Source organism: Trachypithecus francoisi, unplaced genomic scaffold, assembly GCF_009764315.1.
Source record: "Trachypithecus francoisi isolate TF-2019V2 unplaced genomic scaffold, Tfra_2.0 Contig01579, whole genome shotgun sequence".
Taxonomy (NCBI): domain Eukaryota; kingdom Metazoa; phylum Chordata; class Mammalia; order Primates; family Cercopithecidae; genus Trachypithecus; species Trachypithecus francoisi.
The window spans coordinates 13,852,103-13,981,339 of record NW_022681442.1 but is presented as its reverse complement, the minus strand read 5'-3'; the positions used below and the strand labels follow the sequence as shown (position 1 = coordinate 13,981,339).

At 47.9% G+C, this 129,237-nt stretch overlaps 2 protein-coding genes across 3 annotated transcripts; one reads left to right on the top strand and one right to left on the bottom strand.

The window, feature by feature from the left end:
* Positions 1–10,700: 10,700 nt before the first annotated feature.
* On the bottom strand, positions 10,701–63,848 carry LOC117064546 (putative protein TPRXL). The gene is made up of 4 exons (XM_033178619.1): positions 63,830–63,848; positions 63,038–63,659; positions 12,094–12,182; positions 10,701–10,958 (listed from the first exon to the last, which is right to left on the bottom strand). The coding sequence occupies exons 1-3, from the start codon at positions 63,846–63,848 to the stop codon at positions 12,113–12,115; spliced, it is 711 nt and encodes a 236-aa protein (XP_033034510.1). The 3' UTR covers positions 10,701–10,958; positions 12,094–12,112.
* Positions 63,392–70,472, top strand: EMX2 (empty spiracles homeobox 2). Of its 2 annotated transcripts, XM_033181572.1 has the most exons (3): positions 63,392–64,600; positions 66,552–66,736; positions 68,983–70,472. In XM_033181572.1, exons 1-3 carry the CDS (start codon positions 64,195–64,197, stop codon positions 69,148–69,150), a joined length of 759 nt encoding a protein of 252 aa, XP_033037463.1. In that variant the 5' UTR covers positions 63,392–64,194; the 3' UTR covers positions 69,151–70,472. The 2 variants fall into 2 exon arrangements, with proteins under 2 accessions (XP_033037463.1, XP_033037466.1); XM_033181575.1 differs by lacking the exon at positions 66,552–66,736 and having other exon boundaries at positions 63,398–64,600; positions 68,983–69,086.
* Positions 70,473–129,237: the final 58,765 nt, after the last annotated feature.

Sequence of the window (129,237 nt, the reverse complement as noted above, 5' to 3'; positions counted from 1 at the left end):
GCCCTCCTAACCAGGGCTTTGCTTGATTCTGCAGGGGAATGAGACGGCCCCTCAGATTTTTTTTTTTTTTTTTTTTCCTGAGATGGAGTCTCACACTGTCCCCCAGGCTGGAGTGCAGTGGTGCGATCTCAGCTCACTGCAACCTCTGCCTCCTGGGTTCAAGCGATCCTCCTGCCTCAGCCTGCCGAGTAGCTGGGATGACAAGCATGCACCACTATGCCCAGCTAATCTTTGTATTTTTAGCAGAGATGGGGTTTTGCCATGTTGGCCAGGCTGGTCTTGAACTCCTGACCTCAAGTGATCTGCCTGCCTCGGCCTCCCAAAGACTCATGCTGGGATTACAAGCATGAGCCACCGCAGCCAGCCTCCCTCAGATATTTTGAGTCTCCAGCAGGATGAGACAGGGGCAGAAATGGCAGTGGCAAGGAGGCACTTCCTCAAAAGGCAACAGTGCATTTAATCTTTAGTAAGAGAGTAGCCTCTGTGCCCACAGGCCACCAAGCATTGTGTGTACATTCTCTTGTTGACTCTCACAAGTCTTGTGGGGCAGGCACTGTTATCCTGCCCATTTTACAGATGGGAAAACAGGCTCGAAGAGTTCAAGAGGCTTCCTGAGGCCAGCTTGTTTATAGAGGGGCTGGGAGTTGAGCACAGGCCAGACTGAATCTATAAATTGGGCACATAGATGCCAGGTATAGAGCAAAAGGAAGGCATTGTTATACCACGTGTGAATGTACCATGCGGATGGCAAGGGCTTTACCCTGAGCTAGCCCGTTTACCCATCTGGTGGTGAGGGCTTTAACCTGAGCTCGTCCGTTCGCCAGTCTGTTGGTGAGGGCTTTAACCCAAGCTAGCCCGTTTGCCTGTCTGGTGGTGAGGGCTTTAACCCAAGCTAGCCCGTTTGCCCATCTGGTGATGAGCGCTTTAACCCGAGCTAGCCCATTTGCCCGTCTGGTGGTGAGGGTTTTAACCCGAGTTAGCCTGTTTGATCATCTGGTGGTGAAGGCTTTAACCCAAGCTAGTCTGATTGCCCATCTGGTGGTGAGGGTTTTAACCTGAGCTAGCCCATTTGCCCATCTGGTGGTGAAGGCACTCCAGCCTGGCGACAGAGTGAGGCTCCATCTCAGGAAAAAAAAAAAAAAAAAAAAAAAACCTTTAACCTGAGCTAGGCTGTTTGCCCATCTGGTGGTGAGGGTTTTAACCTGAGCTAGGCTGTTTGCTGTCTAGTGGCTCCAGGGAGGTTCTTTCCAGCTCACAGATGAAGCAAAGGGGATTTGTACCAGGTGGACCTGTTGCAGTCCAGCTGCATCCAACCACAGTGTCTTCCTTGCAGACCAGGCATGACCTCCCAGGCCCTGGTAAGCTTGTCTTTAGGAATCTGACTCCCACTGCCATCCCAGTCACCTCTGAGAGTGCTCACCTGCTTCTACCTCTCCAGGCTGAACCCAAAGATACAAGCCTCACCTGCAGCCAGAAGGAACTTAGGAACCCTGAGGTTCTCTGGCTGAGCTGCAGGTCAGCAGCCTTCTGGGCTGTGGCCCCTCCTTGAGGTGGGTCTCGGTCACCTGACTCCAGGCGTCTCCATCCTCCCTCCTAGGCACAACAACTTAGTTCCATCATGGGGCTTTGATCTCGGGCTGATTCTTTCTCAAGGGTCACAGTGCCTGGGCTCCCGAGTCTGTGTGGGGGTATCCTGCCCAGTGCTGGGGACCAAACTGAGCCCTGGATGAACAGGTGCTTCCACTGGACCCCCAGGCCCTGTTTTCAGATTGGCTGCCCTGAGATGTGTCCTTAGCAAAAAGGAGATGTGTCTCCCTGGGGTGCTGGTGGCTGGGAGGGAGTTTCACCTGTGGCCTCTGTTTCGAAGTTTGAGAATGGGCCATGTTTACTTTCATTAAAATTTTAAAAAAGTGTATCTGGGTGTTTGAGACTAGGGGCAGGGGATATTGGGGCAAAAGGAGAAGGACAGATTGTCATAGAATGGCAAGGGAAGCCCTTGAATACTTTTGCAAAGTTTAAAGTGTACAGGAAGAAGCTGGGTGTGGTGGCTCACGCCTGTAATCCTAGCACTTTGGGAGGCTGAGGGGGGTGGATGGCTTGAGGTCAGGAGTTTAAGACCAGCCCTGCCAACATGATGAAACCCCATCTCTGCTAAAAATACAAAAATTAGTCAGGCGTGGTGATGCATGCCTGGAATCCCAGCTACTTGGGAGGCTGAAACACCAGAATCACTTGAACCTGGAAGGCGGAGGCTGTACCCCAGCTTGGGCGACAGAATGAAACTCTGTCTCAAACAAAACAAAACAAACAAAAAACAAAGTGTACCAGAGGAACACAGAGCCAGTTAGCTGCTCTGAGCCGGCTGCTCTGAGCCCCACCTGGGACTCAGTGATAGAGGGCTGACCTGAGGACTGGCTAGGCAGGGAGTCCAGCTTCTACAGCCCCCCTTTGTAGGGGTTAGGTGGGAAGGCCCCTATTAGGGCTGGGACCCCAGAGCCCATCCCAAGGCCAACCCCTCCCATTCTAGAGGAGGAATCTGAGGCCCAGAGAAGGCAGAGACATTCTGAGGTCACTCAGGCAGGTGAAGCCAAGGCTGGCTCAGACCTGGGAGTCCTGCCTGTCGTCATGATACTCTCTCTAACGCCTTGAACCATGCCTGAAGGTGGTGAGTGAAGATGATGAATGATGAAGATGAGTAGTAAAGAAGACTCTTGGCCAGGCGCAGTGGCTCACACCTGTAATCCCAGCACTTTGGGAGGCTGAGATGGGCATATCACCTGAGGTTAGGAGTTTGAGACCAGCCTGGCCAACATGGTGAAACCTCATCTCTACTAAAAATACAACAATTAGCCGGGAGTGGTGGCGGGCACCTGTAATCCCAGCTACTGGGGAGGCTGAGGCAGGAGAATCTCTTGAACCCAGGAGGCAGAGGTTGTGGTGAGCCGAGATCGTGCCATTGCACTCCAGCAGCCTGGGTGACAAGAGCGAAACTCCGTCTCAAAAAAAAAAAGGAAAAAAAAAAGACTCTTCACCAACAGGTTGGGAGTTAAAGGTCAAAGGTCAAATTATCATCAGGATGCCACCTCCGTTCCAAGTCCAGTGACTCAGGTCAGGGGATGACAGATCCACACTGTAGATAGCCATGGAACATGCCTTCTGCTGGCTTCAACTGCTTGTTGTGAGACACTTTCACAAGGGCATATTTCCCTCGGCATGGGACTGCTTTCCAGAACTTCATAGACACTTCCATCTTCTGGACAAGTGCGTTTCACAGTGAGAGAATTCTGGGAGTTTGCCTAGTCTCCCAGGTAACAGGATCGTGGTCACTTTTGGGCCTCTGTGTGGGTCAGTGTTGAAGAGAGATGCTAGACAAAGCATGCAGGCCTAAAGGCAAGGATTTCTAGAATTTCAAGAGCAGAGGGCAGGTAGGAGCCTGGGTTCCACGGAGGGAGGGAGAGTAGGTAGGCAGTGGTGGCTAGGGAGCAGAGACCAGCCCAAACAGGATTGAAGTGGGGTCAGAAGATTCCATGTGCTGGAGATGGGGACACACATTTCCCAACACATACATTCCGGATGAGAGGGCCCGCTGGCAGAACCTCTTAGGAGGGCACTGTGGCACTATCTAACAGAAACTAAAGGGCACATACCTGTTGGCCCAACAACTCCACTTATGGGTATTCATCTGACACATTCCCACATGTGTGCAAAGAGGTATTCACAAGGCATTCTTTCTTTAGGTGAGAAATGAGATATCTCATTAGCCCACCTCACTGGGGGGCTGAGGCATCAGTCATACAATAAAATGCCAATGTGTGATCCAGTCGAAAGAATGAGGCAGCCTCATGTAGGTGGATCTCTCACATATATTAGGTTGAAAAGCAGAGCAAGTGAATGACAAGGTGCAGGATAATGTGCATAACATGCTCACATTTTAATAAGAAAATCCTGTTGATGTGTGTGCTCGTGTATACACCTCTGGAAGGACACCGAAGATGCTGGGGACAGTGATTGCCTCTGAGAAGATAACTGGGAGGCTGGAGTGCCAGGAGGGAGGAAGAAGGGCTTCTCACAGTATGTCCTTGGATTGCTTACGTTACTTTTACCATGTTCAGTGTACAACATATCAGATCCTTCTTGCACGGCCCCGCCCCTGTCCCCCGACAGCTGCAAGACAGGGAGGGAGTGATGGCCTGAGCTAGTGAGCCCTGGAACACAGGGCCTGACTGATGGCCCCTAGGTGAGGGTGTGGGTGAGGACACACCCAGCGTGCCAGTGTCTGTTTTGTGCTGTTGAACAGATTTGTCATTGGCACTTTTGCAAGACTGCAATGAAATTCTGGCTCAAGGCACAGTCACCCAGCTGGGGCCCTGAGGCTTTTGGAATTCACCCATGGACAGCTTGTCAGCAAATCTTTATGGAGCAACAACTCTGTGCTAGGTGCTGAGTACACAGTGATGAGCAAAACATGCAAAGACTGTGGCCTCTTCAACTTGGATGGCCAGGGGGGATTAGGAAAACAAATCGGTCAACAGACCCACAATACAGTCAGTGTTGTGTTCAAGTAGGCTATGCAGAGGGACAGGAGGGCCAAAGGGCTGCTGCATGCAGGGTGAGGATGGAGGGGTTCTGAGGAAGGATGGCGAGGCTGAGACCCAAAAGGCGAAAAGGAGCTGATGGGGAGACATGGGTGGCAGCCAGAAGTGAGCAGAATTACAGGTGGAGGGACGGTGTTGGGAGGCCCCATGGAGGACAGTCTGGAAGGACTGAAGGGCAGCCAATGTGGCCAAAGAATAGTGAGTGTGAGAGAGGAGGAGCCAGGTGAGGTTGGTGGGGAGGCGATAGGAACGCCATGCTCCTGCTGCCCTGACTGTGGTGTACGGGGTGGCAGTCAGGCCCGTGGGTCACCCACCTTCTCAGGGCCTGGCATTTGCCTTTTCTTGCCCTGCCCTTCCAGCTGGATGCAACCACTCCATGACTCCAGTGGAGGATGAGACCCTGGGATCAGTTCCTGCCCTGGCCACAGGCTTTGCTCACCATATGTTCTCGATGATCAGTATTTCTGCAACAACATCTTGCAGAAACAGTTGTAGTTCGCCCATGCTGAGGTGGGGGCAGGAAAATTAGGACTGAGTTGGAAATGCTCCAGGTTTCGTGCGCCTTTTCCATGTTCTAAATGATCACGATTTCTGCAATATCCTGCAGAGTTAGGTGATGTGGACAAGAGGGCTTCAGGGTGCATCAGGCAACATTATGTTTGGCTGTATGGGACAGAAAATGCCCGATCATGTAGCTTAAAGAAGATAGAGTTTTATTTTTTGTAGATAAACAAAGTTTGGAGGTAAATCTAGACCACTGAATTAGTCCTACATCATCCATAAGAAGCTACTGCATGGCCCAAGATGGCTGCTCAAATGCCAGCAATTGCATCTGCATTTCAGACAGGAGGAGGAATGTGTGGGGAAAAGAAGGGCACACTTCTCTTTAAGGTCCTTTCATGGAAATCATATATGATTTACTTTGGCCTCTATTTCATTGTCCAGAATTTATCCCAGGGCTGCCCCTAGCTGCAGGAAATCTGGGAAAAGTAGTTTTTATTCTGGGTGGCTATGTGCCAAGCTAAAAACATCAGGGGTTCCATGTTAAAGGAAGAAGAGGGAAATGAAGAATGCTAGACATAGCATTTTCTGCCACATATGATCAAACAAATTTGAGAAATACTTGGTTAAACAAAGTGAAATAGGCTTCTTTACTGCAGAATTTCTCAGCCTTTAGTGCGCTCACGGGCATTGCTAATCTGTAAAAGGGGCCGTAGTAGTATGTAGCCTTTCCAAAACATACTACGTTATAGAATTGGTGTGTGTGTGAAGCACTTTATGGAACTGGTGTTCTGCAGAGGATATTTGGGTAATGCAGTCCTTGATGAACTACAGAGTTCAAAACTAACCAAGCTAGGCAACATACTTTCATTTTAAAGACTAAATGCCGTGCCTTCAATCAACCTAGACCACCTACCCTTGATCTGACAGGCCCTGGCTAAGTGCTGAGAGAAGTTCCTCTGAGGTGGGTCTGGGCTCCATGTGGGGCCTCTTCCTGCTGGCAAAGGCTCCCCATGGAGGTTGCTCCACCAGGCAGGCAGGGAAGGGCCTGTATCCATTCCTGAGAGCTGCCATGATGAAGGACCACAAACTGGGTGCCTTCAAACAAAGGAAATCTGTTCTCTTCTGCTTCTGGAGGTCAGAAGTCTGGAATCAAGGCGTCAGCAGTGCATGCCCCCTCCGAAGGTTCTAGGGGAGGCTCCTTCTTGCCTCTTCCAGCCCCGGGGGGTTGCTGGCAATCTTGGCGCTCCTTGGTTTGCAGCTGTGTCACTCCGATCTGTGTCTGCATTGTCCCATGGCGTTCTCCCTGTGTACGTGTGTCTCTGTGTCTTTGAATGGCTTTCTCCTCTTTGTGTGTCCGTGTCCAGATTTCCTTTGTCTTATGAGGACACCAGTCACTGGATTAGGGCCTGACTAAATCCAGTGTTGCCTCATCTTTCCTTGATTACATCTGCAAAGAGCCTGTTTCCAAATAGCACAGAGGTACCCGAGGTTAGGACTTCAACAGATCTTTTAGAGGAACCCAATGCAACCTAAACAGACAGTTTTCCCTCTTCAGCTCACACCTGAGCCAGCCTGGGGCCATGGAAAAGACCCAACGCTGACGCTGATCCTGCACCTCTAACCTCCAGCAAATCGACAAATCCCGCTTATCTCTAATTTATTAGCCTTTGCATGAATCTAATGCCCTTCAGTGCAGAGCCCTACAAACACACACTGTTTTCCTACTGACTCCCAGCCAGGTATGTGGTGGGGGAGCTGGGCCAGCTGGCAGAGAGCATCACCCATGGCCAGGGAGGCAGGCAGGGATGTGGCCAAATTTTCTTCCTCCTCCTAGCCACAGGTGCTCCTTGGCAACCAGGCAGCGGGGCAAGCTGGCTCTGCAGGCAGCCCAGGCCCACCTGGAGCCCGTCTCCTGCCCTGGCCCTCCGACCTTCTCATGCGGCTGCATCCCGTTGAACAGCTTTGTGAGTGATGACCTGGGGTGGTAGTGATAGGGGCGCTTCGATTCTATTAATTTCAACAACTGTGGCCAGTTTGCTTTCTCTGTGCATCACGAATTCCTACCTGTCCTTCAAGGCTGTATTAGCTCACTAGGGCTATTGTAACAAAGTACTACAAACTGGGTGTTTAAATGACAGAAATGTAATATCTCACAGTTCTGGAGGCTGGAAGTCTGAAATCCAGGTGTCAGCAGGGTTCTTTTTTGTTTTGTGGGATGAAGTCTCGCTCTGTCGCCCAGGCTGGCGTGCAATGGCGCGATCTTAGCTCACTGCAACCTCCGCCTCCTGGATTCAAGCGATTCTCTTGCCTCAGCCTCCTGAGTAGCTGGGACTACAGGTGCACGCCACTACACCTGGCTAATTTTTGTATTTTTCTGTAGAGGTGAGGTTTCACCATGTTGGCCAGGCTGGTCTCGATCTGCAGACCTCAGGTGATTCGCCTGCATTAACCTCCCAAAGTGCTGGGATTACAGGTGTGAGTCACCGTGCCTGGCCTGCTTCTTTTGGAGGTTACTTCCTTCCTCCTTTTTGCTGGGAGGGAGAATTTGTTTGAGGTCTCTCCCTAGCTCTGGTGCTTTGCTGGCAATCTTTGGTGTTCCTTGGCTTGTAGCTGCATCAGCCCGGTCTCTGTCATCATCTTCTTGTGTGTCTGTCTTCAAATTTCTGCTTTTTATAAGGACACAAGTTATATCGGATTGGGGTCCACCCTCTTGCACTATGACCTAATCGGAACGAATTACCTCTGCTATGCTTCTACTTCCAAATAAGATCACATTCTTAGGTACTACAGGTTAGGATTTGAACATCTGAATTTTGGGATGGACTCAATTTAGCTCATAACAGAGGCCCGTCAGAAATCTCGCCTCCTCCAGGAAGCCTTCTGCACTCAAAATCACGCAATCCCCCTTTCTGGAACTCCCATAGCACATAATGTCTGAGGAACTCAGTGGCCCAGGGCCACTTGGGTATTTATATTCTGTCTCTCTGAGGCTGGACTCAGCTCTGGGTTGATGGCATTTATAGTTTTTGAACACAAGTGCAGCACAGCAGAAGCCCTTTTATCTATGTTATTAGGACTGGTAGTTGGGTAGTAAATTGAAAATCCAAAAGGAATGCCAGCAAGCAGCGTGGCTCAGCATGAGGTAGGCGGCAGATTGATGCAAGAGTAGACAGCAAAGGTTAACCACTGTGTTAGTGAAATCGACGTTGGCTAGGAGAGATTCTCCTGCATAAAAAAACAAACAGCAGCCACCAAAGCCCAAGATGGATGAAATCCGGATGCGAAGTTATCCAACTTCCCATTTGAGAGTGGATTTCCTTTTAAAGGAACCATCAATACTCTGTGCCATTTAAGACTCTTATCTGGTTTGGGTGTCAAAGGAAGTGGCCATACAAGCTGTTTGGGACTCTAAAAGTGGAATGGAATCCAGGACACAGTGAGGGGCCCCTAGGGAACCTGAATGATTTTGTTTTTGTTTTTTTGAGATGGAGTCTTCCTCTGTTGCCCAGGCTGGAGTGCAGTGGCATGATCTTGGCTCACTGCAAACTCCGCCTCCCGGGTTCAAGTGATTCTCCTGCCTCAGCCTCCTGAGTAGCTGGGATTACATGTGTGTGCCACCACGCCTGGCTAATTTTTGTATTTTTAGTAGAGACTGGGTTTCACCGTGTTAGCCAGGCTGGTCTCAAACTTCTGACCTCAGGTGATCTGCCCGCCTTGGCCTCCCAAAGTACTGGGATTATAGGTGTAAGCCACTGCACCTGGCTGGGAACCTGAACGATTCTGGAAAATAAAGTTGTCTTTTGAGAGTTAAACTATAAAACAAGCATAATAGGCCCAAAGCAGGGATTGGCAAAGACTTTGTTTCACCTGTTTCACAGCGTCATCCCCCCAAAAGATTGGCCATCAGAAGAGTGTGTGTGTGTGCGCGTGAGTGTGTGTGAATGTATGTATGCGTGTTGTGCATGGCAGTGTATGCATGTGAGTGTGAGTGTGAGCATGGCTGTGGGCATGTGGGCTTGGGTAATGTGTATGATCACGTGCATGTGTGTGTGAGTGGGTGTGGATGTGCGGACAGCCAGGGAGGCCAAGGACAGGGAGAACATACTGCCTTTGCCTAGCAAGGTGTAGCAAAGCCAAGCAGTGTGTCCCTGGCTTTCCGCAGGGGAAAGAGGGGGACACTGGGCCAGAAACTCATGCTCCTGGCCTCTGCTGAATCTCTGTCCGTTCAGGGGAGATATATGCATGAAGTCATTGCAATGTGACACCTCTGTACTCATCAGATCACCCACGTCATCTAATGCACTCCCATCACATTCCAGACTCACTCAGTGCTGCCATCAGCTCCCAGGAGCTCTCCCTCCAGGGAGGGAATGTGCCCACCAGCAGACACTCAGATGGAGCATGTGGGGACAGAGGCTGACAGCCTGCCTGGCCATTCCTCCTAGTTCCTCTCCTCGGACTAGCTGGTGTCTTTGTGCAAGTTACTCACCCTCTCTGAGGTTCAGTTCCCTCCTCTTTGAAGTGGGTTTAATAATAGTAGCTGCCAGATAGGTTGTTGTGAGGATTGATGAGATTACCCATATCATGTGCTTAGCACAATGGCTAATGGACGGCAGGCCTTCCGAAAGTATAAGCTACCATCATAATGATCAATATGATAACAAATCAAAACATCTGTATTATTTTTCATATGTGCTCCAGCAGGCTGACTGGGAGCACAATCTGCCGTCCATCCTGTATCCCCAGAGCTGAGCTCAGGGCCTGGTGGACAGCATATGCTCAGGAAGCGTTTGTTGCAGAAATGAATGAATGATGGTGAGTGAGTGAGTGGCAAGTCATGTTTCTAGGTCCATAAGTCCAGGGCTGATAGCTTTGCACAGGTGGGCCATTCTATACACGTGCACTTGGTGACTGGGCCACCTTTCCCTGGGGACAGCAGACCCCAACGAACTCTCTGGCACAGTACTCACTCTTGGAGGGGAAACAGGAAGGGAAGGAATTTGGAGATGGAGCTCCCTGAGCAGCCACCTGGTCACCAGGCCAGGGCTTGGGTCATTATCACCAAACTTCTCAGGCTGTTGAATTGGGCCATTGATGTCTGCTTTTGTTTTATTTTAGTTTGGAGGGAAGCACAAGCATCACTGAGCAAAGTCAGTATCCTCCTATGCCTTGCTACTTATTCTAAGTGTGATTCATGGACCAGCAAAATGGACCTCACCTAGGAGCTTGTTGGAAATGCAGAATCTCAGCCTGACCTACGGAATCAGAATCTACATGTTAACAAGATCCCCAGGGGCTGTGTGTGCATGTCAAAGTGTGAGAGTTTTCTGTCCTAGTGCCACTGCTTTGAGAACTACAGCTTGGTCATCTCTAGAAGAAAATCTAGCATTTGTGAGTTGCCACTTCTCCTGCACTCCAAAACGCACATCCCAGTTCCTGACCCATTCGAACGAGGTTGTCCAGGGATGTATGGTGCTCTTGCTCCTCCTGGCCATCTCATCTCCCCTCTCCTCTTCTGAAGCTCTTACACTGGTCAGCAACTGGGCCCTTCTTTGCCTTTATGGTGAGAAACTTCTCTGCTATTTGCTGATTGAACTGATGTTTTCTTGAAAAGCATGTTTTAATTCAAGAGAGTTGTTGTTAAGGCAAATCTGTCTGCTGTGAGTTTTATCTCCTCTCTGTTGCTTCCTGGTGGTGCCACCCCAGGTCCTGGCATGCATCTTCTGGAACCCAAGGGGCAAACAACACCCTTAGACTTCCAGATAATCCCCAGCTTCTCCTCCACGTCTTTCCTCATCTATCCAGCTGTGCAGAGCTGGCACACGGGCATGCCCTGCCTTCATTCTTCCCAGCTCATACCTGCTCTGGAGAGAATACAAACATATGTCAATGACAACACATAAAATCCGATGACAGCCCAAGAACTCCTAAATCTTCCAAATTGCCGTCTGCGCTTCCTCTCCCTTTATATCCTGGCATGCCTGAGCTGACCTGCCCCCCGGATCCAGCCCCAGCAGCTGTAATCATGTGTTCGCGTCTTCCAGCTGCTTTGGGAAACGCTGGGGCTCCAGGTACCAGCCTCTTCCTGGCTGCACCTCTCCAGAGTTGGAGACAGCTAAGGCGTGAGGGTCCCTAGGAATTGGGAACAGAGGACAGGGCCTAGAGCACCTCCAGACCCAAGTGTCCTTTGACTTTCCACGTGGAAAACCAAGAAATGACTAAATCCAGTGAATTAGCCACAGGAATCCCACTGCAGGAAAAAAGAGAATCCCTAGTTGGAAGAGTTATGGCAAAGAGACAGGGCCTCCTTCTCAAGCAGCTCTATGCTAAATATGGAAACTCCAAAGAAGGGTTACAATTTTCCTTGAGCATCTGGAAATTAGGTTCTGCTCTCAGGCTCAAGTTAAAAACAGTGGTTGGAATTCTGGTGTCAACTTTGCCAGATAAGGGGGGACTGGGGGAGCTCCTTGGGGGTGAAGTGACATCCTGGCTGGCCTCTGTGCCTCAGTATCGGTGAAAGACTTTGGGAAACAAAGGCTCCAGGACAGCCCATTTGCTCATCACAGGTGCAAAGAGGCCAATACTTGGCCTCCAACCTTTTTTAAACCTCTAGAGAAGAATCTTTCACTTTGGCTGAGGAGAAGCAAACACATTTAATAACTCATTTCTTAATGAAGAATGAATCATTTTTAAAAGCTTTCCGCCTCTTTTACCAACTGACCCTATAATTAGAAAAAGCATTCATTTGCTTTTTACTGCTGGCTCCCTAAAGCAAGATCTAGTGGTCAGGGACTATCAGGAAACAGAAGCACACTCAAATTAGAATGCTTTAAGGAGTCCCTTAAAAAAATGTGTATCCTGCCCACACCTGCCTTGACTAAGGTGTGGGCAGGGTATAGGGAAACTGAAAGGGCTGGTGCAATATCCTGGAGCTGGGATCTCCGTGTAGGGCTCTTACCACCCCGGGCCTAAAGTGCCGACAGGAGACAGTTACCAAATCTGGAAGGAGACAGTCAAGCGGAGAGGTGGCATTGACAGGAGCTGGGATCTTCAGCTGAGGCATGCAGCCAGCCTGAGATGACCCTGTGAGAACAGAGACAGAGGAATAAATATGCCAACTTCACTGATCAACTTCCTTCTAGTCTATCAGAGACCCCATTGACCAGACCCAGCCCAGAGCCAGAGGGAGAGCAGTCTATTACTATAGGACAGACAGGTCAGTCTTGTGGGGGTAGAGAGCAGTGTGGAGAGGGGCAAAGGGTGGATCTGGAGAGGCTGAGAGGAGCCACCTGGGACCAGAGCTGCTCTTACATTCCCTCTGCACCCCGCCTGATGCATTCCTTCTTAAAACTGCTGCCATGCAAGCATCTTGTCATTTTGCTCTGGAGCACCCGTTTGTGGTTGTCATTATTATATATTGCCTGGATCTGTCTTCTGCCAAGCCAGCTTGTAAGCCCTTAGAGACAGAGATTGCGTCTCTCTTGGATTTACCCACCGCCCTGGGGTACATATGTTCCAAGTCTCCTTTGGCTTTTTACGTGGAAAACCAACCAAGAAATGAATAAATCCAGTGAATTAGCCACAGGAATCCCATGGCAGGACAAAAGAGAATTCTCAGTTGGGAGAGTTGTGGCAAAGAGAGAGTACCTCCTTCCCAAGCAGCACAACGTGTATACAAAACATATGGACAAGTTCGTGTGTGTGTGCTTGCGCATCAGCGAGGAGAGGCCAGGTGACGTGCAGGTAACAACCACCTGATCTCAGCAGCGTTATACAATAAATATTTTCTTTTGTTCACATTACCTGTCCATTGCAGGTCAGCATGGAGTGGTGTGCGTGTCATAGTTAGTTTGGGACCCCCGATGGTGTCTTCTCAACACACACATCCCTAATTACAACAGAAGAGAGAGTATGGAGTGAATTACTCACTGGCCAAATGTGTCCCTTCTGTACACATTTCATAGGCCAAAGTGGGCTTGTGGCCACGCCTAACTGTCACAGTCAGGGAAGGAGAAGCCTCACACGCTCAGAAAGCAGGGAATTAGCCGGGCGCGGTGGCTCACGCCTGTAATCCCAGCACTTTGGGAGGCCGAGGCGGGCGGATCACGAGGTCAGGAGATGGAGAAAGCAGGGAACTAGAGACATTCGGTGAGCAGTCTCCCAAAGCGGCTGAGGTTGGTCTCCACCAGGGATCCATGGAGGAATGAATAATTTTGAATTAAATGGAACAGCGGGTGTCAATACAAATTAAATGAATAAAAAAATCTATGCCTTTTGACATAGGAGTTCAAATCAGTCAACTCAGCAACAGAAAAAAATTATCCAATCAAGTGTCCAGGAATTATAGAAATCAAATGATTTGTAAGACACAGACTAGTTTATATTATAAGACCCCATTTCTGGCTGGTTTCAGCATAGCCTATGTTGTTTGACATGAATTGTGCCTAGGATGTGGATTGTTCATTGGGGGAGAATCAAATTCTCCCCCAATTCGATTATGTTATTGTTTTCCAGATTCTCATGTCCTTGGCTATTACTTTAAGACTCGGACAGACTGATAAAGATCTGCTCATTGATCCTGATGCCCTCTGTGGCTCAGCTCCAAAGAGGACATAGCTGTTGCCACATCCGCTTCCCTGCCTTTTGTGGGACATCCCCATGCATGGCATTCTGCACTACCCCCAGGCATCGGTTCATAAAATTGCCTTATCCTGAGCCCTCCAAAATCCCTGGACCTTACAGGAAATCACCTCACCTCAAAAGCAGAAAAGGGTGAAAAAACATTTTCAGATCTGGGCAATCACTTTGTTGAAAAAATTGAAACCAAGTTTTCAGGAGTATTTTCAAAAGCAGAAAAGCATGTTCACTCATCTTTAGAAACTGTCTATACCTAAAAAACTGTTTAGGTAGTGATGCAGGTTGGCTGAGTTATCATCAAATTGTCTCAGCCACTTGGCTTCCCAAAGAAATTGCCTTGAAAAATCATGAAGATACTGAGACTAAAGATGTAAGAGATGGCAATATTTTTTTTTAAAAAAACAAACAAGACCAAAAAACTACGATCTCTCTTCTCTGTTCCCTCCTATTTTTAAGTAATCTTTTGCACATCATGAACCCTGAAAACAAATGCTAATACTGCTTCCTCAGAGTCAATTGTCAAAGTAATTTTGATGGCTGGACTTAGGCAGATGGATGTTTTGTTTACAATGCCAAGCCAGATATCCTGGGATAAACACTAATTCATGAGATCTCTAAGGACTTTTGTGTGCCTAGAAGAGAAACATGAAAATGACCCTGTGACTGAAAAGGTGCATGATCTCATTGAGAAAGTTATTGTCGCAGTAATCTTACAAGCCTACAAAAGTTGGGTGACTAGCAAGGTCCTTCCCTGTCTTCTGAGGGGTCTGGGTCAATTTAGCTCTGGGACCTTCTTAAGGGCCCTTTGAGGTCCTGTCAACTTCAGTATTTTTTAGCAACTCACATTCTGATATGACCTGCCAGGGAGAGGGTGAAAATGATCAGCAATGGCAACTTCCACTGTTATAATTCCTTTTCCTGATGGTAAAAGTAGGACACGCTCATTGCAGAGAATTTGGAAAATATGAAATAAAAAGAAAATAAAAGGTAACCATATTTTCCCACCCACTGATAATCACCATCAACTTTCTGATGACCTCCTCTTCCTTTTTAAGCTTCAGTTTTCCGTATTTTGATTTTTAAATTATTTCAATCATGCATTCATCCTTATTTTTTGAGAGCATACTATTGTTCTGTTCCCATCATCAGTGATGTAGCGGTAGAATAAATAATGTCCTGTTCTCATGGAGATGAAATAATATCAGAGACAGTTACTAAAATTCAGAGGGCAGAAAGACCATGGGAAAATCTTCAAACACTTGGAAGTTAAATGGCATACTTCTAAATAATTCATGGGTCAAAGAAGGAGTCTCAAAGGGAATTAAAAACACATAGAATTCTGAGATGCAGCTAAAGCAGTGCTGAGAGGAAAATTTATAACACTAAATGCTAACATTAGAAGAGGAAACATCTGAAATCGATAATCAAAGTTCTCACTTCATAAAACTAGAAAAATAAGAAAACCACACCCAAAGCAAGCAGAAGAAAGGAAATAAAAATAGAAGCAGAAATAAATTGAAAATAGGAAAATAATAGAGACAAATCAATAAAACAAAAAGATTGTTCTTCAAAAAAACCAATAAAATTGATACATCTCTAGCAAGACTGACAAAAATAAAAAGAGAGAAGATATATTACCACAATCTCAGAGTTGAGACAGAGGATATCACTACAAATCCTGTAGTTGCTGAAAATATGATGAACAGATGCTTTGAACAACTTTATGCTCATAAATTCAACAACTTAAAAGAAACGAACCAATTCTGTAAATACTGCAACCTATCAAAACCCAACCCAGATGAAACAGACAATCTGAATAGCTCAAAAACTATGAAAGAAATGGACTTTGTAATTTAAAAAGCTTCAGAGATGGTTTTTCTGGAGAATTATAAAAACAAAAACAAAAACAACAAAAAACAGGAATTTTACACCATGTTATTCAGAAACTAGAAGAGAAGGGAATACTTCCCAATTCATTTTATGAAGCTAGTTTAACCTTGATACCAAAGCCAGATAAAGATTGTACAAGAAAAGAAAATCACAGACCAGCGTCTCTCATGAACTTAGATGCAAAAATCCTCAACAAAATATTAGCAAATCAAATCCAGAGAGGAATACACATACCTTAGGGAGGTAGGGGTGACTTAACAAAATGAGCTAAGACTTCACATTTAGACAGATTTACTTTCAATTACCAGCTTCCCATGTGATACAATAACTCAACCTCAGTTTACCTATCTGTAATACAGGGGCAACACTCGTATCTTAGGATTGGTTCATATATCTAGTAAATGAAACTATATGTCAGAAAAAAAAGTCAATGGAAGTTATATTATTTTGTCATATTTCTTTTTTTTTTTTCTTTTTTTGATAGAGATAGGGTTTCGCCGTGTTGGCCAGGCTGGTATCGAACTCCTGAGCTCAAGTGATCCACCTGCCTTGGCCTTCCAAAGGGGATTACAGGTGTGAGCCACCACGCCCACCAGGTTTTCTCTTATGGAGGAACTAAATGTTACAGCAATAGCTGGTATTTTGTTATGGCAGACCAAGCTGACTAATACAGTCATGGCCCTTAAACGTGGCCCATGAGACCCTGCACCTTCTGGCCTCCCCTCTTTCTGATCGCTACCGTGACCTTTCCTCCGTGGCCCACTCTCTCCAGCACCACAGGCTTCCTTGGTATTCTCTGAATGACACGAGCATATTCCTACCCCAGGGCCTTTGCACTCCCATCTCCCCAGCCAGCCTCACTCTTCCTCCACGGAAATTTCCCTCATGTCCTTCAAGTTTTTGTTCAAAAAGTCTTCTCAATGAGGCTGACCCTGAAAACTCTTTACAACTCACCTTCCCCCATTGAGCACTTCAACCCCCTTTACACATTCTACTTAAAAAAAAAAAAAATCTTCCCACATATTGATCACTTCCTAACACATGGTATCATGTATTTGTGATATTGTCTATTGCCTGTCACCGTCTGAAAAATGATAAGCTCCAGAAAATCAGGTATACGGGTCTCTATTTTATTCACTGAATCATTCCAAGTGCCTAGGACTCTGGCTGACACGTATTTCCTGTTCCAGAAAACCTGTTGGCTGAGCGAATGAACCTCTTCCCCCAGCGAGCGAGCCTGTCGGCCGAGGAGACCACGCCATACCAGGATTTCCCAGCAGGTGGCAGCCGACGCACGCCAGAGACGCCTGGGCGCCTACACTTTGAACTCAAGGTTCTTCCAATTAAGTGCAAAATAAGGAGCCAGGAGAGTCATCACGTTTGGCTTACTCCCGACGCAGACTTGCACTGGAGGCTGTGTGGAGGGATGAGCCGGTGAGCTGATAAAGCCTTTATCTAATACAGGAGGCTGTTTACCCACAATTCAGGGGTAAAAAAATGTAAACAGCTGTTGAGATGAAAGAAGGTCAGAGTCCTCCCACGGTGGGGAAAAGGGGCAGAAGAAAGCCTGTGGCCACGGATTGGCATCACTCCTGCAGATGGAAAAGTGACATTGGACAACTACTCAGGGGAAAAGGTGAGCCCCTAACACACCGCCGGTGCCGTGGACGTTTGTAGTCTTATTATTATTATTGTTTTTTGAGACGGAGTTTTGCTCCTGTTGCCCAGGCTGGAGTGCAGTGGTGTGATCTCGGCTCGTGCAACCTCCGCCTCCCGGGTTCAAGGGATTCTCCTGCCTCAGCCTCCTGAGTAGCTGGAATATAGGCAGCTGCCACCACGCCCAGCTAATTTTTTTGTATTTTTAGGTGGCGGTGAGGGGGGAGGGTTTCACCAGGTCGGCCAGGCTGGTCTCAAACTCCTGACCTCAGGTGATCCACCTGCCTTGGCCTCCCAAAGTGCTGGGATTACAGGTGTGAGCCACCACACCTGGCCTAATCTTACTGTTAACACACCAGAAGATGCTTTGTTATGAAACCTTGAATCTCCCTGTGGGCCCCTGCCAAGCTGCCCTCCTCCCAGGTGCTTCTGTTATCCATCCAGTCATGGAATCGAGTTGCAGTGGTAAGGAACCCTTTGAAAGCCAAGTGCAAGGTGAGCCTGCCTTCCAGCAAATTCAGCATTTGAGTGTATCCGTTTAGTGGGAGGCTCCCAGGCAGAAATTGCTTGATAATCTGAGTCTACAAGCCCAGAAAAAATCTATGTCAGCTGATCAACCTAGTAACTATCACAGTGACTACAAGAGCTAGCATTCATTGAGCGCTTCCTGTGTACCAGGCATGTGCTGGAGATGTTTACCTGCACTATCTTATTCATTGTCAGTGCCAATCTCTGAAGTTCACCCTCTTCTCATCCTCAACTCACAGATGACACGAGAGCGGTTGTCACTAGCCCATGGACCCAGTTCAGTGCTCCCTCGCCCCTGCAGGGGAGGAATCCCCTGAGATGTACCAAGGTGTCCTGATAGACCTCAGAGAACAGCTAGTCCACCACTCGGTGTTGACAGAAGGGTAAGCTGAGGCCCAGAGAGGGGAAGGGACTGGCTAAGTTTACACAGAAGCCTGCCCAGTCCCTGTGCAGGAAGAGCAACCCAGTGCCTTTAACATTCCCAACCAATGTCAGGAGGTCAAGCACAGGCTTTTTTTTTTTTTTTTTTTTTTTTGAGACGGAGTCTCGCTCTGTCGCCCAGGCTGGAATGCAGTGGCCGGATCTCAGCTCACTGCAAGCTCCACCTCCTGGGTTCACGCCATTCTCCTGCCTCAGCCTCCCCAGTAGCTGGGACTACAGGCGCCCGCCACCTCGCCCAGCTAGTTTTTTGTATTTTTTAGTAGAGACGGGGTTTCACCATGTTAGCCAGGATGGTCTCGATCTCCTGACCTTGTGATCCACCCGTCTCGGCCTCCCAAAGTGCTGGGATTACAGGCTTGAGCCACCGCGCCCGGCCAAGCACAGGCTTTTATTATTTATTTGTTTGCTTGTTTATTTAGAGACAGGGTCTCACTCTGTTGCCCAGGCTGGAGTGTAGTGATGCGACCATAGTTCGCTGCAGCCTCGAACTCTTGGACTCAAGCAATCCTCCCTCCTCTGCACTCCCCACCCCCAGTAGCTGGAACTACAGGCACATGCGTCATCATGTTGTATTGCTATGTTGCTCAGGCTGATCTTGAACTCCTGAGCTCAAGTGATCTTCTCACCTCGACCTCCCAAAGTGCTGGGATTACAGGTGTGAGTCACCGTGCCCGGCCAATCACAAGCTTTCAGTTTGCTTTCCTCAGATTCCACATTTGCTTCAGTCCTTGCTGGCACTGAACACTTTTGCATAAGAGCTTGTGAAAATAACACCACCTCTCTTATTTTAGGAGTTTTATCAACTAGTAGACTGTCCAGCTGGCATCACTGGCCTCTCATAATGTGAATTCTGGCTTCTGTGGCTATTAGCTGGTGATTTTGGTCAAGCCACTCAACTCTGAGCTGGTTTGTTCATTGGTAAAATGGGGGTAGCAATATATATTCATAAAAGGCTAGATTCTAAGCTAGTGCTGTCCCATACAAATGTAATGGTAGCCACATATGTAATTTTAAATTTTCTAATAGCCACATCAAAAGAAAAAAAAAAAAGGGTAAAGGGGGAACCAAAGCACACACCATGATTAATTTTCATAAATTGTTTCATTGAATGCAGTAGCTTCCAAATACCATCATTTCAATGTCTAGTCAATATCCAATTGTTAATGGGATACTTTGTTTCATTTTCACACGAAGTCTTCAAGATGGGGTGTGTGTTTTGCACTTACAGCACATCTCAGTTTGGACTGGTCACGTGGCAAGGGGCTGCTGTATGGGACAGGACTGTTTTCTGCCTCCATAGCATTTTGAGCACGTGGCTCTTTGCTTTAGGAGGATCTTTGTATCTACACCTTGTCTGTAGATGGTCATCATTTGGGACCCTAACAGAACAGAGATGGCCTTCTTCCTGGCCTAACAAGTCCCTAGTACTCCCCTGTCATCAGCAGGCCTCTGGGCTGTCTTTGAAAACATTCCCTTCCGAGATAGGTTTCCTCCAACACCACAAACAGGTCTTTCCCATTCTCTGCAAATATTCATGTCCATTTTGTCCTTGATGTGGTGGAAGTGTTCTTAATAACTGCACAGCAGACTAAGATACAGTAAGAGAGAGGAATGCAGAGGATGGTGGGGTGATGGGGGAGGTGGAGAGATCACATCCTCCCTCGGGATGGGCTTGGTATTGTGGCAACCTGGGGCTCAGGGATCTGGTCTGTGGAATGTGGTCTTTGCTTGCCAGCTTGGGGCCTCACCTCGCCGCGCCCAGCTCAACTCTGTGGCCTCAACAGAAACACCCTCATTACAGGAGTGCCCCACCTCCGTGACCGCGACTTATATTTGATAATAAGCAGGTATAAGGGGTGCAATTGTGCATGGGCTGTGCTCAGAGAAACATGAAAAGGCTCAAGCCACGCTTCACCCTCAGGGGCCTGGGCTGGGAGATGGGAGCCAGCATCTGCTTGGGTTCTCCTGACAGCAGTGGTCACTGTGGCTCATGGAGAGTGACAAATGCAGGTGGGGTAGCTCAGATACAGGGCTCTAGGCTCTCCAGCGGGTCTAGGGGCGGTAGAGACCCCTCTAACTCTCCCCTCACTCCCAGCTCCCAGACAGTTCCTTCCTTTTTAGTTTTTCTGGAAGGCAGAGGTTGAGGGCCAGAGCTCTGCATTCAGCCTACCTGGGTTCACATTCCAGCTCTGCCACGTCCTGTGTGGCTTTGGTGAGTGACCCAACCTCTCTCTGCATTGGTGTCCTCCTCTATGAGTGGGGTGGTAACTCCTTCTCGGGGTTTTCTGAGGAATAAATGAGGCAATAAACAGGAGACTCAGCATCAGACCAGTGTACCATGATTGTATTTTACAGGGAGAGACCTGGTTCCCAGTACTTTGGCTTGTCCAGAATAGAGGCATCTTATTTTTCCCAATCAACTAATTTTATAGTTAAAAAATACAATATTAATAAAATCTATGCTGACAGAGAACAATCTCTGAGATGTACTCTGAAGTGAAAAAAGCAAAGTGTATAATACAGGCCAACATGGAACACAGACACAGGGCCTGTGTTTGGGATGGCACAAAAGTTACTGGTAATGGGTGACTGGGGAGGGGAGCCGGAGACAGCAGTGCAAGAGGGCTTGACTTTTCATTCTCTAGCCGCTTGTAATATTCCCATTTTACCAGGAGTATGTATTCCTGCTTTTTTGTTTTTCGTTGTGAATATGAATTAATTTTTTCAATTAAAAAAAAAACTAATTCAAATATCTCCCCCACCCCCACCAATGATAAATGGTCATTGTAAAAAACGTCCCAGTTCTGAAGAGAGAGCCTGCAAATGCTGTGCCATTTCATTGCTGGGTGTTAGAGGATCCAGGGTCCCTGCCTGGGAAGATGGTTTGCTCTGAAATTCATTTTCCATGTATCACCATTTAAGCATCTGTCAGGGTTTAACTGGGGCGAGAGGAAAGCAGCTACTCACGCATGTAACACGTATGCACCCAGCAAACAGCGCTTCCCTCTCACACATGCACACACGCATGCACACACACACTTACACAACTAAGGACTACACATGCACCCCTCACCAGCCAAACCACTTCATACCCACATACTAACAAATGAGCCACTTCACCTATCCGCATCCAACCCCAAAAGCCCTTTACACCCACAAACACACAACACCCACCCGGACAACCAAGCACTCCACACACCACAACAGCCTTTACACACATGCACCCAATGACCAAAGTACTTCACACATGCAACCCAGAGATCAGAAGGGCTTCATGCATCTGCCCAATAAGCAAAGCACTTAATATACACACGCACAGAGCTTTACACACATACGCACCCCAACCAAAGGGTCCACACACACACTCACATGCCCCAACGGCCAAAGCACTTCGCACACCCCCCCACATGCACACCCAAACAGCTTTACTCCTTCAACCAACGTGCATCATACACAGTCCCCAACAACCAAAATATTTTACCCCCATGCACCCCGACAGCCAATGCTCTCCATACAGACCCCCCTTCAAAAGCCCCAAAGCGTTTCAATTGGTTTGATGCAGAGGTAGATACTTGAACACCAAGACATTAGACTGCGACTTTCTTTTCAGATTAATGAGCAGAAAAAGATTGGAGGAGGGAGGGGGCGAGAATGGCGGGAGAGAGCAATTACACCCAAATCTTTTCTCTGTTGATTAGGGATTCCTTCTCTAGCCTGCTTTGGCTCCAGCTAAATCTTTTTCTAATGAGATGTGGCTTATCCAGATCAAGGCCCTGAGAAAAAAGTTGCAATTAACTTTAAGAAGAAAAAGAGTGAGTGAGAAAAGGAAGGAAGAGTGGAGGGGGCGGCCAGGGGTAGGGAGTGGGGGCAGGGCCAGGGTCCTGGGCGGTCAGGCTGGGAGGAGCCCAGGGGCTGGAGCAGGCTCCCAGCAGGTGGAGGGCCGCAGGCCCGGCTGTGCTTCTGGAGTTTAGGGAACGGCCCTGTGATGCCTCTGCCAGCCTGGGTCAGGCCTCGTGGCCACTTCAGGCTCAAATCAAGGTGCAGGAATGGTGAGTGCCCTCGGGTTTCGGCTTTCCCGGCTCTGCACCCCAATCCCTGGCAGCGGCCTCTCTCCTTTCTGTCTGCCTACCCTCTGGAGGACATGGGCCCTCCTCTGTCCACCCAGAACCTTGGGTGGTGTCTGGTCAGCACTGACTCTGCTCTTGGGAGCTGGTGGGTTCAGCAGTCCTCCGGCGGCTGGGAGCCATGGGGAGCTGGTGGGTTCAGCAGTCCTCCGGCGGCTGGGAGCCATGGGGAGCTGGTGGGTTCAGCAGTCCTCCGGCGGCCGGGAGCCATGGGTTTGGCATGGGCCTCAGCACTGATGGCTGCCGCCGAGGTCCCCCCGACTTGCCTCACTCTTTCCATCTGGGAATGAGGTCTTGAGTTATTTTAATGTGAGTCACTTAGAAGGGTGGACAGGGCCTAGGACTGAAGGAGACACTTCATATTGAGATGCTAAAAACACCTCACGATCCTAGAACTGACACAGATTGACCTTTCTGTGTTTCTCTCTGAAATCAAGTTAGACCCAGTCACAGCTGACAAATAGTCACTTCCTCTCTCTGATGCTCAGTTTCTTCACCTGTTAAGAAAACTAAAGAAGTGGGGCAGTGGATCTCCAGAGCCTCTGCCAATCCTGACACCCCCAGATCCAACAGAAGGCACAGATGCAGACTCCACATGTCCTGATTTGAGTACTCACGGCTCCCTCCCTGATTCCCAAGCTCTGCTCGGCACATTCGCGGGACACTTACACCTTCCTGAAAGTTGTTTTCCGTGCAGAGATTGGTTTTTGCCCTATTTGGCAAGAAATATCCAGCAATGCCTGAAGGCAGCTTTCACAAATCTTGAGGTCTCTAACCTGGCGCTTGTGGTGGGGTCTCGGCTAATAACTCGACATCTGTATGCCAGCCGAGCTGGGGACCCCGAGCCTGGATCAGATGGAGTTAGGATGGGTGGGGTGGATGGGGGGGCAGGAGTGGGCTGCAGTCTCCTTTCTCTTTGGTCACACACAGCCAGGTATGCGGAAGGGGTCTGGGCAGATTACTTAAAGCTGAAGTCCTTTATTTTCCTACCCATAGCATTTCCTTTTCCCGTTCTGTGCATCTCCCTGTGCAAATTAAAAGGGATTTTGATGGCACGCTGGTGACTCCATGGGATAAAGTGAATCTGGGTCTCTGCAACTTGCTTGACTTCCAAAGAAGCGGGGCCTTTGCATGTTGGTGGCCACCCACACACACGGGCTTCCTCCGTGGGATGTCTGGGTGACCCCTTGCCAAATAAGCCCCCCGGGCCTGGACACCGATGAGCTGGGCCCGTCTTTCCTGTGTCTAAGTTCTAGAGAGGTCACACAAGTCCCCACCTCCAAGCCCCAAGAATTTCCTTCAAGCCTGGTTCCCGGGTCCCCAGCCAGCCCTCCCTTCTGTCCCTGCCCTCCACAGTGTTGGTTGCTGGAGACAATCTAGGCTTTCTCCTGTCTCTCTCTGGCTCTCGCCAATGTAATAAGCATATGTGCTAGAAATCCTAGCTGCAGTGCTAAGTTAGAAATTCTTCTTAAACATATAGCAAGGTCAGATGAAGGGGAAAAATAGAAAACAAAACACAAAACCCTGAAACAGAAATTGGACACAGGAGGGCAGATGTAGACTGAACAGGAAGTGCTGGCCCGAGGCTAAATGAAACAGCTGTCACCATTGTTCTGGACTGAAAACTGCCTTTGCAAACTCCATGCGGTCCAGGCTCAGAAAGCAGATGTTAATAATTACAGCACATGAAACGAAGGGCACAGGATTAGGCAAGTGACGAAAAAGAAATGGTACCAGTAGATTTATAACTCGCCTAGGCAAATCTGCTTGCTGGTGTGGGGGGTGGGCTGGGCGGCTTCCTTGCAGAGGCCCCTCCTCAACCCCCTTCCTAGTTTGGCATTTTGGCTTCCAGGATGATCTCAGAATTTGGGGATTGTTTTATGGTGGGGGGCCATGGAGACCCAAAGCTGCCTTTCCAGGGACCCCATGACTCCAGGGCCATAGACGGTTGCCTCTGACCTACAGGAAAAAGGATAAAATCTCTGATGCTCAGCCCAGGTACAAAAAGGGGATCTGTGGGCAGAAAATCACTGGATGGGTTGCTGCAAGCCAGGACTCATGCGGACACAAAGCTGGGCAGCCATTCTTGGAGCTCTTGTTTTTACCAAAGGGTTCACGTCTAAAATCCAGGAGCTCAAGTTCTTTGCAGCTGAAATTGATTCACACTTTAAAATCAGCCAGACCCTAGCGCCTTGGCAAGGGAGCTCAAGGAGGATGTTGGGACACTTAAAGAAAGTCAGCAAGGCGAGTTTCTTGGGCTAATTACATAAGTAGAAAAGGCAGAGTCTTCACATGTTTTCTGAACATTCCTCAGTGCTTTTCCATGTGAGCCAGAATTGTAAAAAACAAAACAAAACAACACACTCGCATCCACAGAAATTCCTCCCATCCCACCACCCCCTAGAAAGGACGTCTCTAGGAAAGGTTAGGAAGAAGGTAAAGCATGTGTTTGGCATCTTTATGCCTGATATGGAAACCATATGCTTAAATACACTAGCAAACATACTTAATATAACACTCTCTTTTATTAAATGTGGTTTTATAAACGCTCTCCCCAGCCAGGGCACCTTCCCCATGCTGGAGGCTGGAACTTGGCAAAATAATCTTCCCGCTGTTACATCTATTGATACACATTTTTTGAAAATGAGTCTCGGACCCTTGGAAAATAGACTGGTTCTGATTATTATTGCAAGAGGGAAGGGGCACACGAGGGCATCTTTTTTCCTCTGATAAATTAAAAGAACTGTAACGGGTGCTTTCTGCAACCTGTAAAAGGGCAGAGCCATCTGTGATTCATTTAGCAGCTCCTTATAGAAGATTTATTTGATTAATTCGGTCAGAAGAGAGAGAATATGGATTTCCCCCTTCTCTGAAAGGCACATACACACTCACACATGCACACACGCACCCACCCATGGGTACACATCTCAGGAATGAAAAATGACTAATCGTGTTATTGGAACTGGCGAACGCGGGGCCTCAGTGGTGAGATAGCAAGCTCCCGCCCTGCCAATGGGAGGGCCAGTTTCAGAAGAGATTTAATACCCTCAGGCCCAATGCCATCAAAGAGTGAGCCCAGAGGATAATACCGTGAACTACTGGATCGCTTTGCTTAGGCATTGATTACTGGATGCCAGGCACTGTGTTGAGCATTTTGAATGCATTATCTCATTACATCATCACAATGACCCTCGCGGGAGGTACTGTCGCCATCACCACTTTATAGACTGGGAGACGGCCCCATTCCCGGCAGGCCTCAGCTCAAAATTCTTTTCACTTTTTCCAGTGGAATTTTGCTTTCTCAGTCCTCCGTGCCTACAGCAGACAGATGGAGGCCACGCCTTACGTTTATCTAGTGGTGGGTAATCTTGGAAGGGGTTATCCACATTGGCTGTGCTTTATCCCTATAGGTTTCAGTTCAGTGTTGATTAGAGAAACACTCTCCTTTAGGCTTATCTCTAGTCTCAAGGAGAGCTCTGGCCTCCTCTGACCTTTCTTGCCCCTAACTTACGTGACCCAACCCTATAAGCAATCATCTCTAGACCACTGTCAATTCCTGGTTGGGGGAGGTGGTAACAGCCCCTTAGAGAGGTCCTTGCAAAGGGCAAAGAAAACAGTACAGGTGAAAGGAATCATAAAAGCACACAAGATCTGACCCAAAGAAGACTTTGGATGTCAATGTCAGGAGTGGCAAATATATGGTAAGTAAATGTGTCACTGCTCTCTTTCCTTTGCTCACAGCAGACACTGCTAATTGATCCCAGCTCTGTCTTCTACTAAGCCTCAAAATCCTCAATACAGAACTCCAGTCAGCCTCTACCAATAGATCAGAATTAGCAAAAATAGTTGAAAGCTGTTTGCAGCCCCTTTCAGTTGAATGTTTCATTTTGTGGAGGGAGAAACAGGGGCGCAGATAGAAGTCAGCTATGAAAGCAGTCAGAGAAGGTCAGTTCTCAGCCTCAGATCTCTGGCTTTCTCTGCCCGGTATTTTCAGCATCCACACCAGTGGGGCCGGTCCAAGCCACGGTGCAGTGGGTCAGAAGCCTCTGTATTTTGCTGGGTCTCTGCTGTCACCCCCTCCCTGCAATAGAACGTCACTGAAGCTGCTCTGCAGACAGGATAAAAGGCATCCTTTTGAAGGCTGCAGAAGATTGAAATCTTTGTGACTTTAAAATAATTAACCCCAAACCAGGATGGAGTGGGGCAGCCTGAGCCCATAATCTGTTACAATGCAGGGTCTAAGATTCTAGAAAGAAGTAGAAGTTTTCATTTTGGAAATACTGGCATCAGTAGACACTCCTTATTCTCTCACTGGCTGGACCACAGGAAATGCCTAGATCAAAGGCAACCAGGACTCAATAGGCTTAAGGTATTGAGGGCTTGTCTCGACTGCGGGGCTGTCACCCCGGCCCTCAGACTTTTCAGCTGGGCGGAATTTCTCTGTGGAAAGAATAACAGGATTTTGTGAAAGGAAGAAGGAGGCTTCAAGTTCAGAAGTTCCCTCCAGAGCTCTTTCCTCCTGCTCCCTTGCTAGGACCTAATCTTCAATGTTTCTCAGCCCGACATGGCTCAAGGGGGATTTTGTGGTTCACTACTTAGTTCTGTTGAATATCTGATTGGTGGAGACAAGCTTTTCCATAGAAGAATAAGACTGAGTACCAGGACTTAGGTTCAGAGAATCAGAGGGTGAGTCTGAAATCCAACATATTTGGAAGGGAGGCAGTCATGGCACATTCAGTATGAAGAGCGTTTTCACTATCCCATTGGCAGGGTTGCCTGTGGGGTCTTTAGGAGACCTGCTTAAAGAATAGACAAGAATTGTGTACAACTTGCCTCTTAGCCCTTGGGTTGATCCTGGTACTTCTGCTATTTTTGAGGAGGCTTGAAAACACTTTGTTTAAACCTGCCTTCTACAACCCTGTGTATACTATAAATTTCCATTATCTAAGAAGAAAATTTTGCTAACTGAATCAAACTGTAGCCCAGCCTAACTTCTTGAAAAGATCACAAATATTGAACTAGTAAGGTCCCAAATACCGAGGATTTTACAGGGCCCAAATACTGCCCCTTGAGGGGGTTTGTTGACCAACATCATTTGTTGAAAGAAGATGCTTGTATTACAGAAGTAGTTTTCCAGAATGTTCCTGACTGGGTGACAGTTCAGAGAAGGAGCGAAGTTGGGGGGCAGGTAATGAAGAGAGAAGGTCCTCTGTGTACCTTTTTCTTTTTTTTTTTTTTTGAGACGTAGTCTCACTCTGTCGCCCTGGGTGGAGTTCAGTGGCGCGATCTCAGCTCACTGCAAGCTCCGCCTCCCGGGTTCAAGTGATTCTCCTGCCTCAGCCTCCTGAGTAGCTGGGGATTACAGGCACCCATCACTACAACTGGCTTTTTTTTTTTTTTTTTGTATTTTTAGCAGAGACATGTTTTTGCCATGTTGGCCAGGCTGGTCTCGAACTCCTGACCTCGGATCATCCACCTGCCTCAACCTCCCAAAGTGCTGGGATTACAGGTGGGAGCCACCATGCCTTGTCCCTCCCTGTGCCATTTCTGATTCCACTTATGGATAAACAAGCAGGCTGAGGTGGGTATGCATTACCCTGAAGACACAACTCAAAAGAGGACTGTGTGCCTCTGGGAATTTCACTTAGTGGCCAACCAGATCTTTACTAGATGTGTGACTTTGGACAAGTTAGATAACATCTCCTATTTCTTTCTCTGTAAAACAGGAGTAACAATAGCACCTACCTCACAAGGTTGTTGTGAGGTTTAAATGAGATAAAGCACTTAGAATAGGGACTGGCACAAAGTACCAAGAAAATATCTCCCCAATGTCCATCAGCTGATGAATGGATAAAGAGAATGTGGTCTATCGATGCAATGGAATATTATTCACCCATAAAAATAAATGAAGTGCTGATACACAGCACCATGTAGACAAACGTGGAAGACATTATGTTGAATGAAAGAAGCCAGACACAAAAGGCCATCTATTGTATGATTTCATTTATATGAAATATCTGGAATAGGCAAATCTACAGAGACAAAAAGCAGCATCATGATTTCTTAGGGCTGGTAGGGGATGGGAGGGTGGGGAAGTAACAGCTAAAGGGTATGGGATTTCTTTTTGAGATGATAGAAATGTTCCAAAATGGACTGTGGTGATGGTGGCACATATCTGTGAATATACTCAAAACCATTCCATTATATACACTTTGAATGACTTGTATGGGATGTGAATTATATCTTAATAAAGCTGTTTAAAAGAAAACCTTTTTTTTTAGGTGAGTGTGGTTACAAAAACGGGATGATGGAGCCTTTGACAACTGGAGAGTGGTTGCTCTACCTACAGACATTCAGATAGAAAATAAAAACATGCCTGTGGGCCAAACTCAGCCTCAGTTTCCCCATCTGCTAGACAGATAGAAGTTCCTCCCTCAAAGGGCTGTTGGAAGGAAAAATGAGATAATTCATCTACAGCACTTAGCATGGAGCCTGGCATATTCCAGGCACTCGGGAAGTAGCAGTGGCATTGCCATTATTCTTTTAGACTCTAGAATTCCATGCTGGAGGAGTTTCGGGGGCAGACTGGCTGGAAAGGAAGTGGGTAACTAGGGGTCATGTCCTGAAGCTACATTTGCAAATGAAGCCTACTGCATTAGCTTAGGTCATATGTTACAATGAAAAAGACATTTGCAAAGTTTTCTAAACATGCCTTTATTCACACTTTCATAGGGTTGAAAACACACCTGTAATCAAATAATAACATTATTATTAAAGTTGAAGTGTCTTTGATGAGAGGCCCATGAGGAGTTTGGAAGAATTTAAGTCTCCCTGATCCCTGAAAACTGATCCCATAGGTGCCTGATTCCATAGGTGCCACTACTATTGTTAGAATTAATATTTAAGTGACCACATGTGAAGGGCACTGGACAGAGTGAAGAGGCTGGGCTCTTGACTTGACTCAGCCACTCACCAAATGTGCAACTTAAGGAAAATACTGTTATTTCCCTGGACTTCAGTGTTTTCAACTATAGGATGAGAAGATGGTGGGTGCAACCTCTGAATATCCTTCAAGCAAAGACTTCAGAATCCAGGATAATGGCCCAAATCTTATCACCGCCTAGGTAAGCCAGATTGGACTGTCTGAAGGATGTCTCCCATAGACTGGAACTTGTCCTTTCTATTCCAAGTGTCTTGAGTTCTAGAATTCCAGGCCAAAGCTCACAGCACGCTTGCTAGAGAAGGGCCTCACCACTACCTCCATTCTGATTCCCCCTTAGGCTGAAGTGCCAACATAGTTAATCCTCTCTCTGGGCTGGAGACACTGAATTGAAAAGTATCACCCCTAAATTCACGTCTACTGGATCCTGTGAGAGTGATCTTATTTGGAAATAGGGTCTTTGGAGATGTAATCAAGGTAAGATGAAGTCATACTGGATTAGGGTAGCTCTTAATCTAATGATTGGAGTCCTGCTAAGAAGAGGGAAATGTGGAAGACGTGACACAGAGGGGAGAATGCCATGTGTAAGTAGAAGCAGAGATTGAAGTGAAGCTGCCGCAAGCCCAGGAAGTCAGATTGCTAGCACCAACAACTAGAAGAGAGACATGGAATAGCAATGTGATCATCCCAAGGGCACGGCCAGAATTTCGTGGCATCAGTGATGCTGTAGCTCACGCATCTGAACTTGCTTCACACAGTCCCAGAGCAACTTCTACACCCCACCAGCTTTCTGGTACTCCATGTTTTGGGTGCCAGACACCAACTGGATAGTACCCAAAAGCTGTCCTATTCTCCTTCGCTACTTTGACTTGGTGCTGAGCCTCGCCTGTGGGTTCTGCAGCAGTGAGAAAGGATGGGGCTGAAGGCTTGGCAGTTCCTCAGGCATGAGGGATAACCATGGTTATTGAAGAAGAATGTCTAATGACATAGAAAAGTGCTCATGGTTCATTTGTTCATTCATTCAACAAATATTAGTATTACTTGAGCACCCGCTCTGTCACAGGCACTGTCTCAGGCTCTGGAGGTAGAGCACTGCTGGTGGGAATGGGGATGAGCCAGTCCAGGGATCCTGGGGCTCCAGGGTTGGCTGAGATTGTTCAGTGGATCCCTGAGCATTTTTGCAATCTCTTAATATCTAATGGAGATTGTATAGTTACTCCCAGCAAGATCACTTGGGCTGACATGTCACCTTCCTTTGCAGGAATCTGGAATGACATCAGCTGGAAACAGTGATGCTAAATATCTTGTGGTAGTCAGAAGCTGCCTGAAAGATAGGACTGCAGTTAGAAATAAGTTTCTTTTCTTTTTTTAGACCGAGTTTCATTCTTGTTGTCCAGGCTGGAGTGCAATGGCACGATCTTGACTCACTGCAAACTCCACCTCCTGGATTCAAGTGATTCTTCTGCCTCAGCCTCCCGAGTAGCTGGGATTACAGACAACCATCACCATGCCTGGCTAATGTTTGTATTTTTAGTAGAGACAGTGTTTTGCCATGTTGGCCAGGCTGGTTTCGAACTCCTGACCTCAGATGATCTGCTTGCCTTGGACTCCCAAAGTGCTGGGATTACAGGCATGAGCCACCATGCCCGGCCAAGTTAGAATTAAGTTTTTAAAATAGGAAAGCAATTAATACATTATAAGTGCCTTGACTTGGTAGATGAACAACTTTCAAAATGTAGAACTAGAGGCCAAATAATTGAAAGTGTTCTTGAGGAGAGGAAAGCCCTTTATTCAACTTAATACATTGACTAAGTTTATTTAATATATACCTTTGAATAGAACCTATGTGCCAGGCCCTATGGTTGGCACTGGGTACAGCGACACAACACAGAGAAGGTCCCTGCTCCCACGGACCTGAGGCACTTACCACGGGAGACAGTCAATAGGCAAACAAAAGCCACTTTCTTAGGCACTCAATACATGACAGTTATTCATTGGAAACAGTGAATAACTAGAATAACTATCATGTACTGAGTGCTTAAGAAGGTGGTTTTTGTCCCACGCAGGCACTACCCTGGGCTCTGGAGACTGAGCAAGGAGCAGCAGAGGCCAGTTCAGGCCGACTCCTTGCTGTCCTAAAACTTACATCCTATCAGGGCTGGCAGCTAAGAAGCAAATGGGGGAAAAAAAAAATCCAAACAGGAAACGGTCAGATGGAAACCTCAGAGTGACATGGTTGAGACTTTCAGGGAGATGGGAGGGGGCTACTGTAGCAGGTAGTCAGGGAAGACTTCTTAGAGGAGGTGGTGAGAGAATCACAACACTCAGTTCCTTCAAGAGGCAAGGTGAAGGAAGGAGAAGCACAATTTGTGCCTAGACTTGGCAGGTCCGAGTTTTGTAGGAACTAGCTAGCTTTGCTTTAGGGCCACAGGTAGGTAAACTGAGCTGATGTGATCTGTCTAGGGTTGCTCAAGAAGTCAGTGGCAAAGCCAGGCTAGAACTCTGGGTTTGGGCTCCCTGGGCAGTGCTCTTCCCATGCTGTGTACCATCCTGCCTCTTACGAAATGACTTCCTGAATGCTTTCATGGACCTCTGGCCACACAAAGGATGTGTCTGTGTGTCAGGCGGGTCTCAAGGATTTCTGAAAGTCCTAAAATGTGCATGGTGCTATGCCAGGAGCCACGAGGAGTGTGAGAGACCAAGCTGTGAGGGATCTACACTGGCATAGGAAGATGAAAGCAGCAATACCAGAGGGTGTGGGTGTGACAGTGTCCCAACGTGCTGCTGAAAGAAGCGGTGGGTTGAAGGGGTTCCCGGGAGGAGAGGCCACCGCAGCTGGGCTGGGAGCTTAACCTCTCATTTACTCACAGACTTCTCAGCCTGCATTTCACTGTCCCCCCAGCCCCTAGCATGGGGGCCCAGGGACAGGAGGAGGTCTTGGCACAGCTGCGGCTGGAGGCCTCTGCCTTGAGCCCCGGGTTGAGGTGTCCTAGATCTGCAGAGAGGCCCCTGGCCAGGGTTCCTATGGGACTAGCCCTGCCCCTGCTCACTTCTGTTCCTTGTTGCTGTGCCACCCGCCGCTGGCTTTGATGTTGGTCCCACTCAGCTTGGCCCAGCTTTGAGGTCTCCTGCTGTGACGCCCCAGGATGGCTCTCCAGTTCGCAGGGACTCTCCCTCTCTGTATCACAGCCCAGATCTGGCCTCCTCCTTGCTGGGTTGTGGCAGCGGGATCACTCTGGGGCCCAGGGAGAGGTTACGAAGGAAAAAGATAACTTTGGGCCAGATTGGGGAGGGTTTTATAGGCCTGGGGTCGCTAGGCAGATGTGCTCTGATGGATGACGGGGAGCCCCCCATCCCTGGCCATCTGAGTGGCATGTGAGGCCTAATGGGGGCAGTTGGAAATAGTGATCACGAGTTTCCATTTCCTCCCTGAGTAGCCACGGTCAAGTTCCTTAGCAATATCTGCCTTGTTGACTTTACTCTGTGCCTCAGTTTGCCCATCTGTAAAATGGCGAGAATAAGAATGGGTAATTCACAAGGTTGTTTTGAGGACCAAATAAGGATGTGCCTGAGTCACTGTACTCTCTCTAAACTGGAGCTGTCATTGACGCTGAAGTCTCCGATGGATTTGGGAGGAATTAGCCCTTTCGAAGCACAGGTGCAATGGTGCTTGGAGCCTCTTTGCTGCCTTCTGCATGACAGGAGCCTTCCTCCCCTGTCTTGCGTTTGTGTTTTCCTCCTTCTCTGGCACCTGGCCCAGTTTGGCCCTAATAACCTTTGAGGGACCCTCATAGCTGACCCCCAGCCTCTTTCTGCTCACAGCTGCCTGATGGATCTTCCAGCCCTGCTCCAAGTCCTCTGTGGCTCCCAGGGGCTACACAGCAAATAGAGCCACCTCCTTAGTCTTTATTTAAGATCTTCTGCAATCTGACCTTTGTCTTAACCTTTCAGCCCCATGCGGATCTGGGGAGTCCAAGCCTGAATTTGAGTCTGGGTTCCATTGCATCTGAGCTGTGAAACCTTGGGAAATGCATGTAACCTCTGTGCACCCTGGTTTTCTTATTTGTGAAATGAAAATAATGACTCCTGGCCGGGCGCGGTGGCTCAAGCCTGTAATCCCAGCACTTTGGGAGGCCGAGACGGGCGGATCACGAGGTCAGGAGATCGAGACCATCCTGGCTAACACGGTGAAACCCCGTCTCTACTAAAAAATACAAAAAACTAGCCGGGCGAGGTGGCGGGTGCCTGTAGTCCCAGCTACTCCGGAGGCTGAGGCAGGAGAATGGCGTGAACCCGGGAGGCGGAGCTTGCAGTGAGCTGAGATCCGGCCACTGCACTCCAGCCTGGGCGACAGAGCGAGACTCCGTCTCAAAAAAAAAAAAAAAAAAAAAAATTACTCCTTCCTTGTGGACTTCACAAGGATGTTTGAAGATCAGATGAACGGGGATGTGTATGGTGTTCGTAACCCAGAAAGCAACTTGCTGTTTGGGGGCCATACAGTGGTTTCCTTTCTTTAGGCCTTTGTCCACACTATTCCTCCACCTGGAGTTCCTTGTCATCTTCAGTTACCATTGTCCAAATGGGTATAGCATTCAGAGCCCAGGGCAGACGCCATGTCTTGTCTGTAAAGACGCCCTGACTATTCTGCCTGAAGTATATGTTTCCTATATCTGATCCTCACACCTCTCACAGACACGTCTTCCTGTATCTGCTGTCTCCTTCCTTTGACTGGGAGCTTCTAAAGGGCAGGGCAATATCGAAATCAGCTCTGCTTTTTCCATTGCGCCTTGTACTCACAACAGATGCTTGATGAGTACTTGGTAAAAGGATGGGAGTGTGTGTGGATGAGTGAGCGACTTTGGGGAGAGTGATGGTGCACTGAAGCCAAAGGGATGGCCCCATCCCCCTGGGACCTATTTCATGGCCCTTGGTGACTGTGCCTAATGGACAGCCATTTCCCACACGTGGCTCAAATTTTCACAAATGGGATAGATCCATTCACCTCTATAAGGAAGGTTTAGGGGCAGAAATCTGATTGGAAGTTGGCGAGTGGGCTTGTCTGGACATTGTGTTATGCAGACCAAGCATATGTTTTAAAAAATTATATATATAGCTGGGTACAGTGGCTCACACCTGTTATCCCAGGACTTTGGGGGGGCCAAAGTGGGAGAATTGCTTGAACCCAGGAGTTTGAGACCAGCCTGGCCAATGTGGAGAAACCTTGTCAATACAAAAGAAAAAAATTAGCCTCATGTGGTGGCACATGCCTGTGGTCCCAGCTACTTGGGAGGCTTAGGTGGGAGGATCACTTGAGCCCTGGAGGTTGAGGCTGCCATGAGTGGTGATTGTGCCATTGCATTCCAGCCTGGGCAACAGAGCAAGACCCTGTCTCAAAACAAACAAACAACAACAAAAGAGAACCTCAAAAAAAAACCCCAAATCAAACCACACACACACGCACACATGCAACACCCCTTCAATGTGGATGTGGCGGGGGTCAGAGGCACATCACACAACTTAGATCAGAGAGTTGGGGTGAGTCAGGGCAATACCTCCCTTCTGCCAGGTTGGGGTAGGGGAATACTGGGGCTACGTGGGAACTGAGGAAGTGACTCTTGGTGGCCTGAACTATGTTCCACACTCAGGAGCACCTGATTTATTACCAGGGACTGAAACACACAAAAGAACAAAGGGCCCTGGGGACATTTGTGACCCATCTGCTCCTTCTCCACATTGCACCAAGGCACTGAACTCTCAGCCTTTTTTGTATTTGCATCTTTGCGGGAGCCCCTCCTCAACCTCCCCCTCCCCACCCACCCCACTTACATTCTAGGGCCACACATTCCTCAGGCCGTTGTGAATCCTAAGTATTTTAATGCCTGATATCTATCTCCGTATGGATTTTTGTTTTATCATGAGGCCACTGGAAAGTTTTTTGATATCTCTTTGAAACAGATGTCAGCAAAAGCTTCCAGCACAGATCAAGGGCAGGTTAAGGCCTTTGAGATGGGTCTGAATGTCCCTTTAACATCGTTCAATCTAATACCCAAATATACCTCGAGTCATTACCCTGTTTTTATAAGAAGCTCTGAACCATATGTTCGGGAACTAATTAAGCATACAAATCAAGCCCTGGGATCAGGTGGTGCTCTGTTTAAATATCTTAACCTTTTATGATTATCTTAATTTAGAGAAAATTCAAAACACATTCAGAAGTCTTAGAAAATGAGTTCACTAGGAATTTACTGGCCGGCTTTTTTTCTTGATGTTGGGATCCTTTCTTGACAAGTCCAGCCGAGATTCCTGGGGATGTCCTCCGAGCTCACACCTCTCAGGAAATGTAGACATTTGCCGGCCTGGGGGGCTCAAAAGGCCACACCTGCCTTTACCTTCCCCCAGCAGCCTCTCCCAGCCAGAAACTCCACCTGTCCCCACCTCCCAGCCCACATGGCCCCCATTTGCCAGAAGGAAGGGGAGAAAAAGGGTCGACTCTGCACTTGGAAGTTTTACCTTCTTTTTAGATAAAATAAGGTGTGAAATGAGTTGGGGGGAAACATTCCTGTAGCCCATGTTATTTTGGGGGAAGCCATGGGAGGAGCTAAGGCAGAGACTGAGATGTGAATTACACAAACCTGGCTCCAGAATGGCTGCAGGTGGCTGAGAGGGAAGACAAAAGCTGGAAACCATCCTTGTTTTGGATTCTGGGTGATTCTGGCAGTGGGAAGTGGGGGTTGGGGTAGCAGGTGGGGATCTGTCTTCTTACCTACCTCAGGTAAAGGAGATACTTGATCTGGAAGGCATGTCTAAAATGTGTACACATACCAAATTGAATTGACTTGTGACAAGGTCTTCTAATCTTTTACCTGCTCAGCCAATACACCTTTATTGAGCACCTACTATATGCCAGGTCTGTTCTAGGCATAGTCTTTACAAGGACATCAAACTGCCTCTGACACAAATGCCCAGTTTACTTACAAAGACTGGACTGGATCTCAAAAACACTCTTTCTTAATGTTCTTATGACCAGTAAACCTTTATAACAGGGTTTCCAGATAAACTGTAGGATGTTCAAGTTTAAATTTCAGATGAACAATAAATACTTGTTTACGCTAAGTATGTCCTGAATTTTGCATGGCACACACTTATACTAAATCATTATTCGTTGTTTATCTGAAATGCAAATTTAGCTGGGTGTTCTGTGTGTTTATTTGTTACATCTTGCAACCTGACTTTAGAAAAAGATATAAATAGATGTAGGTGCTGTCTCACAATTGGATGTTAAATACTAATTTTGGAGGAAGGCAACAGAAAGCAGTTTTGTACCAGGCCCCTTACGTATGTGACTTCACTTAGACCTATATTAGTCTGTTCTCATGTTGCTAATAAAGACATACCTGAGACTGGGTGATTTATAAAGAAAAAGAGATTTAATGGACTCACAGTTTCATGTGGCTGGGGAGGCCTCACAATCATGGTGGAAGGCAAAGGAGGAGCAAAGTCACGTCTCACATGGTGGCAGGCAAGAGACAGCATGTGTGGGGGCAACTCCCCCTTTATAAGACCATCAGATCTCATGAGACTTATGCACTGTCATGAGAACAGCACAGGAAAGGCCCGCCCTCATCATTCAAGTACCTCCCACCTGGTCCCTCCCACAACACGTGGGAATTATGGAAACTATGATTCAAGATGAGGTTTGGGTGTGGACACAGTCAAACCATATCAGACCTCATCACAACTCTAGGAAGGGGGTTCTGTGATCATCCCCGTTTTCCCTGTGAGTGAGCTGAAGCTCACAGAGTTTGAGGGACTTACCCAAGGTCATCCAACTTTTTCTCTAGCCCAGCTCTGCTGGACTTTGAAGCCTGGGTTCTTTCTAGTGACAAGTTGATGGTTATCTTTCCAGAGTTCTTATTTTCCTATAGCTTTCCCTGGCTTCTCTCAACTTCTTCCCCTCTTTCCCACAAATATTCAAGGAGAGATTCACTCCCATCAGATCAATGTCACTGCCATAATGAAAACCACCACCGAGTTCATGAAGGATGAGATCTGTCGAACCCTAATGAGAATGGTTCCGATTATGCAAAAAGCAACTTCATGGTTATTCTAATGTTACAAGTAAATATAAAACATTTATAAATACTTGGCTTGGATAGTTTTTTCAAGTACAGATGTCTGACTCTCTGCCAGTTTGTTATTAAAAATGCTACGGTGGTTTGGGTACAAAGATTGTTATAAAAATAAAAGCTAATGCACTCTGAGCACTCGTTTTGTCTTTGTGGGGACATCAGCCATGGTAAGGCCAGAGCAGATGGTGGCTAGTGGTGGCTCTTAAGCGGGCACCCCAACATTCATAGCTCTGTTACTGCCCTGCTTAAAATGCTGCAGGAGCTTCCTGGTGTCCCTCAAATCCCAAATCTGCTCCTGCTGGGTTCCAGCCCTATCTATTCCTGCTCCCTCTTGCTTACTGGCTTTTTCTAGCTCACCTCATTTGCACTTGCTGTGTCCTCCACCTGGTGTGTGTCTCCCAGCTCTTTACCTCTCTGGCTCCTTCTCTTCCTTGGCCTTCAGGTCTTCTCTGACCAGCTTCTCTGTATGGCTGTCCTCTTGCCTCCAGTTACTTTCTGTTGCAACTCTCTGCTTATTTCCTTTATTTCTCTTATAACTCTCTGAAGTTATCTTGTTCACCTTTTGTCTTTCCCACCAGTAAGTCAGCCCTGTGAAGGAAGGGACCCTGTTTGTTTCGTTAACACATGTCATCTTCAACACCTAGAGCAATGTTAGGTACATAGTAGTTGCTCAATAAATATTTGTCAAACAAGTGAATGCATCTACCAAAGCACCTGAAGTCTTGCATTGCTTAATCCCGTCTGGGGCCATAGGCCAGAAGAAAAGTAGCAGCGTCTACAATTTTTTTTTTTCTTTTGAGACAGAGTCTCACTCTGTCGCCCAGACTGGAGTGCAGTGGCGTGATCTGGGCTTACTGCAATCTCTGCCTCCTGAGTTTGAGTGATTCTCCTGCCTCAGCTTCCTGCGTAGCTGGGATTACAGGTGTGTGCCACCACGCCTGGCTAATTTTTTTGTATTTTTAGTAGAGATGGGGTTTCACCGTGTTAGCCAGGATGGTCTCGATCTCCTGACCTTGTGATCCGCCCACCTCAGCCTCCCAAAGTGCTGGGATTACAGGCGTGAGCCACCAAACCCGGCCGCGTCTACAAATTTTAATCAACTCATGGAAAACAATATAACTTGAGAGAATCCTAAACCCTGTGAGTGATGGTTTTGAGTCTAGCAGAAGTTTCCAAGACTGTGCTTCAAACCATGGCAATGAAAAACTTATTTACTATAGCATTTGCCTATGTATAGAAGGAGAAGTGTAAACAGCAAACTGGGGGCATTCAAATGCAGCAAGGAAAACATCATCACCCTAATAATCTTCTAGACAAATGTGTTGATGTGAACAGAACCATTTTGGGGTCATGGGACGGGGAGCACTCCTTAGAGGCTATTCTCCTTAGCTTGGCATTTGAGACTTTGCACACACTTGCTGAGACCTGCCTCTCCTGATTTCTTCTGCCTCTCTCCCTGCAGCCTGCCTTCCATTGGTCCTGGGTTGTCTGTCACGCCCCCACTCCTTGCATGCTTTCCCAGGCTTGCTCCTTTATCTTGCTCTGAAGAATGCTCTTCCCTATCTGTGCATATTCAAAGCCTAATCACATGGGCCTGGTTCAAAGGTCGTCCCTGCCCCAATCTTCTGTCTCATCTACCTCTACCTGGTGGCAGCCTTTCCCTCCTTTGAAGTCTCTGGGCATTTCTTTTCTTTTCGTTTCTTTTCTTTTTTGAGACAGGATCTTGCCCTGTCACCCAGGCTGGAGTGCAGTGGTGTAATCATGGCTCATTACAGCCTTCACCTCCCAGGCTCAAGCGATCCTCCCACCTTAGCCTCCCAAGTAACTGGGACCATGATGGTGTGCACCATCATACCCAGCTAATATTTTATTTTCTGTAGAGTTAGGTCTCGCTAAGTTGCCCAGGCTGGTCTCAAACTTCTGGGCTCAAGCAATCCTCCTACCTTGGCCTCCTAAATTGCTGGGGTTATAGGCATGAGCCTGAGCCACAGTGCCTGACCTCTGGGCAATTTTTTCCTTTTTCTCATCACCTTCTACTTGACATCAAGCCTGACTTCAAGCTGCTAAAGGACAGGAACTGTGTCTCGTTTTTGTATCCTCCACTGCCCCAGCACAGTCATTTTTGTTAATAATGAGTTAATGATGCTTTTTAGGACACACAGCCCCAAGTCTTTAGCTCCGGACAATAGTGGTGCAGTGTCAGGAAGCTATAGCCAGTCAGAGTCCATAACATTACCTGCCCCCACCCCAAGGCATGAAGGAGAAGTGATGCGGTTTATGGTGTGGGCAATGTAAAGCAGTGTCTACATGACCCCACATGTCCAGATGAAAGGCCCAGGGGGCCAAAGATCCAGAAAACAGACTGAACTTCCCTTTTCCATTCAGATGTTTTCCTGTTGGGTGGCCCAAAGCCTGAAACAGCTGAATTCCTGGGCACTCTATAAACCTCTCCCATTCCAACCTTCCCAAATGTTTTCTTCCAAAACTCTGTCCAAACAAAGAAACAAAAAAAATCCCTCAAGAAACTCAAGTGCTAACACTGAACACATGAGCCCAAGAACCAGAGGTCCAAGGGGAAACAAATACCCTGTTTTTGCCAGACAAACGTTGTCAAATATATGAACATGCAAATATATTTATCTCAAATGAGTTATAAGGAGAGTTGCACAGGGTCCAAAGCCACTTGCAAAAGATGGCAATTGGTTTTGGAGAATCTCACACATATTAACCCAAGGATCCTCCCTTTCTACATGATCTAGGAGATTTGGAAGTGTTCTGTGAGCAATGTGCTTTTCAAACAAAGCCCAGTACAAGCTTTTGATCTATATAGGATAGGATGAATTCATACACAGTACTGAGGAATTGACAGTCCACATTTAAACATTCCCCTCACGTACACAATCTGGATTTATGATTTTGTTTTGGTGCACACATATCCTTGAATTTCTACGTATATGACACATGGAGAAGAAAGGAAGGAACTCCTGGTAATCTTTCTAAGGCTGACACCCAAGTGTGATCTTGACAGCTTTGGGGCCATTGTCATATTTTTGACAAGCAATCACTGTTACAGAGGGAGCTAGTAAAAATGTTTCCCTGAAGTCATCATGGATTGCAACAGGAGGAAACACTCCATCACTGGAAAGTGACACTAATGCATTCTATTAGATTTGCTTATCATGTTAAAGAGCATATTAAAAGGAAATGTTTGGAAAAGAGATGCCATAAGTTGGTATATGATGGGTTGAAAATTCCTAATTTGGAAAAAATGTGCTAAGACAACATGATTGATGTGAGTGACCTACTTTATTTCATAAGAAAGTATGAGTTGCCTCGGGCCCATTGGTACACATATTTGGAAAAAGTTGGTTTTTTTCCACATTAAGTTTTTATTAACATTTTCAAAAGAGCAAAAGCACCATAGAAGGATATAAGTTGTAACTTGTCAATGCAGATGTGTTTGTAGTCATTTGCTGCTGAGAAAAACATATCCCCCTTGCTGGAAGGGTTTCTGAATTAGGTGAGTTTCTTGCCAAGCGAACACTTGATGGGAGAAATATGAGTCTTTTCCCTGATAAAAAATGACAGGGAAGAGGCGTTTTTATTTAAAGCACAAATGACTCTTCTGCTACTTGTAGGTAGTGATCTCTTAGAATGATTAACATTTCATGGAGCCTCCTGGCCACCTTTCTGTGCAGGCGGCAAAGGATTGGGGCTGAGTTAACCATTTTAGTTCTGCTTGAGAAGAAGGAGTTCAATGCCCTGATCCTGTTCCTCAAATGAAGCCTCTTGGTTTGGAAGTCAGGAGCTCTTAGGTTTATCTCAGGCAATGGAAGGGACAGCTGAAGGTCCAACAGGGGATTGGTCCTGTCAAAACACTCTGTTACCATTCAATCAGTATTGCCACTGAGTTTAAGACCTCAGGAAATGCCTAAGGTACAATGTTTACTGAAGACAGTAGGATTAAAAAAAATATAGGCCTGGCACAGTGGCTCACTCCTGTAATTTTCTACATTAAAAAAAAAAAGGAAAAATTAGCCAGGTATGATGGCACATGCCTGTAGTGCCAACTACTTGAGAGACTGAGGCAGGAAGATGGTTTGAGCCCAGGAGTGAGTTCAAGGCTTCTGTGAGCTATGATCATGCCATTGTACTCCAGGCTGAGTGATAAAGCCAGACCTTGTCTTAAACAAAACAAATATCTTAATAAATGGAAGTGGGAGAATAAAGTGGTACAAGTTTTCTGAAATGCAATTTGTGAATTTGTCACAAAAGCTTTAGATTGTTGCATACCTTTGGACCTAAAAATTCCACTTCTAGAAATTTCTTCTAAAAAACAACTATGAATATTTACAAAGATATAGCTAATAAGATGTTTACTATAGAATTATTTATAATATTAAGAGATACACTCAACCTAAATGTCTGAAGTTAGAGGATTGCTTAAATAAAGTCATGCAATTAAAACAGCCATTAAAATGATAATGTATAATGTATAAGAATTATGTGGAAGAAGGTTTGTAATATTTTATAGGAAAAGTAGGTTACAAAACATGCATATTATGATGCTATTTGAAAACTATACCTATGTCTACTTAATTTTTAGATATCTACATATGTCTACTTCAGTAGATATATGTATAGTTATGTATAGTTATTCTTATACTGTCTTTAACTATATGCATATATATGTGAAGGACATTTATCAAAATGTTAAGAGTAACTGTTTCTGAAGTAAGTCTTCCAGGTAGTTTTTGTTTCTTTCCTTTTGTATGTTTTCATTTTCTCTGCTAACCATGGTTTACTCTGATAATAAGTAAAGCTGTTATTAAATGGAAAAATCCAAGAGATTTAACTGGTTACTTAACAGAAATAAGAGAATTCACAAGGATTACCAGGCACGAACTAGTTTTCTCATGTAATAGTAAACAGGTTAAAATATAAAATGAGAAATTATTCCATTCACTATAGCAAAACAAAACAAAACAAAGCATAAATCATCCACAAAACTGAAAATGCAATGACTAATTCATGCAAGAAACATCCAAGACCTATTTAGAAGAAAATAACGAAGAACATCAAAGAAAATCTTTCTGGTTGGAATGACTAAACATTTTAAAGATTTCAACTCTTTCCCAAATTAATTCATACATTTGATACAATTCCAATAATAGTTCTGATGAAAATAACTGGGAAGTTGATTCTAAATATTATCTAGGAAAACAGATACATGAGAACAGTTTTCCTAGATGAAGAGAGATGAGAGCAGCCTGGCCCTATTGGATTTTAAAAGATATTACAAAGTCAGGGTCATTAAGCAGTATGCTAATTTTTTAAGGAATATCAAATGTATTAATGAACAAAATAGAATGCAGAATAGAATAAAGAGAAGAAAATATAAGAATCTAGTATGTGATAAAGGTTGTATTTCATGTCAATGGAGAAGGGCTATATTGTTCTGCAAATGATGTTGGAATAATTGGTTATCCATTAAGAGAAAAAAAAGTGGGTCTTCACTTCATGTTACATTCACAGAAAAAAAATCCAGATGTATTAAAGATGTACACATTTTAAAAAATTATAAAAGTTATTTAAAAGACTAAAAACAATAATTCCATAATCGTGAGAATGAGAAAGACTTTCTTGAAGAGAGATAAGCCTCAGACTCCATAAAGGATAAGACCAACAATTTTGCCTGCATAAATATTTAAATCTTTGGTATGAGAAACATACTATGAGCAAAGGACAAAGTAGGAAAAAAATGCAACTTGTATGACAAACAATAGATTAAGAGCTTTACTATATAAAGTGCTGTTTTCAGATAAGAGAAGGATTATCATTCCAATAGAAAAATTGGGAAAATAGAAGCAAAGCTTTTTATAGAAAAAGAAATATGAACATACAAAAAATGCTCAACCTCGCTAATAATCAAACAATTTAAAATTAGAGCAATAAAATATGATTTTCACTTACCACTGTCAAAAGTTTTAAAAAGGGAATGATCATATTTAACGTATTAAGGGTATAGAGAAATACTTTGATGCAGTAATTTTATCTCAGAGAATTTACTCTGTGTAAAGATTCAGAAAAGGGTTCCAAAAGTCTGGAATCCTATGCAGTTGGTTGAACAAATGAGGCAGACCCGTGCACTGATGGAGGAAAGTCTGAGGTGTATCAACACATGAAGAGAGCTGGTAGGAAAACAATATAGCCTTGTGATCCCAACTTCTGCTTAAGAAGCATACATAGCTATTTGTACATTTAAAAGAATTTTTATAGCAGATGTTCAATGGCAGTAGGATTAGGGGGTGATATGGGTTGCGTGTGTCCCCACCCAAATCTCATCTTGAATTGTAGTTCCCATAATCCCCACGTGTTGTAGAAGGGACCTGGTGGGAGGTACCCAGTGGGAGGTAATTGAATCATGGGGATGGTTACCTCCATGCTGCTGTTCTTGTGATAGTGAGTGAGTTTTCATGAGATCCGATGGTTTTATAAAGGGCTTTTCCCCCTTTGCTCGGCACTTCTCTCTCCTGCTTCCATGTGAAGAAAGACGTGTTTGCTTCTCCTTCCGTCATGATTCTAAGTTTCCTGAGGCCTCCCCAACCATGTGGAACTGTGAGTCAATTAAACCTCTTTCCTTTATAAATTATGCAGTCTTGGGCAGTTCTTTATAGCAGCATGAGAATGGACTAATGGCGGGGGCGGGGGGTGGGGGAAGGGAGCCTCTTCATTTGGACTTTCTCTTCTTCTGTCATATTTAAGATTTTTATGATCATATATCACTCTTGTAATAAAAAGCAACACACATCTGACAAATCTGCCTAGAGAGGTGAGGTGACTTGCCTAAGGTTAATAGCACATGAGGACCAGAAGCTGCTGGGTCTCCTGATACCCAGGCTCTTAGTGCCCCCAAAGAGTCCCTTCTTATTGAGGAACCCACGGGACCATGGCACAGCCTCTCTCTCAAAGGAGCCCACAAATGCCCTAAAAATGCTATTTGCAGCCTCCTGTCAGGCTACAGATCACCCAATCCCCTGGGCGTCTTGGATGGGAGGAGTTCACATATGCAGCATCGGGTTGATGAGTTTCAGGGTGGGACCAGTGCCCTCCGTAGTGGTGAGGCTGCTCCACCCATGCCAATGCCAGCTTGCCCACTTGCCTTGTAAGGGGTCCTTGGATGGACCCCTCTAGCCCACAAGTGGTGAGCTGGCCAGGGATTCCTTCCCCAACCCCCATGATTGCTTTTGCACCCACCATACTGGAAACCTCACACAACAGACCTGGCAAAGCAGGATGGGTCAGTTAGGAAGAAGGAAAATGCATCATTTCAAAGTACAACATTAGCTTATATCTTAAAGTGCTTTATAATTTACCTTTCTACCCATCACCTTGTTTGATCTTCAGAATCATCATCTGAGAGAAGAACAAGTATAACTGTTGTCATTCCCATTTCATGGAAGAAGAAACTGAGGCTCAAGAGGCTGAGTCATTGACCTGGTCCACACAGCAAGGAAGTGTAGAGAGAGAAGAAGAGGTTGGGTCAGCTTGGCACCAATTCTCCACTTTTGCCACACTCCCTCTTTTCCTCTCTCCTGGAGAAACCCCTACCCATCCTCAGCCCATGCAAGCATGTTCCCCTTAATCCAGCTTGGCCTTGACCAAGGGCACTATGGCGCTTCCTGCCATAGTACAGTTTGACTTCTGACCCCAGCCTCTGACTCAGTGTCTACTGCACCTGGGTCTCCCCAGCAGCCTTCTCCTCCTTGGGGGATAAGACTGGTTGGGGAAATTCTCCGGAGCCCCCAGAGAAGGGCACAGATCTGAGGGTTCTCTAACTGAGGACATTGTCCTCTCCAGGAGAGCTTCTAACCACTCACACCCTGGTCTGGAAGGATATGAGTGGTTAGAATTATATATCACTTTTGTAATAAAAAGCAACACACATCTGACAAATCATTCCATTGATTCACACTTGTGCTCCCACAATCTAGCAAAGCACCTGGCATACAGCAGGTGATCAATAAAAGTTTGCTGAATGAGTGGAGTGGCCAGAGGACCCCGAGTCCCATCACCAGTCCACCTAGAACTCCTGTGACTTCAGGCCATCTCTGTCCCCAAGCTGAGACTCTGTATTTCCTCCTGTATATGGGTGTGAGTTAGTCTCTAAGGACCAGAAGTCACCCAGCAGAGGTAGAGGCTCTACTAGCATTACGTTTAGAATAAAGGGACTGGAGGAACAGAGTCCAGTTTTACCCAAGAGATCCAGAGGCAAAGAGTGGAGAGGGATCCCCACACATCTATTCTGAGTCCAGTTCTGAGAAACTGAGTTTCTAGCAGACCCACCAGCTTCAATATCTTCAAGAATTTGATGCCACCACGAGCAGCTCCTTAAGGCCAGAGGCTGTGCCACCTTGCTTCTCTGTCCCCAGCACATAAGCAGGTGCATGTAAATGAATGCATGGATGGAGGGCTCCTGTAACAACTTGTCATAATAGAAATAAAAAGTTTAGGACAGAAAATGACATTATAGGCCATGTGGTTCAACTCCTTCCACTGGAGACCAAGAAACAGCAAAGACTTGCCCAAGGTCACAGAGACAGCCAGTGGAAGAGATTTGGGTGGGATACATTAGCTGGTTTTCAGGGATCAGCCAAAGCTAAGGCCAGCTTGCTTGACTTGGTTCAGAAACCAGGGGAATCCTGCTGGGAGCCACTCCTCACACACTAGAACCCCTACATTGGCTCCACCCAAAGCTCAATTACTGCTGGGAGAGGCCTGATGCTCTCATAATGAAGTCATATCTATCGCAAAGATCCTTGAGGCTACTTAACTGTGAAATAATTACATGTGCCTCAGAACTGGGAGATCAAGGATTTCCATCCAAAATCCCATGATGCTCTTAAAAAACGTTTCACTATAAACTGCAGGAGGGGTGGGGAAAGGCGAGATTTTCAAGCCATGTTGCCGTGTTTTAATTCCACCTTTTATGTGTTGGCATCATCCCATCTATGTATATATCTCACTCCATAGACATATTAAAAGAACATCAAAGGAGATTAAAAGAGTAACAATTGTCATCCATAATCATATTGCTATAACTAAATTATACCCACATGCATGTATCTGTCTCCCTGTTCAATTATGAAAGCAATATGGGAATGTATTCTCATCATCAGAAATCAAGAAGTATACATTGTAGTCAGAATAAGTACCAGGACCACACCAATTCCTGCAAGTTCCACTCTCTTCTCCTGAAGCAATGCAGTTGTCAGATTGGTGTGTATTTTTCCAGAACTTTTCTCTGAATTGATATCTAAGTATACACATGTAACTATATATTAGTATGTGAATACACACACACACACACATAAGCACAAACAAGTAGTATTTATTTTAAGCATTAATGAGATCGTATCATGTATTGTCCTGGAGTTTGCTTTTTCTCTCCTTAATAGGTCTTGGAAGTCTTTCCAGGACACTACAGAAAAAGAGCTACTTCCGTCTTTGCAATAGCTATATTACACAGTTTTCCATAGTACGGAAACATGCTTTAAAAAAAAGTCCCCATTAAAAAACATTTAGTCCCCCGGGTTTTCCAATATTTCAAACTGTGAATACGTATATATAGAGTATATATATACACTCTCTCTATATATATACACTATATATATACTATATGTAACTGTATCTATATAACTATATATATAACTACATCTATATAACTGTGTGTGTGTGTATATATATATAGAGAGAGAGAGAGAGAGAGAGAGAGTTCAGCCTTAAGCAGTCTTTCTCACATGGCTGATCAATCTTTTTATTCATGTCTGCACACCGTCCTGCTGGGGAAATGTCAGCTCCACCAGGGTAAAGATTTTGTCTGCTTTTCCTGTGCTATATCCCGAGTGCCTGGAACAGTGCCTGGCTTAGAACACAAGAAATATTTGTTGAATGAAGACCAGCAAGAGGAGAACATAGCTGCAAACTATTTTAACAAATAACGCTCGTCTAATGCCTGCATTTTCCAAGGCACTTTGACTCCCAAATCACATTCTACCTGCAGAACAACTGTGGGGGCTCAGTAGGTCCTGCATTGTTAATACCCCATGCTGAATTGTGGACTGAAGTCAGGGCTTAGGAATCAGACAGAGAAAGGTTCATATCCTAGCTCTGTCACTTTCTCTGTGTGTCTCTGGAGAATTTACTTAACCTCTGTGAACCCCAATTTTTTAATCTGTAAAAAGATGGATATACATACCTTCCCTTGAAGAGTTTTATGACAATTAAATGTGATATTATATGGGAAGTACCTGAAATACAGTAAGCACTTAATAAATGCTTGCTCTCTTTTGTCCCTTGCTCAGTATATTCTTTCTACCTGCTCAGGTCAATCACCCATGGCCCTCCTTGTAATGTCTTACTGTCTACCAATTACTGAAATACCTTACAGTTTTTCCTAAAAAATATCCTGGTATATCAGTTTTCCTCCACCCACAGGAGTTTCTTGGGAAAGAAACAAAAGAAATACTTTCTTGTCTGTGTTACTTAAATGTAACATCAGTAGCTTTTTCCTGAGCATTTTATGTTTATGGACTTATCATGTTCAATAATATTTAGCTGTCTAGTTCCCCAACTGGTTCTCAAGGGCAAGGACCATGACTGATTCAATTTTTTAACCCTGTTAATTACAGGTCAATTGCAAATTTCCTTATAAATGGTAAATGCTCAATACTGGTGGAACTAATAAATGATCTGAAAATACTACACATATCTGATTTTAAGTGATCCCATACGTTCATACTTCTGGGAGCACAGGGACTCCTAACCCACTCTGCTCTCATGATAGCACCCAAGCTGTCCTGAGTCAGCTTCATCATCCAGTGACCCATGTGGGGAACTGAACTTTTGTTTCTTTTCCAGTGTTGGGGTTTATGCTTTTTCCTTCCTCCATGCTCAGTCAAATCCCCCTCTGGCAGTCCTTCTCCTGGGTTTACATACCTTTTAAATGTTCTTTTCTTTTCCCTTTGAAATTGCAAGTTTTGCTCACCTCTACTCCCTTCAGATAATTTGAAAGTCAAAACACAATCAACCCACCCCAACAGTGCTTGAGAAGTTAAACTGTATTGGTCTTATTGTAAAAGAAAGAGACATTTGGAAATAGCATCAGATTCAGGGCCATTGTGCCCATGAACCCTGAAAGTCTCCCTAAAGGTCTTCATCTAATTCCTTACCCCATCAGCCCTCCCTGCTTTAAAATTCCTTTCCCCTTGCCAACCAACATTCACTTCTATTTTTCTGTTTTGTTTAACTATAATGACCTCTATCACAAAGCCTGTGAAGATTTTATTGTACTTACATATTTACAAGGTTAGCCTTCCTCGGCTAGCTTCTTGAGGGAGGATATCATAGGATTTTTCATTTTTGAATTTCAAATGCCAACACAGTGTCTGGCAGATAGGTATATTTTTGGGAAAAAAAGAATATTGTTTTCCTCTAATTTTATTTATTTTATTTTTATTTATTTATTTATTTTTTTGAGATTGAGTCTCGCTCTGTTGCCCAGGTTGGAGTGCAGTGGTGCGATCTTGGCTCACTGCAAGCTCCACCTCCCGGGTTCACACCATTCTCCTGCCTCAGCCTCCCAAGTAGCTGGGACTCCAGGCGCCGGCCACCATGTCCGGCTAATTTTTTTTTTGTATTTTTAGTAGAGATGGGGTTTCACCGTGTAAAGCAGGATAGTCGCTATCTCCTGACCTCGTGATCTGCCCGCCTCTGCCTGCCAAAGTGCTGGGATTACAGGCGTGAGCCACTGTGCCCGGCCTCCTCTCATTTTTTTTTTTTCTTTTTTTATGACACACAACCACTATCACTCAATACACTTAGGAAACACAGTTTTTCCTAAAGAATCTCCTAGTATATCAGTTTTCCTCCACCCACCAAGCTTAAAAATTCTATACTTTTATGAGTAGACATTGAACAGATTTTTTAGGGTGGCGTCTTGACCCCCCTTTATAACATTGCTTCTGAGAGACCACATTCTGAGTTCCAGAGAGTGGCTAAGAAAGAAACTTTTGGAATCCTTTTTGAAAGCTAAGGCCTTTTACCTTCCTTCCTGACTCAAGCATGGATTCTTGTTACATTCTACGGGACCCTCACCCCTATCAGGAAATGCAGTGCCTCACTGTGAACATGGCAGAGTGACAGCATTAAAGAAGAGGGAGGCTGGCAAGCGGTGAGGCCCAGCAGGACCTTAAGATTGTATTACCCATTTAAGGATCCAGCCCTCTTGGATGTACCTGCAACCTACCTAGGAGGACCTCTGAGAGGCTGGAATGGAGGGGAGCCACACTTGGCCTTCCTCTTTGTAGAGCTCCAGGTGTTGTGTGGCTGGTGTTAGCTCAGCATCTCCTGCTTTTTTGGTCAGTCTTTTGCTACTTCATCTCTCTCGTTTGTTTTTTTGATATAATATTTGTCCAAGATTCTTTCTTTTTCTTTATTAAGGTATAAACATTTATGATAAAATACTTTACGATCTTAGGTTTGCTGACTTTTTGCAATTGTATACATCCATGCTACCATCACCCAAATCAAGACATAGACCATTCCTAGCAGCCCAGAAAGTGTCCTGGGCCTTTCCCAGTCAACCCACTCCAGAGGCAAACACCATTCTGAGTTCCATATCCACAGATTCGTTTTGCCTGTTACTTCACATAAACAGACTCACATAGCCTGTTTCTTCCCTTTCTTTTTTTTTTTGAGACGGAGTTTGGCTCTGTCACCCAGGCTGGAGTACAGTGGCTGGATCTCAGCTCACTGCAAGCTCCGCCTCCCGGGTTTATGCCATTCTCCTGCCTCAGCCTCCCGAGTAGCTGGGACTACAGGCACCCGCCACTTCACCCGGCTAGTTTTTTGTATTTTTTAGTAGAGACGGGGTTTCACCGTGTTAACCAGGATGGTCTCGATCTCCTGACCTAGTGATCCGCCCGTCTCGGCCTCCCAAAGTGCTGGGATTACAGGCTTGAGCCACCGCGCCCGGCAGTCTTCCCTTTCTTTTAGTCACTAAAACAACAATAACAATGTTGTTAGACATATCTAACAATATTAGATGTTAGGCAAATGTAATAATAACAATGTATAGGCATAACCTAATTCCTTTTTTCTCTTTCTTTCTTTCTTTTTCTTTTTTTGAGATGGAGTCTCACTCTGTCACCCAGGCTGGAGTGCAGTGTGGTGTGATCTGGGCTCACAGCAACCTCCACCTCTTAGGTTCAAGCTATTCTCCCGCCTCAGCCTTCTGAGTAACTGGGATTACAGGTGTGCGCCACCACGCTGGGCTAATTTTTTTGTATTTTCAGTGGAGCTGGGGTTCACCATGTCGCCCTCCTAACGTGCTGGGATTACAGGTGTGAGCCACCACACCCAGCCCTAATTCCTTCTTTTTTTTCAGTTAACATCTCAAAATGTTTGGCAGTGGTGACCCCCAGGTAGGGGTAATTTGCATGTTTGTTATTGATTTATTTACACATTCTGGTATAATGCAAAAAAATTTATATATATATAATTTCATAATAGCAAAAACGCTTCTTCATGGGGTAGGAGAGCATGGCTTTTGTGAAGAAGTAAACAAGGGGTAATTTGCATGATTGTTATTGACTTCTTTACACATTCTGGCATAATGTTAAGAAAAAAATATATATATATAACATTTCATGATAATGAGGAAAAAAGCTTCTTCCTGGGGTAGGAGAGCATGGCTTTTGTGCAGAAGTAAACACGTGAGATTCAGAATGAGCCTGATGAGGGAGCTTTGGTTGTCCGAGGGCTGAGAACATCCTTCCCTGGTAGGCTTTTTCTGGTGGCAGGAGACTTCTCACAATATCTCTGGATCAGAGACCCCTTGAGCCACTTCCTGTCTGCATTCTTGTTTATCTCTTTGAACATGGAACTATTTGACCAAAGAATTTCTTCTGCCTCAAATTCTTCCTCTTGGATCTTAGCAAAGACAAAACATTGTCTAAAGCGAGAGTTAACTGTACTTTGGAAGTCATGAAACACACACACACAGACACGACTGAAAACCCTTGATCACACATTTGAGTTTGAGTGATACAAGTAAGGCAAACGGTAATAGAGCAAAATATACTGTTATTGATAAAACCTACATGCCATGAGTATAGGTCTCTGAGTATCATCTGACCACAGATAAGGGGCAACTCCTTGTTCTGTTTCCTTGATGGCTTCACAATACAGATGGATACACACATGGAAAAGGTATGAGTCTCAGAGAGGCATGAATGCAGAGAAAGTTGGATCTTGAAATAATATTTGCAGAAATACTTAAAACATGAAAAAGAGAAAACTTAGCAATTTCACAGCACAGTGCAAGGTCTAACTTCATTGGTTAAATAGTCCCATATTTGGTAATCTACAAAGCTGGGAGACTTGGACTGGGAAAGCCAGGGCTCTGTGCAGAATGGATGGGGAGTGAGCAACTTGTGCAACCTCGTTGAGTTCATTCCTGCCTCTCTAAGTGGGGTAATAATGAGTGTCCACCTCACAGGGCTGGTGGGAGAGGTGATGGAAGTGAGGTGCAGTCAGGCTATTTGTAAACCATCCATGCTGTCCATGTGCCAATAGTCTCATGTCTCTTTCAGAGTTCGAATAAATGCTCTGGAGGGGATGTGGGATCCAGACTCTTTATCCTATGGTCATTGACTTTTTGGAGGACTAAAGAGCAAAGTGTTGTCTTTTTCCTCACCCTGTGACTTCCTCTTTGGGGAAAGTGGGCAATTTGATAGGAAATCAGATGTAGGGAAGCAGAAAACCTGTTAGAGTCAGAAAGACCTGGGTTAGAATCCAGACTTCCTCATTTACTACCTGCGTACGTGACCTTGGATGAATGTCTTAACATCTTAGAGCCTCCGTTTTCTCATATGGAAAATGGGAATAGACTTCAATGGATTCCATGGATTTCTGGGAGGACTGGATGAAATAAATCCTTGTAATGGGAGCTCAGCACCGTAGATGGGACTGGTGCTATCACTGACAGAAATGAATTATCTCTCATGTGAGATACCCTGGCAGCAGATGAGAAATGAAACAGTCTAGCTTGCTTTCGGCACACCCGGGCAGCTGCCCTTTAAACCAGGATCATGGGGGCTCAGAGAACAGGGCAGAAATAAGAAATGCTGGTGCTAACACAGAATAAAGTTCTCCACTACACCGGGCAGGGAAGAGATGGATCACTTGGATGCAGAAAATGCTGCAGACGGGCCAGATGTGCCCAAGCCCATCTGGGGAAGACCCACATCCACATGGTTGGCACTGCAATCCACTCCTCATCTGGAAGGCCTGCCATTCTGTACATGTTCAGACGCCTCCCAGTGCCGCCAGGGCCAGAGACTGCAGCCACTGGGGTGAGGAGAGTGGGTTGTTTTATTTTTAGCAACAAGAAGACATTCTCCTCCCTCTTCTGATCTCAGCCCCTCTACCCACTTCCCAGCTCATCCCAGCAGATGCCTGGGAGCCCCTTCAGGGACAGAGCAGGGAGGTACAGTCTCTACTTCTCCACACCCACAACAACCTTTCCCAAGGCTGGGAACTGGACTAGATCCCAAGTGGGCTCTGGGCCTCACTGAACCTCAAGTTTTGCCAGAAGTGGGGAGCCTAAACTGCCTGTTCCAGGTTTTAGCCAAGTTTCTTTATTTTGTTCTACAAGATGTTCACCAGGTAACCGTTGGGGGGTTTTGCTTTTGAGAAATAAACAGCCCATGGCATCCTGACAGTCTCCTCTCCCTCTTGCCCTTCGCTGAGCCTTCCCTCCCCATCACCCCACCTCCCCACCTCCCCACCTCCCCCCCTCCCCAGCCCAGTTTCCTTCCCCAACTCCCAAGTCTCTGAGTTAGCAGCCTCCTGTTTATTAAGCTGTAAAGTTAGGACGGTTCTCATTTCTGATCTTTTCGTTGGCTACACCTGACTTCGTCTCTGTTTTGCTTTTTCCCCCCACCTCCCTAAACTAAATCACTTGCGCGGTTCTTGCCTTTTAACGGAGCGATAACGTCAGGACATCTGAAATTCCGACTTTATTTTCCTCCAGCACACCTGGCCCCTGCCCTCCAACGGGAACTCCCGTCTGCTTGCTGATTTTAGCTCTCAATTGGTATTAAAAGCAGACTGTGGTTGGGACCATCTGATCTGTAAACGATGCAAGCCCCGACAGCTTTTCCTAGTCCGGGGTCCGGGCGGGCGGCCGCCAGCTGGAGCAGAGGACCTGCGGGAGCCCGCGCAGCGCCTCCGCTCTGCCAGGCCCGCCCGCATCGGGCACCTAGGCTGGAGCCTCGCAGTTTGGCGTCTGGAGCCCGGAACCCGAGGTGAAAGGCTTCCGCTGAGCTCCCTGACGCCTCAGCGGAGCATATGCTGCACTCCTCACATTCATTTTTAATTCATGACATCAGTTTAGGGATCACTAGAGCCTCCAAACGGCTTCTCTCAAAACCAAAACAACCACCATAACACAAGCGAGGACAGGAGACGGCCACGGAGTCCAGAACATCGGCTCCTCTGTCCCCGGGGAATAAACATTTGGAAAATCACCTTCCAATGGGGACCTGCTGTCCCTCACGGCAGCTACCTTCCCCCCAGCCTTGTCCTGGAGCCGACAGTGGATCCCAGGGTATTTTGCTGTAAAGATATAGCTGGTCTCAAAGTGGCTTCGATTAGGACTTTATAAAGTTACATTAAAATGATCAAATGCCTACTTGCAGGAAGATTAAAGGCTCTCCCAAATACATTTACACACACACACACACACACACACATACACACACGCATCTAGAATTGTATACACCATATATTGTATAACATATGATAAAACATTATGTTAGATAAGTAGTATAACAATATTATATAGGAACTGGATGTTAAATATTAATTTATGATATGAAACCACATCATACATATTATATGTTGAACAGTATATAATACAAACGGACCACCTATGTTATAGATGGTACATACGAGACAACATGTCCTCTGAAATAGCCCTGGTGCCGATCTCCTTGTCGCCAAGCACCGACTCAGTACGAGGCGCTGGAAGGGAAGGAGCGAAGCGTATCAGGGTCTCCCCATAGTGATGCAGTCACCCCAGCCCTCACCCTATCCCAGTTCCCCACACGCCCACGTGTCTTTGGGGTGGATGAAAAGATCTCAGACGACCAGCTCCTCATCCGGGTAAAGTAGTGAAGAGATTATCTCTGATAGAGGTCAAACTCCAATTGGGAGGAGGGCGCAAATTCTGTAAATGACACCCGAGGGCACACTCACCAGGTTCACTGCAAGACCTGAGCGTTTTGCGTTCGGTGCCCCAAGTGTAAGTCTAAATATTCTGTCTCCTACACGTAAAACAACTTAAAGTGCCATTTTCCAACGGAGGCATTTAGAAGCAATTTGAAAATTGAAATGAATCTTTATATGCAAGACTGGAGCGTTCCAGAGGCCCTTTAAAGCTGCGGTTAGCAAGGCAGTTAGGGAACTCAATGATGGGCTGCAAGGAGACGATTGAACGCACAGCCAAATGCACAGTTAGAAATTTGATATTAAACACGCTCTCGCAAGTAATGCAGTTTAATGATAATTGCTGCGTGTTTACTCTTCACTGGCAGGGGAAATAGAAGAAACATTTTGACAGAAAAGTTACCCTAAAGAGTTACACCGTTTACAAGGGGAAAATATCTCAGTGGCCGCTGCTGGCTTAGTAGCAACCCAAAACCGTGTGTGGGGGCATTAGTTTTCCTCCAGAGCTACCGAGAAGGGGAAACTCAACATCAAGCGTCTGGCAGATGGGAGTGTGTGTTAAGTGAGGGCTGTTTTCGTTGGGAACGCACAGCACAGCTCCCTTCCTCAGAGCCACCTCCAGACCCCTCGGCCCTTCCACGACCCCCAGTTCCCGGGTCCGAGGTTCTGGGCGCCAGCGGCGGCCAGCGCGCCGCGCGAGCAGCTTTTATTCGCAGTCTCTTTAACTCGCCCTTTCCGGTTCTCTTCCCTTCGAGCCCCCTGCAGCGGAGTGTTAGACAAGCCCTGTTGTCTGTGGGCTCTCACCTCAGAGTCAATATTGTCTCAGATGGGCACAATAGACTGGAATGAAAAGCTAATATTGAATCAATGCTGTCCCTGTCCGCGCCGCCGCGTTGCCACCCTTTGTTGCGCACGCCGCCCCCGGCAAGCTGCTGGCGGCCGGGGGCTAAGCGGAGGGCGGCCGCGGTCGGGCCTTTCCGGGTCCCCGCCAGGGGTGGGAGGACACTTTGGACCCAGCTTAGAGGAGGCCTCCGAGGCCCAAGCCGACTTCGGCTGCTGCGGGTCCCCAGAGGCTCTCTCGGGCCTCACTCGCGGCCTCTCCTCCAGACGCCAGGGGGGCCTGCCACGAAGCCGAGGGCTCCGCATGGTCGTGGGAGAGGCGGGGTGCACGGAGCCTCCCCGCGCCCAGACGCCGAGGGGATGCAAACAGGAGCGCCGGGCCTGGTATAGCCAACCTCCAGGCCCGAGGGGCCCCAGAGTGTGCGTGTGGCCGAGGGAGGGGCTAGCTGTAGGGGCCAGAACCAGAGGGGTCCTTCGCTCTCCCCTGGGGGCCGGGCCCCAGGAGTTGCAGCAGAGCCTGTCTGTAATTAGGGCCTCCTGGTCCGGCAAAGCTGCGGCTGCTCCCAGAGAGAGTTGGGGTCTTCGCAGGGCATGCGAAGGGGGAGTGGTCGTGGTCAGACCCTCGTGAGTCCCTTCGGAAGCTCCCAGTCCCTGTCCATTCATCTGTCCCCCGGCTCTCTCCGCGCAGGCCGGGCAGAGCCGGGGAAGCAGAAGACGCTGGACTAGGGGTCTTGGGGCCGCCTCGCTGGCTGCGGTTGGAAGCACCAGTTTTCCTGCCCGCTGGCGCAGGCGCTGCTCTGTGGCCACCAGCAGAGGTTTCCCGGCCGCTGTGAGTCGCTCACGCGAACGACGTGGGGATACTGGGCACACGGAGTCTCAGCCGCCGCCACGCAGCGCCTGCCCTGCCCGCGCTTCCGCTCACTGGCAGCTGCGAGGCCACTAACCACCCTCCTCCCTCCTGTCCTAAACTCGGGGCTGGAGTCCGCAGGAGCTAAACCAGGAAGAAAAAATGGGCAGGGCCTGAAGCCAGGAAGAGCGGCCTGGAGGACAAAGGTGATCGGGTGCATAAGAGGCAAGAGCCAGAGTGACATTAACTGGGGCCGCCCGGGCGAACCTTGCTGCTTGCACCCCAGCCCACCTGCAGGGCACTCTTCCCTGCCTTTTTTCCTTGGCTTGAGTGCGAGAGGCTGATTCCTGTGGGCGAGGAGGAGAGGGTGGTCTTCCCAGGGCTCCAAGTGGAGTGAGCACTGCACCCATGGCTAGGAGGTGGGGGTGCCCCGAGTGACTTCGGTAACTTCCCTAAGCCTCAGTTTTCTCATCTGAAAAGTGGGTATCATGACTGTTTCCCTAACTGACCACACCAGATTGTGACGTTCACTGAGATCATGGGCTTGAGCACACATACTTAAAAAAAAAATGCTAAAACTCGATACAGGTGAGAGGAATTGTTAGCCTTCTTCTAAGTCTTGCCCCAATCTTCCCCACGTTTCAAGGAGGGCCGCAGAGTCCAAAAGAAGAAACCTACAGTTTCCGTTTTTTCCCTCAGATGGCAGGATTTCCCCTTCAAGTCCAAGCCCAGCCCCCACGTCCAGAAAATGGGAAAATACTAAAGGAAGAGACGGGGCTCCTGGGACGCCAGCGTTTCAGAAGTAGCATAGGCTCCTAGATGGACGCTGACAAACCCAAGGAGCGCCTTACATTGTCGGGCAAGGACCAGACTCCAAGTTAAAAGACCGGCCGGGCCATCAGTAGCAGAGAGCAGAGCCTCAAACACGAAAAGCCAGAAAGTGCTGCAGAGGCATGGAAGGTGCGCCCCGCTTCCGCTCCCCATCCTGGTTCTCAAGCCCACTAGCCGGTGCACGCTCTGGTGGGCTCATAGTTTGTAGCTTTGGAGGCGATGGGAAGGACTTGCCACGCTCCCACCCACCCCCCATCCCGAGAGAGTGTAACGGAGACGCAACTGTCTTTATCCCTATCCCCGGCAGGCGCCCGAACTAGAGTGTACTTGTTCCCTAGCTCCTGCACCACCGTCTGTGTGTACGTCTATCGGTCCCTCCCAGTCCTTGCTTGGTCCTGGGCTTTCATTTGAATGCAGCTGAGGGAGAAAGAAACTGGCTCTGTTTCCTCGCTTTAAATAATGAATCGAGACAGCGTGTGTGTGGTGAGGGAGTGACGAGTTTCAACCTGATGAAGGAGATAAAACCCGACGGTGGGGTCCTGCCGGTGGCTCCATGCGTCACTGAAACGTTGGGTCTCAAAACGGATAGATCTCCGGAGACGCAGACGTTCGCAAGGATGTCCAGAGGAGGACAGCGTCCCTGCAGCCACCCGCGGAGGCCAGGGCCAGGGTCAAGACCCTGCCGCAAGGGCTCGGAGCTCCAAACAGTTATGCTGAGGGCGCCGCTCCCAGGCCGCCTTCCTATGACGTGGGTTTCCAGTGAAGCCCAAGCGTATTCCACGGCCCCACATCACCGGAGGAGCCAGGCTGCCCCGGGACGGATGGGGTCCGCGCGCTCCGAGAGGAGTGGGCGAGTCATCAGAAGCCCGTCGCGGCGGCCCAACGTGCGCTGCTAGGAGTGTGTGGTAATTAATCGCCACCCCTGCCAAAACCAAGGACCCCCTGTGTCGGGCGTCCTCCGCCGGCCGCGAGGGGGCGCGGATATGAGAGAGTCGCACCCCGGGACCCCAGCTCTTCCGACTCCACCCCAGGCGGGGCCCGCGCAGGCCGTCCCAGGCCTGTTCTCTGAACCACCCGGGTCAGGCCGGGAGATATGGGACCTCAGGCATGGAATTGTGGCTGCACAGGTGATCACGGCTTCCTAGTCCTTCTTGGAGCAGAACCTGTCCCATCCCAGCCCCTCTGTGCGCCCCCTTCGGAAGGAAGCCGGACTCCTACTGGAGCTGGAATTCCTCTCGAGCCAAGAGCTGGAGCTGATGGAGGCAGGAGGGACGCACTTCCAAGCCGTCCGGGCTCCTCCTTAGCCAGTGAGCCTCCTTTGACCCCTCCGCTGGCCTGGATGACGGCCTAGGCGAGACCTTGGCAATGCGGCGCAACCCCAGCACTCCCCCGCCCTCGGGCTCGGGGGCTGGGTGGGTGCCGCGCCCGCCCCCAGCCCTCGCCACTAGGCGCCGCTGCGCGCACGTCAATCGGGGTCCCAGGCCGCTGCGCCAGCCTGGCGAGAGGCCTCTAGGGAAGACGCCAGAAAGGGATTTGTCGTAATAATTTTAAAAAAATGTTTTTAGGGCATTAATTATACTTTTCGTCTTCTCATCGCCACCCTACGCGTTCGGAGAGGCCGGCGTGACTGGGGATCTCAGTGGGTTGGAGGAATTCTTAACGCCCCCCCAGGCCTTTCCAACTCGGGACACCATTAGTGTGCCTTGGGCTGGGAAAGGGCTCGCCCTTCACGGGCGTCGGTGAGATCCACGGCCCGCCGCAGGAGCACAGGACGGGCTCAGCGTGCTGGCTCAATGTGAGGACCCGAACCTTGGCGATCAGGGACCAAGATTTGGCAGAGTGCAGTGGGTAGGTTCGACGGCACAAGGCCATGACCTAGCAATAACTAAAATGTGATGAACGCTAACGGTGTGCTAAATATTAGCTCACTCACTCCTCTCAACAACCGTTAATACATTGCTATTTCCTTTTCGCAGATGAGTCAACCGTGGCTCAAGAAGGTGAAAGTCTGGCTCAAGCCTGTAATCCCAGCACTTTGGGAGGCCGAGACGGGCAGCTCACGAGGTCAGGAGATCGAGACCATGCTGGCCAACACGGTGACACCCCATCTCTACTAAAAAAATACAGAAAACTAGCCGGGCGAGGTGGCGGGCGCCTGTAGTCCCAGCTACTCAGGAGGCTGAGGCAGGAGAATGGCGTGAACCCGGGAGGCGGAGCTTGCAGTGAGCTGAGATCCGGCCACTGCACTTCAGGCTGGGCGACAGAGCGAGACTCCGTCTCAAAAAAAAAACCAAAACAAAAAAAAGAAGGTGAAAGTCACATAGGTGGCGACCCCAGACAGCTCCCACACACCTATTCTCAGTTGCAGGAGGCCACGTACCCACCCCAGGTACCTCACAGGCCTAGCACGGAGCGCAGCGATGAAGAAGCACTGCCCTTTGCTCCTTTGAAGCCCGTAGTTCATTATGTGCCAGACACTGTCTAAGCACTTAGCTTTGTTTATGTCATTGAACAAACCCAAAGGAAAGGTACTATTATTTATTCCCATTTCAGAGAAGAGGAAACAGAGGCACAGAGAAGTTAGGTAACTTGCCCAAGGTCACACACTTAAGCTGTAAATGCAAGTCTCTCATCTTGGGGGATGGGGGCAGGTATATTAAAGTATAATAACATATAGTAAAACTCACCCTTTGTAATGTCCGGTTCTGTGAGTTTTGAAAAACATATAGAATCATATAAATACCACCACAATCAGGAAGTAGGATAGTTCTATCATCCTCCAAAACAAGTCGAGTGCTGCTCCCACTGCCTCCCAGACAGCATTGGCTGTATTTTTACATATGACAAAATGAGGTCAGGAGGTTTCCATGTTGCCCAAGGTCATTCAGTGACAGATTCGGAATTAGAACGTTTGAATGTGTCTGCTAGTCCAGCTACCTGCAAAGGTAGATTCCTCAGTCTACAGAGCCCAAGAGGCAGCAGTGGCTTGGGCCACACATGGGATAGAGGGAGGAAGCCCCTTGCTCTAAGCTGGAGCCTCAGAAATCCCCACCTCTCTCACTCCACGCAGAGCTACTTAACCAAACACTCCTTGGGCAGCTAAGGAACAAAGGTGGCCGTATTCTGCAAGGCCTAAATCCATAAGTAAAGTTGAGCAGCAGGGCAGCTGTGCCATCTAGGAGCTCAGGGTCCAGTCCAGACCACAGTGCCCAATGCCCTGGCACGCCTCCACTGGCCAGTCTGGTTAATGAGTTACTATCCTAGTTAATTTCCCTGCACATCGGGGCTAGACCACGTGAACCTTCCCGGGCTCCTCAGGCCGAGTGCATGAATTAGCATAGCATAGATTACCCAGCTTCTGGGGTTCCCAACTGCCCGACTCACTAGAAACCCGCTTCTCCTTCAAGGGGCTGGAGTGCAGCTTGGGTCTAGTAGCACTTGGAGCAGAGGAACTAGCATGCCCTGCTGCTTTCAGGAAGGGGGCATCAGACCTCAGACCCCGCTTCCCCTTTACCCATGCCTACCTGTTGGCTAGCTAGTGCCCCTGGGGTAAACCTGGCCACAGAAGGACAGTTTATAAAAGGCAGGTGGACTGCAGAGGATGCCAACCGACTGAAGTGGGACTGTGTAGCACTCTACCCTCTACTACAGCCAAATGTTCCTGCCTGGGGCAGAAGGTGAGGGGTCCGTCTCCAGTCCAACACTGTCCTGGTTAAGGGAATAATGACTGCACCTTAGTACCCAGGGCTGCAAGTTGTAAAAGAGGGAAGGCACCCATCACCCTTACACATCGCAAACCATCTGGGTCTCAAATCATCTATCTCCCAGACAAACTGGATTCCCCTTGCCCTCAAGGTCAATGACTTTTATGCCCCTACCCAAGATCTCTAAGGGTGGAGCTTTCAGCGGCTCCAGTTTGCAACCCCTGAGTCTCAGGCTGAATTTGAAGGGTCTGGCCTGAGGGCACTGCCAGAGCCTGGCCCTCCAGTCCTCCTTCTGAAGCTTGCATGAAAGGTGCTCTCTCCTGCTTGCCAGGATTCGGGATCCATAGTCTGCCTAAGCTGGATGTTTGCTTCTAGCCTCAAAAACCCGAGGGCGGACCTCTAGCTCCACCCTGGACTTACTGACTGGGCACAGCCAAAAGACCTCCCCACTCTGCCATGCCTTCAGGCTCCCTGCTGGCCTAGGAGAGGAGAGGCCTCTAACCCCACAGCCTAATTGAGAGAGGGATTTCCAAACTGCAGACAATATTTTGGGGGACAGCGGTCCAGGCCCAAGGGAGGTGCATCTTTAAATGCACCCCCACCCCAACGGCTGGATTCAAAGCCCAGAATCTTTGGACCTGGAAAAAGAGGAGGAGGAGAAAGCAAAGTCACCTGGAACTGACAGAGGGACAATACTGGGCCAGGACCCCAGCCCAGAGCTTCGAAGCCTAAGGGAGAAGCAGGTGTCTCCCACTGTAAGGGCAAAGCTGAGGCGCACACCTGTCTTGTGTGAAGATGTGTCTGTATGTTCCCTGGGAAGGTGTGGAGTGGGGGCAACAAAGATGATCTCTGCCAGTTCCCCACGAATCTCTCTGGTGCCCTGATGACCCTGGAAAATACTGCTCCCAACTCCTCTCTTGCCTGGTTTCCCAAAAGAGGTTTTTGGACACCTGCCCCAACACAACATTTTATTTGGAATAAAGGAGTAATTGACACAAACATAAATATACAGTAGATGAAACCAAGGGAGGAAGCAGGTAGCTTGTCCTGAGACCTGTCCCCTCAACTATGCTTCTGGTGGCAGTGCAGCCTGGCTCACGGTGGACTTCACTCTTCTCCCCCCATTCCCATCGGCTTCTCCCAGGTCTCACGGCAACCTAGTCACCAAACACAGGCATTTCTGCATTCTTAGGAGAAATGACAGGGGCCTGGGAGTAATAGTTTTAAAGGACGCTAGAATTTTTTTTTTTTAATCATTAATTGTAAACGTGCAAAATACCTGCTGGTACTTCACTTTAGAAGAATGTAATGGCAAAAAGAAAAAAAAGGAAAAAAGAGGCGGCTGATGAATAGATAATAGATCTTTAACCACCAATAAACAGAGAGCAGCGCCAGCAGCCTGGGGATGTGATCATAATTATGCCGCCGCGCGAGCCAATGGGGACGAGGGAACTCGGTCCTAAAATCATCCCAAAACCGAAGGCGAGCTCGAAAATGCGGACACGGCCTGGGACCGGAGAAACGATCCGTAGTCCCTAGTTGCACTGGGTTTGCACAGCAACCCCCCCTCCCCGGGACAACACATGGCATAATAATAATAGAAATAATAATAATAAAATAATAGCATCCATAATAATAATAACATTGACCACAGTAACAAAAATAATTACGACGGAACCAAAATAGTACGGTAGCACCACATCAAGCTCTCCCCTGACCTCGGACTACCGCTCCCAGAAATTCCAGAAGGAATTGTTTTGGGGAAGGAGGTGAGCACCCTCCCAGACAGAAAACGCTGGAGACTGTGGGGCGAGAGCGGGAGCGAGTTGGAAGCCCACTGCTTCAGCCGGGTCGGCAGCTCCCGGTCTCAACTCGCAAACGAACGAGCCGGGTTAAGACTCGCGAACGCACCGACCCTGGGACCTCGAGGCTAAGCGTGGTTGGTGGGGTGGGAGGACCCCGTACCCCCCACTCCAGGATCCCTCCTGGCCTAGGAAATCGCTGGGAGTTTTGCTAAGGGTGGGGATTGGTATAACCGAACAGCGCCTTTAGCCCAGGAACCAGCCCCCGCCCGCTTACCCTCGCGGTGCTCCTGGGACGATCCCAGTTCCCCCGACGCAGGGCCGCGTAAGGCAGCAGCGGCAGAGCGCTAGGCGAAAGGAATCTGTTTGTCCGTCTGTCCTACCAGCTTGGGCGCAGCAGGCTCCGGATTCAGGGGGCCGCAGCGGAGGCGGCGCCGGCCAGGGACTCTGCAGGGACCGGGGTGCCCCGGAGGGAGTGGTGCTGGTGGAGGAGGAGGCGGTGGCTGAGGGGGAGTAGGTGGGGAAAGAGGAGGAGGAAGAAGAGGAGGAGGAGGAGGAAGAAGAGGAGGAGGAGAAGAAGAAACCGGAGGAAGAGGAGGAGGAGGAGGCGAAGGAGGAGGAGAAGCCGCAGCGGGCGCCGCAGGAGCGAGTGAGCTGGGCGCGAGGGGCGAAGGCGCGGAGAAGTCGGGCGGCCAGGCGGGCGGCGGAAGGCTCGGCCGAGGCGGCGGCGCCGACTCCGTTCCACTCGGCGGGATCCAGGCCTCCGGGTTCCCAGGCGCTCACCTCCCTCTGACGCACTTTAAAGAGTCTCCCCCCCTTCCACCTCAGGGCGAGTAATAGCGACCAATCATCAAGCCATTTACCAGGCTTCGGAGGAAGCTGTTTATGTGATCCCCGCACTAATTAGGCTCATGAACTAACAAATCGTTTGCACAACTTGTGAAGAAGCGAGCACTTCCATGGATTGTCCTTGGACTTAGGGCGCCCTGCCCGCCTTTTGCAGAGGAGAAAAAACTTTTTTTTTTGCCTCCCCCGAGAACTTTCCCCCCTTCTCCCCCCTGCCTCTAACTCCGATCGCCCCACGCCATCTCGCCAAAAAAAAAAAAAAAAAAAAGAAAAAAAAGAAAAAAAAGAAAAAAAAATTACCCCAATCCACGCCTGCAAATTCTTCTGGAAGGATTTTCCCCCCTCTTCAGGTTGGGCGCGTTTGGTGCAAGATTCTCGGGATCCTCGGCTTTGCCTCTCCCTCTCCCTCCCCCCTCCTTTCCTTTTTCCTTTCCTTTCCTTTCTTTCTTCCTTTCCTCCCCCCACCCCCACCCCAAACAAACGAGTCCCCAATTCTAGTCCGTCCTCGCCGCGGGCAGCCGGCGGCGGAGGCAGCGTGCGGCGGTCGCCGGGAGCTGGGAGCCCAGGGCGCCCGCTCCTCGGCGCAGCATGTTCCAGCCGGCGCCCAAGCGCTGCTTCACCATCGAATCGCTGGTGGCCAAGGACAGTCCCCTGCCCGCCTCGCGCTCCGAGGACCCCATCCGTCCCGCGGCACTCAGCTACGCTAACTCCAGCCCCATAAATCCGTTCCTCAACGGCTTCCACTCGGCCGCAGCCGCCGCCGCCGGTAGGGGCGTCTACTCCAACCCGGACTTGGTGTTCGCCGAGGCGGTCTCGCACCCGCCCAACCCCGCCGTGCCAGTGCACCCGGTGCCGCCGCCGCACGCCCTGGCCGCCCACCCCCTACCCTCCTCGCACTCGCCACACCCCCTCTTCGCCTCGCAGCAGCGGGATCCGTCCACCTTCTACCCCTGGCTCATCCACCGCTACCGATATCTGGGTCATCGCTTCCAAGGTACGTGCCACGTCGCGGAACTGCAAAGCGCCGTTCCCGCCGCATCCTTTACTGCCCCCGGCCTGTTCCGGGTGGGCGCTTGGCAAGGCCTGGGCGGAGGTTTCTCCGGCTCGCGGGCCAGCGCGCCCTGTTGGGAAACTAGGCGGCGCGGGACCGGTCGTGGTGTCGATCCCCAGTCTCCTAAGCTACGACCGATTTGGAGTGATAGCCTGCGGGCTGCTTGACCCTTTGGGAAGGGGTGCGAACGGAGAAGTTGTCCCCCAGTGCGCTCGTATCCAAGCAGGCTGTGCGTGCCCGGCGCCGCGGAGCCCAGAGCCTGCGGGGTCCCCAGGCTCCTGGTACCCTCGGCAATGCCCCCAACCGTTCTGGCTCCGAGGGGCGCGGACAGGACTCGGCCGCCAGGCTTGCTTTCGACTGCGTTCGACCCTGTTCACCACCCACTTTGCGCCCATTCAGTCCAGACCCACCACTTCTTGGTCTTCCACCCTCTTCTGGAGGCGAGAGGACCCTCGCGCCCCGGGCGAAAAGTATGGGATTTCTTTTTTCTTTCCTGCTTTTCGGAGGCCTGGGGAGGGGCGGGAACCCGTGCGGGAGGAAAGCTCCAGGGCTCGGCGCTCTCGCCGCGACCTGCTCAATTGGGGCGCCGAGCAGCCACAGCGGGAAGGCAGGTTCGGTCTGGTTTTTGTTTTTCTTTCTTAAAAAAAAAAAAAAAAAAAAAAAAGAACCTGGTCAGAAACTGTTTTAGAGGGAGATATCTGTTCGCGTGTTTTCATTTATTGAGATATTTTTGACTTGTTTTTCTCTGGGTACGGGGTGGGAGGAGGAGAGTTAAAACTTCAGAAAAAGGGGTAGTTTACCGATCGGAGTCGGTAAAAGATCTACCTCCGGCGGCAGCCGATCAATACTCCGCGGCTTGTCCATTCATTAACCCATTGCGTTCCTGCCGGAGCCTAGAGTCGGGTAGATGTAACCCCGCTCCCCATATTTAAAAAAATCAAACCAAAGGAAGAAAAAAAAAGAAAAATCTTTTACCCTTAATCCCGAACTGGATTTGCCTGCATCCTGCCTGGGCTGTCGGGTTTTTTTTTCTTTGTTTGGGTTTTCGGTGAATCGATTTCCTATCCTAATGAGTGAACCCCAAACTCTGAGGCTTCGCTCGAAAAGTTTAGGGTTGCCCTTCCTCATTCTCTACCAGTCATGCTCATGGTCCCCCCACCAGGCCCGGAGCCACTGGGATCTTCCTGCGTTTTAGACTGTCCCGGCGGTGTCTGCAACTCGGTAACCCCCCGGGTTTCGATCCCTTCGCTCGAGTTTCTCTTCTAGTTCTCCGGAGCCGGGAGCCCTGGAGCCCAGTTCTCGAGAGGCAGCAGCGGCTGTGGCCGGGCACACCCGCAGGCGAGATTTCTGTCCCGATCGGGCTGCAACAACTCGCTCCGCCTCTGTACTTTTCCGGAGGGGCAACAAAACAAATAATTTAAAAATAAATCTCCAAGAAAACTCTGGAGAGCAGCCCGCCGCCTTTCCACCCTGGGTCAAAGTTCCCCGAGAGGTTAGAAAGAAGAGAAAGTCGTTTCTTCGGGCTGTGGGCGCCAATCCCCCGGCCAGGCTCTGCGGCTCCCTCCCCTGCCCCCAGCGCCCGGCGAGGAGGTGGCGAGGCCCGCGGCGCCAGGGCGGCTGCGGAGCCGGCCGAGGTCAGGAGCCTGAGGGACTGGTCCCGCCGGGGCAGCGGCTGGCTGGGTGCCGCACAGGTGGACACCCAGCGTTGCGGGCCGGGCAGCTGAGCCGGCGTTCCCTTCGTGAGCCCTTGGGAGGACTACCGACCCCCGCGGGTCGAGCGGCGCCAGCTATGCGAAGGCCCTGAGCGCGGTGACTGGCCAGCCCGGCTCGGGAGAAGTGCGCGGCTCCAGTCAGAGCAGCCCCCCTAATGGGATTTCTGCTGTGCTCCCCGCAGGGAACGACACTAGCCCCGAGAGTTTCCTTTTGCACAACGCGCTGGCCCGAAAGCCCAAGCGGATCCGAACCGCCTTCTCCCCGTCCCAGCTTCTAAGACTGGAACACGCCTTTGAGAAGAATCACTACGTGGTGGGCGCCGAAAGGAAGCAGTTGGCACACAGCCTCAGCCTCACGGAAACTCAGGTGAGTGCGGCCCGGGTGCCAGGAACCCATCTGGGCGTGCGCCCCCACCCCAAATCTGGCTTTCAAGCACACCCATGAGCACGGAGCTCTGTGAGGGCCTTCCGCACAGGTCCTGGTAGCTGGTTCCACGCCTGGGCTCAGGATGTATGTCTCAAGGTGCTTGGCTTTGTTGGGTTCCAGAAAGGGGCTGTAAGTGCCAACCTGCCCCAGGTTCTGGGGAAACGCGCCGAGTTGTTTCTCTGTCCAGTTGGGCATGTCCTGGCTAAAACATCCCTGCATTTCTGGTGAGACTTTGGGTGAGAGTGTGAGGACCCTGCTGGGGTCCAGGAAGAGGGAAAGCACAGTGGGGTTTCTGGGTGTTTGGGGCTGGAGACTGGTAAGGACAGGATGTGGGTTAAAGATGAGTTCTGAGCGACTGCCAGCCCATGGCTCACACCGTCGGCTCCAGTGACTTCGCTGAAGGAGATGGGCTATCAGAAGGTGGAGGGCAAGCGTCCTGGGTGTACCCTACATCCGAGAAATAAAGCTGGGAGGCTGCAGAGAGAGGGTCTGCCTCAGGGCACAGGCCTTCTGCACAGCAGGGTCCCTGGGCGGGCCTGGCTTGGGCTTATCCCAGGGTGGGGAGGGGGTTTAGGACTACAGTAGGCGCTACTGTACACGGAGCCGCAGGGTGGGGTCAAAGTTCCCAGCAAACAGTAACGTTTTTGGGCAGATTAAGTTGTAACACTTTTCCTGGGCAGCGCAGAAAGGTCGAGCCTTTTGTTTTAAAACATGTTCCCCACCCCAAAACCGAGGAGGGCCTGGCGGGTTTGTGCGGAGCCCGGCACAAGGCGCGGCCCGGCTGATTTCTCCTGGACAGCCGAGGCGGCGGCGGTCTTTGTCCGCCTCGCTGCCCACGCTGCCTGGAGTCTTTGTGTGCGTGTCAAGCCCCGAGCGCACCGACGCGCGCCTTGGGCCAGCGCCGGGGAGAAATGAACCGTCCTCCCCCTCAATTAGCAAACTCAAAGCAAATTAAATTCAGCCTTGTTCCCGCTCAGCTTTTTCACGGAGCACTTTGGGGGACGGAGGCTTTCCAGGAGAGCAAGACGGACCGACTAGCGGTCTCAAAGGAGGGAATGGAGTGGACCCCAGGGGTCCAGGGACTGGCATCGAGCTAGGGTACTGTTATCCAGATAGGATAGGAATTGTGGGGAGATGGTATCAGAGGTGCAGTCTCTGCCATCTCCCTTACCTGTACCCCCCTGCTGGGAAGATTGGACCGTGTTACTGTCTGGTGGCTGAATGAGGTCCCACCACTCAGCTTTCCCAGGAGCTCATGGGATGGCAGCTGACTCCCACCTCATTGCTCCTAAGACCTCTCAGAGCCACTCTGGTTAGGCCCAGCCTCCAGCCCCACCCTGGTGGGAAGTGATGGGACTGGGGTCCGAGGCTGTGTGACCAGCAGCCTGTTCCCGGGCTGCTTAGGAGGAGGGAAGAGGGAGCTTGCTGTCATCTCCCTCCTCTTAGTTTCTCTCTTACTTTCCGTGTAACCTACGGCCTTTCAGAAGCTTTCAGTTTTGAACCCATTTTCCTAGCTATAAAGGTACAGCTGGGTTGGTCTGGAGGCCTGCACACTCTATGTCCCTCTTGGTCTCCTCCAGCCCTATCCCCTTCCTGCTCACCTGTGAGAATCCCCCGCAGGGAGGATGCAGGGCAGGCAAACCCTGATCGCCTACCCAGGGCCCCGCCACGAAGAGAAGACGCTATATTTAGGAAACACTGCCCAGATCAGCAGAAAATAGAAAGCACATTGGGTCCTGAGGGAAGCTGCAGCAGCAGTGGACTGAGGTCTCCCTTGCACTGGCTTGCTGGAGGGAGTTAGGGACATGTCTCTTTTTATTTTTAATCACTTATTATTTTTGTAGGGGCTTCCCATGCTTTGCAAGGCTTTGCTCTCAGCGGGATATAGATGCCATGTGCAGGGCCAGGAGAGAGGGGGCTCAGTGCATTCCGGGCCGCAGGGCCCTGGGGAAAGGCTCTTCAGGAAGGCTCAGAAGGGCAGGGAGCTGGGCTTCTTTTCCACCAAGCACTAAGGGCCCTGCTCCCTGAGGGCAGGCCTTGGGGAGGCTGGACCTTACGACTTGCATCTGGGGGACTGGGTCTTTGCTGAGTCTGGAACTGGAGTCTGGGCTGGGTGAAAGGATCAGGTACTTTATACAAGGGTGCTCTGAAAGAACTAATGCACCCCATCGGCCTCTCACCCGCAGGTAAAAGTATGGTTTCAGAACCGAAGAACAAAGTTCAAAAGGCAGAAGCTGGAGGAAGAAGGCTCAGATTCGCAACAAAAGAAAAAAGGGACGCACCATATTAACCGGTGGAGAATCGCCACCAAGCAGGCGAGTCCGGAGGAAATAGACGTGACCTCAGATGATTAAAAACACAAACCTAACCCCACAGAAACAGACAACATGGAGCAAAAGAGAGACAGGAAGAGGTGGAGAAGGAAAAAAACCCTACAAAACAAAAACAAACCGCATACACGTTCACCGAGAAAGGGAGAGGGAATCGGAGGGAGCAGCAGCATGCGGCGAAGACTTTGGACAGCGAGGGCACAGGATCCCAACCCAAGGCCGTGCCAAGATGGCAGAGGATGGAGGCTCCTTCATCAACAAGCGACCCTCGTCTAAAGAGGCAGCTGAGTGAGTGAGAGAGACAGAGAGAAGGAGAAAGAGGGAGGGAGAGAGAGAAAGAGAGGGTGAGAGCGAGAGCAAGAGCTGAACGTGCACTCTGACAAGGGGAGCTGTCAGTCAAACACCAAACCGGGAAGACAAGATGATTGGCAGGTATTCCGTTTATCACAGTCCACTTAAAAAATGATAATGATGATGATAAAAAGCACGACCCAACCAGGCACAGGACTTTTTTTTTTTTTTTTTTTGCACTTCGCTGTGTTCCCCCTGATCTTTAAAAATAATTAGTAATAACAAATGAAAATTCCATGTCTAGCCCCATCCCACATCTGTTTCAAAACCTTGAAATGCATGTAGCAGTTGTTGGGCGAATGGTGTTTAAAGACCGAAATGAATTGTAATTTTCTTTTCGTTTTAAAGACAGGTTCTGTGTGCTTTTTATTTTGATTTTTTTTCCCAAGAAATGTGCAGTCTGTAAACAATTTTTGATACCTTCTGATGTCAAAGTGATTGTGCAAGCTAAATGAAGTAGGCTCAGCGATAGTGGTCCTCTTACAGAGAAACGGGGAGCAGGATGACGGGTGGGGGGGCTGGGGGTGGTGGGGGAGGGTGCCCACAAAAAGAGTCAGGACTTGTACTGGAAAAAAAAACCCCAAATTAATTCTATTTCTTGGACATTCCCTTTCCTAACATCCTGAGGCTTAAAACCCTGATGCAAACTTCTCCTTTGAGTGGTTGGAGAAATTGGCCGAGTTCAACCATTCACTGCAATGGCTATTCCAAACTTTAAATCTATCTATTGCAAAAACTGAAGGACTGTAGTTAGCGGGGATGATGTTTAGTGTGGCCAAGCACACGGCGGCAAGTTTTCAAGCACTGAGTTTCTATTCCAAGATCATAGACTTACTAAAGAGAGTGACAAATACTTCCTTAATGTCTTCTATACCAGAATGTAAATATTTTTGTGTTATGTGTTAATTTGTTAGAATTCTAACACACTATATACTTCCAAGAAGTATGTCAATGTCAATATTTTGTCAATAAAGATTTATCAATATGCCCTCAGAGTAGTCGTCTTGGGAAATTGAAGTGGATCTTTAAAAATGTATCTCAGTAATTTGAGTGTGGTCCTTCCCCAACTAGGCTCAAGAAATCCAGGCTCCTCACCCACAAAAGGGCCAGTTTGGTGGATTCTCAGGCATTTTAAAGAAAGATGAGGGTGGAGAAGGGAGAAGATTAGGAAAACTTAAGTCCTTCAGAAAAGGGATGGGAGAAAAGTTTTCCAACCAGACCTTTGCCCATTGTATGCCCTACTGAGGGAGTTTAGTTTGAACTTTGGGTTAAAATGCTTACTTCTCTTAACCTCTGGTTATTAAAAAAATACTGGACATATAGTTACACATTGAAGACTACTCTCCTGGAATATTGGGGAAAACATGTAGCAGAATCAGAATCTTGCAACTTCTAAACTTTCTGACTTTAAACCCCGAAGTACAAGTCTTACTTTTCCTTCCTTTCTTTCCTTCTCTCCCTGGCTCCAATCTGCCGAAGGTGATGGGCCGAGCCCAAGGGCCTCAGCAGCCTTATAAGGCAAGCGTTCTGAGAAACCTTCAACTCTTAATTTTAACATTAAAGAAAAAGTTGTAATCAGACTTGGAGGAAACTTAGCTTTTTTCCCTCCCTCCTTCCCCCTTCTGGGGGTACGAGGTTGTTTTTGCATGCTTCATTTGCTTCTTATCCTGATAGGCTGCATTAATCAGTTTTATTTCCATTGATAGAGAAACCTCGTCTGTTCTGTTCGAGCTACAAAGCGTCCTGCGAGCTTTTGTGAAAGTGCAAATCAGTTTAAGCAATTATCATACCAGGAATATGAAGGGGAAAGAGGAGGCCTTGCCCAGTGGTCTCCTTTAATCTCTTAATCCATGGATCCAGGGGGGCTGCCTGGACATAATTTAGGACAATCTCCCCACCCTTTACACTGTGATAAGGCCAAGTTACAATGCAGGGCAAAAATACAAGCTTTGTTAACATCCTGCCTTGAAAAGTTAAGATTAGACATTCCGTGCACGTGTGGGGACTATAGGGCACTATGGAAATTTTTTCTTTCTTTTTTTCCTCCTCTTCTCTAAAGTAGAATTCATTCTCCGTCTCTTTCTCCTTTCCCCCATCTCTGCCTGTCTAGCCCTCCCCTCTTTTCCCCCATCTCTGTCCCTCTGTAGAAACCTGTTTGCTCATAGTGCATTTTCACACAGACCCCTCTTGGAAGGTGTGTGTGCTGTGAGGGGCTACTCCACCGCAGGGAGTTGCTGGGGGGAGGAGGGAGACGGGGTGGCCTCAGGAGACCTGGGCTTGCGTCTCACAGGGACAGGTGCGCCTCGCGGTATCCAGGAAACCCTCGTGGGGCTTCCAGGCGCTTTGACAGCACGACCCTCGGTGACCACTAGCTGTCTCAAGCGCTTTGCAGTCAGCGCTGCCGCAAAGCATCCCTTTCTCTTCAACAAGTACAAATTACCTTTTCCTTCCACTCACCTTCCGAAACCCGGAATACCTCAAACACTGAGCGCATTCTTAAACATTCTTAAAATTCAGAATGGTCTGTCCAGAAACAAATTTTCCGTCTTAATAAAAGGTTTATTTCTGCCAAAATTATATACTTTATATTTTTTAAGTACAAGAAAAGGGGGCTGGTGAGGAAGATTTTTCTTTTTTTGGGTAAACGTCCTATGTAGTGTAACAGCAATAAAATCATCAGAGAATACTATTAGCTTTGAAAAAAAAAACTAAAAGCTTTATTACAAACCAAGCTTTGAAAATAGGGGGGATTAGGCGGCTGAAAGGGTCCCACAATGGTAAGAAGAAAAGGTTTCATGCTAATGAGGTTAATGCCCTTTGTATCTCAGGCCTCCACATCTTCATTACGCGCTATCTCCGGCTGCACGGAGCGGCTCAGAGAGCCGCAATCCACTCCAACGCCCCCCTTCCCGGCCCAAAGAAGGATTTGATAGCAGCTCTGTTCAAACTAGATAATTATATCTTTTCAAGTCGGAATTAAGATAAAGAAAGTGAAGCAGAGGCGGCTCGCCTTGATCCACTGCAAACAAATTTGGCGCACTTTCGAGTCCTTCCTCCGCCTCAAAAAGGCAGGACAGTCAGCTTATTAGCCGCTCGTTTGCTTTATTAATTCATCTATTTAAAGTGGCAGGATTAGAGCGTCTAATGTGGACGCAGGCTGCCGTGGCGCTGAGGAATATAAATATTTGCGAGATGCCATCCCACGATGACTATCTGGGCGTGGGGCGCGGGGCAGGGTGCGCGTGTGCCCTGCCTCTGCGTTCCCTTCGCAGTGTGCGCGTGCTGGGCTGAGCAGGGGGGTGTGGGAGCCATGTGCCCCAGGTCTATGTGCCCCTTCGTGCTCCGGAGGTGCCAGGCATGGATGCTCCCGGGTAGGGCTCAATGGGCAGCGTGGGTCAGATTCTGCGCTCCTCCTGGGACACGGTGAACTGTATGCATGCTGCCATAGGGTCCTGTCTGTGACCCCGAATGGGGATATAGGATACAAGTTTGATCCATGTTCTCTTTCCTTGTTAATTACTTGTGGACCTTCCCTGTAGGACCCCTTGGCCAGGTGCATGTTCGGGAGAGCCATGTATTCTCCGTTTGCGCTGCCCTGAGAGGGTCAGACCGAATCTATTACGCGCGTGTGCCGCGGCTACGTTCTCCTGCGAGGTACACATGGGTTCCGTGTGCGTCTCTCGCGGAGGCGCCAGAAAGTCCTAGGGTGGGAGAAACCTTCGACCTCCGAACTTCCTGGCTTTCTTTCTGTGTGTCCAGTGCGCCAAGCTCCTTCTGGCTCTGCTCCTGGCACGCAAGCCGAGCAGGAGCTGGCGCATTGGCTGCGGCCCGTAACCTGCCGGGCCACTTTTGTGCGAGGGGCGGATTGTGGCTGCCTGAGGGCCGCGCCAGGCGGGCCAGGCAGAAAAGGGACTCGGGCCTGCGCGCGGATTTGGAAACCTCGGCTCCTCCCCGTCCCCGCCTCGAATCGCAGGAAACAAAGTCTGGGACGCGCGGGCGGGTTGGGGAGGGACTCTGGCTGCTCGGAGGCCTGGCCCGGGGCCCCGCTCCGTGGTGGGGGTTTTAAGGGCCGGTCCAAGTCGGTGTAAGGCTGGCAGGGTGAGGGTCTGTTCTTGTATGTTTGTATAGGGTGAGAGCACTAGTTTGTGGTATAATGGCATTTGTGTAGATTGTGGAATAGAATTGTGTGTCTCAGCTAGGACTTTAGTCAATTTGTGTCAGTGCTAATTGTTTGAGTAAGTTAAAGGCTGGAGCGGCCAGGGCTACTTATGTAGATTTGGTCAAGATGTCTAGCCGACCTTGTGTGTCTAGATTGTTTTGAGTTAGGGCCAGCACGTGCAGTTGTGAGGCTGCAGAGTGCCTATGACGGTATGGAAATGCAGTTTATTGAATTTGTGTGCCACGATCTAGTTGCACTGTGTATCTGTGAATTCATCTGGAGTTGTGCATCTCAGAGAATGGGGTGACCTCGGTGTGTGTGGCTTGCAGGGACGTTTCTCGGTGTTTGGATGGGGGTCCCTGTGATGGATGTCCATGCCCGGCCCTAGGGCAGCATCTGCGTGTCTTGGGATCGAGGCGTGTGTGTCTAGTGAGGAGGCTTGGGCTGGGATGTCATCAGGCAGCGCCCCACTAACTCCGGAGTCTGTCAAACAACAGCCGTTTTGTGTAACTGCGCATTTTTCTAGACCAGTCTTTATTATTCCAGCAATCAGCGCTGGAATTACTGGGGCGCCTCCTCGAAGCAGCCGCGGGCCGGGCGGCAGAGGATGCCGGCCTCCAGCGTCTGGGGACCGCGCCCGAAAGCCGGGCTGCGTTGCAGGGCCGCTCGAGCCTCGCCCGCAGCTTCCAGCCCGCGCCCTACGCTTGGCCGCCGGGTTTTCTTGCCCCAGCCAGCCCCGTAGCCAGGGGAAAGTGGGAGTTTTGAGAACTCTCTGACCCCAGCCGTGACCCCTCTCCGGGAGTTGGCTTCTCCCACATGACCCGGTGCGCCAGAAAACTCTAGGCGGCGCCACGCTTGGAAGCGCAAGGTCCATTCATCAGCCGCGCCCCAGCGTCTAATTGGCCTTTTGTTTATTAGTGTTTGTTGCCCGGCGGGGGGTCTCGGGAGGGCACTGGAGCTGCAAGTCGGGGTGCCAGAAGCGGGCGGCCGACCGGCGCCCAGGGCTGGGGTCCGGGTAGGGCAGAGGCGCGTCGCACTCCTCTGAGGGGCGCCAGAGCGCGCCAAAGATCACGCCCACGTGCGGAGATGCACGCATGGAGGCTGGACTCCGAGTGCCAGAGCCTGGTCCTCCCGGCTGCTAAGGCCCCAGGCTTCGCCCCTGCCCCCACCTTCACCTGCAGGCCGAGCCCTCCCCATCTCTCCACACTCTCAGGATTTCAGACCCGCCTTCCTGCCTCTCCTAAGTTCCCATCCCAGGCGCTGGCCTTGTGGCTGGGTTCCGCTCACGTCCCGCCGTTCTTCGTTCTTCGTGCTTCGAGTTCATTTGACGTGGCTCCGCCGATTACCCCGGGGAGTAAGCTCCCGGTTTACTCTGGGTTTCCCTCCTTAAATACCAACCCGGCAGTATGGAGCCAGCATCCGGCTTCGCTGGGTGGTGTGATTGAGAGAATGTTTTTGGCAAGACAGGGAGAGAGGGACGAGACGAGCACTCAAAATTCCACCTTCCTCACCAAGTCATACCTCACCTTCCGATCCGTATCTCCCACCCAGTGTTCAATCTCCATCCTCGCCATCCTCCTCCCTACCCCACATTTACTGCCCCTCCTCTCACTCCTGAGAGACAGCACAAAAGTAAGATCTCCATTCCCAGCACAAGCACAAGGCCAAAATGCACCTGGGGGTCCGGAGGTGCTTGGGACGGGCATGGAGTCTCATTTGGAAAATGACTTGAGGAGGATTGGCCTCGCCTGGCGGTGGCCTGGCTGCCGGCAACGTCTGGAGGGCTGGGCCTCAGCCTGGCCCCAGACGTCCCCTGCTCCCAGCCAGCTCCAGGCCCTATATATAGCACGGGTCTCCATAGCCCTGGCTGGACCCTGACGTCAGAAAGAACTTGATCTTGCCTGCTTCGCTCCTGCTTCTGAAACTGATCCTTGAAATGAGAGAACAGACTCTACACAATTCCCATGGCCTTGACATAAGGTACAGCGATAAATATACACCACTAATGAGCAATTACCATATAATCACCTTCCAATTAGCTCGCATAATGATGAATTAAACATTCTAGCAGGCGGGATTAGGTTTCTTACTTTGTATATTATTTACGAAGGCTATAGCTTCTGCAAAGAACTAAATATCAAATTAGATGGGGGAATTTTCACTTGGGGGTAATTATGCATTCAGGCCAGCGGCTGTGTTCTGGTCACTTGTCAACTGAGGCCTCCTGCAAGGTAGTGACCAGTGCGTTTGGGCATTTATTTTCCTTTTTTTCCTTCTCTCTCTTTAGGTTGCAATTGCCTTTTTTTTTTCCTTTTACTACTCTGGCCCCTGGGATGAGAGGCTGGGGACACTGAGGTGAGGGACTAGGTGGGGTTTGGGGAGGGACCTCAGAGAAGATGTGGTGCAGGCTTCAGGCCCTGTCCTTCTGGCCCCATTCGCTTGGCCCTTGTTCCTGTTTCTCTCCATCCCAGGAAGGATACCTGAGCAATTGGCTCTGCACAGCTAGGGAGCACAAGGCCAGCATGGCTGCCCACTCACCTAATGCCCTAATGCCACGGGCTTCCTCCCACTGCACCTGGTGCCGCTGCCTCACCTTCCTTAGGCCTCCTCGGGGCTTCAGTGCAGTCTATTCCAACTTTTACCCCTGCTCCCACCCCAGTAACAGGGAGAGAAAGGATACGGCGAGTTGAGAAACCAATGACAAACCTCCACTTCGCCCGCAGCCACCTCTCTTGTTCGGAAATGAATTTTGGCAAGAGATTAGTTCCTAATCTGATCTAACGCTGCTGACATTTGGGAAGAAGATGAAAATGGCAGCTCAATTTCATTCTGAAACAGGGTCACTTCGCAGGGCTCTGCTCTCCAGAGAATGTGGACGCCCCTCCCCTCTCCTAAAACCGAAGAGCTGGAGGGGCAGCCATGCCAGGGACTGCCCATCCCCAGGTCGGCCAGAGCCCGTGGGCCCTGGGCCTGTCTGCAGTAGAACGGTGGGAGTGGAGGGAGGCTGTCTGGGCTGGGGCCACTGCCTCTGTCCTCTGCTGTCTGCCTTTGGGGCACTGTGCTTGTGCACAGATAGGGGCTTTTGAGCCCCCATAGAAGACTCTTTAGGCTAGAGAGCCTCTTTCTTGTAGGGAGGCCCTGGGGAAGGTGAGAAACTTTCAGGAGTCACCAGTGGAGTAATCAAAGGAAGGTGCCCAGGGCCTGTGGGAGTTCTTTCCCCTGTACTTCCTGGGTAAGTAAAAGCACAGCTAGGGCTGGGTGGCTGCCATTGGCTGAGGGTCTGGCTTATTTGGAAGCCATGGGTCTGGAGACAGCTGCTCTGGCACTTGACTCCCTGGGGCTGCAAGGTCCTCCTGGAGGCAGAGTTCTCCCTTTCCCCTGCTTCCCCGCTTTCTCCCAGACACACGCTCACCCACTGCAAACCCAAGAGGTGGGTGGGCCATGTTCTTGGTCACCTAGCAGAGCCCTCCATGTCAGCCTTTGTCCTCAACAGGGGCCACTCTGGCAGTGGCCTCATCCTGGGTCAGGTAAGAGAGGGCAGGTAAGTAAGTTGTTGCAGGACCTGCCTGGTCACTGGATTTTGTTCCTGAGGGATCAGGCACTTCTGAGGCCTTGTCTGTGGGGCGCAGGGCCTGGAATGGGGGTTGAGGGCCTCATCGTCAGCTCAGGTCAAGGCCAAGCAGGAGAATCTGTGCCTGGGTCCCTAGGAAAGGGTGTGCTAATGAAGAGAGTTCTGTGCCATGTACCTTGCATGCTGGTGGCCGCATATGTATGAGTGGCTATACCTGAATATGCTTGTACAGCATGCAACTTTGAACATGTGGATTATAAACATGCATGTAAATATGCACGTGACCATGGGGGTTGGGGTTGCAGTAGCCCATACTGTGTCTTTGTGCAGCTTAGCAAAAGGCATCCCTTCTTCTGGGTGGAAGGCATCCTTTCCTCTCCTGTGGCTTGCCAAGTGGAATGTGAACTGGATTTCAGCAGAGCACCCCATCGCCCATCCTTTTGGCCAGACTTCTTAGGCAGTACACAGTCTGGAGTCCATAAACTCAAATTCTGGTGGAGACATCTGTGTGTTGGGTGTGGTACTATCCAAGAGTGACTTTATTATTGAGAATCAGCTTTATTCCTAGGAGTCCCTCCTTCAGTGGCACCTAGCTGGCACTGCCTCTTGCCCCCTTTGCAGTACCGAGGACCTGAAGAGCGATAGCCACCACTATCTTGGACCGTGAGCAGTATGCAAGCCTGGTAAGCACAGGTACATTTGCGCTTGTGAGTGGGGCTGAGTAACAGAGTACATGTGTATGGATGGATGTTCGGAAGTGTGAATATTTGTGTGTGTGAGTGTAGGTGGGCCCAGGTGTGACCATGGGGGTGGAGAGGGCATGACTGGACATGTTTGTGGGAGCCACAGTGAGGTGCATGTTTGCGGGGTACAGCTGGCTTCTCTGTGTTGCCTCCCCCAACCTCACACAGGCATAGCCTCCCTTCGGCCATGGTGGTCTGCTTCCTGAAGGGCTCACTGCCACTCCTCTCCTTGACCCACTCTAAATGACTGCAGTTGGCCGGGCACAGTAGCTCATGCCTATAATCCCAGCATTTTGGGAGGCTGAGGCAGGTGGATCACGAGGTCAGGAGATCGAGACCATCCTGGCTAACACAGTGAAGCCCAATCTCTACTAAAAACACAAAAAAATAGCCGGGCGTGGTGGCAGGTGCCTGTAGTCTCAGCTACTCAGGAGGCTGAGGCAAGAGAATGGCGTGAACCCGGGAGGCGGAGCTTGCAGTGAACTGAGATCACACCACTGCACTCTAGCCTGGGCAACAGAGTGAGACTCCATCTCAAAAAAAAAAAAAAAAAAAACAAAAAAAAAAACAAAGAAAAACAAAAAAAAAAGACTGCAATTGCGGCCTTCCATGAAAGCCAGAAGTGGTGTCTGCTACTGTAGATCACTTCAAGCGGAAGGCCACTGCTTTGTTAAGTAAACAGCACCATGTTGACTCAAATGTTGCTTTCTGTACTTGCCGTTTAGGGGCAGCACAAAGGGACTTAAGCAGCTCCAAGGACCCTTGGGGTGGTGGTGTCATTCAGGGTTTATTGAAAGCCAGAGCCCTTTAAAGGCCCTCCTTCTCTGTCCACACCCTATGGCACCCCACAGCCTGCTTCCCTCTCAAATCTTGAGTTTTCATAGCTGAAAAGGAGACTTTATTTATAATATACTGAATATGCTACAGACCACATCCACTTGTCAGCCTCAAGAGGGTAGAGGAAGAGAGCATGTGTGGGCATGTGTGTACACACGTGAGGTGTATGTGGATGTACCAATGATCTCAGCCCATCAGTTGCTCGTGGAAACCCCAGGAAGAGTAATCTCTAGAGGGGTCACTTGGTTCTTTGCCCCAGGGAAGGGAATAGGTGAGCCAGGAGTCTCTGGGGGACTAGCATCTAAGCCTCATGCTTGTTTTAGAAGCTCTCTCCCTGCCTCTGGGCCTGGGTTAGATTGTAGGCCAGCCTGGGGGCAGGAGTAAATAGCCACTGCTTCTGCTTCAAATGCCTACTCTGTGCCACCACTTCATGAGCATTGCAGCTGTCTGCCCCCACCCCTACCCCCATGGGTCAGGCCCTAGTTACCTGCCCTCCCTGCTCACTGCCCTTTCTGGCCTCTCCTTCTATTGCAGACCAGTGGGTGATGGAAGGCACTTAGGGAGGGAGAGGACCTTGTGGTAGTTCCTTCCCGGCCTCATGACTCGCTCTCTCATCCTGGGGAAAGGGACCAAGCCAATGGGTGTACAGGTGTCGCTATAAAGAGACAGGATCCAGGATAGTTCTGTCCAGAACCTTCCTGCTGCCTGTCTGATTGTGATTTTCGCTCATTTCTCCATGTCTGCTTGCTTGAGGCCATAGAGGTGGCTGTACCCAGGAAGGGTGGAAAGTTTTCCCGAGCCCTGTACCTTCTCTCAACCATCCAACCTTCCTTCTTTCCTTCCTCCCTCCCTCCCTCCCTCCCTCGCTCCCTCCTTTCCTTCCTTCCTTCCTTCCTTCCTTCCATCCATAATATTTGTTTAACTTAGAGAGATTTATTCCACAAATGAACTCATTCATATGTGAAGTGACATACATGTAAGATTATTATTATTACTATTTTTGAGACGGAATCTCGCTCTGTTGCCCAGGCTAGAGTGCAATGGTTCAATCTCAGCTCACTGCAACCTCTGCCTCCTGGGTTCAAGTGATTCTCCTGCCTTAGTCTTCCGAGTAGCTGGGATTATAGGCATGTGCCATCACGCCTGGCTAATTTTTGTATTTTTACTAGAGACGGGGTTTCACCATGTTGACCAGGCTGGTCTGGAACTCCTGACCTCAGGTGATCTGCCCACCTTGGCCTCCCGAAGTCCTGGGATTATAGGTGTGAGCCACCATGCCCAGCCTGTGTGAAATTAATTATTAAGTGCTGTTAGCTATAGGGAAATATCTGAAACAGTCAAATGATCATTGCTAGGGGATTGGTAACATAATTTACCCTAGGATGGGATGTTATGCAGTAGTTAAAAACAAATAAGCATAATTTGTGTTCTAATATGGAAAGCTCTTTAAGGTATGTAACTGTTAATTGATAAAAGCAAAAGGAGTTTCCTTGGAATATGATTACTACAAAAGAAATACATATGGGTGTGTATTTGTTGTGAAACTTGCTTATAATCTTTCTAGCAGGATACAGGAGGGACTGGTAAAGTAGATTCCACAGTCTTTCTTGAATGCTATGGCATGATTTCCTCCAGCACCGGGTCACTCCTCTCCAGATGCAACTCTGTCCCTCTTGAGTGATTAATAAACCATTTGCAAAGGGATTCTCAGCATGGAGCACCATAATCCAGCTGATCCCTTCCAGTTCTATGTAGAGCAGGACTCTCCCATCCCTTGCCTTTAGCCACCGTCCTGTTAATGCAGTCCACAAGGGCACTGGCTTTTTTTGACAACCAAGATTTGGACAAAGTTATAGAAGTTGGCCAGCCCAGCTTCCCCTCCATGAAAGAATCCTACAGGAGGTCCCACTGGTGGTCATGCAGCCTGGGCTTGGATGTTTTCGTGCTGAGAAGCCCTCTACCTCCCAAGGTTGCATAGTCTCTTCTAAAACAGTAGAGTTTCAGGATTTCCCTTGAGCTCTGGAGAACAAGTTTTACCTCTCTGGAGTTTAACCTGGAGTTGAGTCAGTTGTTTGAAGCACTGTTCCCTTGTTTGCCTACCCACTCTACCCATTATTATGAAGAAAATGCAAATTTATACAGCTATAGAGTGACTAGTGTAATGCATACATCTCCCATCTTCAGTAATTATGTGATGGATTGAATTGTGACCCCCCCTCAAATTTATATGTTGAAATCCTTACCCCAAGTACCTCACAATGTGAACTCATTTGGAGATGAGGGCTTTATAAAGGTAATCAAGTCAAAAGGAGATAGCTAGAGCAGGCCCTAATTCAGTGTGACTGGTGACCTTATAAGAAGAGGAAGTTTGGTGGCTTGTCTTGGATCACACCTGTAATCCCAGCACTTTAGGAAGCAGAGGCAGGAGGATCACTTGAGTCCAGGAGTTCAAGACCAGCCTGGGGAACATAGTGAGACTCTCTGTCTAAAAAAATAAAGAAATAAAAATAAAAAAAGAAAAGGAAGCTTGGACATGGACAGACCCAGAGGGAAAATGATATGAACATCCAGGGAGAAGATGGCTGTCTACAAACCCAGGCCTGGAATAAATTCTTCCCTCGGAGGGACCAGTCCTGCTGACAACTCTGTCTTGGATTTCCAGTCTCCGGAGCTGTGAGAAAATAAATTTCTGTTGTTTAAACCACACAGTCTGGTGGTTTAAACAACAGCAGCCCTAGCTTGTTAAATACAAATGACCAAGTGAAGGTCAATTTAGTTCCATCTACCCTTCCCAGTCTCTCTCCAGCCCAGGCTATTTTGGAGCAAATTCCAGACATTATATCTTATCGTAACCATGTTAGGATGTATCTCTAACAAGATTCTTTTGAAAGCTTAACTGCAATTCCATGATTCTTTAATAATTTGACTGTCCATGAGGGGTTGTGCCACAGGATGAACAGACACCTGTGTGGTGACTCCTGCCCAGCTGACCTGGGCTCTGGGCTCTGCCCAGAATTCAGTCTCCACTTTCCCCAAAGATGAGATCTCTGTTGGATCCAGGTAAACCAGACTCTCCAGCCCTGGTCCTGGGAAGGGGGCTCTCCTCCTGGGTAGAGTCTGGTGATGCTGCCCATTTCTGCCCTTCCCACCCTGCCCAGCTCCCCTGACCCAGCTCATGTAAGTTCAGGTATACAGCAAGAACACTTCTAGGGTCTGTGGGTCTCATTTAACAAGATGCTTTCCGAAATTTCCAGAAACATTCCCCAAAGCAGCACATGCTAAGTAGAACTAAAAATACATATGCAATTCTGGCTGGGCGTGGTGGCTCACACCTGTAATCCCAGCACTTTAGGAGGCCAAGGTGGGTGGATCACCTGAGGTCAGGAGTTCAAGATCAGCCTGGCCAACATGGTAAAACCCGTCTCTACTAAAAATACAAAAATTAGCTGGGCACGGTGTTGCGCACCTGTAATCCCAGCTACTCGGGAGTCGGAGGCAGGAGAATTGCTTGAATCCAGGAGGTGGAGGTTGCAGTGAGCTGAGATCGTGATACTGCACTCCAGCCTGGGTGACAAAGTGAGACTATTTTTTTTCTTTTTTTTTAAATCAAAGCAAACAAACAAAAAAGAAATATACAATTATTTGGGGGTCTGGAAGGGAAGAAGGTATGAAAAAACCAAATGCACTCAGAAGGAAGATCTGTTACACTTATTTGAAAACTTCAAAAATAGTAGAAATAATTGAATCAAAATGAATGAACATGAATGAATAAACATCATGTTAAGAGCTTTGTCTATTGAGTGACTCTTGTATGCCATGTACTTTTCACTCGTTGTAGCTATTTTTCACATTGATACTATGAACGAAATACCATGAAATCATCCCCATTTTGCAGATAAGAAAATAGACAAGTTAAGTTTCTTGCCCAAAGTCTCAGAGCTGGAAAGTGGCTGAGACAGTACTCGATGTGCGATGAGTTCATGGCTTGCTCGTTCTTGTTCTCTTGAAGGAGAACACACTTGAGTGATTTTATGGTCCAAGGTCTGAGCTAAGTGCTTTATGTGCATGATTTCCCTGAATCCTCATAGCAATTCCATAAGGTAGGTTCTATGAACAAAACCCATTTTACAGATGAGGATACTGAGGCTCATGAGGTGAAGTGATGGCTTCAAGTGGCAGAACTAGGACTTGAACTCATGGCTGTCTGACTCTGACATCTAGATTGTTAACCCTGAAGCCTTTATCTCTTACCTTTCACATCTTAACTAAGTCTACTTGCTGTGGCTTGGAGACTTTCTGGTGACATCAGGAGACAGTGACACAGTTACAGGCCTGCGTGTACCCTTCTTTGGGTGTAAACACCCCAAGGTGTGACTGAGGAGGCAGCCAGGACACAGGTGAGTCCATCAGAAAGCACTGGTGCCCTCCTCCTCCAGAAGGAAAGGAAGACATTTGGACACTAGTTCCCTTCTTGAGAGAGCAAGGACTTCCTTCCCACAAAGGCCTCTGTTGTGTGTGTGTGTGTATGTGTGTGTGTTGTGTGTGTGTGTTGTGTGTGTGTGTTTAGGGGGAAACGTGGATGCCTCCCCCTTCCTCTGTGGGACATGAATCTTGATGTTGCCAGTCTGGTCATACTGTGGACATCAGCAGGGCTCCAGGGGTCTCAGGAGGAGGGCTTTGCTCTCTTACCTGGGGCCTTGGGTGCCTGTGGTCATGGTCCTGTCCCCCTTGGGTGCCAGCACCTTTAGCCACTACCTCCCCTGCTGTGTCTCAGCACAGATTAACCATGGGAACCAGGCCCCAGCAGGAGATGGCAGCCCTGAGTAACCAGGATAGTCGAGGCAGAACCTAGGTGGAGTTGCTTATGTCCTAGAGCTGCCTCCCAGAGAGGGCCTACTGGCGAGGAACCCACTGGGAGGATTAGCCTTAGAGTGTCCTCCTAGTGGCTCTGTGAACACCTCCGATGGACCTTTCTAAGGTTTCTGGCATGTAGGTTGCTTCCAGGGAACAGCTAGAAAGCCAGGGCTGCCTTCTGCTGTTCTGGGCTGCTGGGGGATCTGTGGCCCTGGAAACCACAGCTATGGGGCTGTAGCCTCTCTGAGCAGAGTCAAGTGAGGCTCCAATCTCCCCTGGCAGTGGCTGCATTGTTAAGTAGTGTACAAGCAATTACACCCATGGCAGCTCAGTTGCACCCTAAGCAAATTAGGTGCTGATCCAAAGGTGTAATTAAGCAATAGTGAGTGCAATTTAGCAGTTGCAAGTGCCTTCCTCACTAGTACAGCAATCACAGGCCCATTCAAAGACCTGTTGGAGGCCCATTTTGTGTCTATGACCCTGCCTGTGCTAAATCCAGGTAAAGAAAGGCCTCGAAGCCAAGTTCTGTCTGATTTCTAAATATTCGGGGAGAACCTTTGGGTGTGGCAGGGTGCCAAACATCATTAACATTCCTTAGAAACAAAACACACAACAAGCCTGCTATTGTTTTTTAAAATTATATGTCTTCTGATATAAAACAATCCCTTGGTGTTGGTGATGTGTTGATTAATTATCCCAGACAGTTCCTTTTGAAAGTTAGGAAATGTGTTTCTTGACCTCCTTCTCCATTTCAAGGTAGCCAACTTATCGAGTTTCCTCAAGCGCATTATCATTACCTGTGCTGGAAAAGAGGAGGGAGAAATGGATATCCCTGGGTAGTGGTGGGGCCAGGCTGGCCTGTGGGCTTTCAGGGGCTTTGTAGGCCTTGGAGTTAGGGGTCTGGGTGGCTTTTTAGGCGGACCCAGGGGAGCCAGGCCTGCAGCCCCCTTGTGTGCCCTAGATAGAGGGCCCAGTGCTTGCCATGCCTGGTGGGTGAGGACGGAGCAGTGTGGCATTTGTTTTCAAACTCTGGACTCTCCAGTCACAAAGTCCCTGGTGACTCGCTGAGCAGACTCTCCCATGGCCACTCCCTATGGACCACTCCTCACTTTCTGCCAGCCTTTTCTGCATTTCTGAGCCCTCCGGTGAGCCTCTGAGAGGCGTGCCAAGGTGAGGCTGCAGTTGACACAAGACCTGACCTGAGAGAGCCACAGGGTGGCAGCCAGGAGAGGGGCCTGAGAATCTTGGCAGGTGTGTGAGGGTAATGCTGTGGGTGCTGAGGGGAGGGGAGAGCCCCCTCCAAATAGCCATGAAGGTGTGTGTGCGTGCACATGCACAAATGTGTGTGTGGGGGCTGCATGTGGTTGCTCATGTGTTTATATAGGGGACTGTGTAGGTGCGTGTGTGTGTATGGATGCATGAGCATGTGTATGAGTGTGCATAGGTGTGTGTGTGTGTATGTGTGTATATGGGTGTGTGTGGGTGTGTACATGTGTGTTTACGTATGTGTATAGGGGTGTCTGTATGAGTGTGAATGTGTATGGGTAGGTGTGTATGAGTGTGTATGAGTGTGTGGGGATGTGTCTGTGTGTATATGGATGTGTACATGTATATACAAGTAGGCATGTGGGTGTGCATGTGTCTATGGGTGTGTGGGTGTGCATGTGTGTGGGTGCGCATATGTTTGGGTGCGTGGGTGTGCAGGTGTGTGTGGGTGTGTGGGTGTAAGTGTGTGGGTGTGCATGTGTGTCTATGGGTGTGCATGTGTGGGTGTGAGGGTGTGTGTATGTGGGTGTGCATGTGTGTGGGTGTGCATGTGTGTGGGTGTGCATGTGTGTGGGTGTGTAGGTGTGCATGTGTGTCTATGGGTGTGTGTGTGCATGTGTGTGGGTGTGCATGTGTGTGTATGGGTGTATGGGTGTGCATGTGTGTATGGGTGTGTGGGTGTGCATGTGTGTGGGTGTGCATGTGTATGGGGGTGTGTGTGTGCATGTGTATGGGTGTGTGGGTGTGCCTGAGTGTGTGTGGTGTGTGGGTGTGCATGTATGTGTGTGGGTGTGGATGTGTGTGGGTGTGTGGGTGTGCACGTGTGTGTGTGTACATATGTGTGTGGGTGTGCATGTGTGTCTATGGGTGTGTGGGTGTGTGTATGTGTATGGATGAGTCTGGGTAGTGCGTAGAGGTCTGCGTGTGTGGGGGGAGATGAGTGAGGGTGGGAACACTTTCTGCTGAAGTTTCCTTTTAAGCACCTGGTTTCGGCCTGGCTCACAGGGGCCTAACATTCCTGCCTCTGTGCCCTCACGGGTAGCACTTCCTTGCCTTGCCCACCATCATTTCTCTACCCTGCTGCTCCCAGTGGTTCCCTCCCTCTAAACCTGAAAGTCCAGTCTCTCCTAACAGGCAGTAAGAATGTGGCACGAGGGAGTGGGGCTGGTCCTTGCCCCTCTTGGTTGCCCTTTGGTGGTCAGTCCTTCTAGGGGCACTCAGTCTCTCCTCTTCTCCTTCCTGCCCCACTGCCCCTCCTCCTGTCCCCCCTCCCAGCCCTGTCTTCCTCATCACCTCTGCCTGTCTCTGTGTGGCTTTCTGAGTGTCTACTTTTCCTACCTGATTACACAAAATATCCAAAGTGGCCCTTAGGGAATAGAATTAAACTTTATTAATACATATATGGTATAAACACATTATAATGTAAAAATAAAACAGTAAGCAATCAATATGGGAAAACCATAAATTAAAACAGTCAAGACCAGGGGAAAGTTAGAAGGCAGGTATAAGATTTTGAGTATTTGCAGAGACAGGGGTTGTGACCAACAGCTATTGAATGTGCTCTGGGCCATTCAATTCTGAACTTTATGTGCATTCTCTCATTTAATCCTCTTGATGATGCTCCCAGAGAGGTAGAAACTCCCACCAACTCCGTTTTAGAAATGAGGATATTGGGCTCAGAGTGGCTGAGTACCTTGCCTGAGGTCACACAGCTGATAAATGGCAGATAAGGGATTTGGGTGGAGATGCTGTCTGGCTTCCGGACAAGCTCATTTGCAGGCTGTACCAAGGAGTGACAGAGCCCCTGGGAGCACGCGCCAGTGGGGAGGGAGAGCTTACTGGGGGCAGCAATGGGTGGAGAGAAAGGAGGGAGGAGGGTAATCTTGGCCAACCCAGAAATGTTGCGAGGTAAATGAGGACCACAGGGGAGACAGGGGAGCGCCGGGCAAACTCAGAAGGTCAAACCTAGGTGCTTGCAGGAGGCGGGAGAGCACATAGACCCAGCCAGAGCAGGCTTGGAGATGAAATCCCTACCCTGTGGGGCGGCCTGGCAGCCCCACAGCAGGAAGCAGAGCCCTTTGTGACCCCTCCTCATGGAGGAGGCCTCTCCAGAGAGGGAAAACAGCCTTGTCTTAGGCACACCTGGCTGCCCCACCAGCCCGGCGTTGGATTTCAGGAGTGCCAGATAACATGCCAGGGCACTTCCCTGGGGAGGGGTCTGGTACACAGTTCTCTGCCCATATCCAGTCCCCTTAACTGGCTATCAACCAAAAAACTACTTACTTTCTTGAAGGCAAGTGAGCAAACAGTACACCTGTGTGGTGTTGGGCACTGTGACAAATGGCTGCTGAATGCAGTGGCTGGGCTGAGCTGAGAATGGAAAGATGGAAAGATGGGGTTGTGGGGGCGGGAGGTGCACAGGGAAGAACCATTCAGAAGGATAGGAGGGAGAGTGTCTTGTCTGAAGGGGAGAGTTGAAAGGCAGGGTTTACAAGGGAGCAACATGATCACTTCCTGTCCCCTGTCCCAGGCATAAGACTTGGAAAATCTCTTAGCGAGGTGAGTTTAAAGATCTTAGCTGAAATTGATGACTCAGGCAAGAAAAGTGGCCAGGAGATACAGCTGCCCTTGGCTTGGAGAAAGAGGGTTCAGATCCTGGTGATTAAATGATAGCCCACCTTCACAGGCCCTCACTCACAGCAGCTGTTGAGGCATCTGAAGAACTGGCTTACAGAGCCCAGTTTATTTAGCACAAGGAAGCCAGTTTCCTACCTTAGTTCAAAGTGCACTTCTGGGTAAAGAGGCCACTAACCTTGCCAACCATGTGACCCGGGGCAAGTATTTTGGCTTCCATTTCTTCATGCATAAATGAAGGCAATAGTAAAATTTACAACGTGGGGGTATTGTGTATATTAAATGAGCCTAGCATGCCGTAGGAGCTCAATAAATGCTAGGCACTACTATATTCCTGCAAGTTGGGGAACAAATGGCTGCTATTGAACTCTCGAGAGTTCATCTTTCTTTTGACTGTGCCCTGCTATCAGAAAGAGTCATTGTAGGCAGTGGACAAGCCTTGGGCTAGATCCAGGAGATGGGGATCCCAGTTCCAATTCTTTCTCTGACGGCTGTGTGACATCGGGCAAGACCCTTTCCCCCTCTGGCCTTCCGTTTTCTCACCTGAGCGGTGAAGGAGTTGGACCAATGGAGCTTCTCAGCCGGGTAGGTCCGTAATGAGGCCTCCTTGAGCACCTCATAGAGCAGTTTCTCTTCAGCATCCGAGGGAGGCTTGGCAGGATGACTCCTAAGCTTATCAGGAAAGATCCCAATGGGAAAGGTGATTGAAACATTTTTTTGTCTTAGAGTAACTCAGCCAGACCCCTGGTATGGCTGCCCCTATTCTGCAGGCTTTGTTTAGAGTTGGGTGGAGATGACTCATTCTCATGCCTTCAACAGACTTCTGTCAGTGAACATACTGAGCACGCTCCCACTGGGCATGGAGGGACACAGGTAATGCACACACATAGCACATGTATGTATATACATGCACACACGGACATACACAGAACTGCTTCCATGGTCTGTGTAGAAATGACTGCCCTGGGGATGCTCTGATTGGGAGTCTCAGAGCACCTGGACCCAGGAGTAGCATTGCCAGAGTTAGCAAATAAAAAGATAGGATGCCCAGCTAAATTAGAAAAATAGTTCTAATGGCTGAAGTTTCGTAATTTATTGACAAAAGCTGAATACAGGGTGTTAATTATGAACCATTTTGACAGTCTATACAGGAGCTGGGTCACATAAGTAAATATGGGACACATCCTTGTATATAAGATACCTGGCAACCCTACCTGGGGGATCCCCAAATCAGCAATGAATTGGACTGAAAGCTGGATAACTTCTTGGCTTAGAAGACAAGTAGTTTACTCAGGAGGCTCTCAGATTGGGGGTTGGAGGAAAAAGGGAGAAAATAAGGGAAAAGGTCCAGGGTAGGGCTTAGGACTTTGCTAGAACCCTGAGGGCACTGAGGTCCTGGCTACACTGTCTTCCAGATCTGAACCCCACCTCTTTCATTGACCAATGCCTGGCAGCCCAATCACATTAGCCTGTTGACTGGGGGCAGCTGCCTGGGCACCACTGCTATTTCAGGATGGAACTGACTCATAGCAACAAAAAATGGACAGAAGGAAGGACCTAGCTCAGACCCCGCCCCCAAACTCTGTATAGGTGTCCCAGCTAGGATCAGCCTCTTTCTAAGTCATTGTTCATCCACCCCTTATTGGGCAGGGACCCTTTCCACTTTGCAGATGAGCAAATAGAGGCTCAGGGAGATCTGCTGGGCCTCTAGGATGTTTGCTGTGGAACTAGAAAAAGGCCACTAGTCCCCAGTTGAGCCCCAGCTGGACTGGATTCTGTTGGTGTGTGGGCTTTGAGCCCGCCTAGGAGGGGTGGGAGCTGCAGTTAGTGGGCACCGTGGTGTGCAGGAGACTGGCTGAGCTGTGTAGCAGAGATGAGACTTGGGGAGGAGAGTTAATGAGGTAAAATACTTTGTCCAGCGTTCACACACCACACGGGGTGGGGGTAGATGATCATTATTGCTCTATTAATGCTAATCAAAGTGATATTATAACTATATTATTTCTGTTCACATTTATAGAACAGTTTTGATAAACCAGGCACTGTGCTAGGGGCTAAGGGGGCCCTCAAAGAAAGTATGTAGTGCTGCCCATCCCCTAGGAGCTGCTGAGAGTCTAGGTAAGGATCTATGCAGGTCACACATGACATATTGCATGAACAAGGCAAGTGGTGGTAAAGTCACGTGACTTGGCCTTAAAGTTTAGGAAGATGTCAAAAGAGAGGGCTGGTCTCACTCACCAATGCCTGGCATTGTGTGGTGATCAGGAAAGGCTTCCCAGAAGATGTGAGCATCAGGCTCTGGTCCTGGCCCACTCTCAGCCCAGTGTGTTCTGTTCAGCACCCTGAGCTTGCAGTCATGTGGCACAGGGGTGACACTCAGAGAGTGGTCCCAGGGCTGTGTCCAGGGCTGGACAGAGGGCCCTAGGTGGGAGAAGCTGGGAGCGAGTGTCCACGACCTGGCCAGAGTTTTGAAGGGCTGGAGTGACATCAGTTCTTTACCTGCTCCATCCTCCTCTTAGGCCCCAAGGAGAAGAGCCAGGTAAGAGCTGGGTGTTGCTCATCTGTGGCCCTGGCTGGGAGGTTGCTCTGCTGAGAAGCTGACAGCTCCACCCTGTCCACAGTGACCCTAGGTGCCCATCGCAGCTTTTATCCTACTGCACAGGAAGGAAAGATCCTTCTCTGCATCTCAGGGATTCCATCTGGTTTTTATTTTCATGTGTAGCAGTGACGAATGTTACTGCAAAAAAACAGAAAGAGGCAAGAGAACCATACCTCCTCCTGTGTAGGGCGTTTCATCGTGTCGTGTCTGTGCTGGCTGACTGATGGAATTTGACATTCCGAGCTCATTAGCTCAGGAGTCACTTACAGCGAGCAGTTTGCACTGGGAAGTTGAAAAGGGACTTTAGTTTTGGCGTCAGTGCAGAATTTGGCTTCCAAGGAGAAGCTGTCTGGCGGGGCTCATCCCATCCTGAGGCTTTCCCTTCCACTGTGCTCAGGCTTGGCTTAGCTGGGATCTGTGTCCCCTTCTCCAGGGAGAGGGCCAGCTGGGGCCACCCTCCCCATTTCATCTCCCAGGTCAAGACACTCGATTGTCAAATTTGGAAGAGAAAGTCTGACTCCAGCAATTTGCAGGGTAGCAGGGGAATTGAGGCCAAGAAAGTGGGGGGGCTTGCCCAAAGTAGCCCAGTATGTCAGGGAAAGAGGGGCTGTAGATAAGAGTGTGGATTCTGGAGGCAGAAAGATGATGCTTTGAAGCCTGCCTCTGTTCCTCACTGGCTGCGTGATCTTGGCCCGCAAATGCCCTTGTCTCAGAGGACTGCAAAGAGATGAAGGTAATATATCTGAAGAGCCTAGCATGGTGCCTGTTTCAGACCAAGGGCTCAACACATGCTAGTTATTGCTATTCTCATTCTTGTTATTATTGTGGTTCAGCCCTGACTTCCAGACTTGCAGTGTGGCCCATTAGTTCATGGTGAGGTCTTTTCTCTGCCTTCGCGAGTTGTCCAATGAGAGTCAAATGGCAAAAGCAGCCTGGAGACTGCTGGGGGCAGCTCTGCTCTGGCTTTGTCCTTTGGCCTGGAGTTAAATGGTGAAGTCTCTGGAGATCAGGCTGAAGGGAGGCAGAGCTTCAGTAGGAGGGGAGATGTCCCTGGGGGGCAGCAGGATGTGCCAATATCAGTCATCAACCAGGCCCCTGCTCCGAAATATCCTTACTGGGTGAATGAGTGATGAAACGTTTGCCCGTTGTTGATTTTTCTAGACCTGGGCCCCTTGGATGCTCCCCTCTAAGGCAGAAAGAGCATGAGTGTGGGAGCCAGCTGGCCTCAGTTTCTTCATCTACAAAAGGGGTAATATTTCTCTCTTGGGACTCAAGGAGATGGTGTGGGTAAAGCATCTTGCACATAAGCCTCATTCTACTTCCACCTGCACAGAAAAGCTCCAGCTTTGAGGTCACCTCTCCTGCCATTGTGTTCCTCAAACCCTTTTGAAGAGGTAGGAGAGAAGTATTACCCCTCCCATGGTGCAGGGGAGAACACCGCGGCCCCAACAGGGTGGTTGACTTGCCCAAGAAGTCATCAACAACGCTGGGACCTCATGCCAAACCTCTTGGTTCTCAGGCCAGTACCCATGCTGCTATGATGCTTCCGTTTCAGCAGCTGGACAAAAATATGGTTGAAACTAAACAACAAAGTCAGCAGTTTCTCAGCCCTTCTCTTCACCCACCCTGGGGATCAGTCAAACTTTCCTCTTCCAAGACATAAACACCCCCCCGGGTTAAGGGCGCCTTGGATCTACCCCACAGACCTGAGTCAGACTTCAAACAGGGCTTTGGGTGAAAGGGAAGGGGTTCTCAGCCGTAAGATGGGTCACGTGGGCAGGGTGCTGAGATCCTAGGCTGGGGATCCTTCCCAGGCAGACTTTCTGGGCAGATCATGTAAGCGTAGTTTCCTCCCAGCACCTCTCAGGAAACCCTGTACAAACAGTGCCCTCCCCACCTGGCTCCGAGTCCTGGTGATTAGGATTTAATGAGCTGGCTGCAGAGAGCTCAGTGGGCTGGGGTCAGTCTTCCAGGCCTGCGGAATGCACCTCTGCTGGGCTGGGGCTCTGAGTTTTGTGTTTTGGGCCAACCTGATCCTCATATATCTATTTGGAACCAGCGAGTCCCCCCCCGAACATTTTATCAGGTTATTTTGAGTTAGGAGTTTAATAGACATAGAAGCCTTTAAGGAGAGTGAGTAAATGAGGTTGGCAAGGGGGAGTAGGCAGGGGAGAGAGGAGGAAATCACAGGCTGAGTTTTGGAAGAGGGCTTGATTTTGTTGGTGACAGCAGGCTGCATCTTCCAGGACAGGAATCCCCCCATGGTTTACAAAACACTTCCCCTCACATAATTCTATTTAATTCACACAACAAGCCTGAGAGATAGGGAGGGTTCATTTGCCTTATAATCCTGCGTTTACAGATGGTGAAACTGAGGCTCAGAGAGGTGCTGAGATCACACAGCAGACCACGGGCAGGGCTGGGATTCTGGACCAAGCTTGGTTTTCTTTTCCTGGCACCACAGCATCTTCTGCAAACCCTCTGTGTTTTCCACTCCTGAGTTAGATGTCATGGTGGTGCTGTAGCGGGAGCTGCTGGAGCACTGTCCTTCATGTAAAACGGCGTTCCTTTTGCCTTTTTTGTGTGCCCACCGAACAGCTTCTCTGTGCTCTGCTTCCCTTTGCTCTTCAAGATGCTACCTTAGAGCTACTGGAGCCACTTTATTCAGGCAGAGGGCTGTATGTGCCCTAGGGCTGATGATCTCCCTCTGGGAAGGTTTACAGCTAAGGACTGCCTGGAGCAGGGATATGAAAGCCTAGCTTTCTCGGCTCGAGGCAGGACAAACTCGGAGGTATAATTTAGCCTTTAGAACTCCCCATGGGACTGGTCCCCAGCTGGGGCTGGGACTTCATCTGAAACTGCACTTTTCTTGCTTCTGTCTATCTTGCTCCCCTACCATGTCCTCCCTCCAATCTTTCCTGGGAGCACTTCCTTAATTTCTCATGAATCCAGACCTTTAGATGAGATACATTCTTTTTTTTTTTGAGACGAAGTCTCACTCCGTCACCAGGTTGGAGTACAGTGGCATAATCTTGGCTCACTGCAACCTCCACCTCCTGGGTTCAAGCGATTATTTTGCCTCAGCCTCCCTGGCAGCTGGGACTATACGCATGCACCACCGCACCTGGCTAATTTTTGTATTTATAATAGAGATGGGGTTTCACCATATCGGCTAGGCTGGTCTTGAACTCCTGACCTCAAGTGATCCGGCAGCCTTGGCCTCCCAAAATGCTGGGATTACAGGCATGAGCCACCGCGCAGGTGTGGTAAGATAAATTCTCATCTAAAGGTCTGCTCTGATCTGGACACAAGACAGGTGCTGAACAAGGGCAGGGCTCCAGAATCAAGATCATGAAAGGAGATGAAATTAGAAAGGGAAGGGGAGCTCCTTCACAGAAATCTAAGCGTGAAGGGAGACCTTTTTGAAGCGTTGGCTGGCGCAGAAGTGGGGAAGAGGTCATCTGAGAACGTGCTAGAGTGTATTTGTGAATGAACCATATCTTAGAGACTGTGATCTCATCATCTCTTCTGAATGACAAGGGTAAGGGGTTGGCCCATGGGTCTTGGCTATGAACAGGGACACAAACATGCTGGGGACTGCATTGGGTCTGAGTCACAAATTAGCATGCAGGACATCAATTAGGGAATGCGCTTAGGAAGAAAACCTACAAACAAATCAGGGAAGCAGGATGGGGTGGAGGGAGAAGTTGAGCTGTGGTGCGGTTGCAGCCAAGGACCTGGCAGACCCCATAGGACTCTGGAGCTGGGATGGCCTTTCAGAGATGACCTGAATGACGCTGGGGGCTGGGTCTTTGTACTCCTGCTTGGACCAGTCCTTGAATGCTAGCTACCCCAGGGAAGGGTGTAACCTTGAATTGGGCAACTTCCTGCAGCTGAAGGAAAGTTCTGGAGAAGGACTCAGCTGCAAGGGATGTGGGTGGTACAGCACAGGGTTCCACCGACGCTCATGGACTGTCTGTTGGGGGGTTTCCACCTGGCATTTTCTTGTCCCTGGTTCATCCAAGCTTTGGGTACAGAGGCTATAGAAAGAAGGGAAACACACCTGCTTTCAATTCCATTTAAGTTAACATGGATTTCTTGAGGAGTTCTTATATGTTGGACCCTTTAAGGCCTGACTAATGAAGAGGAGAAGGTCTTTGTCTTCATGAAACTTCAGTCCACGTGGAGAGATGCAGTTTTTGCCTGTTTGAGAAGTGAAATGGTAGTCCATAGGAGCGGATGTCTTGATGACTAGTGTTTACCAAGCACTTACTATGTGCCAGGTACTATGCTGGGTACTCAACCCATTTATCTTCTCGTAACAATTCATGATGGCTTTAGAGTATTCTAGCCTCATTTCACAGATGGGTTCAGTGGCTTTCCTGTAAATACTAGGAAGTAGTCAAAATGGGATTTGTAATTTAAGCATTCTAACTCCAAAAGCCTGAGTTCTGAAGAACCACTTTCCACTGTGTGTGTGGAACTGAGAGGATGCTGGAGCTTTTTGCAGAGTAAGATGAGGATTGTCAGGGAAGACTGCCTGGAGGTGATGGTACCTGGAAGTGGTGCTACTGACAGCATGTGTGTTAGGGGAGTGGAGTTTGCACCAATGCTACATAGAGAGAGGGCACTCTCTTATTGTAAATTGGTTTATGAAATGCTCTCTTCTGTGTGGTCTGCCTAGATCAATCAGAGGTTTAATGGTTGAATGGTACCCTCTCCTGAGCGGAGGAGGAGTTTTTCTGTTTTCCCTTTTCAACTTTTGCAGTGATATCTGTATCCTGACAGTTACATTCTGCCTCTGCGGTACCCTGACTTGTAGTGTTTGGCAGTTTCTGTGGTATAAATACACCACCATGGCTGATTCATGACTAGTGTCATGAATAACATGTCACTGAAGGTGGAGTTGTGAAGAGATGCCCACAATTGGCTCTAGGATCACTGCAAGTTACCTTTTGTGTCTCTAACATCTCCACTTCCAGAGTTGGATTTTAAGGGTCAGGTCTTGACTTTTACAATGTCTGGGAAGAGCAGCGATTCCTTGGGTCCATTTGGTCCTCACTCAATGAGTGATATCTCACATCCTCATATTCCCAAGTTGAGGACATGGATTACATCGTGAAAGTCAATTGTTCACACAGAGTGGATATATTTCACCACCCACCCTGGGAAATCACACTGTCTACCCACTTCCTTCCTCTGTGTTTCTGATACTTAGTGGTCTGGGATCTGCCCAGGACCCACTTTTGCTCCTATACTGTAATAACCCTTCACACGGGGAGAGCATTTACAAAGTGCTTTTCAGAGCCATCTTCCCATGTAATCCTCCCAACAGCCCATGAGGTCAGCTGAACAAGGTGTGACTTCTATTACTTTACAGATAAATTATCCAAAGTTCCAGGAGGTTAAAGACTCACTCAAGGTCACACTGGCTGGTGGAGTAGAATGTAAACCCTTTGGCCTGGCAGGCCCAGTCTGGCACATTTTCTTGTTTTGGACAGATTGAGCATCATAAATATTGCAGAGTACATTATAAATGAAAAGTTGGGCTAAAAGCTACATGTCTGGACTTATCCTTTTATTTTACATTATTAACTTTAAAAATTCTGCCAGACTGGGTGAGGTAGCTCAATCCTGTAATCCTAGCACTTGGGGATTATCTTGAATCTCTTGAGACCAGCCTGGGCAACATAGCAAGACTCTGTCTCTAAAAAAAAAAAAGAAAAAAAAATTAGCCAGGCAAGGATGGTGGTGGACACCTGTAGTCCCAGCAACTGAGGAGACTGAGGTGGGAGGATCACTTGAGCCCTGGAGGTGGAGGCTGCAGTGAGCTATGATTGCACCACTGCACTCTAGCCTGGGCAAGAGTGAGACATTGTCTCTAAAAAAAATAAATAAACACTAAGACATTTAAAATTCTGCCAGCTTATACCCAATTCCTTTTTTCATTGTTCTCTTTTGATTTTCGGTAGCAGTCGGGAACCAGGAGGTTTGGGGTGGGCGGCATGGCACTTTTCATGGGTGATTCAGTCCCTTCCTAGCCTGCTCCCTGTCTTTTCAGCCTCCCACAAACCCCATACTGCAACAGTCCGGGTGACTGTGAAGGGGTAGGCAGAGGTAATATTTCAGCCCAAGGTGTTTCAGATCAACAACTTCTTTAGTCAAGACGACAAAAGTATTTATTACAGGAAATCCCTGGCAAGGATGATCTCATGCTTCTCAAAGAGACAGCAATAAAGGCAAACTTTTGCCTGGAGCACCGGACTTCTGAGGCTGAGCTGCAAATATCTGACGGAGGCGGCATTAACATTCCTGCAGGAGGTGGAATCTGCCCTTCTGATTAGGAAGCTGTGAACAATGTACAAACATCGGTGTCCGCCTTTGAGGGGAGGGAGATTTATATCTGCGATTTCTCTTGCGATCTGCTGTCCTCTGAGCTTCAGGATGGAACAGCTGCTGTGTTTGACTCAATTTTCAGGAAAGGTAAACCTGCCATCCTCCAGATCCACCCACCCGCCTGCACACCCACAATCACGCTCTTTATGGTATCTCATCCCAGTTTTCTTCCAGTGCAGTCAAAATGTGAATAGCTTGGATGAATGTTTCTAAAACTTGCCCAATAGAAAGTTAAAAGATACTGATTCTGAAGTTCTCCCTGCCCCTTCCCTGCAGTCTGATTCATTAGGTGGGCTGGGGCATCTAAGAAGCTATAGTCTTAACAAGACCACAGGTAATTCTTATAATTGGATATGTTTGAGGACCAGTGCGTTTCACACGGAGCAAGCACCTGAATCAGCAGAAGGGCTTGCTAAAAATGGAGTGCTGACCCTCTTGGTGGGTGGGTGCATCTGGGGGTTTCTGATAATTTGCATTTGGAACACACTCCCAAGCCATGGAGATGCTGAGAGTGAGGAAGGGGTAAAGAGCAGAAACCCTGGAGCCAGACTTAACCTGTCTAAGCCTCCATCATCTGTAATATGGGGTTGGCCGTAACATCCACCTCTTAAAGTGTTGTTGTGAGGACTAAGTAGTAATACTTGTAAGGCACTTAGAACAGATTCTGGCAGATGGCAAACTAGTATTACATGTTTGTTAACTAGACTAAATAAACTGCCAGCCTAGGTTGGAGGTTTCTATCCATTCATCCACTCAACGAATGCTTTCTGAGTACTTCTCCTGAGCTGGAACTGTAGTAAGTATGGGACGATGCAGGGGTGGGTGCAGGCGGCAGAGGCAATCCCTTCTATCTGTGGTATTTTACATGTAATAAGATGCTAAAAGGACACCTACCAGAAGATGATCAAGGATTGAAGCAAAGAAGTCAGGACAGAGGACTTAGGGACTAGTTGAAATGTGGTACATTTCCCCATTTTACAACTCCTTCTGCTCCCTGCACCCTGCCCTGCCCCACTCTGGGAGGTGGTATTCCCTTCTCTCTCACAAGTCAAGGGAGACAGGCTCAAGCAAGACCGCTCAGAAAGCTTGACCCATGTTCCCTAGAATTGGGGACCTGGGTGAATGAGTCTTCCCATGAGTCAAGGAGACCTGTAGGAGACAGTTGACTTTGGCTAGTCAGACAATGTGACCTCAACTGAGAACATCTGAGTCGGGAGGACCTCTGGAAGCCCAGGGACTGGGGTGTCTTAAGTAGCAGGAGAAGGAGAGATTCCTAGAGGGAGAGTTCTAGAGAAACCCAGAAAAAGCACTCCTCAAGAAAGTGAACGTTGAATGTCTATGATAGCCAGTTAAAGCACAAGATTACATCTGAATCCTCTTCTTCTCCCTCTTCTTTTCCAAACCTGGAGGACTGGGAGTTGGAAGGAGTAGAGAAGGAGATACACAAGGCTGGGAAGTGGAGAAAAGACCACCCTGTTGCCCTTGGCCCCCCTGGGCCTCCCCGGCTAAAGCTGGCCTGAGCTGGGGAGGGCTCCTACACTGTGGGGAGAGTAAGGAGTTAGTAATTATGACTCTGGGCCTGAAATTTTAATTACTGAAATGAGACTATGCTTGGGACTGAAAGTGACTGCAAAGCAGAAAAGCTCTGGGACCTGCCGGAGATTTTGTTCTCAGGGCAGGGAAAGAACAACCTGCAGAGCTGGTTTGAAGCGACAGTTGAGGTTGGGATGAGCAATGTTGGAGAAAGTTGTTCAATAGAATGGTGATACAACCATGTTTACCTGAATGCATGAAAATATATAAATACACATATATAATACAGATTCATATCAATATATGTATGTATGGATAAGCCATTTATATAACAGATATATCTATATTCAAAAACTATCATTTTTGAGAGTCCAGTACTGTACATGCTCTAGACCAGGTATCACTACATACTAATGTATGTAAAAGGTATTATTACATACTAATGTATGTAAAGTCAATAATCCTCAAATAAGATAGATGCCATCCCTATTTCACAGATGATAACACTGAGGGTCAAAGACATGAAATCTTTTATCCCAAGATCACTTAGTAGGTGGCAGAGCTGCAATTCAAACCCAGATTCCCTCCCTCACCCAGACTGGATATCTGTGGTTCCCCTGCCGTGCTGCCAGTCCTGAGATGGGTCTGTTCCCAAGGTCCAGGTCTCTTTAGTGATCTTACATGGCCTGTAGATTTGTCAATTCCTGTGTCAATATACAGCTTTCTCTTTATGCATAGGTTAAGGTGATCCGCTATTGTGGTTAATTGATACGCACTGGCCCAGGCTAAAGTATTGCCCCCCTCCCTTAGCTTGCTCAGGTTTAGGGTAGATAATACAAATGTCCCATGGCTAAAGCATCTGAGAAGGGTGACTGAGTTTTGAAGATTTTGGGGCTAAAATAATGGTAATGGGGGAATTCAAGGAGATGTGGCATGGAGACTGAGCCTACAGCGTGATTAATTGGTAAAATAGGTCCCTTTGCTCTGGCTGAGTTTCAGGTTAGGCAGCTTTCCTCCTCTCTTTCTTCCCTCCTCCATGCATGCTATCCATGTGGCCAAGAGAACTCCTTTGTCCCTGGTGCAGTCACCTTCTGGGACCACGCAAGCCCATTGATCCCATGTCACTTGGAACTGTTTTAGGTACTTAAATCTAGTCTTCCTAAGGCAGGCTTCAATCCTGGGGCACTGTGCTGGGGGAGGTGGAGGACGAGCCAGGTGCCCAGGCGTGCACCTGCACATATGTACAAGACCCTGTGCTTGATTCAAAGCTCTGCTGTTTTCCTCTTGACATGTTTTGAATAAGGAGCCTGACACTTTCATTTTGCATTGGGTCCTGCAAATTATGTAGCTGATTTTGATGGGGGGCATTTTTGTCTGACAAATCCATGTATTCTCCATAGAACCTAGCACCATGCAAAGTCAGCCTCAACCACGTCTGTGAACTTGTTAAACAAGTAGCCACAGGCCTGAGCTGCTGTGCATGGTCAGCATAGGGGTGGTGTGGGCACGGTGGAGAGATGTTGTATGTGTTACATGGAGAGAGACATGGTGTCCAGGCTTCTGTGCAATGATGAGAAAAAAAGTCCACTCTTAACTGGGATCTCATTCAGGAAGTTACTCTCTTCAACTAAAAGAAAACGATACAATTCTCCCCCCTCCCTGACCAATTTGTACACTGAGATGAACTCAAGAAGCAAATACTCACGGCCAGGCATCTGGCCATAAAATTTCTAAAACAGAAAGAAGCCATCCCATCCCCTTGGGTAATAGGTAATTAGCAGCAGGCATTTTACTAAAGGGATGGGAGAGAGGCAAAGCTTTCCCAGCAAAGCGATTGATAGAGAACTGGCACTGACGGACTGGGAACAAGCCATAAGCAATGACAATGTATTGCAAATCTCAAGGGTCCTGCGTACCAGGTGACCAACCATCTGAATGGTCAGGGGCAGACCAGGAAAACAGGAACCTTGTCAGGTATTTACAACAGGGGGAGTGTAACGCAGGGAATTTGGGACACAGGTGGTGTGGAGGAGCCCAGAAGCCAAACAGAGTCATTTCAATAAAGTACCCCAGAGATTAGCAAGGGGAGGGAGCTACTACGCCGCCTGGCTGGTAAAAACGGAGGGAAGAGACGGTGTTACTGGAGCCCAGTGTGATCTGGAATCAAGTGAGAGTGAAGCTTGGAGGAGCTGCTGCCTGAAAGATACCCCAAGGCAGCAAGTCAGGAGGAGAAAGACCCTGGCTGCCCTCTCTTCCCCACCCTCCAGTCTCTCTCGCTTGCCTCCCATGGGCTGACATGGGAGTCTGGGAAGTGCAGCTTGCAGGGAGGTGTCTGCTGTGATGCAGAGCTGGGAAAGGGCACAGGGTAGCTCAGCGGCACCTTAGCACACAGTGGTGAGGTACGCTGCACATGAGAAGACCAGCAGAGCATCTCAAGGGGATGAGAAAGTTAGGTAGGTTTATCAGTAAGAGTAATATGAGGCCGGTTTCAGTGGCTCACACCTGTAATCCCAGCTCTTTGGGAAGCTGAGGCTGATGGATTGCTTGAGCCCAGGAGTTCAAGACTTGCCTGGGCAGCAAGGTGAAAACTCGCCTCTACAAACAATACAAAAATTATCTGGGCATGGTGGTGCATGCCTGTAGTTCTAGCTACTAGGGAAGCTAAGGGGAAGCATGGGTTGAATCCAGGAGGTGGAAGCTGCTGTGAGCCATGCTCACACCACTGCACTCCAACTTGGGCAACAGAGCCAGACCCTGTCTCAAAAAACACAAACAAACAAAAAAAGAGCAACATGAGTCATTTATTGATAACATCATGTGCCAAGGAATACTCGATTTCATGGAATCTTTTATGACAGTACTGTGAAGTAAGAGTCCTTATCCCATTTTTAAGTATGAGGAGACTGAGGCTCAAGCATTGAATAACTTGCCCAAGCTCTCGGTCACTCAGTGGAGTGGAGGCCAGGTTTGCGCTACTCAAAGCTTTGCTTCTTGCCACCATAATGTGACCCATGCTCAGCCATGCCTCGGCCAAGCGAAGGGCAGATTGACAATGTCAGAATCCCCTGGAAATCATTCATAGTAAGTTCACTGAGTTGTAAAATGTCTAGAATTTTTACTTCATGAATTGGTTCAGCAAATTCTTCTCATTCTCAGCAAATTCTTTTATAGGCATCATAAAGTGACCCCTCCAGGTATTATTTCGGCCAAGTACCCAAACTGGGAATATCCCTTCTGACAGCCTAACTGAGGTTCTGGTCCCCAAAGTGGGAACTTCTAGGAGAACAGAACCCTATAAACAAGGCTTATTCTGCATTGTTGGTTTGTTTTTAGCAATTTTAGTGGTTGTGTAGAAGAAACTCTGTTTTTTTTTTTTTTTTTTTTTTTTTTTTTTTTTGGTGAGACAGTCTCTTGGTCTGTCACTGAGGCTGGAGTGCAGGGATGCAATCACAGCCAGTTTATTGCAGGCTTGACCTCCTGGACTCAAGCAATCCTCCCACTTCAGCCTCCCATGTAGCTGGGACTGCAAGTACATGCCATGTGCCTGGATAATTTTTTTATATTCTTTGTAGAGACGGGGTTTCACCATGTTGCCCAGGCTAGTCTTGAACTCTTAAGCTGCATTCCATCTGCCTCAGCCTCCCAAAGGGCTGGGATTACAAGTGTGAACCACCATGCCCAGCCTCTCAGGATCCTCTTAATTTTCATTTCTCTGATGACTAATGATGTAGAGCATCTTTCAGTGTTCTTATTGTCTATCAGTATATCTTCCTGTGAGAAGTGTCTGTTCAAATCTTCTGTCTGTTGTTTTCATTGAGTTCTTTGTCTTCTTATTGAGTTGTAAAAGTTCTTTATTCTGTATGCACATTCTTTTTAAGCTATACATATTGTGAAGCTTTTCTTATTTTCTGTTGGTTGCCTGCTATTTTTCTTGATTGTGTCTTTTGAAGAGCAGAAGTTTTTATTTTGATGAAATCCACTTTATTTCTTCTGGTTTTTTTTTTTTGTATGTGTGTATGTGGGTGTATGTCCCATCTAAGAAATCTTAGTCTAACACCCTATCTTTTCTTCTAGAAATTTTGTAATTTAAACTTTTGTGCTTAGGCTTATGATTCATTTTGAGCTTTTTTTTCTGTGCCTTTGTGAGCTGTGGAGCAAAATTCATTTTTTTCTAAATAACTTTCCATTTCTTCCAGCACCATTTGTTGATAAGACTATCCTTTCCCTGTTGAATTGTTCTGGTACCTCTGTCAAACATCAGTTAACCACACTGTTTTAATTGCTGTAGTTTTCCAAGTAAGTCGTCTGTCTATCTATCTGTCTATCTATCTATCTATCTATCTATCTATCTATCTATCTATCATTTATGACTTGTATAGCTTATATAGTTAGAAATCAAGTAATGCAACTCCTTCTCTTTGTTCCTTATGTTCAACATTCTTTTGGCTATTCAAAGTTCTTTGCATTTCCATGTCAATTTTAATCGTCAGCATTTCAATTTCTACAAAGAAGCCTGTTAGAAATTGTACGGAATTGTATTAAATCTATAGATTAATTTGGAGTGAATCAACATCATAACAATATTGAGTCATTCAACCCATGAATATAGTATATCCCTCCATTTATTTGGTTTATTTCAGAAGTTATTTGTCTCTAATACAATGCTGAAGTTTCTCTATTACTTGTTTTATTGATTTCCACTCCTATATTTATTTTTCCTTCTTTCCGTTAGCTTTGAATTTAAACGGTATGTTCATTATTGTTACTATTTTTGTTTGTAATTTGGTACATGTTTTCATATTGCTCTCATGGAGTAGCCTATTTATATTTTCACCAGCAATATAGCTGTGAGCCTCTTTCTATATTTTTGTCAACTGTTTGGTCTTTACATATTTGGTGGGTAATCTTCATTTCTTTTCATATGCATAAGGGTGGCCATCTTTTCATAAAGTGAAGAGTCTTTAGTACTGTACTTCCTTTTTTTGTGAAATGTCCATTCATGACTTTTTCTCTACTTTTTATAATTTAAAGAAAATCACACGAATAAAAAATACAGATGTAAATAAATGAGAGGACTGAACTGGCTCTTTTAAGTCTCAACACACTCTAAAACTTTAAAGTAAAACCACTCCAGTGCACGCCAAATCAACAAACAACACACCCCAAAGAGACAAATGGCTCTTGATCTATTGGAACAGAGATCCGAATTGAGGAAAAAACCAAGATAGGTGTAAGATTCAGAATTTGGGTGAGTCCAAACGCAATCCCTTAATAAGAAACCAGGGAAGTGTGACTTCTTGACACATGTGAAACAGACCTAGTTGGCTGAAAGAAAGCCCAGTATGTGTCACAAGTATGGGAGGAAGTGCCACTCCAGTGTCAGGCTGTGAGGATGGAAATGCGTTTGCTGGGGAGGTAAGGATTTCCCTGCGGTGGACTGCTGAGATTTCCACACTGGCTTCTGTCTTTGGTTGTTGGATCTCTGAAAAGAAGTGGAAACCTTTCCAGAGAAGAGAGCTCAAGTTACTAAAGAGACTTGAAACTGGGCCCTGTGAGAAGTGATGGAAGGCACTGGGGATAGCCAACAGAAGGCAGAAGGTTAGGGTCCCGTGAGCTGAGTCCTCAATGAGGGAAGACCTTTCCTTGGGAAGAATGGGTTCTGCTCGTCTCAAAGAGGGAGATTAAAGATCTACAACTAGAGTAAGCAGGGAAATAAATATCAGTTCCCTTTAAGAACTTTCCAATAGAGCTGTCCAAAGATGACAGATGTTTCCCTAGAGTGCTGAGTTCTTTATCATCAGAAGTATACAAGTATAGGCTATATCTCTTCCAGTGGGAAGGGCTTCAAGTATCTTGTGTACTAGTTAGTCTGCGAGATCTCTTGCAATTCTGGTACTCTCTGATTTTTTGATCCCTTTCTATAGACATAGAAAATCCAGCTCGAACAGAAGGCCTTGCAGTGGGATTAAGTGACTGAAAAGTGGCAAAGCCAGGTCTAGAATCTAGGTTTTGAAAGTCTTGGTGGAGTTTATTCTAATCCATTTCCATCTACATAATCTTGGGACAAGACTAAGCAAGACGCTTCTGGAAAGTTGTCAGTGAGGGGAGGATTCTGACATCATGGACATACCTGGAATCCAAATTCAGGAGAACTAAGATTGAATTCTGGTTCCTCATCCTTTTTTTTTTTTTTTTTTTTGAGATGGAGTCTTGCTCTGTCACCCAGGCTGGAGTGCTGTGGAGCAATCTTGGCTCACTGCAATCTCTGCCTCCTGGGTTCAAGCGATTCTCCTGCCTCAGCCTTCCAAGTAGCTGGGACTATAGGCGCCCGTCACCTTGCCCAGCTAATTTTTGTATATTTATTAGAGATGGGGTTTCACCATGTTGGCAAGACTGGCCTCGAACTCCAGACCTCAGGTGATCACCTGCCTGGGCCTCCCAAAGTTCTGGGATAACAGGCTTGAACCACCACGCCCGGCCTTCATTTAGATTCATTAAGCTTTCATGGTTTGTGCTTTCCATATGTTTTGTTTGAGACAAGGTCTCTCTGGAGTACAGTGGTGCAAACCTTGAACTCCTGGGCTCAAATGACCTTCCCACCCCAGCCTCCCAAAGGGCTGGGATTACAGGCATGAGCCATGGCACCCCTGCCATCCTTATTATGCCAGTCATTTCATCTTTTTCAATCTTAATTCCCTTATATACCAAATATTGGTGATCTCAAGTGGCACCGTCTCTGCTCAGCCAGCCTCTGGAACTTCCCCTTCCTCAAAAATTCCTGTAGGGTTTATCATCTGCACCAACTACTATATCCTCTTCCTTATGGTTCTTCCCCAAGTGTGTGCTTGGTGAGGACAGGGGCCAGAACTTATTGTTGCTTGCATCCCTGAAGCCTCTTTTGTGGCACCTGGCACTTAGCAGGTGCACCTGAAAAAGGGTCTTTTTTTTCTTTTGAGACAGAGCCTTGTTCTGTCATCCAGGCTGGAGTGCAGTGGCATAATCACTTCTGGGCTCAAGTGATCCTCCCGCCTCACCCTTTCAAGTGTCTAGGACTGACAGGTGTACACCACCATGCTTGGCTAGTTTTTATTTTTTCTGGAGATGGAGTCTTGCTGTTGTTGCCCAGGGTGGTCTTGAACTCTTGGGCTCAAGTGATCTTCCTGCCTCGGCTTCTCAAAGAGCTGGGATTACAGGTGTGAATGACTGTGCCCAACCAAGGGTCTTGTTTTCTGACATCCCCTCAACTCCTCTTCCTGGGGCCTGGGGAAGCTCTGTGGGCTAATGAATGAGATCTCCCTTTACATGTGTTAAGAGAATGTAATAACTCAATGAAGGTGCTCTGCAAGATGGAAAGACAATCAGGCCATCTGCTGTGCCCAGGTGGTTCAAATCAACATATTTCACTAGGAAGTTTTGCCCACTTACCTCGAAAGGGTTCTGCTGTCTTAACTGCTAGAAGAGGTTTAATCATAAAAATGTGTCCTGGACAGGAGTCCCTGTCAGATATGGATATCAGCTAATAGTGCTGTTTTCAACCTTGACTGTAAGATCCTAGTGACAATGGATATCAGAAATGATGACAAGTGTCAAAATAGGGAAAATCTTATGCTTCTATTCTGACAAATGTAGCCCAATGGCCTCAGGGCTTTGTTTTCTGTGGGAAGACAGAACCTTATGCCCATGACATCTTTTTGGCCATTTCTACTATGGGACCTGGGAGCACAGAAGCTTCTGGGAAAGTGCTGGTCACCTTGCAGGGCAAGGCTGGCTGACCTGCTTGTTACTTCTAGCTTTGCAGTGATGGAGCCGAGGTAGAGGAAATGGAAAGGTCGGGGGGACAGGGTGGCAGGTTGTAGCAGATTGCAAAATTGAACTGAATTCTTCACTTCTATGTAGTATTCCACAGCCACACCTGACATGGTTTTGTGGTATACAAGGGACATCTCCCTGCCTTTTGACTTCAGGCTTAGCTGTGTAACTTGCTTTGGACAACAAGATATTCACAGATGTGATGTAAGCAGAAGATTGAATGTTATTGAACAGTTGAGCTTTCCTTGCTGCACTTCTGCCATTGTTAGGAAAAGCATGTGCTCTGGGTAGCCACTGCCCTTTTGGTCCAGACCCCAAAAGGAGATATGTGGAAGAGAGCAATCTCAGCTGAGCCTAAAACACAATTGAACCCCAACTGACCCACAGACCTGCAAGCATGAAAAATGAGTATGTGTTGTAAGGCACTGATTTTTAAAAAAATTTAATAATTTTAAGTTCCAAGATACATGTGCAGGACATGCAGGTTTGTTACATAGGTAAACATGTGCCATGGTGGTTTGCTGTAGCTATCAACTCATCATGTAGGTATTAAGCCTGGCATCCTGCATGCATTTGATATTTATCGTGATGCTCTCCCTTCTCTCCATCTGACAGGCCCCAATGTGTGTTTTGCCCCTCCCTATGTCCATGTGTTCTCACTGTTCGGCTCCCACTTATAAGTGAGAACATGTGGTGTTTGGTCTTCTGTTCCTGTGTTAGTTTGCTAAGGACAATGGCTTCCAGCTCCATCCATGTCCCTGCAAAGGACATGAACTTGTTCCTTTTTATGGCTGCATAGTATTCCACAGTGTATATGTACCACATTTTCTTTATCCAGTCTATCATTGATGGGCATTTGGGTTGATTCCATGTATTTACTACTGTGAATAGAAGGCACTGATATTTTGAGGTTGTTTGTTATGCAACATTATGTGTCAATAGCTAATACAGAGGTGAAAGTTGGTATGTGTGTGGGGTCATGTGGGATAGAAGGTTTCAGTTTTTTTCTTAGGATTCCGGCCAGACCTGATAGCTCTTAACCAGCTACTTCTTGATCTCTCTGGCTACCCTGGTGGTCTTCAATGCTCTGCTTCTCCAAGGAGTTTATGGAATGTGGGCCTAGTCAAGCCTGTTCCAAGTCATTAAGTGTGGTAAGTTGTTGCATTAATGTACCCCAATAAATTATGCCTCCTGGGTCAATGCCCTTGTGCAATCCCTTCCTAGGTTGACTCTGACCTTGGCTGTGTGACTTGCCTTAGCCAGCAGATAGCAAATGTGTGATGTTGTCTTAAGTTCATGTGCATTGGGCTTGTGTTCTTTTGCTGCTGGAAGCTCATCTGCTGTTTTGTGGAAAAACCAAGCTTAGCCTCCTTGAGGATGAGAGACTATGTGGAGAGGGGTCCCAGTCATCTCAGCAGTCCCAGACATAAGCGAGGCTATTCTAGATCATCTGGCTCTAGCCAAGCTACCTAGACCAGAACTGCAGGCCACCTACAGAATTATGAGAACTAGTATGTGTTTGTTAAGTTACTACATTTTGAGGGGATTGGTCATGCAGCAAATGCTAACTTATACACCTAGACAAAACACAGTTTGGAAAATCAGTGAGGCATCATTCATGCATGCACACATACTTACTGAGATCTTGTTAAGTTCTAGACAGTGTGCTTTGAGTTGGGCTTGAGATCTTCAGCTAGGAGACAAGTTTGGTTCTCCAAATGCAGAACCGGAGGCAGATGGCATTACAAGGGCTTTGTCTGAAGTACTATCAGGGTGAAGTCCATGCATGGTGGATGTTGGCACAGAAGAGAGCAAGGTATCAAGGCAGAGAAAGGCAAGCCAAGGAAACACTGATTACCACCAAGGCAGAGGGCTGAGGTTCAGGCACAAATTAGGCTGACTTTGAGAGCAGCAGCACGTAAGCAAGATAAAAGGCCCTAGAACTAGGGAGGTGCCTTCCCCAGGCAGGAACTCTTGCTCCTTAACCTCCAGAGCAGGATGAAAGTCATTCCTGACATCTGTTGGACACTCTCATATGTGGTTTCTCCTTTGATTCTCATGACCCTATGAGCAGGCGGTCCAGATATTTTTAGCTCCACTCTACCAAAGTGGAGCTGAGGTAGAATGACCTGCCTAGGATCACACACCACTAAGAGGCAAAGCTGGTACTCTGCCTGAGTCAGGGCCGACTTTGTATACCTGTCCACTGCAGTGAAAATCTTTCAGGACCAGGTGCTCAGCATTGGTCCCTCAATAGTCCTGGAAGATCTGGACAATGCAGGACCTAGTGGGGGAATAAGTAGTGTCAGTGTTGCCCAGGGCAGGGAATCAGGGTCAAGGGAGTTGGTTGGGTCCCAAGGACCCTGGAAGAAGAGATAGTGCAGGGAGTAGGGAAGACATTAAACCAGTCAGTGATGAAACCAACATCTCTACTGCCTACTTACCCAACCACCAACCAACCATTCATTCACCCATCCACCCATCCAATCATTCACTCAGCCAGTCAACTACCCATCCACCTGTTAACCAACTACCCACTCATCCATCCAGTTAAGTAACTAGTCAATCTATCAACCATTCAAACAACTAACCAGCCAGCCAATCTGCCAGCAGACAACTGAGCATCTAAGTATTTAAGTATTAGTTAAATCCTGCTGTGGGCAATGCTTGGTGCTAGAAATAAGGGACACACAAAAGTGAGACTGAGTCTCATTCTACTCCTTTTATTCCTTCACACCCCCCCCCCCGCCATATCTATTCCATCAGCAAGTAGTTAAACACATCTACCTTTAAACATACATTTCACATTTGATCCCTTCCATCCATCTCCACTGCTTCCTTCCAAGTCCAAGCCTCCACCATCTTTCCTTGGCTCCTGAAGTAGCCTTTTGTCTGGGGCTTCACATTCCAGTCCTGCGTTTTGATGGTGCGATGGGTCACCTCCCTGTCCTGCCTAAAGCCTTCCAGTGGTTTTCTCATCACCGAAATAAACTCAGGCGGCCGGGCCCGGTGGCTTACGCCTGTAATTTCAGCACCTTGGGAGGCCGAGGCAGGTGGATCACCTGAGGTCAGGAGCTTGAGACCAGCCTGGCCAACATGGTGAAACCCCATCTCTACTAAAAATATAAAAATTAGCAGGGCATGATGGTGCATGCCTGTAATTCCAGCTACTTGGGAGGCTGAGGCAGGAGCATCACTTGAACCCAGGAGGTGGAGGTTGTGGTGAGCCAAGATTGTGCCATTGCACTCCAGCCTGGACAACAAGAGTGAAACTCCATCTCAAATAAATAAATAAATAAATAAAATAAAAATAAAGAAAAGAACAAGAAAAAGAAAAAGAAAGAAATAAACCCAGGCTTCTCATCAGGCCTTCCATGTCCTTCCAAGATGGCTCCATTGGAGATACCTCCAGTCTCACCTTCTCCCACACCTTCCCCTCTTTACCCCAACGCACCTCTGCCGGGCTTCTTTCTATTACCCACACCTGTGAGTTTGTTCCTGTCTTGGTCTTCTCATTTGCTATTCTGGAATGGTCTATTCTCAGATCTCAGCACAGCCACTGCCTCTTCAAGAGGCCAGCCTCCATTCAGGTTATCACCTTGGCAGAGAGGCCTTCCCCAAGCACCTGCTCTTATGGCCACTCCGGTCACTCTCTTATCATCCTGTTTCATGCTCTGAACAGCATATGTCATTCTTGAGTTTATTTCCTATGTGTTTACTTGGTTGGTTATCTGTATCTACCTTTGGAATCAGCTGGGAAGAGCAAGGACCTTGCTTGTCTCACTCACCACGGTACCCCTCTGGGGCCTAGAACCACGGCTGGCTCATTGCAGGTCCTCAGGAAATGGCCATTATTGATATTATGGCTACCATCTGCTTTCTCCTCACTGTCTTTTTCCTTTTGTCCCAGAACGCACTGGTGAGTGCTGTTCCACTGCAGGGCATCCTTGTTCTTTCTGAGACAAGGCGTACTTTGCACTTTACCATTGTCCTCTCTGCAGGCCCCCTGAGGGATGTACATCCAGACACGAACCTGGGAGGGCAAGTGCTGACCCACCTCATGTTCAGGCCCAGCCCTGGTGGGATTTTGGCACTTTGATGTGGTGGACTCACTGCCTACAGCACTGGCTACCATCCCCATTGATGGCCTCAAGGCTTGGGGTTCTGATTCTGAACAGCAGTGACCTGAGCTCTAACTTGGTGAACCCTGTAACCACAAAACCAAATGGCCCCAGGCTGCAGAGATGTGGGAATCCTTGGGTCTGCTTTTGATGACTTTCTGTTATGCTGTCAATTGCCATCACTTGTTGCCATCAAGTCTCCCCTTCAATATGCTGCTTCTAATCACATTGATTTCTCTTGTAGTAAAAGGGAATAAACAGCTGTTGCTTCTGTAATGTTAGGCATTCAGTACACAGACACTGTTGGGGTCCCTCCCGTGCACCCTGTGCATTGGGAAATGAGAGATAACCGACACCACACAGGTCTGTGCGCTTAGGGACCCTGCCATTAAGTGGTGGTAATAAGATAGAAGCATCCAGAAAGAGTCACCAGAAGGGCCAATTGGGAAAGGCTCTCTAGGGGGTCAGATGGACCAGAGAGGAACCTTGGAAGTTGGCACCTTCTAACCTGGCATGAGCAAGAGTTCATTGTTGGAGAAAGTTGGAGGTGATCTTGGGGTCCTGCCTTGTTGCTGGGGAGATGTGGCTCATAAACCAGCAGTTGAGGCAGACTGGAATAAGAGTTTTCTGGCAATAGCCCGGCCCTCTCCATGTCAGAACTCAGGGGCCAGGAAGTCCCTATCAGTGTGGTCTATGGACTGGAGTCAAATCTGATTCTCAGTCCCTGGCCATGGTGGCTTCTCTGCATCCCCATGATGCAAACATTTGTATAGAGTCTACCTGTGTGCAGGCCACTGTGCCCTGAGCACAAAGATGGCAGGATGTGGCTTGGGATCTTATATACTTGGTGTGAGTTCTGCTCTGCTCCTTCCTGGGTGTTTGTGAGGTTTAAAATATAATGTCTTTTGAATAGTTAATACCTTTACATGGTTTAACACTTCAAGGTACATCTGATGAAATTCTTATCAACTTTGTCCCCAGATGTCCAGGCCTCCTGCCTAGAAGGTGCTTGCAAGAAGCAGCTACCACTCTCCTTGGTGTCCTATTTCAGGGATTAAAAGCATTTCAGGGATTAAAACATATATACAAGCAAATATGAATATGGAGTCTCATTTCTCCCTTTCATATAAAAGGTAATACATTAGATACTCTCCAATTTTCTCTCTTCAGACTATATCTTGGAGATCTTTCCATTTCTATTCAGAGAAACCTGGCTTATTTGTTTGTTTGTTTGTTTCATAGCTGCATGGTATTTCACTCTATGGCAGATCATTTATGTACATATTTTAAACAGTTTCTTGCTGGTGGACATTTGAGTTGCTTGACTACAAGGTTTGGCCATGGCCTCATTCATAGTAAGTCTCCTTCTTGGCAGGTGGCCTGCAGTCATGGGAGGTTAGCCACAGCCCCTAGGGAACCATTAGAGTAAATAGGACTAGGACCAGCCCTGGGGACTGTGTCTCCACTCAGGGAAGCAGTCATGAGACCCTACCAGTGGTTGGAAACTCATGCTTCAAAGGCAAAAAAAAAAAAAAAAAAGAATCTGCCTTTGTTTCACAGATGGGGAAGCTGTGACTTGGGTGAGTCTTGAATTTTTGGGTCCACCCCGAGGCTGCTAGGTGGCAGTGGCCTAAGCTCAGAGCAGCTGCAAACATATGCCTGTCCCTCTGCTCCCCTAAGACCTGTGATGTGCTTGGAGGGGAGTGTACAGCAGTAGATCTAAGGTGTGGGTTGGTGGTGGGGTGCTTTGGGTAAAACTTCTTATCGCTAAAATCTCAACTTTAGTAGGATTAGTAGAATTGAGTCTGGAATTCTCTAATTTTTTTTTTTTTAAACTCCTAGGGTTGCAGGACAGAGATGGCACTATTTATCTGGCAGCTAAACTCGTAAATTCATCTTTAGACATTGACATCTTTATGACTGGCTAATGGGGGGTGGGGCAAGTGGGAGTTCTGGATAAAGTAGAGGGGTCTTGCCAAAGAGACTTGTGAGGCATCGGAAGACTGTCCTTCTGTCCCAGAGTCAGCACACTGTAGGAGAAAAGCGTGTTATGCAAGTCAGCCCACGCTCCTAGGAAGGTGAGGGCATTCAGAAAACTAGCAGAGAAACTGGTGGGGGTGGAGATTCTGCCAGTATTCTTGACACAATCCTGGGAGGATCAGGGTCTTGGTGATCATGCAGACCTTGTCTTTAAATCCTGGTGCAGTCATTTACAACTTACATGGCTTTGAGTAACTGACTACACTCCAAGTCTCAGTTTCCTCACTTATACAATGGGGACACTAATACCTACTGTATTAGGGTTCTCTAGAGGGATGAACTAATAGGATAGATGTATATATGAACTAATAGGATAGATGTATATATGAAAGGGACTTTGTTAAGGAGAAATGGCTCACACAATCACAAGGTAGAGTCCCATGATAGGTCATCTGCAAGTTGAGGAGAAAGGAAGCCAGTGGTGGATGAGTCCGAGTCCCAAAGCCTCAAAGATAGGGAAGCTGACAGTACAGCCTTTATTCTGTGGCCAAAGGCCTGAAGAGCCCTGGCAAATCACTGGTCCAAGAGTCCAAAAGTTGAAGAACTTAAAGTCTAATGTTCGAGGGCAGGAAGCATCCAGCATGGGAGAAAGATGAAAGTAGGAACACTCAGCAAGTCTGCTCTTCCGTCCTCTCCTGTCTGCTTTTATTCTAGCCACGCTGGCAGCTGATTAGATGGTGCCCACCCAGATTGAGGGTGGATCTGCCTCTCCCAGTCCACTGACTCGAATGTTAATCTCCTTTGGCAGCACCCTCACAGACACACCCAGGAACGATACTTTGCATCTTTCAATCCAATCAAATTGATGCTCAGTATTAACCATCACATCTACCTCACAGGGTTTTACGAAATTTAAATGAGGGGTGAATGTGAATACCCAGCATAGGTAGATATTCAATACATACTAGCATTTTTCATCCCTTCTTGCCTACAATGATGAAACACAGCTTATTTGTCTTTTCTTCTTCTTTCCCTTGTCTTCTCTGCCTGTGAACCGTATGCATTTTACATAAGCACTTTGTAATTCTGAAGCTAGGAAATTGAGCAAAAAAGTTCTGAAAATCTGTTATTTCTATGTAGGCAGAGTATGTGTGTAACAAGCGGTTGGGTGAAGAAGAGTTTAACTTCCCCAGTTCTAGTAGCAAACACACTAAATGCACTGTTACCTGTTCTCCTCTTTGTGTCTCAAATGATTTATTTTAAGGTCTGCTATAAAAGCAAGACATTGCTTAATTGTCTTGCCATAAAATATGTAAAATATTACACTATTGGGGCTCATTAGCTAAAGCAGAGCTGCTGTTTAGTAATCCATAAGGTGATACTGATTAATGAACCCTGCAAATGATTCTCCTAACTACCTAAAGAGTAATAATAGATATGTCAGCTCAAACAAACAAGCCTCTGGTCCCTGGGGGGTGTGGAGACACTGGATCATAATTAGACAGAGGGGCAGAGCAGACACTTGTATTTTTGTGGATAGGACTCTCCGTGTACATCTCTGGCATCCCTTCCAGGTCTGCAGAGGTGGAGCCCCACTTCTGTCCACATCCTTGTTTAGGGGAAGGATAGTTCCCTGCTCACAGTAGAAGTGGCCACAGGGTCTTACTGAGAGTCAAAGTTCTGTTCTCCATATGTGGGGCAGTCGGGATCCTGATTTAGAGGCCTTTTGGGCAGAGTGGGGTTTTCAGTGGCGCTCTCAATCCCTTGAGACTACAGCTGAAGCTCATTAATATTATCCACCCCGTGGTTCTGAAATAAAACAGAGAGTAGTGTTGGAGAAGGGAATATTCTTAGGCAGTGATGTGTTAAAAGCCACTCGGTTATTGGAAAACAGTATTGTGGTTCTTAAAAACAAAAGCAAACAAACAAAAAAACACTAAACATAAAATTACCATATGATCCAGCAATTCACTTCTGGGTATATGTCCAAAGGAATTGAAAACAGGGGTTCAAACAGATATTTGTACAGTTATGTTTATAGCAGCTGCTATACTGTTGATTTTGCCATAGTAGTCTCTTAACAGCACCAGATTCCTCATCTAAAATAATGGGACTTGCCTTGTAGGGTCATTGTAAGAATTAAATGAGATAATGTGAATTAAACGCTTAGCATTTGCCTGAAACATGACACGTCTATAGCAAATATTGGTCATCCTTGTAATTGAAAATGGGTATCATTGATGGCAGGAGGGTACACTCTTACAACTGTAAACTCTAATATTTATCTTCTTTGTTTGTTTATGAGACAGCATCTTGCTGTCATCCAGGGGAGCTGGAGTACAGTGACATAATCATGGCTCACTGCAGCTTCAACCCACCTGGGCTCAAGCGATCCTTCTACTTTAGCCTCCTGAGTAGCTGGGCCTACAGGCATACATGCCACCTTCCCTGGCTAATTTTTTATTTTTATTTTTTGTAGAGATGAGATCTGCCTATGTTGCCTAGGCTGGTCTCTAACTCCTGGACTAAATTGATCCTCCTGTCTTGACCTCCCAAAGTACTGGGATTACAGACATGTGCCCGGTCACATTTATCTTAATTCATAAGCTCAGGGGGCAGAAAACAAGAATCTATGAATTCGTACTCCTGAGATAAATAAACAAAGGGAGGGAGCATTTTAATACAGTAGCTTTTAAATGATGGATGAAGAAAGAACAATGGGGTTGAACATTGGCATCCACTCCAGTAATACTTGTTTCAGGCCAGAATCATCCATGGATGCTAACATCATTGGTTGAAATTGTGATGAGAAACGGGATATTTACCTAACTTCAAAGTCTGTCTTCAAAAGATACTTATGAATGATGGAAGGGAAAAGGTAACTCCACCTTGGAGAAACCTGACAGACACCACATGAACCAAGATCGGAGCTAACATCCCCAGTTACAGGGACAAATCAACACCACGTAGCTGTCAGTGTGATGCTCTGAGAAGACATAACATTCCTGCTGGTACTATGGTGTTCCTGCTAAAAACGCCTAACTTGAATTTGATCATGAGAAACATTAGACATACTCAACTGAGGGACATTCTACAAAATAACTGCTTTTCCTTTTCAAAATAATCAAGACCATGAAAGACAAAGGAAAAACTGAAGATCACCAGCTTCAGGCAGACTAAAGAGACATGACAAATAAATGGAACATGTCATCCTGGATTGGATTCTGGACCAGGAAAAGAACATTAGTGGGACAGTTGGTGAAATCTGAGTAAGATTAGATGATGCTATTTTATCAAGGTCAGTTTCCTGATTTCAATAATTGCACTATGGTTCTGTAAGAGAGTGTTCCTGTTTTTAGGAAATATACTCTATAAAATATTTAGAGATGAAAAAAAACCATGATGGCTCTGCCTTACTCTCAAATGTTTCAGGAAAAAAATTGAATTTATACACAGCTATGTTTGTATATATGAGAGAGAAAATGATCTGCACAGGGCACAAAATGTTAAGGTTTGGGGAAGATGGTATATAGAAGGTGGATGGGAATTGTTTGTGCTACTCCTTCAAATTTTTGTAAGTCTGAAACTATTCCAAAAGAATAAGTTGAAAATGAGCATTATTTTACAATATACATATTGTAGAATATATGTATTTTTTAACCACTTGTCACATTTAATGAAGTTATTTATTAACTTCATTATTTAACCACTTGTCACATTTAATGAAGTTATTCCTTAAGGCCACCATGGGAAGTTGGGAGGTAAGTATTATTATTTTCTCGATTTTTCAGATGAGCAAATGTGATCTCAACAGGATTAAGTAGCTTGCCCTAGTCCCAGGGCTAGTAAATGGTAGAGTAAAGATTTGGTTACAGGTAGGTTCACACCAGTGCCTGCATGCTTCAACACCGTAACAAATATTTATTGAGTGTCTATTAGGTGCTAAGTACTTTTCATGTAATGCTTTATTTAACTCTCACTGTAACCTTTTGCAGCAGGTATTTTCATCCTGGTTTTATGGATGGGGGTGTGGCTGCTCAAAGAGGTTAAAGGATGGACCTACAATATCCTATGGCTAAGAAATGGCAGCTCCAGAATTTCCACTCAGGTTCCCCTGAAGCCAAAGTGTGTCTCTCCACTGTGCCCTGTGTTCCAGTCCAGGTCCAGTCTGGGGACCATCAACAGAGTATTGAGATCCTGGCCCACATCAGGCTAGCTGGTATGCTGCCCCTCTTGCTTTTGACAGTGTCTATCTGTCACAACCACAGGCCTCCCCTTCCAAAGAAGGGCAACAAAGTCCTAGTTGCATTGCATTGTGCATGGTCATTTGATAGGGAGCCACACTACTATTGTGGTTGGAAAATCCAGAGACTCCTGGGGAAATTGTACAGAGAATGCCATCCACATGATGATCTGATTATATGCATTTCACCATCAGCATGACTTTGTGCTTGGCTCTTAATACACCCTTATTATTAAGGAGTGGGCCAGGGAGGGGGACCCTCTTCCCCCAGGAGCATTTTTCACTTGTGGCCTGTGGGACTGGGCGCAGGGACTATCAGGAGAATGTGTGGGATTTATCCACAGCCCCCAGGCCTGCCTCCCTCCCTGATGGGTGGCTGCGAACAGGTTTTGCTTACAATTTTGGCAAGACAGTTTGATCATGAGTTAGGTATAAAAATATTCAGGGGAAGGCAATGACTCATAATTGGGGAATTAGAGGGAACAAATGAGATGTAATGTGGGTTTAGCAAGTGGTTACTATGATGTGAAAGAAACTCGATCCTCAGAGGAAGAGGTTGAGGAGCGACTATTAATTCCTTTAAGCAAGTTGTAGATGTCCTTCTGATATTTTCTTAGATTAAAAATACGTATGATGTTCACAGATGTGGGCCTTGGAATAGAGAAACAAATCAGCTTCCAAAACAATCTTAGACTATTCATACTAGCTGGAGCCCATGAATGATGGATGGGGCTTAGTGCCCACATCCTGGCCAAGGAAACTGAGGTTGAGGATGCCCCATCGGACCTGACTCCTAGCCCAGTGCTCCCCACCCCAAATTCTCTACTCCTGGACTCCCCACTGAAGCCATTGTCCCCACCTCCAAGGCTGCCTGCATTCCCCAGGGTGTTTTGCATTAGAGTTTCTCTAGGTCAGTGATATTTAAGCTGTTTTGATTGTAACCCACAGCAAGATAGACACACACATTGGATCAGTGGTGTTCAAGGTCCCAGCAGGTTACAGAGTTCTCTCAAATGGTTCAAATAAAGGGATTTTATTGAAGGGATACTCACAGAGGTGCGGGCTGGGTTAAGGAAACAAACAATGCCTGTTGAGGCACCCGAAGTCTAGCAATGATGGGAAGCTGTTACCACCCTTAGGGCTGAAGGGACAAGATGAAGGATGGTGTAACTGGGGCCCACTGAGAGCTGAAGCCGTGGGAGGAGCTGCAGTCCTGGGAGGAACAGCCTTTATCAGGCGTGTTGTGCTGAAGCCAGGAGTGAGCGGGGAGAAACAGTCTCCTGATCTCAAACAGGGATATCCACTGGGCAAACCCAACCAACCGAAGAGCCAAGGAGACGGCATTTGAAGGGGTCAGCCTGTAACTGCCCAGAGCATCCAGTGAAGGGTGCAAAATGGACAGTGAGTGGGGTGTAGCCAAATGGACAGTGTCCAGCCCATGCACACACAGACACCATTCACCCATGCAGTGCCCCTGCATGAGGAAAGGGGTGCCTCTGCTGGGGAGACCCACCCCTGTTAGCACAGAGCTTGGAAAGAGGTGCCCTTTGCTCCTGCGGATGTGGCTGCCTGTCAGAATGTACGAGCTGGTAAGCAAAGATTGGGCTGGATTTCTGGATTGGGCTGAAGCATGAAGGCCAATCTGGCAACCATTCCCCATGGGCCCACAAACACATGTGCAAAACTGAAATAAAATGTCCTGAAACGAAACTTACCCTTGCTCTTTGCATTGATCTAGTTTTTTCCTTCCATTCTATTCCATTCCTTCATTTAAAAAGGTAGATTTTGAACCAACTAATAGGTGACCATTGTGATTTAAAAACAGTGCTCCAGATTGCGGAGCTTTCAGAGCCCAGTAATCAGGCATAGTGTTGTTTTGAGGGTCCGGGATGAACTTCAGCTTGGTGCCGCTCACCCGCTAGGTCCAGACTTCTCAGGGGTTGGGGAGGAGCCCAGGCTGCCTGCAGGGGTGGGAGCCTGTGAGGCATTATTCTAGTTTTGCTGTTAGAAGGTTTGGGTTCAAATCTTGCCTCTATCATATGTGACATTGGCTAGGTGATTCAACCTCTTTAACTCTCAGCGTTCTCATCTGTAAAATGGGATAACTACCTATGTCTTAGATTTAGGACAGCGTTAAATTAAAGCAGACAAGGTCAGTAACACACATGGCACGTGTACATGCTCAAAAAATATTGCAGCAGTTAGTATTACATCTCCCATCTCAGGGAACAGTGGGCAGAGAACACGTTTCTCAGGTAGATGTTAATAGGTTGGGGGTTGCCTGGTCTGGAAAGAGAGTCAGCTACCAGCTTCTGCTTTTCTATCTATGGACAAAGTAGGTCAAGGACCAGCTTCTACGTGCCACAGGGCATTCGGAGGATGGGCGAGGCCCCTCATAGTCACTAGGCACGTACAGCGACCTCCTGTTAACCCAGAATCTAGACTGGAAAGTCCGAATACTCAAAATTTTTTTCTGCACCTTGCTTTTATGAGGGAGAGATACACACAGATAAAGGAGCCAAGAGCAGGGATTTGTTCAAGAGAGCAATTTCCTGGGCAGGTTTTAGAGTGAGTACAGATTCTGCCCTGTATTGCAGTCCTTCTGCTTCTACAATCACAATAAAGCCTCTCTTACCAGCCCCTGGCCACAGTTCAGCACAGCATTGGCAGAATGTGTAGTGGTAGCTGGAATTGTCACCAGCTCCATTTTTAAGAGAGGACAGTGTGTCACCCCTTCCTGATGCTTTGCCCGGGCCAGTTTGGTTTTTCAGGTCTTACCTTAGAACTCCTTTTCTAGAAAGCCTTCTGTTACCATCCCAGGCTAAGTTAGTTCTGCCTCTGTGCATCCACAGGAACCCATGCTGACTTCTCTCCTAGGTAGCCTGTCCCACACTTATGGAAATTCTCCACTTGCTTATGGAGCCTTAGGATGGGACTATGGGCTACCTAGGGCAGGGCCTGTCTGATTCATCTTCCTGGCTCTGATTCCAAGGAAGGAGCTTTGCATAGGGTGAGTGCTTAGTCCCTGCTTATGGAATGAATGGAGTGATAAACATTCAAATAAATAGTTGGTCAATATCATGTCATTTCCCCCAATTTGTTGTGTGCCGATGACATTTTGAGAAGGCTACTTATAACTAAACCCAGATCAAATCCCTTCCACCCAAACTTGTCATTTTGTGTAAGTGGATGGTCAGTCAAAATAACTTTTATGGATGAAAAAATCAGGGCGCTATAATTCCACACTTGTATTTTCATTGTTGTTTGTTTTAGACAGGGTCTCACTCTGTTGCCTGTGCTGGAGAGCAGTGGTGTGATTTTGGCTCACTGCAACCTCGACCTCCCGGGCTCAGGTGATCCTCCCACCTCAGCCTCCTGAGTAGCTGAGACTACAGGTGTGCACCACCGCACCTGGCTAGTTTTTGTATCTTTCGTAGAGGCAGGGTTTCATCAGTGTTGCCCAGGCTGATCTTGAACTCCTGGACTCAAGCGATTCTCGTGCCTCGGCCTCCCAAAATTTTAGGATTACAGGCATGAGCCACTGCACCTGGCCCACATTGGTTTTTGTTTTTAGCATCTAATTATCTTAGGGTTTGTGGATTCTCCCTCCCATGCTGACCCCTAAGCCACTGGGACTCACTCACTGGCTTACTCCCTTCCCAAATAAAAATAGCTTCATTCTGATCACCAAAGGAATATATACTTATCATAAAGAATCAGAAAGTATAAGAGAAAAGTCAAGGAAGAGAGTAAAAACTACCTGAAACCTGCTCCTGAGAGATAACCCCTACCACCAGAGTTGAGTATGTTCTTCTAGAATTTTCCTGGTGTATGAAAACACACATATACACACTCAAAAATGTATGTTAGTGCTACGTTCATAGCACTTTGTAATGTGCTTTTGTCAGTTGTTACCACATTGTGGACACGCTTTCATGCCAATACATATAGTCCTGAGTCATGTCATTATATTTAAAAGCTTCTTCATGTTCTATTCATAATGCAGCTTTGCCACACAGCTCTTCATTATTGGACATGTAAGTTGTTTCCACTCCGTTTGCTACTGAGAACAATACAAGCACTTGCTTGGGATATAACTAAGACCACAGCAACATGGTACCCAAAGCTCTGGGTGGGGAATGATATCTCATATCCTAGAAGAGGCTTGACAATATGATTGGAGGTTTATTCCCCCAGTAAATAGACTAATTAGTGTGTCAACAGCCTTGGAGTGAGAAAGCCTGTTTTGTCTTCTGCCAAGATGATAGTAACCTTATCAGAAGGAAGAGGGAGCCTTTTGGAGCAAGGCTAGGTCTTTTTTCAAGTTTTTTGAGAGAAGCAGCAGCAGCTCTCTCTGGCTGCATGAGTGCAGGGAGGAGAATAGTTTTCCCTGCGGCCAGCACACCCATCTTAGGGGCTGAAGCCCTCCCTCTACAAGTACACAGATGCGTGTTTTACTCTCTGGCATGACAACCTACTAGGGAAATACAGACGGAAAGCCCTGGAGAGCTCGATAAAACGACATAAACATGCCTATGTCTAGAAGGTGAGAATTAAGACTGAGACCTGAAAATCTTTAATCAACTTTCTTCCTTTTCATGGAAAAGTGTTTTATTCCAATAGCTGTAATCAAATGCAAAAGTGTGCGCCATGATATAAAGGCACTTAAATTTGTGAACTCAAAGAAAAATCCTGGTGATGTAACTTGATTCTGTTGACAAATTAACCTAATGAGAATAGTTTCCTACTACGAATTCATTAAGCAAAAATGTGCAAAGATGGTATTTGCAGCCTGTTAACCCTTAATTGGCTCAACACTGAAAACATTTAATTGTGACATGTGTCACCAAAATCCCTAATGTAGTTAATCGCTTTTAGACTCACAAAATGATACACTTTACATGATGATCTTTAATTAAAAATTATTTGGGATAATCTTCAGCCCATGCTTTAAAATGAGCAGCTTTAGTACACTTGAGAAAATGTGGGTTGGGGGGAGGGGGGAGGCAACAGTATCAGGATTGTTGCTTTTTGCTTATAACCCAACTTCTACATATGGGAAATGTGGAAGGAAGAGTCAGGTTGTTTTGAAATAGGCTTCAAATACTTCAAACTGGTATGGTAGAAAGTGATGGACACAAACAGGGGAGAGGCCGTGTCGTTTGATGGCTGTATGATCTTGGATAGACCACACTTCTCTCTGGGACTGAGGGTCATGATCAGTAAAATGTGGTGAATTGAATTAGGTTGGATTTGGAAAAGTCTAGTGTACACACTAAAAGAAAGATGAAAATAAATATTTTCATGTATTATTGGCTCAGCCAAAATTCAGGACACAATTGTGAAGCTTCTCACTCGATGGGTAGATGAGCAAATGTGCCGTAGACTCTAAAATGGGCTATGGAAATTTACAAAAAATCCAAGCAACAAAAAAGGTGGGGCTCAATTAGATTTTTCCTTCTGGCTCCTGACACCTCTGCCTTTGGAGCATTCACTGGCATAGACAGTTAATTGCCTTCTTTTCCTTGGTGGTCCTGGTAGGTGGGGCGGAAACTTTTCATTCTAACCAACAAGAGCCATATTGCACAGAAAATAGTTTTTCTGTGTTAAGAGAAAAAAAAAAAAAAACAATTAAATTCTGGAGTTGTGCTAGTTTTCCTTACACCTTCCATATCCTGAACAATTCATTTCAGAATTCAAATCCAAATTATAGTAGCATCTTTTGGCTCCCTGGTGACCCATGATCATGTACACAATTTTAATGATCTATATTCTAAGGTGGTTGAATAGTGGTCTCTCCCAAGAGACTTGGAAGTCTCTGAGGCATGTGTTCAAAAAACACAGCTGGTGGCAGGCCTTGAAATCCCAGTGGGGTGAGCATGGCGCCTGGAGCCTAGGTAGGGGAGAGGAGGAGGCTGACGTGCTGACCATGTCTACACAGACTTGGTGCCGACTCAGCAACATGGCGGCTGCTGGCCCGAACCATAGTGAAAGGGGTGCAATGGGAAAAGGGTGAATATGGAGTAGAGTGGGGCTGAGATGCCAGAAGTATCAATCAAAGAGAAATTAAGTTCTCTTGTTTACTTGTTGTGACCATAGACTAGAATCAAAGACTGTCAGGTTCTCTGGGTGAGGCTCCCCTCATATTAGGTCAAGTTTATGCTAGGAGGCAACAGAGCCATCCATCCACTTCCCTCTCTTCTCCTTCTCCTCCTCCCTCCCAGCTAAAGGGTTCTGCAGAAACTGACCACAGTTGATCACTGGCTGGCTCTGGGGTTACTGAGGCCTGCTCTTTACGGGGCTCTAGGCTCGTCAACCTCTGCTGCTTGCTTTGCTCTGCCCTGGATTGCTCTCCTTGTCAATAGGGTGGATTCTGTGTCTCTTGGGTTCACTATTACCTTGGACTGAGCTATTTTTCTGGGACTACTCCTGGCTGTGGCACACACTGTGGTTGTGGGTTGTGGTTGAGAGGAACCCACTTCCACCACTGCAGGGGTTCCCTAGGCTGCGTCTGTCTTCCTTGCCAGTGAGGGGTAAGATGGGACATCATAGGACCTCACTAGAGGGACACAAAACATGGTCCCTGAACTCATGGGCTTCAAGGCTGATGGGGGAAGGATCATAAAGCCTGTAAACCAGATTGGGTATGGCACTGGCCCTGGGAGGAGGCACACTGAAGAAAGCCAGAGGGCAGTCTTTTCCAAAAATCAGAACAACCCTCCTTTTTTCTTCTTCTTCTTTTTTTGTCCCAAATGAAATTATATAACCAAGCAAAACAGATCAAAACTAAAGGCAGATCTTCTGTAGTTGAAGTGAGAGATGGGAGTCTCCAGAGAACATTTAAAAATATTATCAGTTATTCAATGAATACATGTGCCTTAAAAAATTAGAGCATTAAAAGATTAAGCTAAAATCCATTGGCCCTCCATTTCCAGGCCTGCTCCTATTGTACTCTCCCCAGAGGTAACCAGTTACACGTTGGTGGGGATTCCTCCAGACCCTTCAACCATGCTTGTATTCAAATCTATGCCTACATACATAGCATTGCCTTGTGTGTGCTTTATATCAAAATTACCATAATGTAGGCAGGGTGTGGAGGCTCATGCCTCTAATCCCAGCACTTTGGGAGGCCAAGGCAGGAGGATCACTTGAGCCTAGGAGTTCAGGACCAGCCTGGGCAACATAGGGAGACCCCCATCTCTACAAAATATTTTTTTGAAAAGTTATCCGAGCATAGTGGCATACACCTGCAGTCCCAGCTACTCAGGTGGCAGAGGTGGGAGGATGGCTTGGGCCTGGGAGGTGGAGGCTGCAGTAAGCCATGATTGCATCACTGCACTCCAACCTGGGCAACAGAGTGAAACCCTGTCTCTCTCTCACACATACACACAGATTTACCATACTGTAGCCCCACAAATACCTGATGCATTCAATTCAGCTGACGTATAGTATTCCACTATATGGATAATCCCCATTTTACAGAGCAGTCAGTCCCCTATTGATGGACACTTAGGTTATTTCCTATTTGTTCACGGTCATGAACAGAGCTTGCATCTGACTTTTTATACACAGATGAGTTTCTCTCCTGAGAAAAAGCATTTTCCTGACAGCTTGGGAATTAACTGTCCTGCTTATTTGGGCAAAGGAGAGTTCACTGGGGGAAGAGTAGAACATGATGGTGGGCTCCGCAGAGGAGCTGGGTTTGGATCAGGCCACAGAAGGGAACCAAGGCTTTAAGTAGATGGAGAAAAGGGAAGGGGGTAGTTCTGGAGCAGGGAGAGGCAGAGGTGTGGTCAAGGGTGCTATCCTGGGGGGCACAGGAGGTCTGCATCTGGTGCCAGGGTGGGCTAGTGTGTCTGGAAGGGCAGAGCTGTGAAGGGCATGCTGCTTTCTGGGGGTGTAGGGTGGGAGTAGGAATGGCACTGGGACAAAAGCAAGTCACTCAAAGGTGCCTGGAAAGAATGTTGAACCCAAACCTGCTTTTAATGAGGCACCTGAGTTTGCTTCTGCCTTAAAATTACCTTGGAGGGGATGATCTTATGCAAACCCTCATCCTTGTCTCCCTGGTCCAGTAACCCAGGCCTTTCCTTTCTCTTGCCAACACCCTACCACTCAGCTGTCGTCCCTGCATTGCTGCAAGGAGCCAGCAGCCACATCACTGGCCTCCCCAAGGGTTGGGAGTTTGGGGGTGAAGCCCATTCAGGTGCTCACAGCAACCTCAGGTGGCTTGGAGGGGGATGGAGCAGACCATCTTCCTCTGGGGCACCTAGGGTGAGTCTATCTTCCAGGCCCTGCATGGATCCTCCTTGCTTCATGGTGATGGCAATTGCAACCATTGACTGCTCACAATTTTGCTGTGACACTGGCAGGGAAGGCCTTTGATGGACACTCACATTGCCTTGGGGAAGTTGAGGGATGCCCTTCCGGATGGTGTGGGGAGTAATCACAGAAACGTGGACTCTGGGAGGGATGGAGAGGAAGAGGGGACGTGGAGGCAGGGAGGGCTGATGGCTTTCTTGAACTTCCCTTTCTGTGAGTGGGGACATCCCTCCCAAAGCTTCTCCTCACCCCAGCACAATCATATCACAAGAGATCTAGAAAGTAGCTCCAATTGTGCCTTGGTTTTCTTTGTGCCTTAGGACTGGCTTTCCACATTCTCAGACATGTCCCATAGTGGGCCTGCGAATCTCCGTTCTTCTGGGTGAGAGGCTCTGAAGAACAATGGAGAGTGCGTGTAAGGGGTGGCTCTGTGTGGAAGTCTCTTCCAGCAACTGCCGGTGCCCCTGCCAAGTGGCTGTCTCTTCAGGACCCCCTGTGGTCAGCACATGCTCCAGGCAGGAGGATGGACCCTCTGTGGCCCTCCAGGAGGGAACAGGGCCTGGGAGTGGAAGCAGGGTTGGAAAGTGGCTGACAGTGGGGTTGGCAAGGAGGTGAGGGCTGCATTGAGCAGGTCCTGAGTGCAGGTCTGAGGGGTCTCCACAGTTTCCTGGGAGCGGTGGAGCCGCTGAAGGTTTCTGCATAAAAGCAGCAAAGTGATCTGCTACAACAGTGGGGGATAGATTGGGGGCAGATGCCACTTGGAAGAGGTTGAGTTGTCCAGGTGTGAGGGATGAAGAGCTGAACTACAGCATGGTGGGGCAGCGGGGAGGGAAGGAAAAGATGCAGGAGAAATTCTGGAAGACCAGTAACTTTGCATCGGAAAGACCCGTCCACGGGGACAGCTTGACCCAGCCCTGCCAGCTGCATTTGCTTTGGGAGAGCCTTCCTAATTAAGGTGACTTTTGTCAGGTGGACGTGTAATTAAAAGAGCAGAACTTCTAACCTTTGAGGCCCTTAGCAGTCCCAGGTCAGAAATAATGGTCTGGTCCTCAGAGACAGCTAATGCCAAGGTAACTGGGAGAGAAGCCTTCTGAAATGGCAGTCTGTGCAGTGTGCAGCACAGCCTCCAGCCATATCCCACATGTACTGTGCGCCCCGGGGCAAGTAAACAACCTCTCTGAATTTGTGTTTTCTTACCAGCGAAATAGGACAGTGACAGTCCCAATCACCATGCTGTGCAATGATGAACTAGGCTCAGCCCAGTGTGTGTTGAGCGGGGGGCCTGGCACACGGTGAGCACCTGGTGAATGGCCACTGGGATTCATGTCAACTTGGCTGAGAGTCTTCTCAAAGACTCTTCCTTCTCCCAATGTTCCCCAAGAGTCCTTCCTGATTTCAAATCAGTCTTTGCTCTTGGGATACCCTGAAGTTTTCTTTTCCCTGTTCTGATAACCAGCCCTGAATTTCCACAAGGATCCTTCAAGACCTCTTGGAATTCAAGTGCTCACAGTTCTGGGGGACTCTCTGGCCAGGTGCCTTTTCTGAGGTCACCACTTCATAAGGGTGCCTTGCTCACCTGTGAATTTCTCTCCCTTTTCCCTGGCATGTCGGTGATATGGAAGGCAGGAATTTATCTGGAAGCTGGGGTGGGGTAGCCGTGTACTTTTTTCTGTACTTGGAACCAGTAATTTCATTGGTCAGATGCTGCTAAGTATTTAGACAATGGCTTTGCCAAAAGTGGTGACCAAAAGGGACTTACTAGCACTCCATCAATTAGCTTATAGCTCCGAATGCAATGCCCTCAAATGTCCTGCGTGCTCTTATCATATTGGCTGAGTCTTCCTGGCATGAATGAGGTAGGCTGATGCCAAATGTCCAGCTGAGAATGGAGGGGACTAGCCTTTGGTGCCTCTGGGATGGAGGATCTCAGAGTGTGAAGAGGTTTGGGAGCATCTGGGGATTAAGGAGGCCAAGTCACTCACTGTCTGATGAAAAGTATCTTTGTGGAAGTGGGCTGGGACCTAGGAGTTCTTGTAATGTGCCTGGTGGAGAGAGGGGAGGGTGCATGGTTTTAAAGTTTTTTCCCTTTGCCAAGAATGGAAATAAGACAGAGCACTGAAGTCTACTCAAAAACTGGTGGGGAATTTCTGGCAGAGTATTGAGCTACCCCCATGACTTCAGAAATCTTCAGGATTTTGTGTGTGTGTGTGTGTGTGTTGGTGGGAAGCCTGCTTCTTCGGCATATCCATTTGGGTTTGTGTGTTTCCTTGGATTTATAGTAACTTGGTTGGATACAGGTGGATCCAATTTGGGTCCAGGTGTCTGTGTGTCAATGACTGGAAGATTCTGTCTTAGGAATGTAGGAAGGGCTAGTGAGCGCAACATCACACATATGGGGTAAAAAGGAACATGCTGGTCAAGAATCATGCCAACCAAGTCATAGATTTTAAGTATGGTGGGAAGCAACTGTAAATGATATAATTTTTTTAACTTGGTTCAGAATCCATTTTACCTTCATTCTCTTTCTATTCTCAATCCATTAGGTTTGAGTGGGTTGACATCACTCCCTCATCTAGAGCATTCCACTCCACTTTGGCCATGGTGAATGGTTCTAGGGATAGGGCAGGTGACCTAAGCTCATCTGACGAGGCTGTATCCAGGGGTTTTTCTTGGTACTGTTGAGAATGAGGCACATTTTCTCTGCTAGAGGTTCTGGGTAGTATGAAGCTTGAAGCTATTAGCAGTCAATGGGGAGACTGAAAATGAAGCAATCAGAAGGAAAAGAAGAGTTTAGATATGGAGAGAGGTGGATTCCCATGACATTGTTTGTATACCTGGCTTCAGCCATTCTTGAAAGTCATCAAAAGTATCTATTAAATAAGCCTACAAATACCTCATCCACGCTTTTTTATTGTGTTTATGTCCCTGGCACCCCAAATAATACTGGCTAACTCAGGGTTTAATTGTCTCTACTAATCCTATTGCCTCTTCTTGAACACCTCTGTGGATGGGAATCTCATTTCTTTTGGATATAGGAAGACCTGGAATTAAAACAGCACTCTTTCCCAAGCATGGGTTTGTGTGCCTCTCTCCTGGGAAGGAATTAGTTACTGCATTCAGTTCATCACCATCATGTCTGTGAATTCTTTCTGTCACACTCAAACTTGATTGCACAGTAAGATGCTCTGATGGGTACCTGGAAATGCCTGATATGGGGCAACATCCTGAAATTTGTTAGCAGGCATCTTGAGAGATGGCGGCTGCAGGGAACGATCACCATCCAATCCCCAAGCTGGAGCTGTGAGCTCTTGACCAGCTACATCGGGAGCACGAGGCTTTGGCTCCATCAGACTTTCTTTCCTTTCCTTTCCTTTTCTTTTCTTGTCTTTTTTTCTTTTCTTTTCTTTTCCTTTCTCTCTCTCTCTCTCTCTCTCCTCTCTCTCTCTCTCTCTCTCTCCCTTCCTCCCTCCCTCCCTCCCTTCCTTCCTTTCTTCCTCCCTCCCTCTCTCTCTTTCTTTTTTTTTTAATTCTTTTTTTTGTTGGTGTTGAGACAGAGTCCCGCTCTATGGCCCAGGATGGAGTGCTGTGGCCGGATCTCGGCTCACTGCAAGCTCCGCCTCCCGGGTTTACGCCATTTTCCTGCCTCAGCCTCCGAAGTAGCTGGGACTACAGGCACCCGCCACCTCGCCCGGCTAGTTTTTTTGTATTTTTCAGTAGAGACGGGGTTTCACCGTGTTAGCCAGGATGGTCTGGTCTCGATCTCCTGACCTAGTGATCCGCCCGTCTCGGCCTCCCAAAGTGCTGGGATTACAGGCTTGAGCCACCGCGCCCAGCCTCTCTCTCTTTCTTTCTTCCTCTTCTTAGTTCCTTCTTTTCCTTTCCCTCCCTCCCTCCCTCCCTCCCTCCCTTCCTTCCTTCCTTCCTTCCTCTCTCTCTTTCTTGGAATCTTGCTTTGTCACCAGGTTGGAGTGCAGTGGCGTGGTCTCAGCTCACTGCAGCCTCCACCTCCCAGGTTCAAGCAATTCTCCTGCCTCAGTCTCCCAAGTAGCTGGGACTACAGGTGCGCACCACCATGCCCAGCTAATTGTTTTGTAATTTTAGTAGACACGGGATTTCACCATGTTGGCCAGGATGGTCTTGATCTCCTGACCTCGTGACCTGCCCACCTCGGCCTCCCCAAGGGCTGGGATTACAGGCGTGAGCCACCATGCCCGGCCCATCTTTATTTCTTGTCCAATGATAAATTGTATTTCCTTAAAGATAACACCTGACTCTATCCTGGTTGACATTTTCCTTGCCTACTTGTTGGTACTTTGCATGCAAAGATCTCAACTTTGAGGAGTGCCTGGGGGCTGCTCAGACTGGCGGTTAGTGGAGTAGTTGCAACGGGGCTGCATGGAGCCATCTATGCTCTTTCCTAGCCAATGAGGCACCAGTTTGTGAAAAGAGCTTAGAGGGTGTAAGGATGCCAGCTGCACTCACAGAGCAAGACAGGACAGGGCAGCCCCATCAGTTCCAGGCCAGCTTCAGCCCAGGCAGACTCTGAAGCAAAGTGGAGTTATGTGATCCTCCAGCAAGGACCATGGCATTTATGGATCTATGTTGCCCTGAATAGCTGGGAAGCTCAAGGGCAGACCAGACTTCAGGCCAACCAGATCCAGGGTTTAAACAACGTCACCAGGGCTCTTCTCTCTCC

Excerpts from the sequence above, each read along its gene's own strand:
- LOC117064546 (XM_033178619.1), bottom strand. Across the intron at positions 12,183-63,037 it reads GTCCCAGGAGCACCGCGAGG|GGTCATCTCAGGCTGGCTGC; the intron begins GTAAGCGGGCGG and ends CTGTTCTCACAG.
- EMX2 (XM_033181572.1), top strand. The coding sequence starts at position 64,195 with ATGTTCCAGCCGGCGCCCAAGCGCTGCTTCACCATCGAATCGCTGGTG. Across the intron at positions 64,601-66,551 it reads TCTGGGTCATCGCTTCCAAG|GGAACGACACTAGCCCCGAG; the intron begins GTACGTGCCACG and ends TGCTCCCCGCAG. Across the intron at positions 66,737-68,982 it reads TCAGCCTCACGGAAACTCAG|GTAAAAGTATGGTTTCAGAA; the intron begins GTGAGTGCGGCC and ends TCTCACCCGCAG.